General features: G+C 46.2%; 2 protein-coding genes across 2 annotated transcripts; both read left to right on the forward strand.

Moving 5' to 3' along the window:
- Positions 1-3876: 3876 nt before the first annotated feature.
- Positions 3877-20139, forward strand: ALLC (allantoicase; the record flags this gene model as incomplete). The annotated part of the gene is made up of 11 exons (XM_080711681.1): positions 3877-3966; positions 4335-4385; positions 5144-5231; positions 7149-7274; positions 7911-7990; positions 8800-8932; positions 13688-13843; positions 14206-14279; positions 15685-15793; positions 18962-19086; positions 19933-20139. The coding sequence occupies 11 exons, from the start codon at positions 3877-3879 to the stop codon at positions 20137-20139; spliced, it is 1239 nt and encodes a 412-aa protein (XP_080567807.1).
- Positions 20140-21319: 1180 nt separating this feature from the next.
- DCDC2C (doublecortin domain containing 2C) lies at positions 21320-100555 on the forward strand (the record flags this gene model as incomplete). Its single annotated transcript, XM_080711030.1, has 12 exons — positions 21320-21606; positions 24922-24973; positions 30984-31060; positions 36391-36519; positions 42812-42949; positions 45892-45934; positions 53198-53330; positions 56953-57053; positions 60689-60754; positions 66473-66514; positions 100368-100415; positions 100529-100555. 12 exons carry the CDS (start codon positions 21320-21322, stop codon positions 100553-100555), a joined length of 1143 nt encoding a protein of 380 aa, XP_080567156.1.
- Positions 100556-144179: the final 43624 nt, after the last annotated feature.

Genomic DNA, 144179 nt, shown 5'->3' on the forward strand with positions numbered 1-144179 from the left:
ATTGAACAAAGGGGCGTTCTGCCTCTGAGCTATACCCCTAGCCCCCGGCCCTATTTTTTATTCTTTATTTTGAAACAGTGTCTCTCACTTTCTCCCCCCCCCCCTCTCTTTCTTTCTGCTGTACTGGGATAGAACCCAGGGACATTCTACCTCCAAGCTATACCCCCAGCCCTATTTTTTATTCTTTATTTTGAAACAGGGTCTCATTGAGTTGCAAAGGGCCTCACTAAGCAGTGGAGGCTGTCCGCGAACCTGGATCCTCCAGTCTCAGCCTCCCGAATGCCGGGATTATAAGTGTGCACCACCATGCTCGGCTTCTCTTAAGATTGTAGTGAGGAAGGCAGGAAAAAGGATGTGGAAATACAGAACTAGTGCTTAAAGATGGCAACCCTTCCTTGTGTGCAGAGCCCACACCGTGCATGCATTTTCTGGACACTGGGAGAGACACCCCACCGTAGTGAGACCCAAGCCTGTGGCTGAGGGTCAGCTTTTCAGAGGTGCCTCCATCTGGGGGGGGGAGACTTTAGTTTACCATGACCAGAGGGGCTGCGGGCCCCACTATCAACCGGAAGCCTAGCTCTGGTTGTCAGGGAGAGCTTAGTGCCCAGGAGGGCATGCAAGGGCAGAGAGTATGTTCCTGGGAGACAGTGTCCTGTGGCTCCAGCACAGAGCAGCCGGGACATGGCTCCCAAAAGACGCTTGTCCAAGAGACAAGCTTCCTCCCTCTAAACACGCTTAACTGTGGTCATGATGACTGCTGTCCGCTGGGTTTGAATGGACAAATGTGGACGTGTGTTAGTTTCCCGTGGCCTCAGGTCCCTGCACTAAACAACACAGGTTGGTACCCTCCCGTCCTTGGTGGGAAGTCCAGGCTGCGTCCTTTGGCTTTCACGAGGCTGAAATCAAGGCTTGGGCTGGCTGGGCTCTTCCCGGGAGGCCAGGGTGTGGGCCTGAGGTCCTGTGTCTTCGCTGGCCATCAGCAGGGGCTGCCCTGACCTCCCCAGACCGCTCCGTGTCTCAGAGCCAGCCCCTGCCCGTAGGCTCCGTCCCTCTTTTGAAGTGAGATTCAAAGTCCGCTTTGATGGCTTCTCTTTCTGTGGCGCAATCTGCTTCTAGCCAGAAAAGTCCTCTGCTCACAAGGTCTCAGGCGGTCAGACCGCCCCTTGCTCTGGGCTGACTTAGAGCCACCTGCTGTCTCCGGTCTGTGACCTGGGTTCCCTTGGCCATGAGAGGTGACACACAGGTTGTCCACTCTGCCCATCCTGGAGGGAGGGGCCACAGCGTGGGCTCTGGGCCCCACCAGCCATTTCTTATCAGGATGCACAGTGCGCTGGAGGCTTAGCTCTCCTCTGGAATGCACATTCTTCAAAGTTAGGGAATGAGCGAGTGTGGGTCTGACTCACTTAACAGCACCCCCACTTGACTGTTTGCGCACAGGAATGTGCGACTGGACACAGGTGAAGGTGTGGCGTACGCTGCCGGCCCTGTCCCCGCCCAAGCTCCGTTGCAGGGGAGCTGCAGGCGGCTGCTTCTGCACGCTCGTTTTGCATACCCCAGAGCCCATGGCACCGAGGCCCTCAGCCCCTCCCCAGCCCCTCCACTCTTTGCTCCTGTAGCAAAACAGGGTCTTGCTAGGTTGCCGAGAGCCTCGCTCAGTTGCAGATGCTAGTCTCGATCCCGCCACTCTCCTGTCTCAGCCTCCCAGGTACTAGGATTGCGGGCGTGCACCACCTTGGCTGGTGGACCTGAGGTTCTAAGAGCCCAGGGCGGGGTTACTTTATTTTTACATCCTTCCGAGTGCTCAGCACGGGATCCAAGCTGACCCGGCCAGCAGTGGCTCTTGAAGCAGTGACCAGGCACTGATGACAGCCGCTGTCTGCAGGAGAGCCCGCGGCTCAGCCTGCCAGGACCAGGAGCGCCCAGGGAGGCCAATCGCGGTCCGCGGTCCTGCTGGCGGGGCTCCTGAGCGGGCGGTGCGATTTCTTCTCTCGTTTTGCGTCTATAAATGGATTATCCAAGAAGAAAACACCCGCCCAGCTGCTCAGAGGAGGCAGCGCTCGGTGGCGAACCAGGCTTTTCCTCTGGCTCTGGCGGGGCTGAGGTCCACTGAGAGCCCGAGCCTGTGCCGGCGGCGCCCCCTGCTGGGCCGGGAGGGGAAGGCGGCTGCGCGGAGAGGCTCCTCCGCCGCCCTTGGGCCCAGGGCTGCCGCGGTGGAGTCCAGCGGGCGTTCTAGGTCTCCGGGTGAGGCCTTCCCTGAGAACCCTGCGACTGCGGCCGCGGTGTGCTATGAGCACGACACTTTGGGGGCCTCTGTTTTTTCATTTACAAAATGGCAGAGCTGGGCAAACTACAGGTTCTCAGCTCCCGTCCCATAGATTCTGAGCATTTGTCTGGGGCAGGGCCCAGGACCCGAGGCCGTATTTTATTTACTTATTCTGGTACTGGGGATTGAACCCAGGAGTGTTCTACCTCTGAGCTACACCACCAGCCCTTTTTATTTTATTTTGTACTCGTGATTGAACCCAGGAACATTCTACCTCTGAGCTATGCCCCCAACCCTATTTTATTTTTTATTTTGAAACAGGGTCTTACTTGGTTGATGAGAGTCTCACTACTTGCTGAAGCGGTCCTTGAACCTGCGATCCTCCTGTCTCAGACTGCTAAGTACTGGGATTACAAGTGTGCGCCACCTTTTATTTTTTGAAACAGGGTCTTGCTAGGTTGCTGATGCTGGGCTTGAACCTGCCGCCCTCTTGTCTTGGCCTCCAAAGTGCCAGGATCACAGGCGTGCACCGCCTTGCCTGGCTGGACCTGAGGTTCCAAGAGCCTGGAGCATGCTTAGAGCATGGCTGGGGTTTGGTGACGGGCTTTCAGCCCCGCACCTGGAGGGCAAGGGCAGCAGATGGGAAGACAGACAGCAGAGCCCAGGGGAGAGGGTGTGCGGAGGGGGATGTCAAGGTGACTTGCTGTTGGGGCCAGGAGGAGACTTCCCGCAACAGGGACCAGCTGTCCTTCCCTCTGCCCGGGTGCGGTGGCCACCTGGCACCTCTGCCACCGAGCCATATCCACAGCCTGCATTGAACTTTACTTAAGTTTAAGTTTACTAACTATCCATGTGGGCCCGCAGCTTTGCTGGGCTCCTGCGCTCCCTGGAGCCCCTCCAGCCCATGCGCCTTGAGTCTGCAGCCCCTGGTCCTCCTCTTACCCCTGGCCCGGAGCCCCTTCTCCAGGATGATGCAGGACCCCTGACACCTGCCGGTGGCCTCCGGCATGCGGCCACCCTGCGTTTCCCTAGGTGGTCACCTGCACTGGCCTCCTGTCCCTCCCTCCTTTACCTCGAGCCCCTGTGGCCCCAGCATGGGGAGCTCTCTGATGCCGGGGCTCCGAGTGGACGCACAATCAAAGGCGGTTTGTTTAACAAGCACGCACCTAGAGCTCTCCACAGCCACACTCGCAGGGCTTCCGGGTACCAGTCGGGTCTGGGTTGGAAATACAGTTCACTCCCCCGCTGTGGGCTCGGACAAGGTTTGTTCTCTTCATCGGCAAAGGGTGGTTATCGATACCCAAAACTGCAGGGTTTTTTCTGAGGGCTAAAACGAGTTAAAATAGAACGGTTCATGGCGTTGCTCTAAACTTGTAGCAAGTGTTGGGGAATTTCTTCTTCTGCACCTCTCTGCTCTCGGGAAGGTTTTAGTCCACTTGGGGAAGGACTCTCTTACAATCCACATTTATCCGTTTATCCAACACATATATAGGAAGCCTCTGGCATGTGCCAGGCAGTGTTCTAAGCCAGGGAACAAAACCAAAGGCACAGTCCCTGCCGCCCGCCGTCGCTGCAGGGGCTGACCCGGCCTGCCTCTCCAGTCTCTAGGAAGCATGGCTGACGCTCCGAAGGAGGGAAAACTGACCAGGTTTCTGGACTTCACCCAGCTGATTGACATGGCATCTGAGTCCGTAGGAGGCAAGGTAAGCCGGCGCTCGGAGGAGCCAGTGCTTCGCAGAGCCACGCGGAGAGTCCGAGTCACACGGCAGATAAACGAATCAGAACTACCAAGAAACCCAAGGGTTTCCTTGTAGAAAAGAAGGAAGCTGGTTTATTTGATTCCCCAGTGAGCGGTCGGTGCCCTCTCATCCAGGTGGCAAAGGGGCCTAAGAAGAAGGTGTGGGCCGGGAAGGCTGAGGCCGACGTGACGTTTAACGGCACACGGCTCCACTGCATGCTAAGCCGGGGAAATTTTCTCCTTTCTCTTTACTGTATCTTGAAATGTTTCACTGGGGAATGACATAAAATGGGTTTTAATGTGCGGTTATTTCACTTTTTTCCCTTTGTCTAGGTTTTATTTGCAACAGATGATTTTTTTGCTCCTGCAGAAAACCTCATAAAGGTACTGTGCACTGGCATGCCTCGGCTGTGTGACAGCGGTCTGCTGCCACATTATCCACCCTGCCTGTGTTTGGGATTCACGGGCTGTGAATGAGCACACTAGGACCCTAGAAATGTGCAAAGCAGCACCAACTCACACGGGAACGTGCTGAGACAGGCAGGGACCTCCATCTGACGGAGGCAGCAGACCACGCGCTCCTGGGGGAAAGCACCGGGGTCCCCCAACGTCGCCCCCTCCACCAATGTGGGTTTCATAACCTGTGTCCAGAAGAAAATGGACACACATCTTGATGCTTTTGGGATTTCTTCAGATCTTTGGAAGGTTTGCAGATACTTTGCTGGTGCAGCGTCTCTAATCCCAGCATCCCCCAATCTGAAAGGTGAGGATTTGGGGGAATCTGGGATTTTTAGATTAGGGCATGTCCAATTTGTAATAGAATTCAAACAACCACCTATACTTCCCTATAATGACGCCTAACAAACACCAGGCACCTTCTCTGTGCCGCTGCTGCTGTGGGGCCTGGGAATTGATGTAACACAGTCGTACCACTGCCCAGCAGTGCTCAGTCCTGTGCACCGAGGCCCCCAAGGCCCAGGAGAGGCAAGACTTCTTCCTCGGAGGTGATATGCGCGTGGAGGACTGTCCCCGCTGCAGGGGCCGTGCGGGCCTGGCGTGGGAGCAGTGCCCTAGAGCTCCCGTCTGCTCGTCACTGTGGCCCAGACCCTCAGGTGAAGCGACCCACCTGTCCTTTATTCTAGAGTGACAGCCCGAGCTTTAAAGAACATGAATACACTGAGTTTGGGAAGTGGATGGATGGATGGGAGACCAGAAGGAAAAGGGTCCCAGGTAAGAAGGTGGAGGCTGTGCGTAGTCGGGGCTGTGGAGGGCAGGGCGGGTGGCCGGGGCGCCAGAGTGCATGGGGTCATTTTCACACGGGGCCGTGCAACGGTCTGGCACCTCGACGTCCCCACCTGAGCACCAGGCTCTGAGCAGTCAGAAAGGGATAGCCTGATCCCCGGTCACTGGGCACCACCAGGGAGAAAGGACAGAAGGAGGGAGGGAGGACTGCGCGGGGCCACGGGTGGGCAGGAAGAGCCATGCCCAGCCACGTGGTGAGAGTGCTCTGCAAGGGCCCTTACGCTGCATCCTCAGCACCCGCCCACTAAGGTGGGTGCTCTCACCCAGCCAGCCCGTCACTCAGCCCAGCCACACGGCCAGCAAGGCAGGCTGGGATCTGGAGCAAGCGCCAGCACCCTCACGGCTGCGCACAGGGCCCCCTCTGGTACCGCAGGGCAGGGCTTGCACTTATTGTGACTTGACTCGTTGGAACCAATCAAAACATGTCTTTTTTTTTTTTTTTTCGGTACTGGGGATGGAACCTGGGAGCATTGTACCTCCAAGCTGCACCCCAGCCCTATTTTTTTGTCTTTTTTAAATTTTTGAAACCATGTCTCACTGAGTTGCAGAGGGCCTCACTAAGTAGCTGAGGCTGTCCGCGAACCGTGATCCTCCTGTCTCAGCCTCCCAAATGCTGGGATTACAAGCGTGCACCACCAGGCCTGGCTAAAACCTGTCTTTTGAAGCTGAAAAATACTTTAGCCAGCATCCTAACCTCTGTGACCCAAATATGGACCACAGAAGTCAGAGGACGAACGGCTGATTTGCTCCCGGGTCGGGAGAGTTCAGCCCGTAGTAAGTCAGCTTCCAAGCAGGAGCTGGGCTGGGGTCCTCAGGCTGAGCAGCAGAGGAAGCCAGAGTCAGAGACAGGGCTGCAGCTGGGTGGGCCGGGGCCGCCCGCTCCCTGGCTGTACCCTGGGGTCCTGTGCTGCCTCTGAGCATAGCTGCCTGTCTAAGCCATGGCGTCGGGGATATATTAAATGCAAACCGTAATGGTGTCTGGAAGAGCAAACGAATTCAGGCATTAGTTTGATAAAGGGGCCGTTCTGCTGTTTCTCCAGTACCGTAGCAGCACTGGATGCCTCTAGTGTTCTGTTTTTCTATAGTGCTTGAGGCAGTACTAATAAACCCGCATATTTTAAATAGCCTGGCATGGTGGCACACCCCTGTAATCCCAGTTCCTTGGAGGCTGAGACAGGAGGACTGCGGGTTTGAGACCAGCCTCTGCAACTTAGTGAGACCCTGTTTCCGACTAAAAATGGGGCCAAGGGTTGAGGTCAGAGGTAGAACTCCCACTGGGTTCAATCCCCAGTACCCCTCCCTATGCCCCAGCCTGAATATTTTAAGAGTAAAACCTGAACATTTAATGGATTTATACCTGGCAGCAAATAGCCCAGAACTACGCAGCGTCATCCCGACTTCACGCCCTTGAAGGTGCTGGCCCACGCAGGCAGGGTGTGAGGGCGTCCAGACAGTAGTGTGCCTGGTGGGTCAGGAGGGCCAGGCTGGCTGGCTGGAGGGCTCTGTGTCACCACAGTCACACAGACGCTTCTGGGAGCGAATGTTATCCCAGACCTAGAGCAGAAGCACGGGCTTCTGGGGGTGGAGTAATGAGCAGGGCAGCCGGCAGGGCGGCCAGCGGGAATCTGAACGGGGCCTTGGAGCCCAGGCCTGTGTGTCGCCCGTGTGACCGGGCGTTAGGGCTCCCGTGGAGGGGCTGCGTGCAGCCTCGCCGTGCGAGGCCTTGTCAGGCTCGCTGGGAAGTGGGCAGCACGCGTGTCCAGAGGCCACTTCCATCTTCGTCCTGCTAACCTTACTCTCCCCCGCTGCTGGGCCTCACCCGGGCGCTCTGGTCTGTGCCCGCAGGTCACGACTGGTGTGTCATCAGGCTGGGGATTCATGGAGTCATCCGGGGCTTCGACGTGGACATCTCTTACTTCTCAGGAAACCACGCCCCTCGAATGTCGATCCAGGCAGCGAACCTGGAGGAAGGTGTGCTAGGAGGGGCTGCCCAGGACGAGGGCTGTGGTTGGACAAGCTGAGGTCTCACTATGTTGCTGAGGCTGGCCTCGAACCTGTCAGTCTCCTGTCTCAGCTTCCCAAGTACAGGGATTATAGGTACGCATCCTGGCACTTTGCCTGGTCTTGGAAATCGTATGTACTATTTTGCGAAGCAGATGTGGTGTCCAGTGTATCATCCTGCTTTTCAAAATTACTGTTAATGTGTTAAATATCGAGGAACTTCAACCGGTGAGCTCAAGACTCGGCGTATCTGATACCGTGATCTGAGCAGTGACGTCTTCAGTGCTAGCTGGCAAAATTACATCATCACGGGCGGCACGAGGCAGTATATTGTCTTTGATTTTGAACCCTAACTTTATTTATTTTTTATTTATTTATTCTTTTGGTGGTACTGGGGTTCCTGGAAGCCCTTCTACACCCGGGCTACACTCCCAGACCTATTTTATATTTTTTTATTTAGAAACAGGGTCTCTTAAGCCGGCGAGGCTGGCTCTGAACCAGCGTGATCCTCCTGTCTCCACCTCCCAAGCGCGGGGGATTACAAGCGTGTGCCACCACGCCCGGCTGAACCCTAACTTTAATCCTGCCCGGTTACTCTGAATTCAGATAAACTGCCAGAGATCCCACCAAGAGGAATCAGGACGGGTGCCGCAGCCACACCCGAAGAGTTCGGGGCTATTGCTCAGGTATGCAGGTCTGACGGCGCACCGCACCGAGCCGAGCCTGCAGGCCCGCTGTGCGAGGCAGGTCTTTGGGCCCCTGGGCCGTGGCACCCCTCTCCCCTCCCACTCTCCTGGCTGGCCTTGCTGGCTCCTCCGTGGTTCACTAGAGGGAACGGTGGCCCGTGCGCCTGGCCGGTGCTGCTCGAAGGGTCTAGGGCAGCGTCTGCACACTGCTGCGGGTCCCGACGAGGCACAGACAGAAACACACAGGGCGCTGGCCTGCACAGGAGCTTGTGTGTCTGGTGAACGTAATCAAACACTCAGGGTTTGTGTTTCAGTGCATGCTTGTTTTTTTAAACGACTTATTTGTCGTGTAGTTCACTTGTGTTGTGCTTTGCAGAAGTGTTGATCCATCACAGAAGGGCAGAGGAATGATAAAGGGGCCTCGGGTCTGAGCGGGACCCCTGCCCGCTGGCCCAGACCTGGCGGTCCATGGGAGTGGCCCTGTCAGTGGGGCTTTATTCGAAGGCCCACGCCACCCTGGTCTCCTCTACGGATCGAGAGGACATTTAGAGGGGTCTGAGATCTTCATTCGCAACCCCCACCACCCTCACTGACTGGCTATTTTGATCAGTGTGGGAAGAAAAAATTTCCCAAATAGTTTTTTATTTTATTTTAAGCCTGGGCTGGATTTTTATTAGCATCTTTATCCAATTGGGCACCATTGCTTTTTATCTCAAAGTATCTCTGCCCTTGGAGCCCCACGAGACGTGCAGACGAGGGAATTCCTTGCTCCTAAGAGCCATTGCTAACCTGCTTGTATTTACTGCTAGCTAAAGTCCGATGACTGGAGTCACCTGGTCCCCATGACGGAGCTTAAGCCCGGAAACCCAGATTCCAGCCACAACTATTTTCTTGTCAATTCGCAGCAGAGATGGACTCATATAAGACTCAACATCTTCCCGGGTGAGTGAGTCGTGCCCACACGCTCCTCTCGGCCTCTTTGTTTGATGTCGGCACATTTGCAATGATGATACGGGTCACTCTTTCTTCGTAACTGACCTCTCTTCGTGTTTTAGGACTATATAACGTGTCCTTTTAGTGTTCCAGAAAATGAATGAATTAATTTATTTATTGAGCCACTGGGGATGGAGCCCAGGGACAGTCTACCTCCGAGCTACACCCCTTGCCCTATTTTGTTTTTATTTGGAAACAGGGTCTCACTAGGTTGATGCAAGTCTCACAACTTGCTGAGGCTGTCCTTAGACCTTTGATCCTCCAGTCTCAGCCTCCCAAGTACAGGATTACAAGCATGCCCCACCATCCCTGGCAGGAAATTATTTTAATCTGCTCATTGACAGGTAGTTAATGAAAAATGGTCAGGTGAATTAGGACGTGGTGGCAGTAGAGTGTTCCGGATGAGACGCCTCCTGGTGATTTCCTTTTCACAGGTGTATCACATTAGCCGTTGAAGTGGTTTGTGCAGAAGACTCTTTTTCATGGCAGCTTTATTGTGATGTTATTACTTTAACGTGCAATTCATCCTTTGGAAGTGTATCTCTGAGGGAGGGTGTTCCGCTCAGCATTCTTGCAGCTACAATATAAAAGACAGACCACATAAGTTAGAGGAAAGAAGATTTGATTTCTCTTTTTTTTTGTGGTACTGAGGATAGAACACAGGGGCTTTTCTACCTCTGGGCTCTACTCCCAGACCTATTTTATATTTTAATTGGGAACAGAGCCTCACTAAGTAGCTGAGGCTGGCTCCAAACCTGTTCAGTCCTCCTGTTTTAGCCTCCCCAGTGCTGGATTACAAGCGTGCGCCACCATGCCTGGCAGAAAATTTAATTTTTTACTGTTTCCGGTTCAGTTCATATGGGGCTGGGGACTGTGGATCTCAGGGCATGGCGGTGGGAGGTGGAGGAGGAGGAGCTCCTCATGTCATGGAGGCTGGAAGGCAGAGAGAGAACGCGGGGAGAAGGGGCCATGTGTAATTCCAAGACCTCATCCCTAGGGATCCATCTTTGTCCAGCAACGCCCTACTGGCCTGAGTCACCACTGAGATAAGTCCATTGCGATGGATTTGTCCACTTCTGGGATTATAACCCTCAGGACTCATCACATCAGCTCCAAGCAGGAATAAATGAGCTCTTTAAGAAACATTTAAGATCTCACTGTACCAGAGGGGCATGGATACGCAGTCAGCACTTCAGTCAACTTCAGAGCACTGGGGCACTTCAGAAGGAAGCCCTGCGCCCGTCAGCTAGCACCTCCACCTCCCTGTCCCTAGGCAACCGCCAGTCCGCTTCCTGTCTCGACAGCTTTGACGAGCTTGAACATTTCCTGTAAACACAGTTATCTTCTGCTGGCCTTTTGTCTCTGGCTCTTTTTTTTCACTCAGCATAATGTCTTCGAGATTCATCTTTATTCTAACACATATCGTGCCCTGCTCCCTTTTCTTTTTGCAGATATTGTCTGTCATGTAAGTGTACATCTCGTCCACCCTTCCTCAGCTGACAGACATTTGTTTCTACCTGTTGGCTCTGTTGGACAGTGCGGCTGTACGCACAGGGCTTTGTGTGGATGTTTCCATTGTCTTGAGTATATACCCAATTTCGGTGTTTTTGGGTAATAGAGTAACTCTGTATTTAGTTGAGAAACTGCTTGACTTTTCCAGAATGGGGGTACTCCTAGCGTTCCCGGTAGCCGGGCATGAGGGTTCTGCGCTTGTAATCTGTAGAAGTACAGATTAACCTGTAGATTAACTTGGGGAACATTGTCACCTTATGATCCTGAGCCTCCCAATCCATGCACACGGGGCGTTTTCCCACTTAGTTAAGGACGCCTTCATTTCAACAATGAAACAGAGTACAAGTTCTGCACTTCTTTTCCTAATTTGACCCGATGAACCCCTTTGTGAGTATCAGTGGTTTTTAAGTAGAGTATTTAGGGTTTTCTGCATACAAGGTGTGACTAGAGATCACTTTGTTTTCCAACTCTGCCGATCAGGGAAGATTTTTTAACGCTCCCAGTCTCTCTCTGGGTCCCTCTCTCTCCCTGCCCCCACCCTCACTCACTGCCCTGGCTAGAATTTCTAGTGGTGTTGAACAGATGCAGTAAGAACTAAAGTCCACGCATTTTCTCTAACCTCCGGGCTAAGGCATTCCCTTTGCTTTTTGCAGTACAGGTGACTGAACCCGGGGCATTCTACCTCCGTGCTACACCCCCTGCCCTATTTTTATTCATTATTTTGAGACAGGGTCTCACTGAGTTGCAGAGGGCCTCACTAAGTAGTTGAGGCTGTCTGCGAACCACGATCCTCCCGTCTCCGCCTCCAGAATGCTGGGATTACAAGCGTGCGCCACCACACTTGGCTGTCTTTTGTCTTTTATACTGCGGGTGTGGTGCATCCCCACAACATGGCAGACTTTCTGTGTCGCTGCCTTGGCTGTACGCCCCAAGGTCCAGTTCGGAGACTTGAGGTGTTTTCCCCCCTCTAACCATCACCGCTCTCACTGGGGAGCCGGTCACCAGAGCTCCTCCCACTCTCATGCTTGAGCCTCCTTGCAGACACCGTGCACCTGCTTGTCATGCTCCTACGGGAGACACCAGCACGGAAGGATCTGAACAGGCATCCGCTGGAACTGACCTGCACAGTGTGCCCAGGTGGAGCCAGGGACCGAGCGTTTCCCGGTCAAGGGAGGCCGTGCGAGCCTGCCGTCCTGAGCCAGGGCCGTGCAGGTTGTCGGCGGTGTGCGCCCAGCACGCGGCTAGCCTCGGGGAGGAGAGCGGAAGCCCAGGAGCTGTGATCTGCTGCTGCTGCACTGACAAGAGCTCGTGCCTTTATGAAAATGGACAAGTCATGAAGATAGTGCAAAAATAGCGAGAATAGTGTAACAAAAGTATTCGGGCAGAGTCATAAGAAATTTCTGATGGAAAATTTTGATTTACCCAAATAGCCAGTTCCTATGCACTTTATGCAGGGTTTAGAGCTGAGGGGTCTCGGGAAGTGTCCCAGCAGAAGCCCGCTGTGCGGGGCTGGACCTGGAGGGTCCCCGAGCACACCGAGCCTTCCTCTGTCCTCTGTTGATGGTCATCGTGCTCGGCGGTGGCAGTCGGGCACGCGGCATGCGTTTTTCTCCTTCCCGCCTCTCGGCGGCATCCTCAACTGCTCCAGGAGGATTCCACCTGGTACCCAAGTGTGAAAGGGGCAGGAGGTGGAAGGCAGCCAGAAGATGTCACCAGACACATGTGTCAGGCGGCTGTTTAAACGAGATGCCCCGGAGGACGCAGAGCGTCTTTTGGGATTCCTTCATAGTTTTGATTAAATGCGGGACTAGATATTAACTCTGCCAAGAAGAATCTTGGTTTTTCGATATAAAGTTGGCTTTGGATTCCACATATAAATATCTTCCGTACCATTAAGCGAATTATAAAGTCCAATGAATCAAAAGCAGCAGCATCGCTCTTGGAGACCAGCTCCAGCTAAATCGCGCCCGTGGCGTGTTTCTAGGTTTTGTGCCAGTGGAGTCTGACTTGATGGTTGTTAGTAGCAAGACTCCCTCCGCTGTTCTACCAGAATTTTCCAGACCAGTCGGTTTCAGCAATTTTTAAATGTAAAGGCATACGGGCCTTTGTTTTAGAATACTTTAAGTAATTTTGAGCTTCTATTTATTAATTTTTTTGGTGGTCCTGGGGTTCCTGGAAGCCCTTCTACCTCTGGGCTACACTCCCAGACCTATTTTTATATTTTTATTTGGAGACAGGGTCTCTTAAGCCAGTGAGGCTGGCTCGGAACCTGCGCAATCCTCCTGTCTCTGCCTCCCAAACGTGGGGATTACAAGCGTGCGCCACCGTGCCTGGCGTCAGCTTCTATTTAAGAACATGTGGCCCCACCTTCTAGGAAGTAATACTCCAACTAATGAAAACGCCGTTTGTTAGAACCGGGCCCGCGGAGTCGTTCCCGGCAGCGATTTGCTGCTCTGTAGACCTCGCTTCAGGCCGCTGCAGTTCTCAGCAGCTACCTGAAAACGATCAGCTACGTGGAAACGATCTTTTGCCGTCTCCACTGCACGGGCGCTGAGTACAGCACTGTAAAACTGAACACAAAGATTCTCACAGAGTCTTCGTGGGAGGTCGCGATACTCGTTTCTGGCACCAAGCGTTTGGTCTCTGCTGAATTTTCCAGTTGAGCTTTGACCTTCCTGGAGGTGTTCTTTCAGTCAGAAGATGCAGGTACTTGGGAGATGCCAGGACCTGCTCCAGGTTGGGACGACACAGAAGCGAACCAGCCCGGCAACTGGTCTGGCCCTCAGGGATTCTATATTCTGAGTCTGGGAGACAGATATTAATGGGGTCTTAAACAAACAAACAACAAAACAAAGCAAAAAAAGCTAACTTCAGACTGATTAGCGCTATGAGGTAGATGAGTAGGCAAATACGATAAAACTTACCGGTGAAGTCAAGCCGGGGATGGCGGATAGGGGAGGAGAGACGGAAGGCCTTTCTGGTGCCCAGAACTTAAGTCAAGTCCAGGTGGCCTCCTGGAGAGCTGGGAAAGTTGTTCTGATTCAAGGTAATAGCAAGTGCAAGGGCCCTGGGGCAGTGGGCGGCTGCACTTAGGGCACAGACAGGGGCAGAGGATGAGACTGGAGGATCCCGCAGGTCACAGAGATGGGCAGCCACATCTTCAAATAATAATGAGGCGCCTTTCTTTTTCAGATGGTGGAATTGCACGTCTCAGGGTGTATGGTACTGGACAGAAAGACTGGACGGCGGTTGATTCCAAGGACCCTGTTGACCTGGCGGCCGTCGCTTTTGGGGGCGTCTGTGTGGGGTTTAGCAATGCACATTTTGGGCACCCCAACAATGTGATAGGTGAGAGGGTATTCCACGATCTGGCTTTCAGAAAGAAGAGTGGGCACCAGCATTAAGTTCCCGCTGTGGTAGAATGCTGTACAGGGAAGGGCGCCTGCAAAGCATGGGTCGAGAAGTTTGATCTTGCAGGTGTACCATGCGATGTTTTTGTCACGATATTAAGAACGGTCCTTCCTAGTTTGGGCCTCCATAGCTGCTCTGAGAGGAAAGGCAACGTTTATCAATTCTGTGGTTGTGAATGCCCTGAAACTTAACTTTAATGAAAAGAATCTGGGAGCCATAATTTAATGACATCAGGCATTCACTCTCACACTTGAAATTGAATCATGGGATGCATCATTAACCTGATTTATTTCCTGTAGGGGTTGGCAGGGCCAAGTCCATGGCAGATGGCTGGGAAACCGCAAGAAGGCCGGACAGGCCCCCAGTGCTAGAAGTAAGACACTAAAGCAACTGTGGCTTCAGGTTTTTCTAAAAAGCACGTAACTTTCCTTTTACTTTCTTTAAAAGGAAAGGAACTTTTTTCCTTTTACATGAAGGGAAATGTTTTTTTTTTGGGGGGGGTACTGGGGATTAAACCCAGGGGCATTCTACCTCTGAGCTACAGGTCTCACTAAGTTGCTGAGCCTCGTCATGTTGTCGAGGCTGGCCTTAAACCTGCGTTCTTCCTGTCTCAGCAACTATCGGGATTACAGGTGTGCGGCGCCGCGCCTGGGTTACAACACCTTGAGCTGTGTCGTGAATGCTTACCGCTATTCTTCACTCTAAGTGCCCCTCCTACTCTTGGTACAGCGCTACTCTCAGTGCGCGGGAGGCCAGGCATGCTGGCCAGGCCAACTCTCCAGTGCATTTAAAACACCCTGTTTCTTCAACAAAGAAACTAAGGGATATGCCGCTTCGTGATACAAAAGCTCTGAGCAAATTTGCTGGAGAAATGGAGGAAGAAAAGACACCTTAACCATGCTTAATATCTGTGTGTCTTGGAATGCAGACTGGTAAGGGACAGCAGAGCTGACCCGGCTGTTTGACCCAGTCAACATCTATCTTGAGATAAAGAGCCCAAATGGAAGCAAAGCAAAACCAATGTCGAGCTCGCAAATCCCCTGAAGACTCAGGAACCCCCTCCCTCCTCCCTGCCTCCTGTGGTGGCTCTTCTTGTAACCAGTGCTTCCAGCAGTAAATGGATGAACTGGCCTCCTGGGAAAGTAAGGTTCAGAGGCAGCTCATGTACCAGAATCCATGGTGCTGATCAGAAAAGTGTCTCCTTGAGAAGTCAAAACAGACCGATTGGTAGGCCTGTGAGGCAGGCTAGATTAAGATACTTTTTTTTTCCCTTTTGGTACTGAGGATCGAACCTAGAGGCATTTTACCACTGAGCTGTACCCTGAGCCCTATTTTATTTTTAAGACAGGGTCACCGGGCGTGGTGGGGCACGCTTGTAATCCCCGTGCTTGGGAGGCAGAGACAGGAGGATCGCACTGGCTCGGAGCCAGCCTCGCTGGTTTAAGAGAACCTATTCCCAAATTAAAAAAAAAAAAAAAAAAAAGATTTTCTGCTGGGATCTCTTATTGCCATTGACAGCCATATCAGAAGCTCACAGAAATGAGCTCTCTCTCGAATTGGTGGGAGGTATTTGAGCGGCGTTAGCAAAGCAGAAGTTTATGGGCGGCGTCGCGTGCATGCCGGGCAAGGGAAGCGCTCTGTTTTTAGTAAGAAATAAAGAGAAAAACACGTAAGCATAAAATGTCAACATTTTTCACCAGCTGGATTTCAGGATGGGCCTCTGGAATGACTCCAAATTAGCTTACTTTTCTTTCTTTCTCTCTAATCCTGACTTCTAGAATGATGAGAAAGGTGTCTTACTGGTTCCGGGCTGCGAATGGTCAGTCTTCCGTTTGGCACATCCTGGGGTAATAACTCAAATTGAAGTTGACACAAAATATTTTAAAGGTAAATGCCAAGCCGCCGGGAAGCGCTCTGTAACTGGCTGCTGTCTTTACAGGTCACGTGTCCCACAGAAGGGCTCCTGGTGTGGCTCTGTGCCTTTTGGAGCTATACAAGTTCGAGTGTCACTTTTACTCCAAGCTCTAGTGCCTCCTCTAGGTCAGAGCTGGACTGGAGGCCTCTGACGGCCACCTGGGGTTCCAGGGTGCAGCGAGGCTGTGGACGCGGGGATGAGGCCTCTTGCTACGGGGCTCAGTCCTGTCTGATCATGGCATGAGCGTTTCTCTTGAGCACCAGGGGCATTCTACCCCCCATCTATACCCCGTGCCCTATTTTTTATTCTTTATTTTGAAACAAGGTCTCACTGAGTTGCAAAGGCCCTCACTAAGTAGCAGAGGCTGTCCGAAAATTACGATCCTCCTGTCTCAGCCTCCCAAAAGCTGGGATTACAAGTGTGCGCCCACCACGCCCGGCTCGAGAATTGACTTTTAAAACCTCTTTGTGAGTCTAAGGATTGGACAAGCATTGCATGTGTTTGACCACTGAGCTCCCCTACTCCAGCCCCAGGCTTGACTTTTAAGGCACTGGTATTTATTTATTTATTTATTTATTTATTTATTTATTTTTAGGTACTGGGGTTCCTGGAAGCCCTTCTACCTCTGGGCTACACTCCCAGACCTATTTTTATATTTTTATTTGGAAACAGGGTCTCTTAAGCCAGCGTGGCTGGCTTCGAACCAGCGCGATCCTCCTGTCTCCGCCTCCCAAGCGCGGGGATTACAAGCGTGCACCACCACACCTGGCGGTCTCTCTCTTTTTAAATTCTACCCCTCCAATAGTAAGAAAAACTTGGATAAGCAAACTAGATGTTTTATATTTACTTTTATTTTGTATTTATTTATTTTTTTTGCAGTACTGGGGATTGATCCCAGGGGCATTTTTCCTTCAAGCTCCACCCCCAGCCCTATTTTTTATTCTTTAGTTTTGAAATAGGGTCTCGCTAAGTTGCAGAGGGCCTCACTAAATAGCTGCGAACCCGGATCCTCCCGTCTCAGCCTCTCAGGTACTGGGATCACAGGTATGAACCACTGTGCTTCGCTATCTTTACTTTCTTATGAAATAGACGCATTGGTCATTGTATTAAAAAGGTTCCACAGAGGTTACTGTACTTCTGGAACTGTGAGGTGACATTTTGTGAGTACTGGATTGGGCATTTTGTGATTTCTGAGCTCTCTCTCTAATGAATGGTGGCTGTTTGCATTCATATTTTGGAGGGCTGAGTTTTAAATGTCTTATGACTCATTATAATTTTACTCCATTGTTAGCTACTGGGCACAATAGACTTAGGAAACCAGTCTGTCTTCCACATTAGTGGGTGTGTGTGCTGATTAGCTTAAAACATCTGGCTAGCCAGGCCTGGTGGCACATGCCAATAATCCTAGTGCTTGGGAGGCTGAGACAGGAGCAGCACAGGTTCTAGACCAGCCTCAGCAACTTAGGGAGACTCTGTTTAAAAACTAAACAATATAACACCAGGCGTGGGGGCGCACACTTGTAATCCCCGCGCTTGGGAGGCGGAGACAGGAGGATCGCGCAGGTTCTAAGTCAGCCGCGCTGGCTTAAGAGATCCTGTTTCCAAATATAAAAAATAGGTGTCTGGGGGTGTAACCCGGAGGTAGCAGGGTTTCCAGGAACCCCAGTACCACAAAAAAGAACAAAAGAAACATAAAAAAGGCTGGGGTGTAGCTTGGAGGTAAAACGCCAGTAGGTTCAATCTCTAGCACCAAAAAAAAAAAAAAAGTTGTATAATTCCTGGGTACTTTGTCGTATTTTCGAAAGACTGGGCTTCAGACCCCGTTACCTGGTCTTTGTTTCATCTCCAGTGTGGCTGAGGAGATCATTCTAGCTCTGCCATATGCTTTGGTTTGCACTTTGAGCAGTATTTTTATTTTTATTTATTTATTTATTTTTTGCGGTACTGGGGATTGAACCCAGGGGTTACTTTCGAACTCAACCCTTGCCCTATTTTTTATTCTTTATTTCTGAAACAAGGTCTCACTAAGTTGTAGAGGACCTCACTAAGTAGCTGAGGCTGGCCTCAAACCTGCAATTCTTCTGTTTCAGCCTCTGAAATACTGGGATTACAAGTGTGCGCCACCATACCTGGCTCAGCAGTATCTTTAATTTACAGTTCTCAATATGAAGGGCTCAGCATCACTTGCTTACTTTATTTTTTAGCAGAATTTCTTTATTTTTTTTATAATTTATTTGGAAACAGGGTCTCACTAAGTTGCTGAGGCTGGCTTTGAACCTGTGCGATCCTCCTGTCTCAGCCTCCCAAGCACGGGGATTACAGGCGTGCGGCACCACCCTGGCCTTTCTTTGGCAGGATTTTTTATTTATGATTGTGTATCCTTCCCTCCCCTTGCATTATAATCTAAGCTGAATGATCTATTGCCAACGGGCATCAATTCTCCACATCAAAGCGTGAGAGGGAAAAACATCAGAGATCCTCTCTGATAGAAGACACACGGGGCAATCTGTCTGCTTCTGTTCCCCAGAAATAAAATAACTAGCAGGGTGTTTGGGAACAGGACTTGCTTACTTTTACGAAGGACACTCTAGTTAAAAACCAGGGAACTGCCAGCAAATCCAGTTCAACAGTCCCCCAAAACAGGTCTCAGACATGCCACTGCTGACCTCTCATGCCACCCCTGGGGCACTGTGACAGTCACAGAAACGAGGACGCGTGCCTGTGGATGTGCTACGGGAGTTCTTATTTTTGTTGGCATGTTACCAAATATGACAAGGAAAGTGCTTCCCAGCTCCATAATTTTAGATGTCCCGCAAACGGTATGCAGAAATTTCAGTCTGCATTGTAGGAGGTTTACTGGATGTAGTCAACAACTTTCTAAGCAAGAATGCTATGCATTTAGACTCAGAAGTGCCAGTCCGCCGACACGCGGCAGGCTGCCGTGACTCCTGGGGAGAGCACATACTGTATTGCAAGAGGCGATCCAACTCCATCACAAAGCTCATATCTACGCTTTTGCCTGGAAAAAAGAATGACTTGTTCTTTGCCTGGTTTTTGATCTCATACAAGCCTGACGTCCTCTAAGCCCACCTATGCCGAGGCTACGTGCAGGGCAGAAAGTCTCTGTCTCGCTCCAACAGGCAATTCTCCTGACAGCTGCAAAGTGGACGGCTGCATCCTGACGACTCAGGAGGAAGAAGAGATGGTCAGGCAAAAGTGGGTCCTTCCGGCCCAGAAGTGGAAACCATTGCTTCCCATCAGCAAGGTTTGTGGGGGTGGGCTGGGGGGGCAGCCGTCAATCAGCCCTGTCCCCCCCCCCCCCCGATTTGTCTTGGCAGGATTAGGATACAACTTCAAATGAGCTTTAGAAAAATTATATCTGCCTGCTGTGGCAGTGCATGCTTGCCATCCCAGTACTTGGGGGGCAGAGACAGGAGGATCTGGCTTCACGGCCAGCCTCAGGTACTTAGTAAGACCCTCTGCAACTTAGTGAGACCCTGTTTCAAAATAGAGAGAATAAAAAATACGTCTGGGGGTGTAGTTCAGAGGTAGAATGCCCCTGGGTTCCAGTTCCAGGTTCTATCTCCAGTACTGCAAAAAAAAAAAAAAAAAAAAAGTCAGGCTGGAGTGTAGCTCAGAGTTAGGAGACCCCTGAGTTTAAGCCCCAGTACCAAAACATATATATATATATATATATATATATATATGTATATGTATATATGTGTATGTGTGTGTGTGTATATATATATATATATATATATACTAATTTTTAACTATATATGCACTTATATAAGAAGATGACAGGTTTTGCATTTCTAACAACTAAATTTTGTTAAAACAAAAATTCATTATGTAATATGAATACAGAAATGGCAACCCATTTCTGAAGGGTTTCTGCATGGGCCTAGGAGGGGCAGCTGGCACACTTAAAGCCACGATGGCCTGGGTATCTTTCCCTCTTGGCCGATTCCTGTAGTTAGCCAAATTATCATCACTGTGTAACTTTTGTTTCAAAAGCCCAGACTTAAGTCCCAGCTGAAAGGCGGGGCTGGGCGGCAGTCCCTGGGCTGCACCCCCCCCCACACGGGACCCCGCTCTGCCTTTCTTTCAGCTATCTCCCAACCAGAACCACTCCTTCACCAGCCTAACCACGGAGCTCCAAGATGTCATCACCCACGCGCGGCTCACCATCATCCCCGACGGGGGCGTGAGCCGCCTCCGGCTCAAGGGCTTTCCCAGCAGCATCTGCCTGCTTCGGCCCCGGGAGAAGCCCGGGTTGAGGTTCTCAGTTAACTCGGGCTTCAGGGCGAACCTTTAATCACCCGCAAACACTCGTGTCTGCAGAGCTGTGGTTTAATAAAGTGGTCACTGCACAGACTGGCTTGTCTCCCGGCTCCTTAAAGTGTTTGGGAGGTTCATGGTATGGCCTCTTAAATTACTTTAAAAATTAGCCGGGCGTGGTGGCGCAGACTTGTAATCCCCGCGCTTGGGAGGCGGAGACAGGAGGATCGCGCTAGTTCTGAGCCAGCCACGCTGGCTTAAGAGACCCTGTTTCCAAATAAAAAAGTTAAAAAATAGGTCTGGGAATGTAGCCCGTGGGAGTGTATCCCGGGAGGTAGAAGGGCGTCCAGGAACCCCAGTACTACACACACACACACACAAAATTACTTTAAAAATTATTGTTATTATCAGCGTTCCGTATCTCCACATGTTGATCCAACGGGCAATATGAAACCTGTTGTTTAAACCCATCAAACCTACTGGGAACACGTATTTCTAGAATCATTCATTTTCTAGCTCACGAGGACTGGCCCATCTATACTTGGAATAGGAAACAACTTTGCCAACTCTGCTTCTCCCCCCCCCCTCAAAAAAAAAAAAAAAACCTCTCCAAATGAGTGCATTAGGAGCAGCAGGCGCTAGCAGCCACAGCAGCCCAGCTCCCCGCTCTGAGCAGGCCTAAAAGACTTTGGGGCTAAGTCAACTACTCCGTACAGACAGCTGGGCTTTGCAGCGCACCCTGGCAAGCCCAGCATTTGGGAGGCTAAGCCAGGGGTTCGCGGACAGCCCCATCTACTTAGGCCCTTTGCAACTCAGCAGAACCTGTTTCAAAGTAAAAAATAAAAATAGAGCCGAGGGTGCAGCTTGGAGACAGAATGCGCCTGGGTTCGGTCCCCAGTACTTCAAAAAACAAAACAGAAGAGAAAAACACACAAAACCCGAGCAGCTTCCAGCTGGGGCCCAAATTGGATGGCCATGGCGACCCACAGCGCAGCGGGAGCGGCGTGGCAGGCCGTGACTCCTCCTGGCGCTCCCATCCCGCAGGTAGGCAGGCACGGCTCCCTCTTCTTTCTCGGAGCCTGCCATCCTCCCCTGCCCAGGCCCCCGCGGCCAGGCCTGGCCTCTCCCCCGGCCGGCCTCGGTCACAATCACCGCCGCGTCAGCACCTGGGCCCGGCGCCGCCCGGCCTCCGGAGCGCAGAGCGAGCGAGCGGCGCCATGGGCACGCGCGGGCCCTACGCGCTGGTGGACACCACGCCGGCCAAGACCATCCTGGTGTACCGCAACGGGGACCAGTTCTATGTGGGCCGCAAGTTCGTGTTCTCGCGGCGCCACGTGGCCAACTTCGAGGTGCTGCTGGAGCAGCTGACCGCGCAGGTGGACGTGCCCTTCGGCGTGCGGCGCCTCTACACGCCCACGCGCGGCCGCCAGGTGCACGAGCTGGACGCGCTGCAGGCGGGCGGCAAGTACGTGGCCGCGGGCCGCGAGCGCTTCAAGAAGCTCGAGTAAGTGCGCTGGGCCCCGGCCTCCTGCGGGCCATGGAAGTGCACCTGCGGGCCATGGAGGTGCACCTGCGGGCCATGGAGGTGCACCTGCGGGCCATGGAGGTGCACCTGCGGGCCATGGAGGTGCACCTGCGGGCCATGGGGGTGCACCTGTGGGCCATGGGGGTGCACTTGTGGGCCATGGGGGTGCACTTGCGCACCTCTGGGCCAGGGCGGCGCTCCTGCGGCCATGGAGATGCACCCGTGCACCTGTTAGCCATGGTGCCTGCCCTCCTGCGCTCCATCCCGGAAGGAACAGGCCACCCACAGCACATAGGACCGGTGTCCATTTTAGTGAGGGCTAGAGGGGACTGGGAAAGGCCGGCGAGCCTTGCACCGTCCATGGGATGGGGACTCAGTAGGCCTCTCCACGCGCTCCTGGTCCTGGTCCTGGCGTGGTCACACCTGCAGTGCATCCCTCACCCAGCTCCTGAATTCTGCTTCTGCTTTCAGTTATGTCAGCCGGTTTTCCCTCATGGTCCTTTATTTTCTTGTGAGTGCACTTTTTTTTTTTCTTTTTCTCTGACTGAGGGTCCCTCTTTTCCTCTCATTTTAAAATGTGCAGAAATTCTAGGAGGGCTGACCAAAAGTGCGATTCTTCAGAAAGAATGTCTGCTTTCTTCCAGATGCCAGGAAAACTCCCAACCCTTGGATGCTCTGAGGCTTTAATTTCGAAAAAAAAAAAAAAAAAAGTAGTGCCGTTTAGTGTGAGCGAGGTGGTGGGTAGTTCTGAATTTGTAATGGTGCTTGCAATGATTCGAACTTAACATGCTGTTGATTCTGGAGAGAAGAATCATCACAGCTGATAAAAAGAGTTTGATTAATGTCATAACATTTTACTTAATTTATTTTTGTGGTACTAGGGATGGAACCCAGGGGCATTCTACCTTTGAGCGATACCCCTAGCCCTATTTTTTAGTCTTTATTTTGAAACAGGGCCCCACTGAGTTTCAAAGGGCCTCACTAAGTAGCTGAGGCTGTCTGCGAGCCGTGATCGTCCCGTCTCAGCCTCCTGAATGCTAAGGTTACAAGCGTGCGCCACCACGCCTCTCCTCTAATAGACTTATCAGTGCCTTGTAATGGTACGTCATAGTGAGAGTCAGTGGTACGTACATGCACACAGCAATTGGCGTATTTCTCCCTCCAATCCTCTTTCCTTCTTCCCCATATGTTACTGAGACTGGGAGTGAAACCTTGCATGGGAGTAAACTTAGTTGACCTGCTCCCCTCCCCATACCCCTCTCCTCTGAATGTGTGTTGATTTTCTTTTCTTTTCTTTTCTTTCTTTTTTTTTTGTGGTACTGGGGATGGAATCCAGAGCATTCTACCTCCAAGCTACACCCCCAGCCCTATTTTTTATTCTTTATTTTGAAACTGGGTCTCACTAAGTAGCTGAGGCTGTCCGAGAACCTGAGATCCTCCTGTCTCAGTCTTCCGAGTGCGGGGATTACAAGTGTGCACCGCCACGCCCCACTCCTGTGCGTTGATTTTCTGTGTGGAGGTCATGGTCCACCACCTGGGGTGGGGGGGTGGGGCTTTGTGTGGTCCAGGGATTTTTTTTTAAATCACATATGTGCTCTTATTGCTAAAGTCGACAAGTACTATTTGCATGTGAAGTTCCACAAAGAGAAGCATTTGGGTTTCATTTCCTTCACTACGTTTTAGGTCAATGGGGTATGAAATCGGAATCCAGACTTTGGTGACTAGAGCTTTGAAAAGTGTTTATGCCGATGGTGCCGGGATCAGTGAGCCAGCACTTGCTGGGTATTTATACAGCCCGTAACTGCTGAGCCACTGAGCAGTTCAAATTAATTTTCTCCAGAAAATAAGGTTCTAATTGTGCCACCAGCAAATGAACTTTGAAGTGACGCCTGATGATGTATTAGTCCTGGGGCTCTCCTCGTGATAACAGCGATGAGATGGTACGTGGGGAAGACAAACACCATTAAATCTATCCCATATCCAATCATTATTCAAGTACTTCCCGTGTTTTTGGAGTTAATGAATTCAAACACGAGTTTATTCCTTCTACAAAACAAAGTGTCACAGGCTTACAGTTAGTTAAAGAAATAAATTTCCTGTAAAGCCAAGAATTGATGAACTCTTTTGTGAAGAAAATCATATTCACAACAAACTCCAGACCAACATATGTGTGTATGTTTGGGGGACGGGCTCCACATAGCTTGGCTCATAACTGGAATATGGTTCTCTTCACTTTAAGAGTTCATTGCTGACATGCAGATGTGAAAATACTATTTAAATCAAGCCACCCCGGTTCTTCTAGACCCCAGACTTTTCTTGGACTCACCTGAACCGGACATCTGCATGGAGTTGAATCCAGGCTGGTCTCGGGTTCTGGGTTCTGGTCTGCTGTTGGCTTGTGGTGGGAACATCTCTGAACATGTTGTCCCGGTCTTTCCTGATCTGATAAAAAGCACATTGAGTGGGGCATGGCGGTGCTTGCCTGTAATCCCAGTACTTGGGCTACTGAGACAGGAGGATTGCAGGTTGCAGACCAACCAGATCAGCAACTTAGACCCTGTTTCAAAATAAGAAATAAAAATTTTAAAAAGGGGAGGCTGGGTTTGTAGCTTGGAGGTAGAATGACCCTAGGTTTAATTCCCAGTAACCCCCCCCCCATGCCATTGAATTAGACCATTTTTTTTTGGTGGCACTGGGGATTAAACCCAGGGACATTCTACAACTAAGCTACACCTCTAGACTGATTTTATTTCTTACTTGGAAACAGATTCTCACTAGGTTTCTGAGCGCCTCATTAAATTGCTGAGGCTGGCCGCGAACCTGTGATCCTCCTGTTTCAGCCTTCCAAGTACTGGGATGACAAATGTGCTCCACCGTGTCTGGCTTGAATTAGATTATTTCTTTTTTATTTTATTATTATTCTTTATTCGGAAACAGAGTCTTTTTATTATTATTATTCTTTACTTGGAAACGGAGGTCCTCACTAAGTAGCTGAGGCTGGCCGTGAACCTGCGATCCTCCTGTCTCAGCTTCCCAAGTACTGGGATTCCAAGCTTGTGCCACCAAGCCTGGCTTGAATTAGACCATTCCTAAGTCACTCTTTGCTGAAAATCACGTGAGGGAGAGTGGTGCCCCAAGGTGACAGCCTTCACGGGCAGCGCTGGGGAGCCCCGCTGGAGGGCCGCCCTGCCGTGTGTGTGGGGGGGTGTTTTAATGTGGAAGAGGCTGTGTCTCTAATGAGACCCAATTCTCTAAATACTCCTAACGATGCTTTGTCCTTTCTTCTTTTTGCAGTTATATTCATATTATTCCCAGAAAACCTCCGAAGCTGAGAAAGTTGAAGGAAGTAAGTGCTCCTTGCTAACTAATAAGCATGAGATAAAGTGGATGACTTGGTAAAAATCTAAACACCAGTGTTGAGTAACTGAAGTTTAGGGGCAGTGCTTGGCGGGAGTGCTTACCAAGGCACGTCAGAACCTACCTGCTGAGCGCGTCAGGCCTGGCAGCGCGCAGACGTCACCAAAGGATGGTTGGTAAAAATATCCTAAGGTCACACCTGGGGAGGTCGTCTTTTTTTTTTTTTTTTTTGGTGGTACTGGGGTTCCTGGAAACCCTTTTACCTCTGGGCTACACTCCCAGACCTATTTTTATACTTTTTAAAATTTGGAAACAGGGTCTCTTAAGCCAGCGCGGCTGGCTTCGAACCTGCGCGATCCTCCTGTCTCCGCCTCCCAAGTGCGGGGATTACAAGCGTGCACCACCACGCCCAGCTAAGAGGTGGTCATCTTTGAGGGTCTACCATGCAATTATTTGTCAAAACCTTTTGCTTTTGTTTTGGAGATTTGGGAAATCAGATGTCAGGAAAAGCAATCGCAAGTTATGCGATGTTGAAAGCCAATTATACTGCTGAATTTAAAGGCTTTCCAACAAATTCTCAGGGCTAAGCTGGACATTTGAGAGGGCCCCAGGGTGGGCTAATCACCACTCCCTTCATGTCTCTCGATTCTTGGCAAAAGCAACCAACCGTCTGTTCGAGGAGACTGCTCTTTTCCGCAGGCGATGAAAACCACCAGCTTTACGCAGCGTCACCTGTTGACGCCTGGAATTTGGCAGGGTGTTTCCTGTAGAGAGGACTCGTCGTTTTGTGGAGTGTCCCCCAGGCAAGGCGTTCTGAAGGTGTCCGTGTTACGAAGTCTGGCCTCTCTGAAGTTTGCTCTTCTCTGAAGTTTGGGCAGCAACAATCCCAGCCTTGCTGGGTGTGGCAGGACTCCACGATGCAGGGTGGAGAGGCCCAGCAGCAGCCCGGCGGTGTGCCCCCTGCCCGTTCTAAGTCAACAGTACAGTGCTGTGTCCCGGCGTGACCACCCCTAGCCAATGGCTTCCTTCCCTCTAGGGAAGTTGGAATGCCTCCTTAGACTTTGTCCTTCAGGGCAGCAAAATTAAGTCAAGCCCACCATGTTCCCTAAAATTGTCATCTCCAGGTGCCCTGGGCAGGCTTCCACCCCATTTTGTGTTGCAGGGGTGCGCTAACACACAGAGTCAGCGCTGTGCCCTTTGTCTGGGCAGAGAGGGCCCGCGACTCAGCACCTCTCCTCAGAGTGTGTGTTCTACTCTGAGACTCGCCCATTCTTTGCACCTGGCAGTGCTTTAACTAAGAGGGTGACATTCCAGGACAGGGAGGAAAGCTCCAGGTAGCCCTGTGAAGCCTTGTCTCCTAGCCGAGGAAGCCCTGGGCAGCTGAGACACAGGGCAATTTCTCCTGAGTGAGCCTATGTAGCTTGTGCCTTTTAACTTATCTGAGTCATTTCAGTATTTTTCCCTTTCTGTGGTCCCGGGGAGGGAACCCAAGCCCTTGAGTGGCCAGGTGAGTTTTTTGCTACTGATTACCTCACATGTGGGGCGAGTGGCAACCCCAGCCAGTTGGCAAAATGCCAGCTTTGAGACCTCTGATGAAACTTTACAAAGGACATCAAGTCAGTTCAACCATGACTTGTCTTTCTTTTGAATTTCTTTTCAAATTGCCTATTTTTCCAAAGATAGAAGATAAAAAACCACTGTCAGCATGACCAGCAGGCCTGAGGAACCTGTCGCCCGCCCAGGCAGGTTCTGGCCACACGGGCCTGTCCTCTGGGGAGCTCGGCTGCTGCATGCAGCCGGGGACAGGGAGAGCGCTGCAGAGTGGCAGGGTTCCCCTGTAGGCTTCCCCAGCGAACAGCAGGGCTTGCTGCTGGGTGGCTCCGATGCTCCTCCCCTCCGTTATGTCACTGCTACAGGAAGGGTGAACTAGTCAAGACTTTTCAACAGTCTCAGGAGAGGGGAAGCCAGTTCTTTCTTCGACTTACAGCATAGCAGACTGAGTAATATACAGTGACCCTGAGAGTGGCCCAGTATGACCTTTCTTTTTTATGAATGAAACAAGAAATGAGAAGACTGCCGCTCTTGGCACAGGGTCCCGGGATCTGTGGCCTTGGATGTCTCCAGCTGAGTTCGCTCTGGCTCTCCAGTCGGGCGGCCCCTGTCCAGTGGCGTGGCGGAGGTGGTCTGGTGCTGGGCTGCTCGTGGCATGTGCAGGTGAGCACTGGAGAACCATGTGCCCACCGTGAGGCTCTCCTAGGTGTGCTCACCTGGCCAGCCTGGGTGCTGGAAGCTCCTGAGCCTTTCCAGCTTGGTGTTTGCACGGGGAGGGCTGTAGGGACACCTCTGAGGACAGAGTGGCACGAGGCCAGGAGCTCGGAGCCTGATGGCAAACAGCAGTGGCGGCGATGGTGCTCCTCACTCCCGTAGACCCTCAACTGCTCCCCTGTTGCTGGTGTTGAGAGCGGAGACCTCAGAAGGTGTCTGCCTTGTTATTTGCGTTGCGTGAAGAACTGGCAAGTGACATCAGACAGCTCCAGGCCCCATAGCTCATGCTCTGGTCTGCATCCCGACAGTGGTAACCTAAAGCCCTGACCACGTAACTTAGGAGAAAGAAGATTTTGTTTGTTGTGGTTTGGGGTTCAGTTCCTGTGAAGCCAGGAACTGTGGGTCTTGGGACGTGGCGGTGGGGGCTTGCTCCTCACACCATGGAAACAACAGAGAGAGCAGGGGGAGGAGGAACCACATATGATCCCCAGGGCCGCACCCCACAGACCCACCTCTAGCCACACACTGCCGGCCTACAGGGATCACCCAGGTAACTCCATTATGATGGGTTGTCCACTGCTGGGATTGCAACCCTCAAGACTTGATCCTGACAACTCCAACACCCATTGATACGTGCTTCAAAAGGCCATTCAATACTTAACCCTAACAGCTAGTAAGTGGCGGGGCCAGAACCAGAATTATGGGCGAGTCCACGCCCAGGGCACTGAGCTCTGTGCTTCGTCGGCAAAGGCTCCAGAATTTGTGCTGCAAACCATTGCCAGAGCATGCTTTCTGGTGGCTTCTTATGGCTGGATGCTTAGTGCTGTGTGTTCTTAGGACTGTGATATGATCTGATTCTTTATTCCCTGGATATTTGGGCTGATCGTTTTAAAACTTAGGTATGAATGTGCGAAGACTCTCCTGCAAAGCCCGACAATAAACCACAGGTGCAACATGGTGAAACGCAGCCATGGCGACCTTGCTGTCGCCCCTCGTTGACTTAGATTTGGTTCCTGCACTTCGGCTAAGTAGATCTACAGCCCAGGAGGTCTCAGCCTCCCAGGGCAGATGAGCGGATACGTGAACCGGACTGTCACCACCGTCAGAGAGTGACAGCAAAACACATGCTTGCCCGATGCTGCTGCTTCCTAGGAGAGTATTACAGGAAGTACAGGGACAAAACCGACAAAAAACCCAGAACCGTGTATTTAATAGCTGAAGTTATTTAATTAGGCAGGTGATATCAGGGTTAATGAATCATTAACACATCAAAAGAGCAATTAGCTCACAGTTTCCACGACTTCCTGCAATCAGGCAGAAGAGCTGTTATAAGTCTATACCTGAGTCACGGAGTTTTGTGAAAGATAATTTCTGTTGTTTTGTTTCCAAACAGGGTCTGCAAATGCATGCTCATTGTTGGTATTCATGGCGATGTTGTCCGTGATTAGTGTGCAGGTGTGTGTAGTTTTGTACGTAGTATGCAGCAGGGTGCAGACGGGTAGAGGTGTGCATTTTCACAATCTGCGGTGGCCTCCCCTTTCTCTGCACTCCCCTGAAGCGTGTCAGTCTGTCTTCTGCTGTGGTAGCTTTCACTTACCCCTCCTTCCTTTGGATTCATAAAGTAGTTGTTAACCCTTGCACGGGCCACTCACCCTTTGCACACCGAGGCCCTCTGTTGAGTGTGAGTCTTTGCTTGCAGCAGAACCACGTTCCGCAACCACTGTGTAAGCCAGCGAACAAGGAACATTGTCAGGGAGAGCCGTGGCGTGTGCTTGGACAGGGCCTCTGGAGGGCTGCCGTCTAAGTGACTTCTCACGCGAGGGGGAGGACATGCTGGCTCAGGTGCTGGGCGGCACAGCATTTCCAGGCTGGAGGGCTGAGGACAGGGCCGGAGTGCGGGGAGCAGAGGCGGGGAGCTGGCGGAGGAGAGAAGCACACAGCCGGGATGGGCTGCACCAGGAGGCGTCACAGAGACGGCTGCTCTGTGGTATGGTCACCAAAGCCACTCTGCTTGACTTTGTCGGTGACTTTTGACACAACTTGGAGGGTTCTGGCAGGCCTCCCAACATCAGCGGGTCATGTGCCTGTCTGTGACGAAGCTGGGGAGGGTCAGACGTGGAGGGACCAGAGAACGAGACAGGCCCTGGAGGCCGCCTGCTGGGCCAGGCAGGGCAGGAGCCCAGGAGCACACTTGGGATATGTCGTCTCAGGGGTGGATCCCTACAGGCTGGAGGGTCCTGGCTTTAGCCAGCGGGGGTGGGGGGCTGTCACAGCCTGGGAGGGGACGGCATCAGCAAGGGGCTGGGAGTGTGTGGTGGGAGGGGCGCTGGGCATGGGTTCTGCTGATGTACCAAGGCTGGTTGCCTTGTGGCGCTTTAGAGATGGTGCTGGGCATGTGGGTGCAGGAAGGGAGGTTGGGGGATTCTGACCCAGGCTCCTCAGGGTGCAGCAGAGGCTCAGGGCCTGTGTGTGGGCAGGCCAGGGGCCAGGGCAGCTGTCTGCACTGTCGGGTAGAGGGCGTGGAGTGCACATAGCTGAGTAAGACCACCGCACATGGGGCAGGGGACACAGGCGGGTGGCTTCTGCTCTAGGCGGGTCTGGACTTTGTTCTCTGGATGTGGGGAGTCCTCCAAGGCTGCCATGCAGGTATACTTCAGGGGAGGTATTGCACAGGTGTCAAGGCCGGGTGATTGGGCCTGGAGGATGACTGGTAGGTGGGGAGGCCCCTCCACTGGTGCACAGTGAGCTCAGAGGCGTGCGTGGCAGGGCCAACCTTTCTGAGGACGGCGGGCCGCAGGGCACAGGCTGGTGGGGCCATACCCAGGAGCTTCAGCCTTTTCAAGCCAGAGCCATGACCATCAGCTCTGCAGAGCCCCCTCTGCTTCCTTCCATGCAGGTCCTTAACCGAGGTCTGGGGACTTTGCCCCCTGGTGTGACTCTCAGGAACTCTTCCTCCTTGGCAGTCTCAGCTGCTGAGGCAGCAGCTACTGCAGGGCCACCTGGTGGCTCCACCTTCCTGATGGCTTTCTCAGAAAAGAGCCAGGAGGGGTCAGAGGAGATGGGGTGGAGCCCCCTGCTGGCCAGGACAGCCGGCTAGGATCTTGGAGTCTGAAAAACAGAAGCTACCATGCCTAGCGTGATGGCGCACGCTTGTAATCCCCGCGCTTGGGAGGCGGAGACAGGAGGATCGTGCAGGTTCGAAGCCAGCCGTGCTGGCTTAAGAGACCCTATTTCCAAATAAAAATATAAAAATAGGTCTGGGAGTGTAGCCTGGAGGTAGAAGGGCTCCCAGGAACCCCAGTACCACACACACACACAAATAAAACAAAACAAAAAACAGAAGCTACCCTGTCCACTCTTGGGTGCCCGTGGTTCAGCCAGCAGGGATGGGGGCACTGGAGGTCATCCACGTGTATTGGATGAATCACTGGGGCATCTGGTGCAAGACGTGCCACCCTCCTCTGTCCCTCTGTCTGTCCCCCTCACCCTCCAGCACTCTGCGTCCCCACTACTCAGTACATGCATTCAGCTCCAAATGCCCACACACGTACCTGCTGGGATCCTGTGCACCCCAACACAGGCCCACAGGCCCCTCTCCCGAGTCCCTCCTGGGTCCTGCCCCGGGTGTCCTGTTCACAAGGGAACCCCCTCCACTCACATTTGGGGGAAGGTGCTTCGTATGCTGTGGTTGCTAGTTTGAGCTGGATGCCGAGGCTTCATTTTTCTCTTTTCAGATCAAACCTGTGGTACATTGTGACATAAATGTGCCTTCCAGGTGGCAAACGTATCACCGTGTGTCCAGATATATAAAGTGAGTACAACATCCTGCGCAAAAGTCTAAAAACCTACTGTAGCTTCTTACAAACATTACTTTCCAGCCCGACCGGTTGTCCTGGTCATCGTCGTCGTTGTCGTTCTCCTCTCCTCCTCCTCCTCCTCCTCCTCCTCCTCCTCCTCCTCCTCCTCCTCCCCTCCTCCTCCTCCTCCTCCTCTCCTCCTCCTCTCCTCCTCCTCCTCCTCCTCTCCTCCTCCTCCTCCTCTCCTCCTCCTCCTCTCCTCCTCCTCCTCCTCTCCTCCTCCTTGTCCTCTCCTCCTCCTCCTCCTCTCCTCCTCCTCCTCCTCCTCCTCCTCCTTCTCCTCCTCCTCCTCCTCTCCTCCTCCTTGTCCTCTCCTCCTCCTCCTCCTCTCCTCCTCCTCCTCCTCCTCCTCCTCCTCTCCTCCTCCTCTCCTCCTCCTCCTCCTCTCCTCCTCCTCTCCTCCTCCTCCTTCTCCTCCTCCTCCTCCTCTCCTCCTCCTCCTCCTCCTCCTCCTTCTCCTCCTCTCCTCCTCCTCCTCCTCTCCTCCTCCTCCTCCTCTCCTCCTCCTCCTCCTTCTCCTCCTCCTCCTCCTCCTCCTCCTCCTCCTCCTCCTCTCCTGCCCGCCCTCCCCATCCTGGCTCTGATTGGCTAGTCCTTCTGCCATGAGCATTTTCTATGGCTGTGCCTGTCGGGAGCTACGGGTTCTTTCTTCTTGAACGTTGCGTTTGGAAGAGCAGTCCAGTTGCCATGCCAGTGTTTACAGAATAGTTTTCCTCAGGATGGAAAAGTAAAAGTGTCTCACACACAGTCTAGTTTTGGACTGCCCCCACCAACAGTCTCAGCTATTGGGTGTTGACGGGAGATCTAAAAGCTGTTCTTCCTGCCATAAGCTCCCAGACGCCTTCTTGGGCCTTCAGGATGCGCTGGCAAGGACAGGTTTGGACTCCTCAGGCCCCTCTGTGGTCCAGCTGCTGCCTCTGGGATTGAGGGAGAACGTGCTGGACCACGCGTGGGTTCGTGTCCCGGCTCTTCATCGGGGTTTTGTGATGTTTATGCACTTTGTTTCTTTGAGTTTGTTTCCTTGGATGTGAAGCAGGATGGGGAACGTCTAGTAGAAGTCATGGAGGAAAAAACCCACAGCCCGCCTGGGCTTGGGGACAGCACTTCTTCCCAACCCTTAGGTCACCCGGATGCTTTGAGGTCTTTTCGCGACTGAAATCTCAGCTAGAGCTCAAGATAGTACTGTTCCTGTCAACACTCACGACTGCCGTCTAACATGACTGGCTGCACAACTTAGAGGAAGGAGGGTTTACTCGCTCACAGCTTTTGGAGGTTTTCAGTTCAGTCCACATGAGGCTGGGTCTGCGGATCTCAGGGTTGGGGTGAGAAGTGGAGAGAGGGAGAAAGCAAGGGCTCTGCTTTCGTGTCCTGGAAGTCGGGAGCCAAAGAGCAGCAAACGAGGACATTCAAAGGCAAAGGCACAGTCCCTAAGCCACACCCCCAGGACCACCTCCTCAGCTGCACCCCACCTACCCAGCAGAGCCAGACCTGGGAAACAGAGAAGGAAGCATCATGGATCAGCCAAACTTCACGCCTTTTGCACATCCTCGGAACCATGTCTTGAAGTACTTGACCTTCAGCTGTGTAGGGAGCTGCTTAAATCTGAATGCTATAGAGGCCTTTTATAAACATGAGATCTCTTTTGAAATAATAAAAGGCCTGGCATTTCTAAATGCTGTGAATGACATATTTTTGTGAAGAATGTGTAGCAAGCTCAGGGAACTAATGGGTTGGTAGATCCTTCATGATAAGGTACGCAACTGACCTAAAACTACATTTTATGGGCATGACCCAAGATATTGATGATTCTTACTTTCTTGCCGGACATTTTTTTTCCTTTCAGTTATAAACCTTTACTCTCATGACATTCTCTATATCTGTGTGCTGGAAATTCCACTAGATGGACCCAAACAGCCATCGAAAGAAACGCAGGGCCCCTCTACTGAGAAAAGACCTGACCATGTTTGCCTGGAGACCTTGCAACTATAAAAACAACAAACAGGGGTTAGACGGCCTTCCGCATCTTCCACGATCAACACCAAAGGGCTGTGGCCCTCTTGCAAACTGGGGGTCGAGGCTGGTGGAGCACGGGCTCACGGAGCTGGTGTCTTGGCACAGCCAGGCTGGGACCTGGGCTCCGCAGCAGTTAGCTGGTCGTGGCCACAGCGTGTGAAGCTGTGGTTTGGAGGTTGAGGCCAAGTCAGTCCTGGTTCCGGCTCTGACTGTGCAACCTAATGTCCCCCTTCCCAGGATTATCTTCCACCTCCCTTTTCACGTTTGGCCTCATATAAAAAGACCCTCTCCCTCGTTCAGTTTAGATTGAGATAGAAAATAGAGATGGACTCAGTTCTATTTTTAAAAGAGTTTTAAGTCTTACTTAGTTCTGTTTTTTATTTAGAAATGAGCTAGCGAGAGGTGACCAAGACTTATGAGTAGTTTAAATGGGCACTCCCTCCCTGTCACAAAGGGTGTGAGACGGGGGAGGAGGGAGGGAAGGCTGGCCTCGGGCCTCTGTGCGTACCTGCTCCTAGACACCAGCAGGGTTCCCCTCTGTCTCACCTGGAGCAGGGACTGAGACAGCAGTCCAGCTCTCACCGCAAAGATGGTGTCAGAGACAAACACAGCCAGACTTGAGTCAGAGTGGCACAGACAGTTGCTCGGTGCCTGAAGACAGCAGCAGGAAGAGCCCGGCTCATTCTGGTTGGAGCAGAGGTGACTCCAGTGTTTTAGAGGAGAAACGAGGGAGGTGGTGCGGTCAGTGGATGTGAAGAGAAAGCCGTGTCTGCCATCAGCCACTGTTGAGTAGGATTCTAGCCTCCCGCCGAGACTGGAGCGAAACAAGAATTGGTGCCATTCCCCCGATAAATACAAATTCAGCGGTAATAATTTTGGATGGCTGCATAACTTGTTATATGATTATGCCACAATTAAACAACTCCTTCATACTTATAGGTTTAGACTTTTATATCTTTGTTTTTATTTATAATTGGATGAGAAATATCATAACTCACATATAAATTTTTTCCACATTTCTGTGGAATGACTGGACCAATGGTTATCGATCCTTACATTGCCTCGATCTTTCCTGCCAAAGTGCCCTTCAAGAAGATGGTGCTAATTTTTAAGTACATCAGTGGTGTGTGAATATGTCTATTTCTCAACATGCAGGATAAGAATGTATATTAAATGTTTTATAAATGGAGGCATAATGTAAAATTATTTTAATGTTTATTTATTGTATTACTATTGGTAATCTACATTTAGAAAAACTTCCACCATAATGCAGTTAGAAAAACCAATTGTTGAAAACATTGCAGTAATTCTTCATTGTGGTAGCAACAGCACATTAGTGAACTGTGGGTTGATGCATTGCATAGAACATTTCTTTCTATGGTTCATTTTGGGCAGTATTAAATATGGAAGAAGTTAAACTCTGGGTTGACTAAAAGTCTTTTTTGCCATAAAGCTTTAGCAGGGAAAATGGATTTTCTTTATTGTGACATACACATTAAATTAAAACTTATATTCACTCAGAGGAAAAAACATCTTTATCAAATTCTGTAATTTGCATTTAAGGAAAATAAAACTAGTGTTTCCATCAGCATTGTTGCTGCTGTGTATCAGGCACCCGACTTGCACAACTTCAGAGGGAGGAAGGTTTATTTGCTCAGGGTTTTGGAGAAGTTCAGAGGTCAAAGTCCAGGTTTGGGAATACTTCTTCCACAACCGCATCTCCTCAGGAGATATTTGTGGGGAGCAGAGACAGCGAGGGATGGGGAGAGGGACACAGACAGTGCCCAAGGCCACACCTACAGTGACCTGCCTCCAGCCATGCTCTGCCTTCTGAGCACAAGGTCTGGGGGACTTTTTGTGTGTGTGTGTGTGGTACTAGGGTTGGAACCCAGGGGCATTCTACTTCCGAGCTACACCCCAAGGCCTGTTTTTTATTCTTTATTTTGAAACAAGGTCTCACTGAGTTGCAAAGGGCCTCACTAAGTATCTGAGGCTGTCTTCGAACCTGTGCAGTCCTCCTGTTTCAGCCTACCAAGTTCTGGGATTACAAGCGTGCTCCACCATGCCCGGCTATATTTTACCTTTTAAAATGCAAGCTATGAGAGTTTAAAAATATTACCAAGTGGTAGTGATTAATGTGTCTCAGTTTTGTTAACAGCAGAGAGCTAATAACTTTGTCTTGGATTTTATTTTTTATTTTATTATTATTTTTTTTGTGGTACTGGGAGTGGAACCCAGAAGCTTTCTACCTCCGGGCTATACTCCCAGACCTTTTTTAATCTTTTATTTGGAAACAGGGTCTCACTAAGTTGCTGAGAGCCTCACTAAGTAGCTGAGGCTGGCTTCGAACCTGTGCGATTCTCCTGTCTCAGCCTCCCAAGCGCGGGGATTACAGGCGTGCGCCACCATGCCCAGCTTGTCTTGGATTTTAAACATCTCCTAAGTTTCCCCTTTGCTCCAACACATAGGAATAATAAAATTAACCAAAGAGATGACATGAAAGCTGCCTTGAGCCTGCAAGAGCAAAGCAGTCATTTTTTTTCTCTTTTCAGAAGACTGCAGGTCATTTCCTTTTGAGGGTCTGTCTTGTCTTATGGGAAGGGGGAAGAAATAACCACATTTTTTAAGGCATAATTTCAGCTTTCTTTCCAAAGGGATACAATTTTCTTCCATTTTACCCACCAGAGCAGTTGAAGGAATATAATATTTTAAATATGTATACATATTTATTTATTTATTTTTATTTTTTATTTTTTGGTGGTACTGGGGTTCCTGGAAGCTCTTCTACCTCTGGGCTAGACTCCCAGACCTATTTTATTCCTATTTTATATTTTATATTTATTCCTATTTTATATTTTTATTTGGAAACAGGTTCTCTTAAGCCAGCGTGGCTGGCTTCGAACCTGTGCGATCCTCCTGTCTCCGCCTCCCAAGCGCGGGGATTACAAGCGTGCGCCACCACGCCCGGATAATATGTATATATTTAAAAAGTAGAGTTTGTCCCACTTATCTGGACACTTTATAGATTATATAGAAAGATATTTTCCTAAACCATCCTGTCTGTAGGCTTGAAGAGAGTGTGTGCAGCTGCACCCGGTCCTCAGTGGAGCTTGGTTGTTTTCTTAGCGTCTGCTTAGCTTGACACATTGTTTTTGCAGTTCTGTAAATATAAATATATTAGTATTTAAATATGTATGTATCTTGTGTGTGTGCTTTTAAAGTTTTTCAAATTTAAGGTATTAATGAATGTTTTTTCTTTTTATTCCTACAGCGTTTTCACAAATGGAAAATTATTTATTCCACCCGTAAAAATTATTATACCCAAATTCAGCTTATCGGATTGGAATAGCGTGCTGGCCATAATTGGAGAAAAAGTCTTTCCGCTGGGCGGTGTTCGAAAGTAAGGGGGCTCTTCTGTATGAGAGCCGGGGCAACGACGGATTGTTCACCTAATTTTCTAAGAGCATTTCCTACCTGGTCTAGAGCGGTCTAAAATGATTCCTCATAAGCTTTCACTGTAATATTTTGGAGCAGACAATAACTTCTCAATCTTTAAACCATTTTTACTTTAAACCAGTCTTATTAACTTATCCACTCAGAGTATTGTGCATTGACCGTGAGCTGGGTGCAGTGAACACTGCATCACAAAAGCGTTGTTCCTGAAAGCCCTGCTGCTGGCCAACAGTTACTGTTGAACAAGATGCTGCATTTGGTAGAATGAAGGCCTCTCTCTTGGTCTGATGAAACCACACTAAGGAGCCAACTTCGGAGGCTTGGCAGATTCCTTTGGAGTTGATTTCGCGGGGCAAGTGGGCATGCACACAGGAGGTAGCCCTCAGTGGCTTCTGCCTCGGGCTTTGGAATCAGACCTGAAGCCACGCCGCCTTCTGCCACCTGTATCTTCACTATCTCATGTTTGTCCTTACACTCTTGATGTCTTTTTCTGCATCTGCAGAATTGGAAATGATAGCAATCCCTATTCCTCAGAGTCACAGCCTGTGTCTAGTGCTTACCGAGTGCTCAGTCAGTATGTAGTAAGGGGTAATTTGTGGCAGTGATTATGACCATGGCCATTGGTAAAGCGTGAACAAGCATGGTGCATTGGGGGGCACTACACCATGCCGCTATATAAAACTCTACACCATTGTAAGGGAAATGGAGACCTACGGCTGGAACTCAGGCCCAATGAAGACCTACAGACCATGCCTGATGCGTGCCATCCTGTAATCACTGAATCCCGTTTGTGGAGATGAAAGTTCTCCATGGACATTGTGATGAGGAACTGTAAGATCAGGACTAGCGATAGCTACAAGTCATGTAGCTGGGACAACTACCTGGTCAGACCGTTAGTTTTAAAGATGCTAATAGAGAAGGAATGGGAAAGGTGTTCTATGCACATAGAAACCAAACGAGAGTGAGGATAGCTACATTTATGCTGCATAAAATAGCAAAGACTGTAAGAGGAAAAAAAAGACCACTATATAATGTTAAGGGGATTAACCATTTGAGAAGATATAACAGTTATAGATATTAATGCACACAAAATTTGAGCATGCAACGATATGAAGCAAGTATTAACTGCAGTAATGTTAAGCCCTTCTCAATTCAGTGAGACCCTGTTTTAAAATTAAAAAGACTAAAATATAGGGCTGAGGGTGTATATTGGAGGTGTAATGCCTCTGGGTTCCTTCCCCAGTACTGCAAAAACAAAACAACAACAACAGCAAAAACTACCAAAAAAACAAAACAAAAAAATCAAGTCCTAACAAATTTAAGATCAAAATTATATCAGATGTGTTGGTCAGCTTTCCATTACTGTGATGAGTACCTGAGAAACTCAATTTATAAAGACAAAAGGATTGTTTCAGCTCAGTTTTAGAGGGCTCAGTCCATGACCAGTTGACTCTACTGCCTCGGGCTAGTGGTAACACATCATGGTAGGAGTATGGCAGAGGAGAAGTGCTCATTATCGTTGGAAAGTGAACAAAAAGTGGGTAAGGGATCAGAACCCTTAAGTCCCCTTCAAGTGCATGCTCCAGTGACCTGAAGACCTCCCATTAGTGCAGCTCTTAAAGTTTCCCTTGATTCTCAGTATTACCAAGCTGGGGCCAAGTCATCAACACATGGGCCTTTGGGGGACTCTCAAGAGTAAGATAATAGCTCAAAGTAACTTTTATGACTCGAATGGTCTGAAACGATAAGCCAATTATAGGAAGAAACTGGAAAATTCACAAATGTGTGGGAATTAACACACTTTGTCGCCACCAATGTATCAAATCACAAGATAAATTAAAAAATTCTTGAGACAAACGAAAGTGGAGATCCAGCATACTAAAATTTCTGGAGAAGAAGCAGTTTTAAGAGGCTTGTTTATAATCATAAATGCCTGCATTGAGAAAAAGGAAAAAATTTAAATACACAATCCAACTTTAAACCTCAAGGATCTAGGGAAGAAGAGCAAAAGAGGCCCAAAGTTAGAATAAGGACAGGGATGGTAAAGATGAGGGCAGAAATAAACGAACAGAGGCTATTAAAATAATAGAAAAGATCAGCGGGAATAGGAGTTGGGTTTTTAAAAAGGTTAAACAAAATTGACAAACTTTAGTTAGACAACCAAGAAAATATGAAACACTACTCAAATGTATGAAATTGCAAATGAAAGCAAAAACATAAGATCTAGAAGTTCTAGACAGAGCAGTTCACTAACAAAAATAAATTCAAAGTGTCAAGAAAAAGTAAAATTGTCTTTGCACATGACTTGATCTTATATAGAAAATCCTAAAGAATTCACCAAAATATGTTGGAAATAAGAAACAAAGTGGTAAATTGCAGCATTCAAACCCAATATATAAAAATCAGTTGCAGAGCTGGGCGTGGTGGCACATGCTTGTAATGTCAGTACTTGGGAGGCTGAGACAGGAGGATTACAGGTTCATGGCCAGCCTCAGCTACTCACTGAGGCCCTCTGCAATTTAGTGAGACCCTATTTCAAAATAAGGAATAAAAACAGGGCTGAGAGTGTAGCTTGAGGTAGAATGACCCTGGGTTCAATCCCCAGTAACACCTCCACCAAAAAAAAAAAAAATTCATTTTTATATCAAATAGCAAACTCTTCCATTTACTGCAACAGCAAATGGCACCAAAAATAATGAAATAGGAGTTAGTAAAAAGAGGTAAAAATATTTATACTAACACTTGTAAAACACTGAAGAAGAGCTGGGCATGGTGGCGCATGCTTGTAATCCCAGCGCTTGGGAGGCTGAGACATGAGGATCTTGTAGGTTTGAAGCCAGCCTCAGCTACTTAGTGAGATCCTGTTTACAAATAAAGTATAAGATAGATCTGGGAGTGTAGCCCGGAGGTAGAAAGCCCCTGGGTCCCACCCTCAGTAACACACACACACACACACACACACACACACACACACACACACAAAGGAAAAAAAAAAAGACTGAAGAAGACACAAATAAATGGAGGGATATCCCATGTTCATGAATTGAAAGAAGCAATGTAAAGCAATTTATGCAATGCAATTTCCATCAAAATTCCAATGGAGATTTATTTTGCATAAATGGAAAAAAACAAAAACTTATTAGAACCACACAATATTCTGAATAACCAAAGCAATCTTGAGAAAGAAGAACCTAGCTGAAGGCATTATAATTCTTGATTTTAAAGTGTATTGCAAAGCTATAATCATCAAAATAGTATTGTAGTAGCATAGAAACACATAGACAAGTACAGTAGAGATCACAGAAATAAATCCATGCAGATAGAGTCAACTAATATTTTACAAGGGGGACAAGAATACACAATGGGTAAAGATAGTTTATTATTTTTTTACAATAAATGGTGCTAGGAAAACTGGATATCCACATGCGGATGAAGTTGTACTCTTAGATTCTGAAAATAATCACTTCATTTTCTTCATCTTAATTTTAAAGTAGGTGTAGACAAGTGTGCTGTCAGTCTGATTCCCGTTGTGTGTATCTGTTTTTTTTCTGTGGGGCATTTTGGGATACTCCTCCTGTGTTCTCAGAGGACACTCTGGTGAGCCTGAAGTGAGTTTTACCATGATTTATCCCATGATCTCTGGACTCTTTCAGTCCAAGGCTTCCCTCCTTTATTAATTCTGTGAAACTGATCATTATCTTAACATATTTCTTCCTCTTTTCTGTTATTCTAACTTATTTTTTGGATTCTAGTGATCTGCATGGTGGCATTTCTATTCATCCTCATGTCTTGGCTTTTCTTTATATATCTCATTTCTTAATTCTGTCAGCTTTTTTCTAGAAGAGTTGCTTGGTTTTTTATCTTCCAAAGATAAAAGTAGTTTGTTCCTGACCTGTGTCCATTGCATAGTTCACCTTATTATTGGTCTTTTTCTGCTATTTTGGTCTCAAATTATGATTTTTCCTGGTTTCTTTTTCCTGGTTTCCTGTTCTTGTTTCATATTGGTAATCTCTCCCCTTGTTTCTTTTATAGCAGTTTTCATATTGATGGTAATTACGGGTTTATCTGCCCCACCACATCTACTGCTGGTGCTCGTTTCCCCTTAAGGCCATGCTCTCTGACCCCGAGGACTGCGGCTTTCGGCCTTTCCTCTCCTTATTCCTGCAGGACCCTGCCCTTCGTTCCTGTGGCCCCTCAGCTGATGAGCCTTCTTGCTTTCCTAATTTACTGCTGGACACTTTCTCCAGCTGTCTGAGACTACCAGTGGAGGATGAGAACTGATTGTCCCAAGGCCATGGCGGGGAGAAGAGGCACAGAATTCCAAGTCTTGCTTCACACTGAAGCTTGGGCTCCATGTCCGAGTCTCCTGCTTTCCTAACTGCACGGGCTCTCTGGGGCACCTCACTCTGTCTGCTGTCATGATGTTCTTCTCCTAGGCTTCCTTCAGGGCTAGTCTAAAGCAGCAGCTCTCAGCAGCCCCAGGAGCAGCAGTACCAACACCAGCTGAATCTTTATAAACAAAATTCTCAGGCCTCATCCTAGACTTACTGAGTCGGAAGATCGCAGGGGCCACTGCTCTGCTTCAACAAGCCTTCTGTTGGTCTGGTGCACACCTGGGGGGCAGGCTGAGCTCTGCGCATCCTGACTTTCATGTGTCCTGCAGTCATTCTCCTCTTCCCCTCCTGCACTCGCTGTCCTGATTCTGTTTCATGCACAGCCGCATGGTGGCTCTGTCTCCTCTCATGGGGAGTTTCTTTCTCCTTGGTCACTTCCTGTCCACTATGACTAGTGTACTATGGCTAGAACTTAGCTCTTATCCACTCTTCCATGGAAATCTTCTGCCACTCAGTTGACATTAATGATAAAGTCCTTTCCCTGGAGCTCGAGGATCTTTATGAACTGCCCTTGACCAGGCATCCGGGTGCTCTATCTGTAAACACCCCTCAGTGGCAGGCAAGCTCTATGTCCTGGCTCTTTGGCACCATCACCTCAGGCTGCCCCAGACAGCTCTAGTCCATCTTCACAGGATGAGATATCACCTCCTTCCTATTTGACTGTGACTCTTTGACTTTGTCCAGATTACAGTTGAATTTACTATTTCTCTTCTTGAACCCTCTGTTGGTCATCTTCCTGTTACTGTGACAGAATACCTGAATAAGCAACTTAATAAGGGACAAAGTTCATTTTGGCTCACAGTGTTGGAGATTTCAGGTCACAGCTGGTTAGGGCCATTGCCTCTGGACCTGTGGCGAGGCAGTGTATCATGGCGAGAGCATGTGGTAGAGGAATATATTCCCCTCATGGTGGTCAGGAAACAGAGAGAAAGAGGGAGAGGAAGGGTCCCAGTTTCCCCTTCAGAAGCATGCCCCCAATTACCTAACTTCCTTCCACTAGGCCCCGCCTCTTAAAGGTTCCATCACCTCTGAGTAGTGCCACAAGCAGGGAACTAACTTTTAGCACATGAGCCTTTGGTGATGTTCAAGATCTAATTTATAGCAGAAACCTGGCATTTTGTCCCTTTCTTGTCATATTTGTTTTTATAATTTTTTATACTTCTTGATTTTAGGGGGAAGCAATGACTTTCATATATATGTGTATATGTATTATAGGTGTATGCCTTATAATGACAATTCATATATGCACATACCGTTATTTTGTCTGTTTCCTTCTCTACACCTCCCCTCTCCCTCACCTCCTCCTCCTGAGTTATAGTGTTATACAATGACCACCTCATTATCTTGTGTAAAAAAGATGCTCGGTGTTGGTTGAATTGACTCCTCCTTTCAATAAATGCACTAGTGAATGAATACCCCAGAGAGTACTGAATAAAAAGTAGACTAATATATTAGTCTTTTAGTGCTTATAAAAAGGCACATTATTTGCTAATACATTCTGGTTTGTTTTCCAAGTATTGTTATAAGAATACAAGCAATTTGTATTAATTTTAGCAGTGATTAGTTAAAATTAATTGAATAAGCAAGAGCTTAACACGTTCTCGAGAGTCTCTGAGCACTTGTGCATAATTAAAATATGCTTTAATTAAAAAATACAAAAGTGGAAGGCACGTCTGTCCTGGAGGAGCAGCTCTCAGAGGGTTTAATTAGCAGGTGGGTCAGGCTTGCTTGTGAGTTTTTCTGTCTGCGGGAGTTCACATCCCAGCCCTAGTACCTGCCGAAGACATGGCAGCCCTGCATTACTGGTCTTGACGGCTTCTTCCCACTTCCTCTTTCTCTCTGCAGATTATTTACAATGAATGGACATCTTTTAAACAACTCGGAGGATTTGCAGGACAATCAGTTTTATGTTGCGGCAGGCCTGGAGACTTTCAAGTATTATCCCTACTGGAGGGCCCCCAATGTTCCCAGCGAGGTCCAACAGTGAGTAGGTTTTCTGACTTTGCTTCCCGAGTTTTGGTTTCAGAAAGATTTGTCCTTCTCCCCCCGGTACTTCTTCAGAAGATATCTGGGTCATATGGGTTACTTTTCTTTTCTTTTCTTTCTTTTTTTTTTTTTGTGGTACGGGGGTTCCTGGAAGCCCTTCTATCTCCGGGCTACACTCCCAGACCTATTATATATATATTTTTTATTTGGAAACAGGGTCTCTTAAGCCAGCGAGGCTGGCTCCGAACCTGCGCGATCCTCCTGTCTCCGCCTCCCAAGTGCGGGGATTACAAGCGTGCGACACCACGCCCGGCTATGGGTTACTTTTCTATAGTACAACTTGATATCCTCATTATATAGAGGATACAGCTCTGCAGTTCTCAAGTTAGGCATGGAGAAATACTCTTCCTTGGCATATACACAAAGAGGGACTGTGCTGATTCTGTGTCTTTCCCCTGGGATTTAGAGCATTCTGGAGATCAGGAGTTGAAATGTGCAGAATAGACGCAGGTCACTCCCAGGACCCTGGAATGCCGCCGGTCGCACCCAGCACAGGGTCTGTTTTCTTAACCCAAATCACATTTCCTTACCTGAAATACAGTGTGGGCTGGTGTCAGTGTCTTGATGCAAAAAGCCACAGGGTTCATGGTACAGCTGGATGTGGCTAAGAGGACATACCGCAGTGGTGTGTGTGTGTGTGTGTGTGTGTGTGTGTGTGTGTGTGTGTATACAAGAAGAGGCAAATAGAGGAAGATGGAAGATGGAAACCCTTGTCTGTCCCCATAAAGAATGAGACAACTGTCCCTTCTCCGGAGTTTTCTCCCTCCGGTTTCCATCTTGAACAGCCATTTAAGCTCTAGTACCCAACCCTAGCAGGCTGCTTGTCTTGTAGGCATGCCTGAGCAATGCCCTGAACTGTGTCCTGTGACAGAAGACCAGTGTTTGGGCTCTGAGCCGCTTCTCTGATGCCAGCTGAGACCTGAGTGGATGGTCACCGCTGTCGCCAGACAGCAGCTCTCCCATTGGTTGTCTTTGGCAAGTCAGGGAAGGAGGTGGTCAGGTTTATATTCTAGGAAGAAATCACATTCATTGCTTCCTTAAAGAACTCTTGATGTCCCGCCCACTCACTACTCATAGGTGCTATTTGTGGAGTCTCACTCCAGGTATCGTGGTTATCTATGGACTACACATAGCCCCAAACAACTTTCTAACTTTTCTTTGTTGTATTAGATGCAGAAAACTCTTTATTCATTGGGTCTTGTCAGGCACAGCTCCTTGTCAGGAGTCAGCTCAGGTGTCTGGTCTTGAAGATCAGAGTAGACCCAGCTCAGCAGGGGTGGGGAAGGAGCTGAGGGTAGGAGGGTTTGGCTTTGGAAGGGCTGGATTGATCCCCGCTCCACATTTTCTTCCTGGGTACTCAGAACCTAGTGTTTTCCTTGGGTGGGAATCAAGATGACAGTGTGCGTAAGCTTGAGATAATAATGAGAACAATTTTTTTTCAAGTGCTTCTGAAATGTGCGCTGTTGACTATGGCTGTCATTGGTGTAAACTCAAGCAGGCTGACCTGCAAGACTGTGCACAGTTCATAGTATATACTGATTTAAACCCTCCATTTTTCCTTCCTAAATGAAGGCCCCACCATTAGGGCTGAGGCTGAGTTCCTCATCTCAAGCCAGCTCAGGGGATGGCTGTGGGGCCTTGGTGACAGCCTGGCCGTCCTACAGACATTTCCTCCCTGACAGAGGGCAAGACCTTTGCCACAGGGGTCTGTGTTCTCTTGAGCCATTGCCCCGCTCTCCTACCCCAGAGCAGGGTCCGACCCTCCAGGCATTTCTGAGCCCGGGGCTGTCGGCCTCCTCCATCCTTATCTCCAGTCTGCCTCCTCCCCGTTGTGCAGTTATGGTCTGATTGTCCCAGTCCTCTGCCAGTGGGCATCCAGCTCCAGGCCCCGCACCAACACGTGCTCCTGACTCCAGTGTATGTGTTAAGTCCTGGAGTGTCCATCCAGGGTGTGTCCATCAGGGTGCTGGCAATGAATTCAGTAAGAATGAATTCACAGCTCAGCTCTGATGGGTGTTAGATACACTCCGGGTAGGACACGATTCGAGGGCTTCCTAGGGATCTTACTGGTAGCTCTCTCTTTGCTGAGTCTTTTAATGGTCATCATCTTGCGCTAAGAAAAAGTGTGTCTCCTCACCTCCCTGTGGAAGAGGACAGACGGCTTCAAGCAGCGCAGCCTTGGCCTCCACCCTGCCTCTTGGGCTCTGTTGCCTGAGTCCCCTCTGTATTCAGCGAGTTTGGACCGTGCCAGCCTCTGCCTCTTCCACTCCTGTAAAGTAGCTTTTCTTCTTAAGGCAGAGCAAGAATCCTTTGGCCCTGCCTGGCGGCCCTGACAGGATAGTGGCTTAATGCCCAGCAGGTGGTCAGGTAAGGAATGCCTGTGGATAATTCTCAGTCTTCCTGACTGACTTCATTGCTGGCACCCTGATGGCGCAGCAGGTAGAGATGCTGGAAGGCTGAGCTGGGTGTCTCTTGACTTACTTCCCGGATCCCCGTGGCCTACTGTGTTTTGTTTCACCCTTTTTAAGAAGCTTGCTTCATTTGGTTAGTGTGAGAGCTACACGAAGAAACCGCCTTTGTGAAAGTGTCAGAAATTTAAAAAATATTAGATGCCACACGATCACATAAAAATGCAGGCTGGAAGCTGCCCGTAAGCACACTCCCCTGGGGTCAGATGCCACCCTGATAAGCAAGAGCCCATCTGGCCTCCGAGAGCTCAAGGGGAGCAGGCCGACCCCTGATCCCTCCTGCCCCAGCTGGGAATCATCACCGCACGAGCCCGTCTCCGTGAGTTCCCTTGCTAACGCGAGGCTGCAGTTACAGTTATGAAGATGGGTCTGGGGTGAGCTAAGCCTCACAAGCTGTCTTTTGTTTTTCAGAAAGTACGCTGACATTGAAAAACACCCGCCAAGAAAGAAAAAAGTAAGTGATTTTTAAAAGGAGAGGTGGTCACTGTGACTGATTATCGTGCGCCCTTGCACCAACGCGGGCACGTTGCCCTGAGCCATGAGCTCAGAGTTCTAAGCGGCATCAGACCCTGGGAACCAGGGAAGAGGAGCTGAGGTTTATATTTGGAGCTCAGAGTCTAGGTCTAGGAGGCACACTGAGTCATTTGTAATCCAACAAGGGAGGTGCAAAGATAAAAACATACGCGAGGTCTTCGGGAAGAGTCAGGAAGACGTTGAGGCTCACTTGGCCAGGGCAGGTGGGGCTCTGGCAGGGAGGGAGAGAGACGTTGCAGGCAGACGTGACAGTGGAGCAAGGCACCGGGGTGAGAAGCAGAGGTGTCCATAAGCATGCCGGAGGGACTGTGACAGTCCTCACCTAGCCCCTCCGTCTCAGTGAATTGAATCTCATTTGCTGAGAAAGCACTCCTGATTCCACCAGCACCAGCCCCTCTACTTCTACAGTTCCAGCGCAGCAGTGATACTAGTGTGTTTTGTTTCACCCTTTTTAAGAAGCTTGCTTCGTTTGGTTAGTGTGAGAGCTACACGAAGAAACCGCCTTTGTGAAAGTGTCAGAAATTTAAAAAATATTAGATGCCACACGATCACATAAAAATGCAGGCTGGAAGCTGCCCGTAAGCACACTCCCCTGGGGTCAGATGCCACCCTGATGTAAACCCAGATGTAAAAGGACAATGTCTACTCGATAATTGCTACCACTGAGGGGATAAAATGTATGAAAACAAAGCCAGACAGACAGGGAGCCCAGGCCAGAGCAGGAGCCGCCTCCCAGCAAGGTGCTGGGTGGAGCGGATTTGAGAGATGCTGTGCACTATTGATTCAGGTGTGTGTGTGTGTGTGTGTGTGTGTGTGTGTGTGTGTGAGAGAGAGAGAGAGAGAGAGAGAGAGAGAGAGAGAGAGAGAGAGAGGGAAACGCGAGCACGCGCTGTGTCACTGGGGATTGAGCCCCAGGGCGTTCTACTTTTTAGCTATACCCCCAGCCTTATTTTATTTTGAAACAGAATTTTATTAGGTGGATGAGAGTCTCACTACTTGCTGAGGCTGTCACAGAACCTGTAATCTTCCTGTCTCAGTCTCCCAAGTATTGGAATTACAGACATGCACCCACCATACCTGGCCCATTTTTGATTCTGTGATGAGCATTTTCCATGGCTCTGAAATGAGGGTGCCTCTTATTTTGATGTCGTCTGACAGGCGTGACAGCCAGCAGCAGCCTCGCTGAACTTGTCATGGGGCAGCCTGGCTGCAGCTGCTCATCCGACTGCCTCTTCAGTTGAAGCGTGTGCAAGGTTGGCTCTACACACGTGAAGTGTAACTGCAGTGTAAATAGCCTCATGATTTTGCTGAAATTCTGAATTGCAATGAAAAATTATACACAGAAAAGCATAAAAGCAAGTAGTTGGAGGTGGGTGTTTTATCTTGGTGTATTCTTCAGTTCCGTATATTCTCACAGGGGTCAACCAGCTCTTCTGTGGGACCTAAGGAAGGGCGGTAGGTGCATAGAAACGGTCATCTGGAGTAACCTATAACATGTGTAATGAGCCATCCCCAGTCCTAGGGGCTTAAACAATACGAGTTTTTTTTTTTTTTTTTTTTTGTCTCTCCAAACTCAGTGGCTGGTTGGCTGGCTGGGTCCTGGGCTGGTTTCACCCAAGGTTTTTGGAGGGTTGTGTCTATCTGGAGGGGTCACTGGCTTGGGATGTCTAAGCCAGTCTTGATGACATTTCTGGCGGTTGATGCTGGCGTTTGGGCACTTCAGTGTCTCTTCTAGGTGGCTTTGCATTTTCCAAAAGGATGTCACAAGACCAGCCAGGGTTCCAGGACATGGAGAAATAGCGTTCCTTTGGGAGGAGCCTAGCCACGCTGTACTCACCGTGGATGCACGTGTGCATCCCAAGAGGAGCCAGGGCACCACCACACGTGTGTGCATTTGTTCCCAAAAAGGATGCAGAAGAATTTCCTGGCATACTCGGGGCAAGAAGGCACAACAATGAAATGTATAGGTTGGTTATCAGCAGCTTGGAAGACAATTTCAGAACAGATGGCAGAGCTTTTACCTGTGTTGGTCAGGGTTCACTAGAGTAACAGAACTCACAGAATGGCAAAAGGAGATTTATCAAATCAGCTTACAGTCCAAAGCGTCGCCCCCAGTTTCTGACTGCCATGGAGAGTGGGAGGAACCAGCAGCTGGCCGAGTGGTCCTAGAGCTGGAGTTGCAGAATCAGAACAACCACTCATTCAGTCCTAGCCCAAGATGGAAAGGCCAGACAATCCCGGAGAAATGATGGTGAAGGTCCGGTCCGAGGAGCTGAAGGCTGGCATCCCAGGCGAGAGCAGATGTGCTTCCTTCAGGAAGAACCACACATCTATTCACGCAGTTTTTTCTTCTTTTATGCAAGTCCTGTGCTTCCCACATTCAGGGCAGGACTTCTCCTTCAGTCTGCCTTTAAACCCCATCATCTTAGTGTTACGTGATCTTGTCACGTTGACCATGCAGACTAACCATCACACTGCTACACAGAAAGGCTCAGGCATCTTCCAGTAAAGAATAATGGATCGGAAGCCAGGCTTTGGTTTTGAATCTTGGGAGATTCAGCGATTTATTTCGGTTGTATCTTCTCCTTTATGTACAAATACGATAAGTGATAAAATGTACATTTAGATGGTTTTCAAGGGCTTTTTCAATCAGTAGAAATAGAGCTTTTGCATAATAAGAGGGCACTGTGACATGGTTTTTAAAATTTCTATTGGTGCATTGTAGTCATACGTCTTAATGGGGTCTTGTCTCGATATCTTATTATCTTACATGTTAATGCTGTGAGCTACATGGCTCGTGGCATCTTGGCCTAGTGAAGTGAGGAGTCATGGGGAGTAACATGAACAGACCCTGGTGGCTGCAGCTTGTGGGGAATGGGAGGCGTCGAGGGGCCCTCGAGGATTCCAGGGGCCAGCTGGGGGGGGTGGCATCAGGAGCCAAGACCAGGGCGACCCTGAGAAGGCGGGGCTTCCGTGTGTGCGGGTGAGCAGGTGCCTCCTGTGGATTAGCGGTCATCAAGTGAGAGGGAAGAGGAGACAGACGATGGTGATGCATAGAAGCGCTTTTCACACGCAACTGAATTCCTTGTGACAGCCAGCAGAGGCCCGTCTGTGTCTGCATCTTCTGGGAACTCACGCAGACACCCCAGGGCACTGCAGGGCGTGCCTCCTCCATCTAAGTGATGTCGGGCCGAGTGCTGCCTACCTGTGCTAACATTTTTTCTTCTGTAACTGGATTGCTGCTCGTCCAGGGGGGCATCGTGCTTGCAGAGCTAACCTTTGGCACCTTGGCTCCTTTAGATGGAGTCTGGCTGTCCTGAAAGGCTGCGTGACTTGAGAGTGCTTGCCTGCCTGGTCTCAGTTAATGAAAGTGGATGCACGGCTCTCTCACCTCCTGTTTTTCTTTCCTTTAATTTGGTAGTCAAAAGTTTTAATTCAACCTATCACAGGAGCCCTGTCCAGAGTACTGACAAAATATAAGAGCCAAGTTGTTTACCTCTTTTTTCTATTTTTTTCTTTTTTTTGTGGTACTGGGGATAGAGCCCAGGGACATTCTACCTCCAAGCTACACCCCGGCCCTATTTTTTATTCTTTATTTTGAAACAGGGTCTCACTGAGTTGCAAAGGGCTTCACTAAGTAGCTGAGGCTGTCCTCGAACCGCGATCCTCCTGTCTCAGCCTCCCAAAGGCTGGGATGACAAGCCTGTACCACCACCCCTGGCTTAGATGTCTATTTTGGAAAGAATAATTTTATTTAAACTTAGCAGAAGAGCCTGAAATTGCAGTTAATAATGGCCATTTCCTAGCAATACCTGTTTAGCCAAAAAAAAAAGGGCAAAAATATCACAAGTGCATTCTTACTCATTACATATTTGAAATGTACTTTGAAAACAAGCCGGGCATGGTGGCACATGTCTGTAATCCCAGTACTTGGGAGGCTGGGACAGGAAGGTCACAGATTTGAGTCCAGCCTCAGAAACTTAGTGAAACTCTCAGCGACCTAGTGAGACCCTGTTTCAAAACCAAAGAACTAACCAACTATCAACCAACCAAAGAAACAAAACAAAGAGCTGGGGTGTAGTTTGGAGGTAGAATGGCCCTGGGTTCAATCCCCAGTACTGCCAAAAACCAAACAAAGAAAACACAAAACAAAACAAAAACCAGTCACCATTATTTGATTATTTCAGTTTAATGGTTGCTTTATTCAAGTATTCAAGCATTGGGAAATAGATCTTTATGAATTGGCCAATGTCTTACGTGGCACAGTTACCCTGAGTGTGCAGTCCAATGGAAGTAATTGAATGAAGCATCTTTTTTTGCTATATAAAATTCAATTTTAGAGCAACTGTATTTATTGGGATTTTGATATCTGTTACCTTCCAAAGAGGTAAGGCTAATTTAATAAATGTTTAAAATTGCGTCTTTATATTCAAATGAATATTTTATGACGCAAGCCTCTGTAGAAAATCAGTAAATAGTTAATAAGCATCGTATTTATATTACATCTACAATCAGGACATTATTAATATTAAATAGTTCTCTTTGGGGCATGGAGCAGAAATGTTGGTAAGGAAATGGAGATATGCCTTAAAAAATTATGTGATTGTGTGAACATGGTCAGAGACAGGCACAATGTGTGGCTGAGACCCACCTGTTAATCACCTGGTCTAACCTGTGGGGTTCAGTGTATAGCGAGTGCTGTTTGCTGGCTAACAATGTGCAGATCCTGGACACTTCTCAACAATCCAGGAAGCATCTGTGGTCACCCTTCAGCAGCCTGAAGATGCAGCAGCCAAGGTTCAAATGCCAGCCGATTTCCTACTGTTATAAAAGTTCAGCGCAGGCACTGGCTGGTTGATGGAAGACCTTGACCCAGTCTGGATGGATCCAGAAGGTTCATAATGAAACCTTCCAGCAGCCTTGGTCATCCCCTACCATGGTGGGTTGACTCTAGTAGGCTGTTATTGTTCTGCAATTAGACAAACTGACCCATCCCAAGTTATCAGGGAGGCTGCTTTCGTGTGCCAAGGCAAGCCCATCCATTACAATAGCGTTAAAGTATAGCGAGGTTGATTGAAATAGGCTCTGGAGAAAAATAATCACCCTTAAAGCACTACAGAGAAATAAAACCAACACGCCTCAGGTTTATTTTCTGAACATGTTCTCAATAGGAAGGAAGATGGATGAAGTCAAGGTGCCTGTCCCCTCTGTGGACAGGGCTCAGAGGGATTCCGGAGGGCTTAAGGGGGGCTGCAGGCAGAAGCTGGGGATCCGCAGCGCCTCCTGTGGACACGCCGGGTGCTACGCTCTTGCTTCACCCATCCTCTAAAGAGAGCGTATGTAAATTCAAGTTGTAAGGCCTCGAGTACCGTTCAGAGGGTGGATGGCATTTTCCCTTCTAAGTGGCATAAAGGTGTTGCTTTCCTCCCATGACTTTTCCAAGTCCTCTTGAAAGTCACGCTGTTTAAGAAGGTGAGATCTTCCACTGAAATGAGAGTCCTGGACAGGCTTTGACGTGAAGGTCGGTGAGGACGCGTGCGGCCCACGTTTAGGCTGGGGAGCTGGCAGGAGGAGTGTTCCCGCGCATCCTACGGGGGTGTTAGTGTGGAGGGAAGGTGGCTGCTCTGTTTTAATGCAGTGGGGGCCTTCGCTCGAATTCAAGCGCTGGATCCCACTGTGCTGCCTGGGTGAAAAGGTCCTCCTCCTTTCTCTCTCCCGCCACCGTGTCCTGAGATCTGCGGTCCCGGCCTCACATGGACTGAAGCCCAAGCCTTAAGAACATAAATCTTCTTTCCTCTAAGTTATGTTGCCAATATTTTACATTGTAATTGCTAGAGTGCTGGCCGTAACACTGGGTAGGGCGAGAGACAAGACTGCAAGTGGCTTCGTGGCGCTGCGCCCGTGTGGTACCGCGAGTCCTGTGACCCCTGTTTCGGCGGCTCTCTGGGTTGCTGGGCTCCCATTTCTTTGCACTGAGCAGCCTGGCGATAAAGCGTGGGCTGCAGTGCTTGTCTTCTCTGTGCCGCTTGCTCTGTGTCATGGCTGCTTTTGTGCCTGTGCAGCAGATGGGCCATGCAACTAAGTTGCTGTCCTTCCAATATCACTTCAGAGGTAGCAGGGCACATTTGCTATCTTTATCTGAGAGGTTAAAGATGGGGAAGTATATTGTAACTGCTAGAATTGAGTGACACTAAGAAGAATCATCTGGATTGTAGAATCCTAGCCCGCCCCCTCAGGATGGGTGCCGTGCTCCATCTCTCTCTTCCTAACCCAGTTCTGCCAAGACCTGGCTTCCTGTACTCACGAACGTGATTCTAGCACCACCATTTCAGGCTTTGCAATAGGTAGAGACATTTGGCTTGGTCCCCCGTATGAGGGTAAAGATTATTTCCACACTTCTGTCTCCACAAAGGAAACAAAAAGCTAGTAGTCTGGGATCATACGATACTCGAATGAGGCAAGGTAGGTGCTTTTAGTTTGACATTTCTTAAGTGACGTGACGTGCATGAGAGAAGTAGCTATTTATATGCTTCTGCCTGGATTCATTTCCAAACACTTGAGTAAAAGACCAGAAAAGGAAAAACTAAAAAAGGACAATGGGTGCTGTAAAGACAGCTCGTGGGGCAGAGCTGGAGCTGCTGCTCAGAGCCATTTCCTCTAGGCCTGTGCCGCCGTGTCCAGCCAAGACTCATTTCACCTCGACGTGCTCATCTACCTGGCTCAGTCGCCATTGTATATAGATTTTAAAACATCTACATTCCTCTGTGCTGGATCCAGAAAGAGCTCTGTGCTGCCGGTGTCGCCAGAGGCTCCTTGTGCCAGGAGTCCAGCAGGAACACATTAGTGGCGCTTGTCGGATGTGGTTTTGTCAGGCTTTGAAGCAGTCACAGAGGAGCCTCCTGTGATGGGCCATCACCCCCAGAGCCCGATCTCCAAGGCTCCCTGTGGCTGTAAAGCCGACTGGATCTCCCCAAGAGGCACTGGGAGAGAGGGAGAAGGAGAATTCCTCCTGCCTCTCTGCAGAGGGGCACAGAAGCTGCAGAGGGGAAGAGTCTGTGTCTAAAGTTGGCTTCTCCAGCATTGCCTGTGCTAAGCGGCCGGGCCTCTCCGACCCCACTTGGGGCGACGGGGCTCAGGCACCTCTGTTCCTAAGACATCTTTTGTTCTTAATTTGCAACCCTAGGTGAATGTCAAAGGAAAAGAACCTCAACCTTATGCAGGCGACAAAGCACCCCCTAAAACACAGGAGTCTGTTTATTACGCCAAAGAAGGACCAAAGAAAACGATGGCAGAACCGTTAGGCCAAAGTGGAGCAGGTAACGTGTAGTTTAATTTTGCTTTAGGCAATGCAGATGCTACCAGGCTAGTGTGTGCGTGTGTGTGCATGTGTGTGTATGTATATGTGTGTATGTGTGTGTGTATGTGTGTGCATGTGTGTATGTGTGTGTCTATGTGTGTGTGCATGTGTGTGTATGTATATGTGTGTATGTGTATGCATGTGTGTATGTGTGCATGTGTGTGTATGTGTGTGCATGTGTGTCTATGTGTGTGTGTACATGTGCATGTGTGTGTATATATGTGTGTGCATGTGTGTGTGCATGTATGTGTGTGTGTGTGTGTGTGTGTGTGTGTGTGTTTCAGACCAGTTTTCTCAACTTGTACCCATCTGAATAAAATGTTCAGCTTGCTGGTAAACAAAGCAGAAAACCCACATCTCCAAACTGAAGGCAACAACCTTCTCTAGTAGGAAGACACATGTCACATTGAATATTGACTCTGTGTTTGTGTACAACAGGGCTCTGTATACTCTCCCTGTAAGGACCAGTGACACAGAGAATAATAAACACGCCCCTCTCTTGAGAGAAAAATGGCCATAAAAGCCAACTGCGTTGTTCATGTGTAACTCTTGAGGATGGAAGGTTTCCAGGAGTGCACCTTGAGACTTGAGTTTGAAGTCGGCTCTTTCTGCTCCTACTTTTGTTCTTACTAATACGTGGTTAAACTTTATCGAATGCCTGCCATGTGCTGGGCTCTGAAGCAGGCCCTCCTGGTGGCCCGTCTCCCTTGTAGGCATGTCAGATGCACAGTGAGTAGGCCTCCTGGCCTGGTTTGGATAGGAAAGCAGCTGCAGGAGAGGCTCCTGCGCTGCCCTCAGTCATTCTACAGAGTGTGGGCTTCCCCGTTGCCTTCTGTTACCATTAAGGGGGCTCAAGTTCCCTCTTGTTGTCCTCCAGTGCATCCTTAGCTTCTGCTATGGCTTGCTCTTTTCTTCCTGGCTGCAAACATTTCCCTGAAGCTATTCCTTTCCTTCTCCCCCTCCAACCTGGTTTCCCTGATCCACAGTGAATGCACCAGTGTCTGGGACTGCTTGGGTTCTGGGGGCCCATAGGACATGTCCGTCCCCTCGGGAGGGTGTCACATGGCAGGGCAGACATGGAGTGCGCAGGTGTCCTGGCTCCAACATGACCTGGGGTGACTCATTTGGCTCTCAGACTGAGGGTGTGGGTCCTACACCCCCTGACATCTCAAAGCACATGGACAGCAGTAGAGAACTTAATCTTACTCTTCTTAAAAATGTATACTTTTAAGCCGGGCATGGTGGTGCATGCTTGAAATCCCGGCATTTGGGAGGCTGAGGCAGGAGGATTGCGCAGGTTCAAAGCCAGCTTCAGATAGTTACTGAGGCCCTTTACAACTCAGTGAGACCCTGTTTCAAAATAAGGAATTAAAAAAAAAACAGGGCTGGGTGTGTCGCTGGGAGTTAGAATGCCCCAGGTTCCACCCCCAGCACCAAAAAAATGTATACTTTCATTGGTGCATTATAGTCTCACATCACGAGGTAGTTGAGAGAGGCAGGGACACGCACACGGCACTTGGTGAGCTCTCCCCTCCCTCCGCACTCTCTCCCCTTCCCCATACAGGATATGAGGTTGGCATCAGTCTTCTCACACGTGTATGTGATATCAATGGAAGCGCTTACGTCATTAATCCTCCCTCCCGCCACCCACCCCTAGGCCCCTCCATCACTCCACTGGGGGGTCTCCTCTGTTATCTAAAGTTCATCCTGTATCCTGATTGCTCCCCAGCGTCCGCATACTTGAGAAATATGACCCTTCACTTTTCTGTGACTGGCTAATCTCACTTCACATAATGTTCTCCAGGTCCATCCATTTTCCTATAAATGGCATAAATTTGTCCTTCTTTAGTGTGAGTAGAATTCCAGTGTATGTATACCTCATAATTTTGTAATCCATCCATCTGTTGATGGACATGTAGGTTGGTTCCATAATTTGGCTATTGTGAATTGCGTTGCTATAAATATGGATATGCATGTATTACTGTAATATTTTGATTTCAGTCCCTTTGGAAAAATAACCAGGAGTGGTATAGCTGGATCATGTGGTAGATTCATTTCCAATTTTCTGATGAATCTCTACGTTGTTTTCCACAGCAGCTGTACTAATCTGCAATCTCAGCAGTGTGGAGGAATTCCCATTTCCCCACATCTTCACCAGCATTTATTGCTTGGCTTCTTGATGATAGGGTTAGATGGAATCCCAGTATAGTTTTGATTTGTCTTTCCCTAGTTGCTTATGATGTTGAACATTTCTTCATATATTTATTAGCCATTTGTATGGCTTCTTTTGTGAGGCATCTATGTAGTTCAATTGCCATTTCTTGATTGAGTTATTTGTTGTTTTCTTGGAGAACTTACTATCTATGTTTAAAATCTCTCTTTTACAATGTGGATCCCACAAAGGTGGCTTGGACTGGTGAGCACAGGAGCACCTTTTTTCCCAGAGGCAGCCCTGTGTGCCCTGGAGTTTGAATTCTAGGCAGGGCTCTCACTACATTATAACAGGAGAAGCCCTCATCTCTAGATGGGCATACATCTGTTGCAGGGTTGCCCCAAGTATTAAAATGTGGTGTGTGGAAGAGTGCCTGGCTACGTGGCGTTGAACGCTACTTCTTTCACCTCTGACTCCCAATCCATGAGAGGTGGGACTGGGTTTGTATCTTCTGGAGCCGAGGGCTAGGAGGAGGACAAGAGTGGACCCGGCGAGGGCTGAGGCAGGGCCAGAACTCCTGATTGTGAAACAAAATGTTCCTGCCGTTGGCGGTTCCTAGCTTAGATGATTTGCTCATCAAAGGCTACATTCATCTTTTTGGATGCTGAAAGAAGAGGCTGTCCTCCTCCTCCTCCTCCTCCTCCTCCTCCTCCTCCTCCTCCTCCTCCTCCTTCTCTTCTTCCTCCCTCCTCCATCTCCTCCTAGTCCTCCTGCTCATTGTCTTTCTCCTTTTTTCCTGCTCTCACCTGTTGCCTCTGATCAGCACAAGGATACATTTTTCAACAACCTCAGAGTTTTACAAGCATTCATGACATTAAATTGTAGCGCTAATTAAAATAATTTCTAGCCCTTGGTTAAGGTGGGTACTTCTTAATGCACAGCTATAGCACCTGGTTGTTTTGAGTCCAATTGAGTCACATGTATTTTGAATGAATCAAACTATGTTTCCTTTAAGTCTGTTCCATGATTTTCCTGTCTAGCAGGGTTGCTTTGTAATTATTGATTTCTAATGGAATCAGTCAGACACAGATATGCTTATACTTGGACTGGGAGCGAGGGTATCTCCTGTGCTGGGTGGGCGCAAGGATGCTCACACTTCCAGAGTCTAGGACCTTAATGGAAACAGAGATGTGGGTAGACACTGCAGAAATGGAGGCCCACCAAGTTAAGACCTCAAGAGGAGTAAAAAGAAATGGCAAGAGGGAGACCGAGGAAGGATGGTCAGGGGCCTGGGACCCCAGCCAGGCTGCCTGTTAGCTCATGTCACAGGAAGCTATGGGGTTTTTGTAACTTTGGTCTGAGTCAGAAAACGTATGATGGAGTTCAGTTTCTCCATTGGTTTGAAAGTCCTGTCTGTGTTTCCCCTCAGAAGGTGATGTGTATAAGGCGCAGACTCCTACCAAGGACACCCAAGGCGCACTGGAGGTCAAGGAGGACCAGGATGTACAGGTGGAGGTACCAGTGGACCAGGTGGGTAGCAGGTGCAGGATGAGTGAGCTCACCACTTCTGGATGCTGCCGTCAGCCTCTGTCGACCCCATCCCCATTCCCGTGCCCATCCCTGTTCCCATCCTGGCCTCTAGAATGTTCCAGGCTCTCCAGGTACCACTGTGCATCCTCGGGTCCCATTTCCGCATTCTCCTGGTCCTGCCCTTCTGATGCTCCAGCGGTGGGCCCTGAGCACTGGCAGACAGGTGACTACACATTTACCTTTGTCCTTGTTGGAGCATTGTGTCTGGCCCCCACTGAGCTACGAGCCACAAGGAAGAGCGCTGGGCTGCTTTGCTCACGATCATAGCCCCAGGCCTAGCAGAGCTCCCCGCCCTTCATAGGGATGCGTGCAGTAACTGAGTGACTGACTCAGTGGCGGTCAGGCAGCGTGACCGCGAGCCTTGGCATCCTTCTCCGTAGGTGGGAAGGCAAGGAAGGAGGGTGTGTGTAAGTTCTGGAGCATGGCAGGCTCTTGGCCGCTGCCGCCTCCTCTGGCTTCATGGAGGAGCCGGGAGTAGAGTCCTGTGAAGGTTCCAGGGGGATGGGAGGGAGCAGATGAAGGGAGGGGAGACTGGAAGGAGGGAAACTCGTTATGGGATCCGGGAGCACTGAGCCCACAAGAGCCCAGGACCAGAGAGAAGCGAGAACAAAGGGTGGTGGGGAAGGGGCTGGGTGTGAGGGGAAGGGGCCGGGCCCTAGCGAGCTCTGGCCGAGACTGGAGGCTCAGCCCACATGCACCTGGACGGGCCCCCACAGCCCCATTCCTGGGCTTGCAAAGGAGAGAGAGAGCCAGGCAAACCCTGAAATCACCTGACTTTGTCTTCACTGTCCACCCAAAGGCACTAAAAGCACATTTCCAATTGTTGTAATTTTTGTTGTAATTTTCAAAAAATTATTTGAACTCCGTAAAAGGTACATGTTAGCAGTAAAGTCCCATTTTTATTTCTCTTAAACCAGAATAGGTCCTGACCTTGCCTTTGTATACAGCACTGACCCCAGGTAACCACTGGGTAAACCCTCTTCAGGAACTCTTAACTTTGCCTCTTTTATTTTGTGTGTGTGATACTGGGGATGGAAGTCAGGGGCATTCTACCTCTGAGCTACACCCCCAGCCCTATTTTTTATTCCTTATTTTGAAACAGGGTCTGTTGAGTTGCAAATGTTCGCAGACAGCCTCACTAAGTAGCCGAGGCTGTCTGCAAACCGTGATCCTCCTGTCTCAGCCTCCCAAATGCTGGGATTACAAGCTTGCACCACCACGCCCGGCTTAACTTTGTCTCTTATTTTTAAGCTCTGCGACTTGTCTTTCCTGTGATCTAGTTTTCAAATGCTACAGCCTGTGTATAACACACCAGTTTCCCAGCCCCTTTGGCCTCTGGACTATTTTCCTAGGTGTTCTGTTAGATTTTCAAAATTACCAGTAATTATCACTTGCTCTTTTTCCTTGACACAAGCAGAAGTGACCCAAAGATTTGCCTCTTCTCTTAAAACCTAAACTAACAATTCTAACTATTTTTCACACTTAAAAACTTTATAGTAACAAAGAAATTAAGACATTTTAGCCGTTTAATTTTATGCCATGTTTGTCCTAGCTACTGGTGTATTTCTGTGCATTTTCTAGACTATAAATGGAGCATGTCCAACACAAGTTTTGTACAGCAGTGAGGCAGCAGTCCATCAGAGACTGTCGTCACTGCTATTTGTGTCCACTGTATGTGTTTGTGAGCTTCAGCCATGGTGTGCTTGGTGTCCATTGTGTTTAGGCTTGTGGGGAGGATTCTCTTACCCCAGAGCAGGTAGTAGCCTGTGACACCCCTGCAGGGCTGTGGGAGGAAGGAGAGACAGGTGGGGAGGTGGCCGGCCCAGCAGAGCGCCAGGCCCTGAGGCTTCCTCAGCAGGCAGAGCAGAGGGCTTCCAGAAAGAGCTGTTCTGTCCAGCGACTCTTCTCCAAGCCAGGTGATGGCTGGGTGAGCTGAGGTTTTCTAGTTGTCAGGAGATAGTGTTGACGCAGGGTCTGTGGCTGTGTGTGACCTGGAGACACCCCCCTCCCCCACTGTAACTGTGTCTGGAGGGAGCTGGTCAGCAGCTCTGGGCACCCTACTCCCTATGGCCCTTGGTCTAGTTTGAGGAGAGGAGAGGAGCTGAGCAGCTGCGGGAAGGGCCAGGTTGGGCGCCTACCCGCAGGGCACGCGTGGGCATGTCTTGGCTCTCTGTGGCCCTCCTTTGCTGTGATCTGCTGCATACTGGTTTCCGCAAATGTCTGTAAGACCTGACTGAAGTGGACACCAGAAACCCCATGTGATGTGCTCAGTAGACACCAGGCACAGTCAAGAGATGCTCGGCACACCTGGATGCACCGCTGCCACATCTTTGGAAAAGCCACTGGGTGATACTGCGCCTGGAAGCCCTGTGCTCCCAGTCTTTCTCTTGGGGAATCGCAGTGTGCCTTGGCCCTTGGAATGTTTTCAGAGAGGGTCCTGAGTTAGAAATAATATTTAAGCTTTGATTAGCCCTAATCATTTACGCAGGGGAGCTAAGTTACCCATGAAACACAGGTTACTTTCTGCCAGTGAGCTGTTCTCTCTTACCTGGACAACTGTCCCCGATTGCCAAGGATGGACTCCTGAGGGTGTGGTCCTGGCCTGGATGGGTGGTCCCCACAGCAGGTGGGAAATGCACAGCCACTCTCTGGCTTTGGGTTTGCATGTTAGGCAGGCCGTTGGGGCTGATGGACGCTAGTAGCTTCCTGTGGAAGGAGGGAGGTGCCTATGTCCAGGACCTTGGGACTTCCCAGTTCATTACTGAAGGATGGCTTGGCCCTAGTACTATATTATTTGATTTCACTGCCGACTTTCAGAATAACCTGAAATGCTTCTCGCCTGTTTCTGAGAAGCTGATTTTAACTTCATGAGTAACCCTGAGCACCTCATGCGTTACTATTGCCGGCTGTCTTAGGCTCTCTCTCGTTTACTGTTGCTGCACAGATAAAACTTTATGAAGTATAATCCTCTAACTAGTAACCGTATGAGTGCGGAGTTAAACCTTCTAGATCCAGGAAGGTGCCCTGAGGATGAGGGATCCTCCACCTGTCAGGGGACAGCTGCATGGCTGACGATAAAGCCCGCCAATTAGCAGGACATCAGTGAAGAAGACTTCCACCAGGAGGACACTTAGACTTTCCCGTGGTAACCTCAGCATGCAGGTTGACTCCCAGTGTACAAGTCTGGACGAATAGGAACATGGGTGCCCTTTGCCCCTGCTTGGGATCTTATATGATCTCAACTTTGACACTGTGTCTTCTTTAACTGTCACCTGTCTCTGTCCCCATTTCTAGCTGCTCCTCGGTGCCTGAGAGTCAGTCCAGGAACCTCTTGTGGCCGCGTGGTGGACAGAAAGGATGACTCCAGTGACTCAGGCGGGGGTTTGGGGGAAATATGGCCAGACAGTCGGGGACCACTCTCACTCGGTTGTGCCTTTTGACCAAAACTCTCCCAAGTACTGGCATTATAGGCATGCACCACCACGCCCGGCTTTGCTCTCTGATTTTTTAAAGAGGAGTTTTGGCCCAGGTTAAGTACAGCTACATTTGAAACATGGTGTCTATCTTCTCCCCAGGTACCCGCTGAAATAATTAAAGAAGCTGATGAGCTACACAGCCAGTGTGACTCTGAGAACAGCAAGGTGAGCTGTTTGTTTCATCTTAATGGCTCAGGCCCGAGGCACCATGGCTTCGTATACTGAGTGGTGCTCACATTTGATGGTCCTGGATCCGAGGCCGCAATTTGCTCAGAAAACAAGTGGACACCAGAGTGGAAGCTTAGCAGTGTGTTTCATGGTGGCCGTGCCTGGGATCAGGTCTCCTGTGAGCCAGAAAGTCCTGTGGGGAACTTGAACAGCTTCCATATCTGGCCTTGTCCTTTACTGTCCTTCCAGTCACAAACTTGGAAACCTCAATAAGCTCCAAGGTGTATTTTTAGAGAGCAAGTCAGGGAAGGTGAGGGGTGGCAGCCGCTGTGTGGGTGGCTCCCCTTTGGGGAATGGGTGCTGTGTAAACAGCCTTGTGTGGGGACCCGCTGCGCCACTGTCTGCAGGTGGCAGCACGGGCTTAGGCTCCGCCAGCCCGAGCGTCTGCGCTCTTCTTCCTGCCCAAGAAACATCACACAGGCCACTTCTAGGTCCTCTGTGACCGCCTGGCGGATATACATAACCTTTGTGTGTTGGAAGAACAAAATTAATTTTTTAAAGATACAGTTGTATAGCCCAGAAATGGACATTTGGGGTTTGTGTTCTGCATCTGTCTCTAGATGTTTATTCTCCTTCTCCCCTTTCTTCTCCTCCTTCTCCTCCTCCTTCTCCTCCTCCTTCTCCTCCTCCTCCTCCCCCTCCTCCCCCTTCCCTCCTCCTCCTTCTCTTCTTCCTGTCTTCTCCTCCTCCTCCTTTTAAATACTTTTATGGGTGCACTGTAACTATAGACCACACCGAGGTATAGAGTAATAAGAATGTCCATGCACACGCTGGGAACATCGCCCTCTGGATCCCTCCCTCCCTCCCCTTCCCTTCGCATGTCTTTGAGGCTGGCACTGGTAACTTCTTATATCTCTACAGGATTATTTAGGCTGCTACCTTTTCTCTGTCTCTGCTCCTCCCCCCCCCCTCGAAGCCTCTCTGTCACTCCACGCGTCTCTGCTCCTCTATCTGAGGGCTCTTTTTTTTTTTTTTTTTCCCAGTTCCTCTCTAGCTTCTGCATATGAGTGAAACTTAACTATCTGCTTTCTGAGACTGGCTGTTCTCACTAAAGTGTAGTATTCTCAATTCCCACCCATTTTCTTTCAAGTAGCATACTTTGTTTTTTTTATGGCTGAGTAAAATCCCACTGTGTGTGTATCTACCACAGTTTCATGATCAGTTCATCTGCTGATGGGCACCTAGGCTGGCTCCATAATTTGGCTGTTGTGAATCTTCTTCTGATTATACTCCTATAGGTGCCGTGTAATGACACCTCATAGTGAGATTCAGAGTGGTGCAGACAGCACACACCACTCAGATTCTTAGTGATGCCAACACACGCGCTCAGTACTCGGTAGTTTCTCAGTGATACAATCACACACGCACATAGCACTAGGTAGTTTCTTGGTGATGCAAACACAGGCATGGTGGCTCACATTTGTAATTTCAGCGCTTGGGAGGCTGAGGCATGAGGATCTTGGAAGTTCCAAGCCAGCCTCAGCTACCTAGTGAGGCTCTCAGCAACTTAGTGAGACCCTGTTTCCAAATAGGTCTGGGAGTATTGCCCAGAGGTAGAAAAACCCCTGGATTCCACCCCCAGTACCACCACCAAAAAACAAACAAACAAACAAACAAACAAACCTAAACCAAACAAAAAACACAGGCGCGCAGTACTTAGTATTCTCTTTTGGACGTCTGAGTCTGGCAGACATCTGGGTCTGTTCTGATACTGACCCCTGCAGAGCCGTAGTTGAGCTCGGTGGTGGTTCCTGCTTCTTTCCTGCCCTTAAATGATGGCCAGTAGCTTCCCGGCAGCTCCCTTGTCTAGGATCTCACTTAGTATAATCTCTAACTCCATCCATTTTCTTGCAAATGATTAATTTTGTTCTTTATGGCTGAGTAAAATTCTACTGTATGCATTTAACACGTTTTCTTTATCCATTCATCTGCCAATGGGCACCTAGGTTGGTTCGATTGTTTGTTTATTGAGAATTGCGCCACTATGAACATGGGTATGCATGTATTACTATAGCATTATGACTTTAATTCCTTAGGAACGATCCCAAGGCTTGGTGGGGCCGGGTCATCTAGTGGTTCGACTCCTCGTCTTTTGAGGAGCCTCCATCCTGATCTCCACAGTGGTTGTAGTGATTGACAGTCTCACCAACAATATAGAAGGCTTCTTATTTCCTCAAATCCTTGTCAGCTTTGTTAGTGACTGTATTCCTGGTGATCGCCATTCTAACTGGAGTGAGGTGGGTGCCTTCAACTGTGTGTGAATCTGGGTGGACTGGAGTTTCTGGTTCTGCCTGTGTGACTGGTTTGAATCCATCAGTTGTAAAGTGTGTATGTGCGGGCAGCGGTGTTGCTTTGATTCACGTTTCCCTGATTTTTGTCATTTAAGGATTTGGAGTTGTCCCTGGCTGGAGGAGCTAGTGCCGCGTAGGTGTTAGGATTTGGTCTTCCTCACACTCACCCTGGGAGTTGTGGAAAAAACTGCACTTATTTTTGTCATTGTGTATATATGGCAACTGCAAAGAAATGGTTAAAATCAAAACAGAAAAGTAGCATTATGCTTTTGTATGATGCTGAGGCGTCCCCAGAATACTTGAATATGTTAATTATGCAGCCCTGACAACGCCGACGCTATTCGGCACTTTAATACTAATTTTCATCTTCAAAATGGGAATGCTATTAACATTAATTAGCTAATTGAAAAGCTCTTCTGTAAGATAGTGAAGGTGAGATGTGCACTTTGTCCTTTTCCCTGTTTCAGATGGTGTTTACCGCAGCCACTTCTGATTACACTGGGTGCCTTTCGGTGCTGTGTGAATCGGGGCGGACTGGGGTTTCTGGTTCTGCCCGAGTGATAGGTTTGGCTCCATCAGTTGCAAAGTGTTGGACGGGAAGCAGCAGTTTTCCTTATCTATGCTTCCGGCTAAGTTTGTAAAATGTGTAAAGATTTTGGGAAGACATGATACCTTTCCAAAGGACCACAGAAGCTACCAATGGCCATGCTTACAAGTGTACCCACAGCCAGTGTGATTATCCAGGGCTCTCCAAGGTGGAGATCATCCCCAGCGTGGCCTGTCTCTGCAGGGGAGCTGTGGAGGAGCCTGAAGCCAGGGGATGGCCGGTCCTACACGATCCTGAGGGGTTCCTTGACTCTGAGTTATCACCCTTTCAATTGTTTTTAGTTTTTTAAAATACCTTTAGATCATATAAAAATCTTGTGGTTAATCTTGTGTAGTCTCTGAAGAAAAGGAGGGAGAGAGAATTTGACGTTAACTTGAGGGCGTCATTTTTTCTCCCTTCAGGGGCACGCTGGCACTTTCCTGCCTGGGTGTGCGCTCCTGGTGCACCCTCCAGGCACGGCCTCAGCCTTTCACCCACCTCTGGGGCCCCCCCCCCCCAGCCTTCCTCTTAGGCTCTCTGGATCCTCTCCAGAGCTAGTATCTCTTCACCTAATGATGTTCCTTTTTTACCATTTCCCCTTTTTATCACAATACAATTTATTTCTCTTTATGTTCCCATAGTAATTTATCAGGGTGCTGTTTCAACACATCTTTCTGAACAGTACATTGTCAGACTTTTTTTTTTTTTTTTTTAGTGGCACTGGGGATAGAACCCAGGGGCCTTCTACCTCCAGGCTACACTCCTAGACCTATTTTATATTTTTATTTGGAAACAGGGTCTCTTAAGCCAGCTGAGGCTGGCTTCAAACCTGTGAGATCCTCCTGTCTCAGCCTCCCAAGCACGAGGATTGCAAGCGTGCATTACCATGCCCAGCATCAGACTTTATTTCTTAATCCTTTCTCTGGCAGTGCTTTGTTTAATATTCCTGTTAGAGTTGTCTGTGTACCTGTGTCCTGGCCGCTGGAGATGTAAGGGTTTGGAAGCAAGAGTTTGTACTTAATTGCTTTCACTGCCATCCTCAGCAGCCTCCACATCTCCTGGTACACAGGACACATGATCCTGAACTTGGTGGAGAACCTGGAAGACATTAGGTCACCCTGTCCAGCTACAGAGGCAGCCTCGGGGATTTGGAGGTCTCTGGTCCAGAAGACGGGGGTTGGCAAAGCCAGGGGGAGAGTGATCCCCAAGACAAAGGACTGAGAAGGAAGTGGATAGTCATTTGAGTCTCCAGGGGAGGCATCGTACACAAGAAGCATTATTGCCAAAGTCATGTTTCTCTAGATGATAATCAAACTTTTCTCTTTGGAAAATACCACATATACATTGGTTAAGTCTCTTGGTTAAAAGTTAATCAAGGGGGCTTGCCTAGAATGTGTGGAGACCTGGGCTCCATCCTTAACACCATCGCCGATGATGATAATGGTAATAATGGTAATAATAATCAGCATCATCCAAAATAAGAGAAAAATGTGAAATGCAAGTTTTCTTAACTTACAAAGAGTTCATGAATCATTAATTCAAAGAAAGCCCAATTTAAAAAAGAGGGAGCCAATGACTCAGACAGGAAATTCATTGAAAAGAATACAAATGGCCAAATTCCAATATATCTCAATCAGTCATAATATCTTAATTAAGGAAAGATAGATAATAGACAATGAGGTTTCCTCCCTTAAAATCAGTTTGACACGTGCCCATTATTTCTCAGTAGTCTTAATTCAGATTAAGGATGTGCTCTGCACTGTCTTGGTTGCAGATGGTTGATACGTATGACGTGTAAGCACAGGTGGAAGCCAGTGGTTTGTCCCTCTTACTGTTGACATGACTTCGTGTGGCTTCTAGAACGGGATTTTTGCTCTTTCTGTTAAAGTTAATTGTGTACCAAGCTGGGTGTGGTGGCACACACTTGTAATTTCAGTACTTGGGAGGCTGAGACAGGAGGGTTGTAGGTTCAAAGCCAGCCTTGGCGACATAGCAAGGCTCTCAGAAACCTAGTGAGACTCTGTTTCCAAATAAAGAAATAAAATTGAGCTGGGCGCATATCTTGGAGGTAGAATCTTTCTAGGTTCAATCCCTAGTAGCAAAAAAATTAAATGCGTACAAATATTTTGTCAATTATTTCAGTAGCCAGGAAATATCACAGATATATTAATAACAAAGGATTGAAACAAATGCAAATCCATCTCTAAGGGTTGGTGATTAATTTGCACTTGCTCCATAGAGGAGTAAACAGGAGGGTCGCGGAAACGAGACCCGACCATGCTGAAGGACAGGATAGAGCAGATATTTATTAAGTGAACACTAGTCCATGTGCGACAGAGAATATGAGATGCTGTTTTTTTGTACAGAAATCATTAACAAGCTGTCCCAGTAAATGGGGGGCAGAGGATTGTAGGTTCAAAGCCAGCCTTCGCAGCTTAGAGAAGCCCTCAGCAGCTTAGCGAGACCATGTTTCAAAATAAATAAAACAACATAGGGATGGGGATGTAGAGAGAGAGAAAGGATGCCCTTGGGTTCAATCACCAATAACACACACACACACACACACACACACACACACACACACACACTCGTTCACCAATGGAAAAGGCGTAGTGCTTAGAAAAAGGGGCTCTCAGGCTTGAAGGGCGCTCCCACTGGTGTTTATGAGAACAAAGGTGGCTTGATGGAGGACGTGAGAGTGTGGAGACCGGGAGGCAAGGGTTTATTTACAATGTCTTCTTGCAGATACTTGATCATCGTATCTTTTTTTAATAATAGGAAAAAGAAGACGAAAGGCTTTATGAAGATATTGAAAGAAAGGTTTGTACTCACAAACGGTAGCTCTGTCCTTCCCAGTCGGAAGACAGGATAATTCATGGACGCACAAATCCTCAGGTGCTCTTTAGGAATACAGCCTGTCACATGCCACAGCCCTGTTCCCAGGGTTAGAAACAAACACAGAGGAAGAGAGGCCTCACTGAGGTATCTCGGGCGGGCAGACAATGCGCCGGGGCAGAGCCACACGGGAGCACAAGTGGCTGGACAGTGTCCAGGGGCCCTTCCGGGCCCTCTGCGGCCACAGCAGCTGCACCTGCAGTTCCCCGCACCAGGAGAGGACGCGCCCTGCCCAGTGGTGGGAGGTTCCACTCCCTGGCCCCAGGCTCCAGCTGGGCACTGTCCCCAGCTGGCCGGGCAGGTGTTCCGCCGTCAAACCTGTCCTAAGTAGGATCGAGTCCTCCTTATTGGTTAAGTGAATAAATGCTGCTGCTGATTTTTGTCTGGGGAAGTAAACTTTTACTGACAAGTTCATTTACTTAGTCCATTTCATGTCCCTAGTCCCCAGTCCACGTGGGCTCCGCATTGCTCCTTAAAGAACCCGGGCCATGCATGAAACAGGTGGGAAGGTTGCCAAATGGAAACCAGAGTGGGGGTTCTGAGGTCCTCTTCTCTGAAGACCGAGCATGCCACCATCAGTGACAGTCACGTGGCTTTGCTTTGGGAACGTACTTGACAGTCTCAGAGCCTCCATCGCCTCCTGTTTAAAGTTTATCACTAAATTCACCTTCAGGGTTAGGAAGGAAATGTGAAGATGTGCTCGGCACTGCTGCTTGTATTTTTGTGAGTTGACCTGTACAGGGATCTGGGCAGTGTTTCAGGGAGGTGTACCGTGGATCTTCCCGGGGCTCTAATCCGCAGAGCCACGGAGGAGCGCCGGATTTTAGTTTTAGTACTACCATTGACTTGGGAGATGTTCTTGTTAGGTAATTTAACCTCTCCACACTTGATTACTTCAACCATTAGTTATTTTACATGTTTACAGCTTCCTCACCTCCCCAAAGCCAGCGAGACAATGGATTTGAAAGTCTGTGGAAGTATAACATATCTGTATATAAAACAGTATTTGTATGATTTATACTTAAGCCATCCTCTTTTTATTTTTACGGCACTGGAGATGGAACCCAGGGGCATTCTACCTCTGAGTTACACCCTCAGCCCCATTTCTTAATTCTTTATTTTGAAACAGGGTCTCACTGAGTTGCAAGGGGCCTCACTAAGTATCTGAGGCTGTCCGCGAACTGAGATCCTCCGGTTTCAGCCTCCCTAATGCTGGGATTACAAGTGTGCACCACCACGCTGGGCTCTTAAGCTATCTTAAAATAGCGAAATTGCACATTCCCATCTTGAAATTGGGCATTTGGCTGTTAATTCCCTTGTCAAAACCAATGCAATCAGTTTCCTGATCCGTCCTCTGGAACCAACTGTCTGCACTTGGCTGGAAAAACAACTTGTGCTCAAGGGAGTGAGGTTAAAGACTACCTGGTCTTAACATCACATAATTCTTTGGAAGAATAGACACTTGTTTGGCACATGTATTACCTGTTCTTTTAATCAGAAAATGTTGCCAGACTCTGTGTAATCAAATGCTCTCACCTCTCTGAGACTTTTTTTTTTTATCTGATTAACAGATGATTTCCAACTTGTGGAGTTAGTATAAAAATTAGGCATATTCCTGCAATGCCTTACCTGGCAGGCCAGGGGTAAATTATTGTTATTCTTGAGTCTAATCCTGATTCCAACAGAGATTTACAGTTCTTAAGAGTGAGAATTAGATTTCACTTGTATTCACATTTTTCTCTGTATCAGGCACACACACAGCAATATGGAATTTTCTTCCGTGTCTCACATCATTATTTATTTATTTTGCAGCACCAGGGATTGAACACAGGGGCATTCTACCTCTTAGCTACACTCTCAGCCCTATTTTTTTTTTTTTTTTTTTGTGGTACTGGGGATAGAACCCAGGGGCATTCTACCTCTGAACTACATCCCCAGCCCTATTTTTTATTCTTTTATTTTTTAATTTTAATTTTTCTTTATTTTTTATCTTTATTTTTTATTCTTTTATTCTGAAACCATCTCACTGACTTGCAAAGGGCCTCACTAAGTAGCTGAGGCTGTCCGTCCGTGAACCTCAACCCTCCGGTCTCAGCCTCCCAAATGCTGGGATTACAAACTGCGCCACCACACCCGACCCACATCATTACTTTAAAATTGAAAATGCTTTGTCAAATTATGAATAATTTATGTTTATTATAAAATTATTTGCATAAACAGGGAGGAAAAATGAGAAAGAGCACTGGATTTCTCTAAGGATTTATTTTCAATTTTGTGTATGCATTTATATCCCATTATTTTTACAGTATTGGAGATTGAACACAGAGGCATTTTACCTCTGAGCTATACCCCCAAACAGGGTCTCACTAAGTTGAGGAGGGCCTCACTATGTTGCTGAGGCTGGTCGTGAACCTGGATCCTCCTGTCTCAGCCTCCCAAGTGCTAGGATTACAAGCGTGCGCCACCAAGCCTGGCTTAATATTACATTTTTATTTATTTTATATTTGGTGTATTGAGAGGATGCTAAAATATACTTTAATAAATGCTACAAATCCATATTAAGAATATTTTCAACACTTGAAATTGTAGCCAGAGTAATTAGGCAAAAGAAGGAAATTAAAAGAATATATATATATATATATATATAATCACGTATATACATACACATATGTATATAGATATCTGTTTGCAGACGACATGAGTCTATACTTAAGGTGATCCAAAAGAAATCTACAAGAAGACTTTTAGAGTTAAGAAAAAAATTTAGCAAAGTAGCAGGATACAAAATCAACGTTAAGAAACCAATAGCTTTCCAGCTGAGTGTGGTGGTACACACCCGTAATTCCAGTACTTGGGGAACTGAAACAGAAAGATCACAGGTTTGAAGCCAGACTCAGCAACTTAGTGAGACCCTGTTTTCAAAAAAAAAAAATTAGGGCCAGGGGTCTAGCTCAGAGACAGAATGTTCCTGGGTTACATCCCCAGCAAAATGCACACACACACACACACACACACACACACACACCCCAAACACAAAACCAGTAGCTTTTCTGTACACCAATAACAAACCCACTGATAAAGAAGTCTAGAGAACAATTCTCAGTGCACTTTTGAATGCGGAGTCCACTTGCTTGGAACTGATGCAGGCACTTTTCTCAGTAGCGCTATCATTCACGTTGAAAACAGCAGCAAAATGACAAAACAGCAGATGCACGCCATGGTTGCGTGGGGCTCCCCAGGATGGAGGTTTTACAAGGGTTGCTTTTGTGGGTGTGGTCTGCTCCGTCTGATCTCAAAGCAGGATTAAGAAAGAACCGTTTCATTTGTTCATACTGAAGAAATATTAACTTTCTTTTAGAACCACGAAAGTTCATTTTAAGTCAAGGAAAGATGGAAGACAAAACAGCTCCCCCCACATGGAGGGGAAAGGGGTCCCCAAAAGAGGGCAACCTGAACTATTAAATTTGATTCTCATGGGGTATATTTTGAGATTATAGTGGCAAGAGGTTTAGGGAGAGGAATACTAAGTGCGTGAATAATAGTAGACGGAACAATTGACCCAGTAACAGATTTGAAAATACAAATTAAAATCTTAAATCATGAATTTAGGTGGCAAATAACTCTACTTCCATTCCATATATAATAACTCTTTAGAACCCAACATTAGCGAGAACACCGATGACAGTGGGATGGTGGTGTTTTGTTCTTACGTGGTAGGATGTGAAATGAGTTTATGGATCATTTTTGATGTACAAGCATTGAGTCAGGTTGTCATAGTGACAAGTTTCAGGCCTAAAGAGATGCAAAGTAACTGTGAAATTTTAAAGTCTTCAAAATCATGTAAAATTTTGATTAATAATAAGTGTGCTATGAAATGAAAGCACCTGAGACTTTTTTTTTTTAGCACTTACATTCATTGGTTTACAGAGTGATCATCACCTTTTTGAGGTGTGTTTTGAAAGTTTTATGGCTGTGCTGTGAATGGTTAGATCAAGGCACAGTCCCTTCAATCTATACTGGAAGCAACAGCAACACTTGCTCAGAAGCACATGTTAAATGTTTCAGTGTGGTGGGAAGATAGCAGGTTGTTTCTGCCTTTGATGTATTTGTATTTTAGTGCATTGAAAAAACAAGTAAAAAATTACTGAGAGACACACGCACAGAACTCATATCTGGTACTAGATTTATTCCTCGGGTTACTGGTAAACTTTAAAAAATGTATACCGCCGGGTGTCCCTTGTGATGATGGAATCTCGATGTCCATAAATGAAATGTTTAGAATATAAGCACATATTGGAAATCCACTCTCTGGTCTGATTTGGCAATGAAATGTCCAGAATCACTTTGCAGTCATTTACCCTAAGCTACGATGAAGGGAAGACATCCTCTTGCTGGTAAGGGTCAGAGCTTCTCCACAAGGAAGTGTCACAATGTTTGGGCAAGTTTATAAACATAATCTTCTTGTCCAAGAAAGCTGTGTTAATAGTGCTGGGCTAGCCGGGCGTGGTGGCGTGTGCTTGTAATCCCCGCGCTTGGGAGGCTGAGACAGGAGGAGCACACAGGTTCAAAGCCATCCTCAGCAACTTAGTGAGACCCTGTTTCCAAATAAAGTATAAAAAAAGGTCTGGGAGTATAGCCCAGAGGTAGAAAGCCTCTGGGTTCCACCCCTAGTACCACCAAAAAAAAAATATATATCTATATCTATATACATACATACATACATACATACATACATACATACATACAGTGCTGGGCCGCTGAATTGAGTTCAACACGGTGCCCAGGTGAGAAGAGGTGTTGGAATGTCATCAAGGGATGCCTGTTTCTCCCAGAATGGTAGCCTGTTCCTGCCCAGAGGTCCTGACTTCTTGGCGCTAGGGAGAGGGAGCCCCAATCTCTCCTGAAGAAGCAGCTTACAGTATACTGCCCGTTCTCATTTACTTGTCCTCTAGGAGACGTTTCTGGCTGGATCTCTTGCTCTTTGTCCAGTGCTGTGTGTCTTTTGTGAGTCACCTCTCCCAGGGCTCCACACTGAAGTCCTTCCTTAAGGCTCCCTTTCCAGCACTTGTACTAGCCGTTTTAATCAGCCCATCTTCAAATGCTCTGCCCTTTCCATAGTGTCCCAAGTCATGTTGCATGTTGCTCTTGTCTTTTCAAATCTCTGTTTAATAGTTTTTCCTCTTGGGGTCAGAGCATTATATATCCAAAGGAGTTTTTCTCAGGTCTCTCTCTGCCAAGGAACACAACTTGCTGTAATATGTCCTAAGTAAACCTGAGTGTGTAGGATTAGGGCTTGGGATAAGAAAGAGAGATAGCTGGGCGTGGTGGCACACGCTTGTAATCCCAGCATTTGGGAGGCTGGGACGGGAGGATCGTGGTTCACGGACAGCCTCAGCTACTTAGTGAGGCCCTTTGCAATTCAGTGAGACCCTGTTTCAAAACAAAGAATAAAAAAATAGGGCTGGGGTGGAGCTCGGAGGTAGAATGCCCCCGGGTTCCAACTCCAGTACTGAAAAAAAAAAAAAAAAAGAAAGAAAGATAGATTTGGTCCTTTTGAAGCTTTTATTTGTCAATCTACCAAAAGTGATCTACAGAGTCAGTGCAGTCCCTATAAAAATACCAATGTCATTCCTCACAGACCTAGAAAAATTAGTCCTAAATTTCATAGGGAGAAAAAATAGACCCAAAACCCAAAACAATTCTCAGCAATAAGATCCATGCACGAGGCATCACAATTCCTTACTTCAAATTATACGATTGAGCTGTAGTCATAAAAACAGGTAATGGCACAAAAACAGACACATAGATCAATGGAGTACAACAGAAGATAGAGAAACAAACCCACATACTTTATAGTCAACTTATTCCAAAAAGGTGCCAAACACACACGGAGAAAAGGCTACCTTTTCAACAAATGGTGCTGAGAAAACTGGTTATTTGTAGAAACTAGACTTTGAAATCACTAGAGGGGAGCATAGGTCCAACACTCCAACATATAGGCATAGGTAGAAACTTTCTCAGTAAGACCTCCCCAAAGCTCAGGAAACTAAAACAAAAATTAATAAATGGGACAGAATTAAACTAAAAGGTTTCTGCTCATCAAAGGAAACCATCAAGAGTCTAGAGGGAGCCTACAGAATGGGAGAAGATCTTTGCCAGTTATTCCTCTTCTAAAGGACTAATATCTTAGAATATACAAAGTATTTAAAAGACCTAACACTAAAAAAAGTAACCAATCAAGAAATGGGACTAAACAGACATTTCACGAAAAAAGAAATACAAATGGCTAATAAATACGTGAAATATGTTCAGTGTCATTAGCCATCAGGGAGATGCAAATCAAAACTACACTGAGAGTCTGTCTAACTTCTATCAGAATGGCAATCATCAAGAAGTCAAAACATAATAAACAAATGCTGGCAAGGAGGTGGGGATATCGGAATTTTTCTACACTGTTGGTGGGGATTGCAAATTAGTTCAGCTGCTATGGAGGTCAGTGTGCAGATTCCTCAGAAAACTGGGAGTGGACCTCCCATATGACCCAGCTTCATCCTCCTGGATATCTTTCCAAAGGGGTTGCATTACATCATATTTAATTAGTCACAATAGCACTTAGCATTATCGATGACTAATGCTTAGCGTTTGGGACTCCAGTGTTGATCAATATTGACCCTGTCTCTTGGGGAAGCAATAAAACACTTAGCTGTGGCGACAGAGTAGGATCAAGATAATAGAGAGGAAAAAATTGCAAAGAGTGGACAGGCAATGAATTTTAAGAATCAACTAGAGAATCAATGTCATTTTCATTCTGTCACAGAAATCCTGAGTCAGAGACAATGCTAGATCAAAAAACCCACCTTGCTTTATTGGCATTTCTGGCAATGTTAATTAAATGGAAACTCTCTGCTGATTGATAAAAGCGTAAACCAAGTGGCCTTTACTGTTATGGATTTGTGTATGCGTTTTGTTTCAGTAAAATGCTTAAGTGGTGTTTCATTAGTAGCTGTGGGCAGAGAAAATGTCTCATGTTCTGGGCTTAGCATTTATTAAGGATGTTAAACCATTTAAATATTATTTTTGCCTATTGATATAAACCACTACTTTGATCATTTAAACACAGCTGCATTTTTTTCTCACTTGGTTTATAGCTCGTAGCCTATAACTACTCACTTTCTCGTCTTGGCTCTCTGGGCCTCTGGGCATGTGCACAGGGAGAGGAAGTGGTCCTCTCTTTCAGACCTCCCTCAGCCTCCTAAGCTTTCAGTTCCCAGTGAGTCTAAGCAGAATATGATTTCAGGTGGCGTTATGATAACAAATTAAAAAGCAGAACAGAATATGACTCTTATTTTGAGAAAATAAGCACATTTGCTACATTAACCAGTGACAGAAAGACTACTACCCCATAACAAAACTGCTTACCTGTTGTTTCATTTTTAATATAGTCATTAAGACTCCACCCAAAGTCCATTGGCTACAATGTCCCCTTCCCTCCAGTAGACCATCTTCCTCTCAAGCTGTGGCCTCTGGTTTGCGTGCAGGGAGGGCAGCGTGCCTAGGGAATCCTGCCCCTGGGCTCTGTCTCTTACATGTGTTTCTCAATTTTATGTTGACCTTGATATCGTGAAATAGACGGTGAGATGAAGCCTGATATTCTACCAGGCGCCCTGTTCACCAAGGGCCTTTATTTGGACATCCATTTTTCATTCACTCGTCGACTACAAAATTACCTATTACAGAAAATTGATTTTTAGCAGACCCAAAGATTCTTACTTCAAGGCATTTGCTGGGATACAGAACAGCCATGGGATTTTACCCTGAGAAAGCTCTTAAGTAAAAGCATCAGCGTAGGTACCTCCTGGGGAGGGATACGTAGATTAAGGAAGTTTATGGAGCTCTCCCCACCTTGGACATACATAAGGAGCAGGCATAGGACACAGAGAAAATCAGAAGTCATCCTCAGTTGGGCTGAGCATCCTTCTGGGATAAGTCTGCCCTTGACACATAGGGTATCATTGCTGGGTTCCGTGGACAAGAGCTGATCTCGCCCATTTCTGGTGGCCTTAGGGTGACAGGCTTCTTAAATATATGACCACACAATGCACAAGCCACTGCAGTCATAAAGGAAAAGGCTATTATTTATAATGACTTGGCTTCCCATATGGGTTACAGAATGCCATGGATAGCCTTTAACATGTAGGAATTAGTTTTTTTGTTTTTTGTTTGTGGTACTGGGGATTGAATCCAGGGGCATTCTATCTCTGAGCTGCACTCCCAGCCCTATTTTATTTTTTAATTGGAAACAGTCTCACTAAGTTGCTGAGGGCCTCATTAAGTTGCTGAGGTTGGCTTCGAGCCTGTAATCCTCTTGTCTCGGCTCCCATGTGCTGGGATCACAGCTGTGTGCCACCATGCCTGGCTGTGAATTAGGTTTGATCATGAGAATATACGTGACCAGTTTACAGTATTTCTGCGAGGCACCTAAAAACCTGGTGTTTAGGTTTGTGTAAGTTGGACATGGTCGTAAATAGCATTTTTGGGCAGGAAAAGTAACATTTCATACTTTCATTTCTGGGAAGGCTTAATGAGAAATCTTTATTGGCTGCCTATAACACACTCTGGGAAGGTGCTTTTTGGTGAATTTATGACTTAGCTGCCCTAAATTGACAGCTATATTTTGGAGGACAAAAGTATCTTCTCCCAAGAGTAGTTTGTGGAGGCTGGAAAATCAGAAGCTAGAGAGGAAGGGGCCCGAAGGTCCTGGGCAGTTTGACCTGACAGACAGGCCTGCTCCGGAGCCTTTTAGCTTCTCCACATCTTCCCTGAGCCTGGCAGCTTCCCCGCCAGGGAGTGTGGACAGGAGGTCAGCGAGCTTGCTGTTCCACGGCCGGAGCCTCTGACCACAGGTAAGGACCAGGCTCTTGGTTCTCATCTCTTCCCTGCCAGGGTTGTCTGCTTTGGTGTTTGATGGACAGGGATCCGTGGTAGCACAAGAAAGAGTTATATATATATTTCACATTCTCAGCTTTTAAATAGACTGATTAGAAAAAGAGGCTTTTAAAGGAGTTGTAATATAGATGAAAATGATCCCTCGATTTATACTCGCAAATTCATTTCACGATTGGTAAATATTGTCGGCACAGATTGCGTCTGAACTTCCCCCACCGTGGCTGTGTTTTGGGAAGCGTTGCTTCCAAATGCCCTATACTTTCGGTGTCACTGAAGCCTGGGCACTCTTTTCTCAGTGTGAAGGTGTCTGTGGGCCACACACCCAGACGCCACACACTCTGTGTCACTCACTGTGGGCCACGTGCCTGCCCCACACTTATGCACCTGGAGCTGATGGACCAGCTGTGCTCTGCTGGTCTGCCTTCTATTTTTGAGATTCTTTTTTTTCCTGTTTTTTTTTTTGGCTAACTTCTACATATAAGAGAAAACATGTGACCCTTAACCTTCTGAGACTGGTATATTTCACTTAACAATATATTCTCTAGTTCCAACCATTTTCCTACAAGTGATGTAATTTTGTTCTTTATGGCTGAGTGAAACTCCATTGTGTGTGTGTGTGTGTGTGTGTGTGTGTGTGTGTATTTTATTGGTTCATTGCAGTCATACATCCTAATGGATAAAATACTTGTGGAGACAGACATGCACACATCACCCAACTAGCCCTTCCCCGATCCTCACCCCATTCCCTCCCCATCCCTCCTTTCCATGCTTGGCTTAGTGATTGACTTTGATGTGTTTAAGTACATCCTGTGCTTAGAGAGTTTCCCTCCCCTCCCATCCCCTCAGTTAGGTGGCCTTATTTGCTCCTACATAGGATCTCTTTCTACACGACCTTTATCATTCATCTGTTGATGGCTGCCTAGTCTGGTTCAATAACCTGACTATTGCGAATTGCATTACTATAAACTTGGGTATGCATCTATCACCATACTGTGTTGGCTTTAATTCTTTTGAATAAATACCGAGGGCCGGTGTGGGTGGATCAGATGGCGTTTTTATTCCTAGTCTTTGAGGAACTTTCATACTGATCTCCATAGTGGTTATACTAATTTATAATCCTATAGATGGTGTATAAATGTCCTCCCCCCACATCCTGGCCAACATCTATTCCTATTTGTATTCTTGATGGAAGGAGATAAAACTGTAGTGTGGTTTCTTCTTTTTTCTGTTTTTGTGGTACTGGGGATGGAACCCAGGGGCATGATCCCTCTGAGCTACATTCCCAGCCCTATTTTTTATTTTATTTTGAAACAGGATCTCACTAGGTCAATGAGAGTCTCACTATATGCCAAGGCTGTCCTTGAATCCTCCTGTCTCAGCCTCCCAAGTACTGGTTTACAGGCATTTGCCAGCAACCTGGCCTTAGTGCATTTTTGATTGCATTTATTTTATTGCTTAGCATGTTAAACATTTTGTCATGCATTTATTTTTCATCTGTATTTCATCTTTACAGCAATATCTTGACTATTGTGAATTGTAGTACTAGAAACTTGGGTATGCATGTACCCAAGTTTAATTAATTTACCCATTCATTGGTTGGGTTATTTATTGCTCAGTGGAAAGTTTTTTTGAGTTCTTTATGTATTCTTTTCTCTTGAAAGGGTAGCTGGCAAAGATTTTCTCCCATTCTGTGTACTCTCTTCTCATGCTCTTAATTATTTCCTTTGCTATGTGGAATTTTTAACCGAATGCCATTCCATTTAATTAATTCTTGGTTCTATTTTCTGTAGGGGTCTTCTTGAGGAAGTTGTTTGTTGTTATAAGCTGGAGTGTTGAGCTTTTTTTTTTTTTTTTTTTTTTTTGGTACTGACTGGGGTTCCTGGAAGCCCTTCTACCTCCGGGCTACACTCCCAGACCTATTTTTACATTTTTTAAATTGGAAACAGGGTCTCCTAAGCCAGCGTGCACGGCTAGCTTCGAACCTGCGCGATCCTCCTGTCTCTGCCTCCCAAGCGCGGGGATTACAAGCGTGCGCCACCACGCCCAGCCCAGCTTTTGTTTTCTTCTAGCAGTTGTAATGTTTCTGGGTCAATTTCTTGGTATTGGTCAACTTTGAGTTGATTTATTAAAAGTGTGTCTTTTCTTCACCATGTGTTTCTGGAGCCTTTGTCAAGGGCTGTATCTGTGTGGGTTTTGTCTCTGTCTTCTCTTCAGTTGGTCCACATGTTTGTTTTGCCATTGCCATGCTGTTTTTGTGACTATGTCACAAAAACATGAGCTCTGTGGTATAATTTGAAACCTGGTATTGTGATGCGGCCAGCATTGTTGTTATTGCTCAGAATTTTATCAACTATTCTAATTCTTTTATTCTTCCATATGAAGTTTAAGACTGTTTTTTTTCTATTTTCATGAAGAATTTCATTGGTATTTTGATGGGCATTGCATTGAATCTCTATATTACTTTTGGTAATATGTCCATTGTAACAATATTAAATTTTCTATCCATGAACCTGGGGGTATTCCTATTTTTTAGTGTATTACCCAATTTCTTTCTTCAGTGTTCTATAATTTTTATTGTAGAGGTTTTAACCTCCTCAATTAGATTTATTCCTAGGTATTTAATCTTTTGAGGCTATTCTTGTGAGTATAATTGTTATCCTGCTTTCTTTTTAAGTGGAATCATTATAGGAAATCTATTGATTTTTGCGTGTTGGTTTTGTTTCTTGCTACTTTGCTGAATTTATTGGCTTTAGAAGTTTTCTAGTGAAGTGGTGAACTTTTTTATTTTTTGAGGAGTCTTTTCAGCTTAGGATCATATAATCTACAAACAGTGATAATTTGTCTTCTTCCTTTCCTATTTGCATTATTTTTACTTTCCTCTTTTGTCTTAATCGCTCTGGCTAAAATTTCAAATGTAATATTGAATAGGAGTGTTGAGGTGAACATCCATGCCTCGTTTCTAATTTAGAAAAAATGCTTCCAGTTTTCCCCAATTCAGTATAATACGGGCTTTGGGGCACCAGTGTTGGGATCATAAATATTTATTATTGCTACATTTTTCTTATTGGATCATTTCACTTTTTCAGTAGAAAGTGACCTTCTTTTACATCTTATGATTAGTTTTGGCTTGAAACCCTTTTCGTTGGTGTGGAGCAGCTCTTCCTGCTTGTTTTGGGACTCCATTGTAATTCAATACCATTTCACAACATTTTATGCCTGACCTGTGGCTATGTTTGTCTGTGACATGAGTCTCTTGTAGACAACATATAATTGGGTCTTGTTTATTAACCTAACTTGCCTATGTCTTTTTTATTGATATTTGAGACTATTTATATTTAATATTTTTACAAAATGATGCTTATTCTTTTTATATTTTTGTTCATGTCTAATTTTTTTTTTTGGTGGTACTGGGGGTGGAACCCAGGGGCTTTCTACCTCCGGGCTATACTCCCAGACCTATTTTATATTTTATTTGGAAACGGTCTCATTAAGTTGCTGAGAGCCTCACTAAGTAGCTGAGGCTGGCTTCGAACCTGTGCGATCCTCCTGTCTCAGCCTCCCAAGTGCGGGGATTACAAGCGTGCCCACCACGCCCCTCTTGTTCATGTCTAATTTTTGATTCACGTATAATAGTCATTTGCTTAACTACTTGTCCAGTGAGGTTTATCCTTTCTTGAGTTCTAGAGTTTATTTTGAAAAGAGCTAGCAAGAACATTTATATACATATCGGGTAAATCCTTAAGAGTGGGACTGCTGGGTCTTGTGGCATGCATATATTCCACTTTGTAATAAGTGGCAAACTTTTCCTAAGCATCTCTGCCCTTTTGCAATCCCCCCAGAAGTGAATGAGGCTTCCAGTTGCTTTGCCAGGAGTTTGTATGGTCAGTTAAATGCTTTAGTAGTTTTGCAGTGGCATCTCATTTTGATTTTACCTTGTGTCTTTAATGACTAATACTGTGGAGAATTTTGAACCGCTCATTTGCCACCCACACATCATCTTTAGTACATGTGGAAATCTGCTTCCATTTATTTATTTATTTATTTTATTTATTTATTTATTTTGTGGTACTGGGGTTCCTGGAAGCCCTTCTACCTCCAGGCTACACTCCCAGACCTATTTTATATTTTTGACACAGGGTCTCTTACGCCAGCGCAGCTGGCTTTGAACCTGCGCGATCCTCCTGTCTCCGCCTCCCAAGCGCGGGGATTACAAGCGTGCGCCACCACGCCCGGCTTGCTTCCATATATAATACTGCACTATCGACTTAATCTTTACTATGTTTTGAGGCTTCTGTATGAATTCTAGAGACATATTCTATATCAAATGCATGTTTCAAAATTATTTTCGGCCAGTGTGTGGCTTATCTTTTCATTCCTTTCATACTGTATTTTGAAGAGCAGGAGTTTTAAATTTGGAAATCTAATCCATCAATTTTTTCTTTTATAAGCCATGCTTTTCATATCATATTCAGGAGATTTGTGCCTAATGCAAAGTCTCAAAAATTTCTTCTATGTTTTATTCTAGAAACTCTGGAAGTTTTATATTTTACATTTATGTCTAGGACTAATTTTCATAGGTGGTACAGTGTAGGAGTGAGCTTTTTCATATAGACGTTTAACTGTTCCTGTACCATTTGTTGAAAAGACTACCCTTTCTGCCTAAGAACGGGTTGCGTGATTTTTCTAAACAATTAATCCTATTTCCATTGGCTTGTTTCTGGACTCTCTGTTCTGTTCTACTCATCTTCGGGTCTTTTCTCTCATCAACAAGCTTTCTTGATTAAAGTGGTTTTGAAATTAGATTATGTGAGACCTCCTAATTCCTTTTCATTGTTATTTTAGGCTATTCTACATCTTTTGCCTCCCAAATAAATATCAGACTCACCTTCCCAACTTCTAGAGACATCCTCCTGGGATGACTAGAATTTGATTGATATATTGATAAATTTTGGGGAGAATATATATATGTTAATAATGTTGCATATGATAAACCATGAGTATGGTCTACTGAAATCCATTATTTTTTAAAAAAAATCAGTGTTTTGTAGTGTGTATCATGCTGATTATATACATTTTTTGTTCAGATTTATGCATCAATATTTTATTTTAGAAGATATTGAACATGGCATTTAATATTTAAAATTTCCTATTGCTGATATGGAAAAAACAATAGATTTTTAATTGAGATTTTCATAGTTTTTTTGATGAGGTTCTCAAGGTTCATCCATGTTGTAGCATGTATAAGTACTTCCTTTTTAATGGCTGGATAGTATTCCATTATCAGTTAATTTTCACATGCATATTGGAATTCACCAGTAAAGACATTTTTGTGGTAGGATTTTTAAAATTACTAATTCAATATCTTGCTTCAGTTTTTATGTTTTCTATTTCTTCTTGAGTTAGTTTCAGTAATTTGTATCTTTCTAGGATTTTCTTTATATAGCTTATCAAATTTTTTGGTAAAGAAATGTTACATATTTATAATTCACTTTATTTCTGTAAGATCTGTAGTGATATAACATGAACATTTTAATTTTATTAATTTAAGAATGCTTTTTTATTGGCTGGTCTAGCTAACAGTTTGTGATTTTGCTGCTATTTTTATTTAGGTCTTATTGATTTTTCTATTCCGTATTTCATCTTTCCCATTTTATTAATTTTTCTTCTTGTTTTGTGTAAAGTTTTTTCTTTTATCTTTATAGTTTCTTAAGATTGAGGTTTAGGCCGGGCGTGGTGGCGCATGCTTGTAATCCCAGCATTTGGGAGGCTGAGACCGGAGGATCGCAGTTCGCGGACAGCCTCAGCTACTTAGGGAGGCCCTCTGCAACTCAGTGAGACCCTGTTTCAAAATAAAGAATAAAAGAAATAGGGCAGGGGGTGTAGCTCAGAGGTCAAATGCCCCTGGGTTCCACCCTCAGACCCGCAAAAAAAAAAAAAAAAGATTGAGGTTTAGTTCCTAGTATAAGATCTTTTTTCTTTTAATATGGAATTTACAGCTATAAATTTTCCTCCAACCACTGCTCTAAGTGTATCTCATAAATTTTGTTGTGTGTTAGATTTTTTTTTTTTTGGTGGTACTGGGGTTCCTGGAAGCCCTTCTACCTCTGGGCTACACTCCCAGACCTATTTTATACTTTTATATTTTTGGAGACAGGGTCTCTTAAGGCAGCGGGGCTGGCTTCAAACCAGCGCGATCCTCCTGTCTCCGCCCCCCAGGCGCGGGGATTACAAGCGTGCACCACCACGCCTGGCGTTGTGTGTTAGATTTCATTCATCTCCAATCATGTTCTAATTTCTCTGTGGTTTCTTCCCTGACCTATATTTTATTCAGAAGTATTTTCAAATATCTGAATTTTCCAGGTTTCTTTCTGTTACTGTTTTCTAGTTCATTCCATTATGTTCAGAGAAATTTTTTTCTATGATTTCATTCCTTTTAAATTTATTGAGACTTGTTTTGTAACCTAATATTTGGTCTATTCTGTATAATGCTCTATGTGCATTTGAGAAGAATATATGTTCTGCATTTTTTTTAGGTGAAGGTTCTATTGATAACTTTTACATCTATGTGGTTCATCTAGTCTTCTATTTCTCTGTTGAGCTAGCAAGTTGTTATATCCATTACTTAAATGGGGGATATTGAAATCTCCAACTGTTACTGTTAAATTTTCTATTTCTTGTCTCAGTTCTGTCAGTTTTTGTTTCATGTATTTAGGGACTCTGTTGCTAGGTTTCTTTATTTATGAAAGTTATTTTAATTCTATCCTCCTTGATAGATTTGATTTACATTTTTAAGACGTCATTCCACTGACTTCTGGTTTTCATCATTTCAAGTGAGGTCTCTGCTGTAATTATCTTTGTTTCTCTGCACATCACATGCCCTTTCACTCTCTGGCTTCCTACAACTTTGCTGTTTGATTTTCAGAAGTTCAAATATTTGGGTATCTAGGCATTTCAAACTTTTCTCTTTTTCTTCCTCATTCTCATTTTCTTTTTGTTTCTGTTTATCTTTCTTGGTGTTCTTGTAGTTTTTTGGATTTGTGGTTCCATATATTTTATCATTTCTCAACATTTTTAGCCACCGTCTGTTCACATGTTTTCTGTCTCCCATTCTTCCTGTTTTCCATCTGAAACTTAAACTGCACATATGTCAGACCCCTTGAGATCGTTCCACCACTTCTGGATGCCCTAACCCCCATTTTCTCTTTGCCTTTCCAGTTGGGTGAATTCCACTGATCTACCTTCAGGTTCGCTATTTTCTTTTCCCCGTAGCTCTGGTTATTTTATTGATAAGCTTATCTAATTCTTCTTCACCACTTAAAACATTTCTAGCATTTCCATTTAAAATTTTCTAATTATTTATTATCTCTGATGACATTCCTCATTTGTTAATGTGTAATGTTCACCTCTTCCATGGAGTAGGATTTGGCAAACCTTTCCATAAAGATATGGGCAGTGAATGTTATTCTATGGGCCGTATGGGCTGTTTCTACTTGACAATCTGCTATTGTAGGGAGCAAGTGGCCATCAACAATGAGTAAACAGATGGGTGTGGCACGTGCCCATAAGTCTAACAGAGTTGCTCAGAGTTCCCTATTGGAGGGTTTCAGTATGTAGGGTATGCCTGTATCTGGCCCCATTGGTTGCTTATAATTTGGTGGTGGGTTGTGTTTCTTGCTTTTTCCATGTGTTTGAGAAACTTTGGTTAAAGGTTTACCATATATATGATAGCTGGAGACATTTTTCTGTAAAGGTCTAGAAGATAAAAATTTTAGACTTTGGAGGACCACATTGATTTTCTTGCAGTTCCTCAATCCTGTTGTGCTACATAAGCCAACACAGACAATAAATGAGTTACGTTCAAAATTGGGCTGGATTTGACGCCCTGTGCTGTAGAGACTGGGGGGACTAGGAGTGCGTCCTCCTCTGCGAGGCCTTTAATGGGGGCTTGGGCATCCTGGGAAGGAGATTCATGCAGTACATTTTGGCTGTGGTTACCCTCCATTTATTACCTCGTGCCAAGTGGGGGCTGGTTTCCTGGGAGAGATGTTCTTCACATTCCTGTCCCAGCTTCAGCCCGAGGCACTATCTTGCCTGCCCCACTCCTATTTCTTGCCTGTGCCCCCAAGGAAGAGAATTCTATTCTATTCCTTTCTGGTCCACAGTGGCTCTTCACCAGTGCCCTGGGAGGCGTGGTGGTAGGCTTTGTTGTTCCTGTCTTAGCAGCTTAGAGCTTTGTCCGCAGAGAGATGTCTAGAAGGAGCCAGAGGGGTCCCCTCTGTATGGCATCATGGACACACTTACTCTGACCTTCCCTGGCCCCAGCCTCTCCTGTGAGCACTCCATGGGGGTATGGGTGCAGTCTCCCCTTAGTCTGCACCCCCCAGGCTATATGCTTTCTTGCTCGCCTGTGCTTACTAAAGCACTTAGCAGAACTCTTCTCGGTCCTCCTTGTCTTCCTCCCTCTGGACATGACCCTGGGAAGCTGGGCTTCAGTCCTCCATCTTTGGAGGGGCCTGTCTTTGGGCTACTTGGATACTCTGTGACCTCAAGTCTTTGATAGGTCCAAGATTATATTTTGTAGATTATCTGGATTTTCAGTTGTTAGGGTGAGAATAATTTTCTTTCCAGCGTTTTCCCCCTCTGTATTAAAGCAGGATGATTTTGCCATAGGGCGTTTTTGGAGGGCAGGTTATTGGCTGAAAATGTGGAGCCATTCTTTGCAGTCAGTGTGAGCTGGGCGCCTAGGTCCTGGTCTCCATCTGGGTGTTGAACTGCCTGGGTGTAAGTCCAGCTGACTAGGGCTGGCCACTGAGTCCAGACTGCTGGAGTTTCCTGGACAGCAGCACCCATGGGCTTCACATGTCTTGGCTGGGATGCTGAGGCCAGGCTGGAATGGGGCTGGCCCTTGCTGTAGCCAGACCTCCCAGGCCCGGCTCCACGTTTGCCAAGGTATCTCCAAGTGCCTCACTATCTTCAGTGCACTAACACTCATTACAAACCTTCCATCTCAGGAGCCAGTGTAGCTGAGGATTCCGATCTGGTGGCCTCTTGTTTATGGTCCAGAGAAAGAAGTATTAGCTGCTAACACTGCTGGTTTCTATTTCAGGGAGACAGTTCACGAGTGTCTTTTAAGAAAAAGTTTCCCTTAAGACACAACACAAAGAAAAAAGGTATGTTATGTAGATGTTGAAGCAATAGAAATGTATATGTTCTGTAGTAACTCAGACAAGAAGGGGAATACTTGTAAATCTTACTATTAACAGCTAGTATATGACAGGTAAAATTTATCTCTTGAAACATAGTTAAAATATGCAGAGATGCTCTGTAGAGAAAATATCTTACTCCCCACCTTAAGTCTCCTCCATGTCCCCATAAAACCCCAAATAGCATCACAGTGTAAATTCTTTTCCTAAATGTCTCTATAACTGGTTACTGATAATCACACTTTCTTGCATTTGCAGTTTAAAAAGAGTTTACAAAGAGTTTTCATGTATATGACTTTCTGGTATCACAGTAGCCACGGACTAGGAAGAAGATACGTTAACAGTATTAAATGACATCGTATTTGGGGAAATGCTTTGCAGAGTGTAAAAGTCCTTTGAAGGCATTCATGGTTTTTCAGGATGTAAGTTGGATATTTTGCAGCTGAGGAAGCTGAGGCATAGACAGGGTAGGTGTCCTGTTCAGGGCCATGCGGCCGTTGCCTGTAACTGGGAACTGCCATGCGGCCAGAGCTTGGTTCCAGGTCGTCTTCTGATGTTTGAAGGTCGTGCGTGTGGGTAGGGACTGGAGACCCAGCAGCTCATGCCGTACCTGCGTGCCATGGTCTAAGACCTTCATCAACAACTTATGTGCTCGTGTAATTTAGTCCCCTCAAATAAAGCACCTGAAGCCCCCTCCATTTTTTAAGTGTGGTGATTAAGGTCCTCTGAGATAGCAGCGTCCTATGAGATTACCTTGAGGTCAGAACTGCCGTTGGAGTGTCACCTCTCTGGTCAGCTTCCCCTTCCCTAAGCCCTTCCCCTTCTTTCCTAGTAGTTTTTTTAGGTGGACCCTTGAGGTGAGGACCTGGACATCATTTCTCTTGAGGAGACATAGGAGGCCTGTTCAGCGAAGGGAGGGTGAAGGGGCTTTGAAGCTCTGGGGAGTATGGCGGGGCATTTCCCAGTCCTGCGGGCCACCATCACCCAGCACAGTCTGCTGGGTGACTTATCTTAGAATTTGCACCTGATCAGAACTAGAGTGAGTGAGCCCAGAGGGGGTCTTGAAGGAGAAGAGGGGCCCCAGGGAGCTTCGGGAGGCCCCCTGTGGATGTGGGAGCACCTGGGTCTCCTGGGTGGGGCACTCAGAGGCAAGGAGGCCACAGGAGTGAGAGGCAGGAGGGGCAGGGGCTCCATGTGTGGGCCAGAAGCAGCACTGGGGCCAGAGGGACCGGGACCCAGTGGCTTTCGGTGTGAGACTCTTGGGGGAGGGTAGTTATCTTTCGTGGTGTTGCTCTCCTGTGGCCTGGGAGAAAACAGGTTAAGGGCGCAGACTTAGAAGGGGCATTACGCTATGCAGAATGCCATTTTCAGTTTGAATTTCAAAATTTCCTTGTAATTGTTGATATCCTACCCATGAGTCTTTCAACACCGCTTCTCCTGAATGGTGGGGAAATCTAGTTCCCGCTGAAGGCTGGGAAGTTTTCCTTTGGGTTTCTTCTCTTCCTGCTAGAATAAGAAAACAATTATCATTCCATGTGATAAATGCCAACAAGATCCTCAGAGAAGCTTTTTCTGTTTTCAAGAAGAGAGCTTTATACAGTGGATCCTTCAGATATTAAAATACCAAGGTGGTTCTTGCATCCCATTGGAGAAGTGCATTTGGGCCCCAGATCGCCACCTAGTGACCAGAAAAGAGCCCATGGGGCATCACAAGTAAGTCTGATGGAAGCATCCTTCAGTTCCAGAGCTTGCCAACCAGCTTCCTCTCCTTTCTTTCTGTTACTTGATGATTTTAATCGAGGATGCTCTGCAGGTACCCGCCTCAGAGAGAAGCACACACAGGCAGAATCGAACCCACCTGCCCCGTTCTGCCCTTCCCAGGCATCCTCTTGGGTATTCTCAAAATCCCATGGGACTCCCCATACTTTTATTGAGCCTTATGTTTATGTAAAATTTTATATATTGAACCATCTTCTGTGACCAGAATTTAAAAATAGGTTTAGATGGTAAAGCACCTCTGTTGGACATTTCCTTTTGATTTTGATTTTTACTATAATGACCTTACCAGATGATTATCCTCCTTTTACAGAGGAGAAAAGAGGGGCCACCTGCTTTGTCCTTGCTGATAGAGGTGACAGCTGAAACATCTGGAGTTCAGGCACATCAGCCTCTCCTCTGCCTGGCTCTCTACTGTCAGTGCAGCCTGCGCGGGGCGCTGGCAGAGCGGCCAGCTGGTCACCCTCTTGCTGGGCTGGCCTGAGCTTTCTTGGTGCTGTTGGCGTTGACTGAGCAGCATGATGAGGTGCTGAGCTGTACTTTCTGAGTCCGTATGCTCGTTTCCAAGTGCTCTGTTCCCCTGGGGTTCTACCAATACCTCTCAGTTCAATTACAGCCTTCAAGGTCTCTGAGCACTTTTTCACGGGAGCCCGTTAGACAGGACTGTTGAAGTTAATCAGCCAATCCAAGGTCCCCAGAAATTGTGGCCTGGCCCAAGGATTTATTTAAGGGGAGGGAATGAGCCCATTTCCCACGTCACTTAAAAAATCTTCTTCTTCTTCTTCTTGATGCTGATGGCTGTGAGTGGCCATCAATCCTGGCGCATTCGATGGAGCCCAGTGCTCAGAAATCCTGAGGCTCTTAGCGGGTCCAGTAGTCACTTCCCGAACACTGCCGTTCCTTCTTGTATTTTGTGAGAGTTTGCAAGTTTCATTTTTTTTTGTCTGGGTGAATGAGGCAATTCTAAGTCCCTGAAGTTTAGCTTTAGGCAGTCATATGTTTTCTTTAGCTCACCGGGTATAATTTTTGGTTTTATTTTATTACAGTTGCTTTTGTTTGTTTTGGGGAATTAGGGAGTGGAAGGGTACTCAAAAGTAGGGGCAAAAGACACAGAAAGCAAAGATGGACTTTTCCATTAGGATTCTTAACCTGCTTTTGTTCTCAGCTCCAGTGCGGGCCACAGGGGCGGATCCCGAGGCTGGGCTGTGCATGTTTGTCTTCTGGTGCAGTAGAGCTGCTGTGGGTTCCTTTGTCATGAAAGCATCAAACCACACAGCGGAGCTTAATCAGGGCCCATTCTCATTCTGAAATGCTTCACTGGATGTCATTTTTATTTTTTTTTTGACTACAAATTGAGTCAGTCTGGTAACAGATGAATTGTTTAAAAGTGAATTCTAATTTTTTGCAATCATGCAATAGTTTGGCCTTGCACTGACCTATTATGATTGTTATTTAAAGAGCTACAAGCATCTGGAACACATGGTCCTGCCAGTAGGAGGGGTCTGGAGCCCAGAGGCAGTGAACCCTGTGACTGGCTCATCCTTTTCACCGGTACCTTTCAGTTAGAAGCACACTGCAACTTTGCGGTGCTCTCTCCCTGTGCTGTCTGTTTTGATACCTCATTTGACTTGGCAGTGGCATCCTGCTCCAAGAGAAATCACACATGATGGCTTACTTTCAAATTCTCTTCTTATGTCTTCTGTTGGAGCTGTGAAGATTGGCTTCCCTGAACTAGGTTCTGCTCATTTTCCCCATTTTAATCACTTTCACTCTTAACAGCATAGAGCAGAATGGTGAATGGCTGAGTCTCCAGCCTTCAGTCTCTGTGGTATCCTTTCTCCATCCCTACCCCCTTCAGTGTCTTCTCCACTCTCTTCTCTTCCTGCCAGGTGGCCAGGGGATAAACGCTCTGATCCCTGGAGATGCTATCAGTCTGTCGTACCTTAGTGTGAAGTGCCGTCAGTGTCCCAACTGCTTCTGAGCATTGTTGCTGCAAGTCAGCGGTGGGTGGAGACTGCGCAGAAGCCACCTTTTGTGTAGAGAAGCTGATTGTTGGGGCAGTGTGACTTGTGTGCTGTGAGAACAGTGCCATTCAGCTTGTGAGGGAGGCTCGGCCAAGGGAAAGGATGCGAAGTGTGCAGAAAATAATTTCACTAAGAATACTTATGTGCCAAGCATAGGGAAACCCGAAGGAACCGATGTTGTGCTTGGTCGGTGCTTCTGGTCCTGGTTTTTGGGCCGAGGGGGCTGCAGGTCTTCCAGCAGGTCCAATGCTTCTGAAAAATTTCACAGTCTTTCCAATGGTTTATCTGGTTGGTCTTTTTTTTTTTTTTGATTCTGTAAATTATGGGTGCTTTTTATTTGAGGGCTTTATTGTTTACTCTTATTATCACTTTTGGCGAATCCATTTAGTGATGTTCTGTGATCTTCTACTTAGGTCTAAAACGATGCTTAGGACTACAACATGGTGCAAAGGAGAGCGAGCCCTGAGCCTGCATCCCAAAGACCTGGTCGTTGACCTGGACCTGCTGCTGTGGGGCTGCGTCAGCTCAGGCCAGCCACAGGGGCCCCGTGTCCTCCTTGGTAAGATGAGGCTGAGGAGTGAGATGCCCCCTTTGGTGTGGCCTCCAGTGGCACTTGTGCAGCGCATGCGTGGTTAGTTCCTCCGTCACCATCCTGGCCCCACCCTCTGTGCCGTCGCCTAGGGTGTAAGTGACCTTTGAGTTTTGTAAAAATGATTTCCTAGCACTGATCACACAGGTTGGGTTTACGGGGCAACTTTCCTCATGAGTGATGAAAGGTGGCAGGTGTGTGGAGTGGCCATCCCCTCTGCCTTCCTGGTTGCCATGGTACAGGGTCTCAGCTTCCTCTTGTTTGCAGACAGTCCTGCTCTAGGTGGACCCGGAGAAGTCCTCAGTGGACATACAATACCACTAGGAGGATAATAATGCAATTACTTAACAGTTCTTCTAAAATACCTGAGAATCAAAAGAGGAGAAGGAAACGTTACTCAGGGGAGCTCGGCCTTTCATAGACGTTGCCAGCTCAGTTCAAGCACATGGATGGTAGGAAGCGCAGAGGCCGCAGTCCTGGCCGCAGTCCCAGCCCTCCCTCACCCACGTGTCTCCAGCAGCCCACGGGGCTATTTCCCACATTTACATGAAGAACATCATGTGGTGCTGCCGGAGGGCAGATGAGAAGTGTGATGTAGGGGTGCAACCGTGTTCAGATGCAGGATCGCTCTGCACGATCCTCTTTCTCGGGTCTTGTACATTGGCTGTAGTGTGTGGTGGGCAGAAGTCTGTGTGCCTCTGGGCTTGGATGAGGGACCCACTCTACTTAGGGTGCACTTTCATCTGTGCCCTCTTTAATATGCAATCATCTCTGCACTCCTACTTTTTTTTTTTGTGTGTGTATGGTACTGGGGTTCCTGGAAGCCCTTCTACCTCCAGGATACCTTCCAGACCTATTTTTATGTTTTTTATTTGGAAACAGGGTCTCTTAAGCCACCGTGGCTGGCTTTGAACCTGTGCCATCCTTCTGTCTTCGCCTCCCAAGCGTGGGGATTACAAGTGTGCACCACCAAACCCGGCTTTGCACTCCTACTTTTGACTTTTTTTTTTTTAATTTGACATTTCATGGTTACTGTGAGCCATACAAATATGGAAGTTGAAACGCTCTCTGATATCGAATGGCTTGAGAATACATTCTCTACTGCTTTGTTCTTTTTGGGATTTATTTTGAACTTTATTTTTTATACTTTATTGGTGCTCATAATCTCATATATAATGTAGTTCATAGTGATCTTGGCATACAGGCACACAGCCATTGGTGACCTTTCCTTCAGATCCCTCTCTGCTCCCCGCTTCTCCATACAGGATATTGACACTGGAATTCTCCTGTATGTACCTCATGCCAATGAAGGTAAAAGCTTCATTCATCCCCTCCTCCATTTCCCCTAGACCATCTCCTTGATGCCACTGGAATTTCTCCTCTAATATCTTAAGTTCTGCTATCCCAACTATTCCCTAACTTTCTCATGTGAGAGTAAGCATATGAGCCTTCTCTTTCTGTTACTGGCTAATTTCACTTAACATTCTTCAGGTCGATCCACTATTCTACAAATGACACCATTTTGTTGTTCTTTATTTTTATTTTTATCTTTTGGTGGCCCTGGGGTTCCTGGAAACCCTTCCACCTCCGGGCTACACTTCCAGATCTATTTTATATTTTTATTTGGAAACAGGGAATCTTAAGCCAGTGCGGCTGGCTTCAAACCTGCGCGATCCTCCTGTCTCCACCTCCCAAGCGAGGGAATTACAAGCGTGCACCACCACGCCCAGCTTTGCACTCCTACTTTTTTTTTTTTTTTTGGTGGTACTGGGGTTCCTGAAAGCCCTTCTACCTCCAGGCTACACTCCCAGACCTATTTTACACTTTTTTAAAATTTGGAAACAGGGTCTCTTATGCCAGCACGACTGGCTTTGAACCTGCGTGATCCTCCTGTCTCCCCCTCCCAAGCGCGGGGATTACAAGCGTGCGCCACCACGCCTGGCTTGTTGTTCTTTATTGCTGAGTATAATTCCATTGTGTGTATATCCCATAATTTTGCAATCCATTCATTTGTTAAAGGACATCTAGGTTTGTTCTATAATTAGACTACTGTGAATTGTGCTTCTATAAGCATGGGTATGCATATATTTAATATGTATATGTAATAGTTTGATTTTAGTTTCTTTGGAAAGATATCTAGAAGGGGTATGCTATATCATATAGTTGGTCCATTCTCAGTTTTCTGAGGAATCTCCATACTGATCTCCTTATTGGCTATACTAATTTGTAATCCTACCAGTAATGTAGAAGAGTTCTTATTTTCCTACATCCATGTGAGCATTTATTATTTGACTTCTTGGAGATTGCCATTCTGATTGAGGTCAGATGGAATCTCTGTAGTTTTGGTTTGTCTTTCCCTGATTGTGATGTTGTTGAACATTTTTTCATGTATTTATTGACCATTCGTATCTCTTCTTTTGTAAAGTATCTACTTAGTTAATTCTAGGAATTTTTTGATTTTCCCTCATTTCTTTTATGATATAGTTCTAATTTTAGAGTATATCAGTCTTGACATCTTTATGTAATTTATTTTTAGTCTTCCTGTTGTTGATTTCTACTTTCATTCCATTATTCTCTGAAAAGATGCAAGGAATTTTATTACATTTTTAAAAATTTACTGGTGTTTGCTTTGTGGTCCAGAATGTGGTCTTTTGTGTGTGTGGTACTGGGGTTCCTGGAAACCCTTCTACCTCCGGGTTACACTTCCAGACATATACATATATATATATATATATATATATATATATATATATATATTTTTTTTTTTTTTTTGTGGTACTGGAGTTCCTGGAAGCCCTTCTACTTCCGGGCTACACTCCCAGACCTATTTTTACATTTTTATTTGGAAACAGGGTCTCCTAAGCCAGCGCACGTGGCTGGCTTCGAACCTGCGCGATCCTCCTGTCTCTGCCTCCCAAGTGCGGGGATTACAAGCGTGCGCCACCACGCCCGGCCTTATATATTTTTTAAATTTGGAAACAGGGTCTCTTAATCCAGCGTGGCTGGCTTTGTACCTGCGCGATCTTCCTATCTCTGCCTCCCAAGCATGGGGATTACAAACGTGCGCCACCACAACCAGCGAATGTGGTCTGTTTTGAAGAAGGTTCCATGAACACTTGAAAATAATGTGTATTCAGCTGTTGGTGGTTGGAATATCTTATATATGTCTATTAGATCAATTTGGTTTATACTTTTCTTTAGATCTGAAGAGTATTTACTCATCTTTTGCCTGGAAAATTAATCTAGTGGTATGAGTGGTGCTTTTTTATTTTTATTTTTTAAATTTTTATTGGTGCATTATATTCATACATCATATTGGGGTAAAAAACTTGTGTGTACATACATGTACACATCCCTGATTTAATGCCTACCCAATTCCCACCCCATTCCCTCCCCGTCCCTCCTTCCCTTGCTCGGCTTAGTGGTTGACTTCAATATGTTTAAGTACATTGTGTATTTTAGAGATTTCCCTCTTCCCCCTCCTTTCTCCTCCTTTAGGTTGTCTTGTTTGCTCCTCTATAGGATTTCCTTCTTCATCTAGAGTTCCTCCTATGACCCACTTCTCCCTGGTGCTTTAAACTCCCCCAATATTCTTCTATTTGGGTCTGTTCAAGACCTAATGCGCCAACAAAGTTTGTTTTATGAAAGTGGTTGTATCCACATTTGGGACATAAAAATGTTTACTATAATTTTATCTTCTTGGTAGATTTTACCTTTTATTAATAATAAGTGACCATTTTTGTCTCTTCTGATAAGGTTTAGCTTAAAAACGGCTTAATCAGATATGAGTATTACTACCCCTGATGCTTTTGGTCTCTATTTGCATGTTATATATTTTTCCATTCTTTCACTTTTAGCCTATGAATATCTTTGCCTATAACATAAGTTTTTTTTTTTTTTTTTGGTACTGGGGATGGAACCCAGGGGCATTCTACCTCTGAGCTACACCCCCAGCCCTATTTTTTATTCTTTATTTTGAAACAGGGTCTCACTAAGTTCCAAAGGGCCTCACTAAGTAACTGGGGCTGTCTGTGAACCACACTCCTCCTGTCTTAGCCTCCCAAATGCTGGGATTGTGAGTGTGTGCCACCACACCCGGCTTGTAAGGTGAGATTTTTGTAAGCAACGTATAGTTGGATTATGTGGATTTTGTTTCACATCTGCCAATCTATGCCTTTTAATTGGGGAGTTTAGGCTTTTGATTATTATTGAAAGATGATTTTTGTTTTCTGTCATTTTGAGTCGTATATTGTTTCACATAGTGCTGTTTCTCCTTTGCTTAGTGTCCATCTGGTAGAATTTGCCCTTTCTCTGGGTTCTGGTATTTATTTACTTTTTCTTTGTGTTTTATTTCTTTGAGTATTATCTCTAGTGCTGGCTTAATAGTCATGGATTCTTTTAATTCTGCTTATCTTAAAGGCTTTTTTATTTCTCTGTCAATTTTGAATGATATCTTTGCTGGATATAGCAGTGTTGGTTAGAAGTTATTTTCTTTCATGGTTTGGATTATATCCAACTAGTTCTTCCTGGTTTTCATGAATTGAGCTGAGCAGTTCAAATGGATTCTTATTGCTTTGCTCCTGCATGTCACCCATTCTTTTGTTCTCAATGCATTTAAAATTCTTTCCTTGGCCTCCATGTTATTCATTTTGATTACTATGTGGTTAGGAAAAGTTTTTCTTTGATCTTGTTTTGCTGGTGTTCTGAATATCTCTTGTACATGGATGTCCAACTCTTTTTCTATGTTTGGAAAATTCTTTGATACTATTTCTCTGATGGGGTTTCTAATGCCATTTGTTTATGACTCTAGACCTTCTTTAATGTCTATGATCTGTAAGTTGGGTTGTTTTATATTAGCCCATATTTCTTTGATGTTCTGGTTGTATGTCATATTGTCTTCTATATATTGCCTGTGAATGAGCTGTCTTCCAAGAGTGAGACTCTATTTTCCATGTGGTCTAGTATGCCAGAGGTGGTTTCTATTTAGGCCTTTAATTCATTTATTGTGTCCTTCATTTTGTTCAGAGCCTCTTTTTGGTTCTTATTTAGGGTATCAATTTCTATATTCTTTCATATTTTGCATACTTTCTTTGATTTCATTTTTGATGGCTTTGATTATATTAAAAATAAAAATTCTTTTTTAAAATAAATTTTTATTGGTACACTGTAGTCATATATCTCAATGGGATAAAAAAAAAACTTGTGGAGATATACATGCACACATCACTCAATCAGCCCCTACCGAATCTCTAACTCCTTCCCTCCCCCTCCCTTCTACCCATGCTTGGCTTCCTGACTGACTTTGATATGTTTAAGTACATCATGTGCTTTAAAGAGTTTCCCTTCTCCTCCCTCTTATCCCCTCAGATACGTCACCTTCACTGCTCCTCTGTAGGGTCCCTTCTTCATCTAGAGTTCCTCCTGTTACCCATTTCTCCCTAATATTTTGCATATTAGGAAAAGCATCTGATTTCTTACTTTTTGTGACATTTCACTGTAAATGTCATAAATTTGGTTTCCCTTATGGCTGGGCAAAATTCCATTGTGTACATACCCCATAGTTTTGAAATCCACTCATTCATTAAAGGACATCTTAGCTGGTTCCACAGCTTGGCAATGGTGAACTGTGCAGCTCTGAAGATGTTTGTTCATGCATTAGTTTGGTATTTTGGTTTTCATTCTTTTTGGTAGATACCCAGAGGTGGTATTGCTGGATCATATGGTAAATTCATTTTCCTTCTTCTGAGGATCTTCCATACTGTTCTCCAAAGTGGTTGCACCAACTTGCAGTCCCATCAACAATGTATTAGAGCTTCTATTTCTCCACACTTATTCCCACTTACTGAAATCTTGAAAGCCAGAAGGTGAGTAACTTTGACAGGATGCCTACTCACAACCAATTTTTTAAAATAGAGGTCACTTGGATCTGAAAATCTGCTGAGAGATTAGGTGAGGCAGAGGCAGCTTCTAGTGCTTCCTGGCCACAGAGCTGAAGAAACCCGCTGGCCCTTTGCTGTGGAGCAGGCCCCAGTTCCAGGCCTGCTGTGCAACAGGCTCCGGGCCTGGCCTTGCTGGCTCCAGACCCAGCCACCATCTCCACCATCTAGGTCTGTCTCTTCTCTCTTGTATTTTTGGTAGGAAGTCATGGCTATAAATGTCTCTCTATGTTGTCCAATCAGATATTAAGCCAAAATCTGATGTCCGGGGTTTCTCAGAGGAATACATGTCCTATTTGGCCACTGCCACTGCCATCTTCTGCCTTTCTAAATATAAAAATTCTGAATTCTCTTTTTGGTACTCTCTGCAGCTCAGTTTTGGTAAACACCCTTGTTAAGTTTTGAGAGTTTTGGTTCTTCATTGGTATTCATTCTCATGTTTTCAGAATTCTCAGGTTTGTGTTTTTATTGTCTTGACATCTTCGTCCTCTTTGGTGAGAGTCCTACATCTATTTTATTGTAAGGCCTATGTTGAGGGTATTTATTTGCCTCTATTTGTCTGTCTTATATAATCAGAGTTTTGAGTTTATTGCCCAGAGCCTCAACAAGTCTAATATTATCAGACTTTTGATTTAATACCTCAGAACTTCTTTGAAAAGATATAGTTCTGCTGGGCATGGTGGCGCACGCTTGTAATCCCCGCGCTTGGGAGGCGGAGACAGGAGGATCGCGCAGGTTCGAAGCCAGGTGCACTGGCTTAAGAGACACTGTTTCCAAATAAAAATATAAAATAGGTCTAGCAGTGTAGCCCAGAGGTAGAAGGGCTTCCAGGGACCCCAGTACCACACACACAAAAAAGATATAGTTCTTAGTTAGTGCAGGCAAACAGGAGTCTCTGATTGACTGTGCTTTCCAGTCAATCCCAAACTCTGTAATTACAGAGACTATGATGTTCCATTCAGGACTTGGGGCCTGCTCGTTAGGATTTAATGCCCCTGGACAGCACCACTTCTCTGCTGGTTGTGTATCTATGAGACCTTGAAGACTGCTGACTCTGTGATCTGTGTGGACACTGGGAAGTTCTTTTCATCAACCTTCATGCAATGAAGGTGGACAAACTGAGGTTGGCATAACTGTGAGGTCATTGGGATTTTTTTTTTACCAATATCTACAACTAAATCTAAGCTTGTAGGATTCCTATTCCAGTGCTCTATCAAATGTCCAAGGGCTATTAGACATTTGATTGGTCGGTACAGAAGGAAGAGGTTGGATATCCCCAAAGTGGTGAACAACATGGGCAGAATGAAGAGTCTGGCCCCGTGAATCATAAGATACACATCAAGAGGAAGAAAGGTGAGGAAGAGGTAGGGGAGGGCGCTAGCGCTGGTCAAGCACTTGCTAAGTGGCGAGCGGTTGACCAAGTGTTTCATTTATGCTCTTTCTTTTTATCCTCACATGAGGATTCCTCGCTTGATGGCAGGTATCAGTTCTCTCAATCTGAGTTGAAAGAGAGTCAGAGAAGAAGGTTACTGTCTGGTGGCCACATGATCAGAAAGTGAGTTCTGACCTCCTCTGGTCCCTTGAGGCTGGCTGGCTGCAGCAAACTGTATGATGCCCACAGGTATGTGGGTTCCCTCCCCAAGACAGTGGAAGATTTCTCCACATGTGCTCCTGCACTCGTGAAGTCAATCCTGAGTCCATGTAGGCATCATCTGGAAAAATACAGGGCTGGGGGTTTATCTCAGAGGTAGAATGTCCCTGGGTTCTATCCCTAGTACTGAAAAAAAAAGGGCAACTATGAGCCAAATATCTAGAGATAGGGATTCTGGCCCCACGAAATCTCACATACAGGGTGACTGTGTAGACTGCAGATTCAAGGCCTTATCTGGGTTATCTGGGGCCAACTTTTTCTTGTTAAAAGGTAAGGACAAGATCACTGGTTTTCAGTCTTTGAAAGAAAAATACCAGAAAGCTGTTTAATGTAGGCACCTGACCCGTGCCACCTCCCCAGGTGGTCAAGGTTACATCACCAAGGATAACGATGTAGTGCACCTGTTGGCATTTCGCCTCTGTGCATTGGCATTGCTCTCCAATAACCACAGCTCCAGTCTGTCCTGAGGAAATTACACAGAAGTTGAGGAACTTTCTACAAAACACCCGACCAGTATCCTATGAGAGTGTTAATGCCACAAAAACAAGGAAAGCCCAGGAAACTCTTAGTTTGGAGGGGACTAGGAGCTGTGATGGCCCAAGGCAAGGTGCTGCCTGGAGTTGGATTGTAGAGTGACCACAGACCTGGTGAGGCCAGTGGGAGCTTGTGGGTATAGCCTTTACTAATGATAGTCAGTGTTGGAAATGTGCCCTGATTTGTGAGACATCAATCAGCTCAGGCTAAGTTGGCAGAGTGCACTGGGATTCTCTCTCCTGGCTTGACAGTTTTCCCATAAATATAACATCTTTTTTTTTTTTTTGCTGTATTGAGGATAGAACCCAGGGGCATTCTACCTCTGAGCTATACCCCCGGTCCTATTTTTTAGTCTTTTTACTTTTTTTTATTTTTTATTTTTGTGGTACTGGGGGTGGAACCCAGGGGCTTTTCTACCTCTGGGCTATACTCCCTGACCTTTTAAAAATACTTTATTTAACAACAGGGTTTCAGTAAGTTGCTGAGAGCCTCACTAAGTAGCTGAGGCTGGCTTCGAACCTGTGCGATCCTCCTGTCTCAGCCTCCCAAGCACAGGGATTACAAGCGTGCGCCACTACACCCGGCTAGTCTTTTTACTTTTTAAAACAGGGTCTCACTGAGTTCCAAAGGGTCTTGCTAAGCAGCTGAGGCTGTCTATGAATCACAATCCTCCTCTCTCAGCCTCCTGAATGCTGGAAGTACAAGCGTGCACCACCATGCCTGGCTATAACATCATTTAAAAATAAAAATCGGGAAGCACTGAAAATCCCTTTCCCAGGAGTAGAGTATTGTGCGACTGTTTAGGACAGAGCCAGAGAGGATGGTTTGGCTGATGAAGATAGGACAGGTGAGACCCACAGAGCTAGACTTTCCCTTTTGGCATCCTCCTTTCAACCCCCATGGACACCCCAGGGTTCATGAAGGAGGTAGAGGAGAGGAGGGAGGGGGCCAAGTGCTAAATGGGCAGGGAGCTTGGGCTGTGGCCTAGAGGCTTGCAGATCCCACTCAGAAGAGGGGAAGTAGGTGGAAGAATCTGGTGACAGGGATTTTGAGAGGCTAAGGGGCTCCCAGGGTGGAAGAGATAGACTCGAAATGTGTGAGAAACAGTCCTGAGAAGAGAAAGAAGCTGTCACTGAGAGGATTCCTGGGGAGGCCGTGTCCTCAGGAGGGGAGGATGTGGTGAATTTTCTGTAGAACACATTGAAATAACATGTTACAAGTCTGAAAATAATGTATGGCTTTTGAACCAGAAAACTACATGTAGAAGTTGACCCTAAGCCTATAAAATCAGGGATGTTTCTCTTCCGCACGGCTGGACTTCATTTAGGTTCTAAGTTACTATAGAAAGTGGCAGGTTTATGATTTATATTTATTTCCTGCCGTTGGCTTTGGTTTGTTTTCCAATTTTTCTATGATGAGCATTTTTTTTTTGTGGTACTGGGGTTCCTGGAAGCCCTTCTACCTCCGGGCTACACTCCCAGACCTATTTTTACATTTTTATTTGGAAACAGGGTCTCCTAAGCCAGCGTGCGCGGCTGGCTTCGAACCTGCGCGATCCTCCTGTCTCTGCCTCCCAAGCGCGGGGATTACAAGCGTGCGCCACCGTGCCCGGCTATGATGAGCATTTCTGAATACAGAAAATGAACACATTCTAAGAATAAAATAGTCTACCATGGCTGCAGGATTGTTCATTAGGGGAATCTGCTATTCCAGCCCTGGTTGATCAGGAAGCCTTTGGGCTTCTAGTTTTTTTTTTTTTTTTTTTTTTTTTAACAAAGGAATTATGCTTTGAACCCGTTTTATTTTCACAAACTTGAGCCTGACATCTTTGCTTGTAACTTGCAGCTATTGGATGTTCTGGCAATGCAGAAGTAAGTAAAAATAAAAATTAGGTTTTAAACCAAGTGTGGAATGCAGTGCTTGCATAGCATTAAAATCACATTAGCTTTAAGGCTTTAAGTACCACAGATGGAACGCTGTGGACGGAGGCTGTGCTTTCCCGACCTTCCGGCTGTCGGAGTTGTTCTGATTGTTGGTGGCCTCTGACCTCCCATGGTTGTAATCAAAACCAGCCTTCTCTCTCGGAACTCTTAGCTCTCTTTCTGTTTTTTTTTTTTTCCTCTGCTCCAATTTCCGAATCTCCCAGCTGCTGCGGCTGGCAGTTTGATCCACACAACTTTCCTAACAGCCTTTCAAAATACTGCCGTTAGCGACTGTCAGGTCTCAAGCCACTCAGGCACGGCTCTGTCATCTCACGTGCCAAAATGTCAGGTCCTCAGAACAGCCCTCATCTAGTTATGTGACTCCGGAATTCAATTTAATCGAAGCGCATATTAGCCAAAATAGTTCTCTGTTAATTGTGCTGATGGCAGCTTTGACACACGGATGCACCTGGGAGTGGATATCTAGCATAAAGCAAAGATCTTCACACTGGCAATGGTGACCGGGCAGGGGCTCCTGTAAACTCCACACACTGACATCCAAGAGGGGCTGGGATGTGAAGGGGTGGCTGTGCAGGAAGGTTTTCTTGCATTTATTTGAAACACACCTGTGCGTACTGGTGGGTGCATTCCGGCGAGTGTTGGCCTAGCTCACACGTCTCTAGTTTTAGTATTTTTCACTTCAGAATGAGCATTCTATTTTTATTGCTGTTTAAAATGGATATTTCTAAAAGCAGCTGCTACATAAATCTGACAGGTTTATATTTTCTGGTTGTTCAAACAGTTTGCCCAGCAGTGCAACTGGAGAGACCCTGTTTCCTGCTGTATTTAGTGTAACAGAAAAAAACACTGGCCCATGACATTTGTGTTCCAATGTGAAGCAGTAAGAGGAAGGAGTGAAAAGAAATAGCTCTAGTAAAATATGCTTTTCACTTAAGGAAGACAAGCAGGAAGATCAAAATTCTGCCAGTCGCCCTGAAATCTCAGAAAGTGCAGTAATGTTGGCGTGGGTGTTAATTTAATAAAAGCATGACTGTATTTTTGCTGGCCCTAAATTCTCTTTAAATTAATTAACATGCTTATATTCCAGTAACTCCTTATTTCTTACACTGAAATCCACATGTGAGTTTTTGATCAAACTTATTAATATCTTGGTTCTCTTCTTTTTTTCTTTTTAAGCGTCTCTCAAGAACCTCAACAAGAATAAAAAAGTGGCTCCGTTTCCTGGTAAGTAGCTGGGCTGTGGTGATCGTGTGCGGGGTCTCTGCATGGGTGATACGTCCAGGGGACTACTCTGGCCCCACTTTGCCCTTGGGCATTCATGCCCTTCCTATGCACAGGTGGCCTTCCGCGGGGCTTGGTTTTGATTGAACTATACACTCACAGCTATGCATTAATCACTCCACAGTAGCTTTTAGATAGCAATGGGTAGGTCAGCTGGCAAATATTTTGACTTAGCGTATGGTGGCACTCTCTGTCCACAGTTCAGTTTAGGTAGACTTTTCGTTGTTCGCGTTTGTAGCTTTTAAAAAAATGTTTCACAGCACTTAACCTTACAGGATTTTGTGAAAAGGAAATAGAAGAAAACAAAGTTTCTGAAACTTGTGATAAGAAGGACAGGTTTCAGACAAATGAGGGTATCCTTCGGTGCACAACAGGAGACATATTTTTAGCTGCATTTGGAAACCTGTTGGGCTGTGGGTTGAGTTTTGAAAAGAATGCAATATTAAATACACATGTAATGCTAGAAATAGCTCCATGGTGACTGCACTCAAAAGGCAAAGTCGGCTCAGGGGTTTTTGAAAATGCATTTTAATATATGTTGATACAGCACAAATATGTTGAATTACTATTTAACATAATTTTGTATGACATTATATTAATATTCAAACACATTTTGCTATCTGAATTCTATTTTTAATTTTGCACATTCTAATTTTATGTGTTTTGGGGAGTGTGGGGCTAGGGACTTCTGGTTCGGTCATTATTTTTTATGCTTTCATTTCTCCCACGTTCTCTGAGTTTCTTCTGTGCGCGCATGGGCTCTTGAGGAGCAGAGCTGAGCGAGATGCATCTCCTGCTCTCTGTGGCTCACAGCCTGCGTTGGGAGACAGACTTCACGCAGAGCCACTCTCACGCATGCACGAGGTGCTAAGTTGGGGTCAGGCCACCATGCGGATCTGCCTGAAGGATTTGCAGAGGGTAATTTCAGCCCCTCAGGCCTCTGACCTCCATGTATTATATAATTCTAATACATGTGGCAGTCCTTATTTTTCTTCCATAGACACCCCTCCTTTATTTTTTTACTACTTAAGATTTTAGGTCTAATGAGTCATATCATATGTGCACCAGTTTTTACTATTCAGCGTTCTTTCATCCACTATTACCATAATTCTGCAGTTCCACAAGGTCCATATTATTATCCCTATTTTTTAATGTTATTTAAAAATTTTTTATTGGTGCATTATATTCATACATCATATTGGGGTAAAAAACTTGTGTGTAGAGACATGCACACATCACTGATTTAACCCCTACACAGTTCCCACCCTCCTCCCTCCCCGTCCCTCCTTCCCTTGCTTGGCTTAGTGGTTGACTTCTATATGTTTAAGTACATTGTGTGTTTTAGAGATTTTCCTCTTCCCCACTCCTTTCTCCTCCTTTAGGTTGTCTTGTTTGCTCCTCTATAGGATTTCCTTTTTCATCTAGAGTTCCTCCTATGACCCATTTCTCCTTAGATTTCACATATTAGGGAAAGCATCTGATTTCTTATTTTTTGTGACTGACTAATCTCACTTAGCATAATGTCCTCCAGTTCCATCCATTTCCCTGAAAATGATGTAATTGAGTTTTTTTTTAAATTACCCCTATTTTTAAAGAATGAACTGAAGCCCATGAAGGGAAGGCGCCTTGTCCACAATTAATCTGAAAGTAGGACTCAGTTGTCATTAGTTTGCATAAAACAAACAAGCAAGCGAACAAACTCACTCACGACGGGGCTGCTGTGACGCAGGCGCTGTACTGAATGTGGAGGGAAAGTGAATGAAGCGGGCTCGGTCTTGGCTTTCTCAACACGCCTGGATCCTGGGGATGCGTCGCTCGGGTCCAGACGAGACTGGCTTGAGTGTTAGCAGAGGCATGTATCGCTATTCTAGAAGCACAGCGCACTGCACTTCCAGTGACTGTCTTGGCCTCGGAGGGCAGCTGCAGGGCTTTATAGAATTGTTGAGAAGGAGAGATGTGAAGGGTGGGCAGGAATTTGTCAGCATAGAGCGGCATGGAGATCAGCAAGTCCAAAGGCACTGAAGGGCCTGGTGCTGCTGGAGAGGCGCAGCTCATCTGGTGCAAGTGAGCCCAAGTGTGAGTGTGTGTGAGGAAGGAAGGAGGTGTGAGGAGGAGGAACGTGTTGAGGCTCCGCTCCTAAGGGCCCCGTGTCACTGAGGGGCGGTGAGGCTACGTGGCAGGAGCGTATCACCCTTACATCGCAGTGGTTCCACACGATAGGTTTCTTTCATATCACAGAAAACCTCCTGTGAGTGGGGGCCTTTTCTGGGCGGCTCTCCCCATACAGTGACTCAGGGACCCTGGATGCTGTAGTATGGCTGTCTTCAACACCTGCCTCTGAGTTTGCTGCAGGAGAGAAACAGAGAGGCAGAGGAAGTCCCATCAGGTGTTCAGCCATGTTGGCCCAGAAGGGACATGGCACGTCCCATCCCTTTGATCATAACTGTCCTTTGTTCTGCTTAGATGCACCAAGATGTATTGGACACACAGTCCTTGGTGGTCAGCTGGCCATTGCTGTCATGCCACAGGTTGTCATTCTAAGGATTTGGTGCCTATCCTGTAGGTAATGTTAAATGAGGGAGGTGGTATGATAAAATTTATGTTTTGAAAAATATTGTTCCATAGGAAGACAGAAGAGATCCGGGAATATTAGGTACACACACGATATTACCTAACAGAGGGTGAGTGGCTGGAGCCAGGGTGAGTCAAGACTGTGGGGCAAGGATGAGACTGGAGTTGAGGTTTCTAGTTTGGGTCTGGGCAGTACTTTTGAAAACCTGAAAACAAGAGGACTGAGTTTTGGCTGGGCGGTCACGTGTTAGCATGCTCAACTCTGCACGTTGGTTGAGTTATTGTTCTCTCAGGTCTGTAAGGCTGCTGGCTGAAGATGCTCTTCTGTGTTATTTCAGAGGGTGGTTTTTCAGTTTTCAGGAGAATCTTTTGATTTCCTCTGCCCAGTGACACTCATCCCTGTAGAGTTGCCATTGGTACACCAAGCTTGGCCATGACAGGTAATGTGTGACGTTTCTCCTGAGTTTGAGGGTTGTTTTTCATGTGTTGGTGTTACTTCTGGATTCTCCTATGATCTGACTTATTTCCTTTTCATTCTATCAAAAGTATTTCTCTGTCCCAATGACTCATAAAAAGAGCAAGTCCTGCTGCTTTTCAATTTTAAGTGATTAATAGATTATATCTGTTCAGTTAATATTTGTTAATGTGCCTAGTATTCTTCTCTCATACTACGCCATCCTATTTTCTGTTTGTTTGAGACCATACTTATATATGAGAGTAAAAATGGTAATATTTTCAAAAGAACATTTTAAATATAATACTTTGAGAATTATTTTTATTAATATCACAATCACTACTAGATCTCTGGTATAGTAGAAACCACATGTCTTTTCATGATTTATTTCAGTTGGCTTAGGTGGCTATTATTTTTGTTGGTGATTTTGCTTTATTTTGTTTTCTGAAAACAAGAAAAAGAACAACATGACCTTCTAGAGGAAAAAAATACACCTTTACCGCTAGAAACTCCAGTAGAAGTAGAAGTCCAAAGAGAACAGCCGCAAATAGAACAACCATCTCTAGCAGAATCATTACCAACACAAGAACAAACACTCGAGGAGCAAGAATCCCCTGGACAGTCATCCTTGGGACAACTACCCCCAAAACAAGGACCTGACCAACAAAAATCCCCTCAACTGTCATCCTTGGGACCACCACCCGAAGAAGGACCTGACCAACAAGAATCCCCTCGACAGTCATCCTTGGGACCACCACCCAAAGAAGGACCTGACCAACAAGAATCCCCTCTACAGTCATCCTTGGAACAACCATCCCAAGAACAGGGACTTGAGCAACAAGAATCTCCTAAGCAGTCACTCTTGGGACAGCCATCCCAAGAACAAGGACATGACCAAGAAGAATCCGCTGGTCAATCACCTGTGGAACAACCACTGCAAGAACAAGGACCTGAGCAACAAGAATCTTCTAGAGAGCTACCATTGAGACAATAATCTCAAAAACAGGTGACTTGGGGGTAACACATCAAGCAAATCCCAGGAAGACAAAATATCAGCCATGTTGTGAAGAGCGACTGTCAGAAGATGAAAGGATCACAAGACAAATGAAAATTAAATTAGACATTCCTTTCACGTTATGCCAAAGAGGTATGCCAGTAGAATATTAAAGTTGTGAATTTTGTATTTTGATGGCCAGACTTGGTTCAGGTTCATCTGGAATTCCTTCTATTTCCTGACTTCAAAGCTGGTAGGGGAGGGGTGTGGTTGGAGACTTAGTGTATGGTTGCCGCCTTGCTCAGACCTTCCTTTCTCTGTATATCTGCCCATACCTGGTGTTCCAGCTTGACATAGCCACCTGCACAGAGCCCATGTCCACACAGCTACATATAATCTATTTGAGTGAATTAAAGCATCTCATAATAAGTATAAATATAGATCCATATATACACAAAAACTGCCTTATAGATGTATATATTTCCTTATGTATGTCTTATATGACAGGAATGGACAACAGATCCAGGTATAGTATATTTTCAGTGGTTAGAGGAATGGACTTTCCAGTTAGACTATACTAGCTTCTTCTACAGTAGAAGAAGCTACACTAGTTTCTTCTCTCAATAAGAATACGAATGAGTCCTGGGGTCATCTATAAATTGGAGCTAATAATAACTAGCTCATATGCTGTTGGAGAAATTAGTCACCATAGAGGATGGCCGTGGATACACAGAAGGCACCTAAAATGTTAGCTATTCACTGGATCTCATGTTGGCAGTTGCCTATATATGTTATTACATGAGAAAAGTCAGGTAGAGTAATTTGATCTGGAGGATCTGTGAAGTCATTATTGTGTTTGACTCTTTTGGCTAACTGAGCTTCTTGACTGCAGAACAAAAATGGAAACCCAGATTTTGGGATTGTCAGCATCTTCTTAAAGATCATTTCAGTTATTCATGTGTGAATTATTTATATATTGTTGTTTGTGGAAGGACAAAGCCAGCCATTCCTTTATTCTATTTATAGCTTCTTTTTTTCTTTTGCAGTACTGGGGATTGAATCCAGGGGCATTCTTCTTGATCATACCCCCAGCACTTTAAAAAATTTATTTCCTTTGAAATAGGGTCTCATTAAGTTGCACAGGCCTCACTAAGTAGCTGAGGCTGGTTGCAAACTGTGATCCTCCTGTCTCAGCCTTCCAAGTACTGGGATTACAAGAGTGTGCCACCACGCCCGGCTTTATAGCTTCTTGATGTATTACTAGACTTCACAGTAGCACTCGTTTCACTTTAGGGAGAAAATCTGTAGTCAAATGGAACCACCTCCATCTTATCATTGTCTTTTTTTAACTGAATAAGTTCCTGGAAGACTATCCATTTACTTTGAGTTCAGTCTAATTCAAGAATCTTTTTTTTTTTTTTTTTTTTTTGGTGGTACTGGGGGTGGAACCCAGGGGCTTTTCTACCTCTGGGCTATACTCCCAGACCTATTTTATACTTTATTTGGAAACAGGTTCTCACTAAGTTGCTGAGAGCCTCACTCAGTAGCTGATGCTGGCTTCAAACCTGTGTGATCCTCCTGTCTCAGCCTCCCAAGCACTGGGATTACAAGCGTGCGCCACCACACCCGGCTTCAGGAATCTATTTTGATGTTTGTGAATAACTTCAGAATAGCATTTCCTATAGCTTTTGTCTGTGACTTCTCTCTGACTTTCCCTGCGCCTGTGGTGGTGCCTAGCATGCTATTGTGGAAAGAGAATGGTTTAGGAGCAAGAGAACTGGGCTTTGGCCAGGCTGCCACCATTTGTTGGCATAGGGACTAGAACACTTCCTGCCTCAGTCAGCAATACCACCACTGTGACCCCAAATACCTGACAGCCACAAGTTAGAGGAGGAAGATTTATTTGCTCACAATTCTGGAGAATTCAAAGGTTCCAGTTCACATTAGGGTGGATGAAGTCTGCAAAACTCAGGGTATAAACAGAGAGAGCACATGTTCTTACACCATGGAGGTCAGTAGGAGAGAGAGAGGGAGAGAGAGGGAGGAGAAGGAAGGAGGGAGGGAGGGAGGGAGGGAGGGAGAGAGAGAGAGAGAGAGAGAGAGAGAGAGAGAGAGAGAGAGAGAGGAGGGGAGGAGGGGAGGAGGGGAGGAGGGGAGGAGGGAAGAGGGAGAGAAAGAGAGAATGAGTCATAAACATATGTATAGATCCCAAGTTCACACCCCCCAGCGACGCACTTCTAGTCACCCTATCTGCCTACCTTACCACCCTGGTCATTACTTTCCATTCTATTGCAAGACAGCTGTCTGCAATGGTGCTGTCCACAGCTTGCCCATCATAGAAGCCCACACTCATCTATCTCCTCCCTGCTACCTTCATCATTCATGTATCTGAAAAGTGAGTTTTTTTTTCCCTGACTCTCCAGGAGATTAGTTAACTGACGTTATCTGTATTGGCTCCTAAAGGATAGGCATTCTGTTCATTTCTGTGTTTCTAGAACCCAGAACAGTGTTGAGCATAGAGGCAGCACTCAATAGACATTTGCCAAATGAGTCCCTGATGACCACACCTTGATTCTTGTGACACAATCTAGTGGTTTTACAGTCTGTATTTCCTGAGCACATATCAGTTCAGGGTAAATAAGAGATACAAGAATCTTTCTGTATGGCTGCCAGAGATTGTGATAGGCAGGAGATTTGGAATCTGTCTCTGCAGCTGTGAGTTCCCCAAATTAGGGTGACTCATATGTGGAATGATCCAGTGTGCATAATCTGTAACCAACACCAGGGGTGATTTTGAAGTCTTTGAAATGACACCCATTATTCATTTGTGACAATAAAAGTGGGCTCACTCAGAGTTAGACCAGTGCATCCCAGTCTACAAGACCAGGCAAGTGAGCTAGCGGTCTAGTTATGACAGTTACCAGGCAGACAGACTCTTCTCCAGTGAAGTCTAGCTGTGAGGAGAGCCGGCTTTGTGACCATGCTCCCCTTCCAAGAAGAACTACATTATCTAAGTTTCTAGGTCAGGAGGTTAGCTTTTGAAAACAGAATAGGGGTTTCTCACCAATTATATTTCATTCCAACTAGTTCTCAACAAGACCATTTACCTCTGTTTTCCCCTTAATGGTGGGCTAATGATGGAAAGGATCTGCTCCATCTGGTCACAGTTAACTACAATAAAGATTGGGCTTCATCCCAGACAAACATTGAAAAAATGAGCTCTTCTCTTGGCATTGCTGTTGTAATCATGCTTATTTTTTATTTCAAGTTATATTAGAGGCACCCTATACTGACAGTGTTTGAACATCAGGACCACCTGTGGGGATGGTGTAGCTCTTGAGAGTTCCCTGTAAGCAGGCCATCAACATGGCAAGAGTAATTGTGCTGCTGCACATGGCTCGCTTTCTTGCCTCAAGGATAAGGAAAAACCATCAGTTCAGTTTGTTCAGTTCAGTCATTTCCATTTGTTTGGATGCTGAAAAAAATCACAGCTAGTGATAAGAATTCCATCATTAAAATCTGTGATATCAGAGGTGGGCATCTATAGCTGGCCTCAGAGGTCCTGTGACATAGATGTCAGGAGAGATACCATTTGGGGCAGACTCTTGCTCATTTGAACAAAACTCTATGTGGCTCATGAAGTAAGGCGGTTACCTATCCATTAGTAACTGGCTCTGTTTATTGGTGCCAAAGCTGCTGGTTCTAGGGTTCCTGGGTAATGCACCTAGAGACGCTTGGCCAACCATGCTTCTGGGTCTATGGGCTGCCATGATTGAGAACTTTAGTAGTGTTGGTTTCATAGCCATTGAAAATCTAATGAATTAAAAAAATCTAGTGTTATTACTAACAATTACTAACAAATACTTTTACTTGGAGGAATATAGTTTTTTTCTGAATTCTCTTAAAATTGTTCTTAAAAATTCTCATACTATTATAGTGTTGACCCATACATTTTTTTTTTTTTGGTGGTAAATGGAACCCTTATACCTCCAGGATACACTCCCAGACCTATTTTATATATTTTTAAATTTGGAAACAGGGTCTCTTAAGCCAGCAAGGCTGGCTTTGAACCAACACGATCCTCTTCTCTCTGCCTCCCAGGTGCGGGGACCACAAGCGTGTGCCACCACACCCAGTGACACATACATTTTAATTTACTGTTGTGCTTGTGTGACAATAAGATAGGTAAAACTTCACGAATCCTGGAAGTTATCACTTATAACTGCAACAAATTATGGAGTGGATAATTGTTCTGCTAGTTACCAAGTAAAAGCGATATCCCACTTTTACTCGATCTTTGATTGTTAAGCAGACACAGGAAGAAATTATATGATACAGAAGGAAAAAAACCATAGATAAACATATAATTAATGGTTAGATCACTAAGCTTGCTAAAATGCACTCTTTTACATCCAGATGTTTTTCATTTTTCCAAGAATATCTTTGGGGCATTTCTAGCTCTGTGTCCATTGGAATTCTTGGATAATGATGGTGTTCAAGGAGATTTTATTAATGTTTATTTAGATACTGGATGCTGCGTAGAAGCCCTGTGAGACCCCTTCTCTCTTCCACAGCCTCCTTTTTCATTTAGCTAAAAGACGGTAGAGTTCTTCTGTGAAAACTGGAAAAACAAAGCTTACCATGCCACCGGATCACTCTTGTGTGTGTGGTCAATTTTTAGCTTGCAGGACCCCCAAATTTTGGGACTTCAAAGTAATGGTAACAATGCCATAGTCTTAGTGCAAAGAGGAAATTGATATGAGCGTCTCACATTGCAGCATCTCTCGGGTGGATAAAATTTTATCAAGACCTGATGCCAGGTAAAATAGTTTTTGTACAATTTGTTTAGTCTGCTGACATGCCAAGGACATTTATGATTCATGTCCTTGACTTTTTGCAATTCTTTTCTTTGCAATATTTTTGCAAATATTTTCACTTTTTAATTAATTATTTATTTATTTATTTATTTATTTATTTATTTATTTATTGGTGGTACTGGGGTTCCTGTAAGCCCTTCTACCTCCGGGCTACACTCCCAGACCTGTTTTATATTTTTTTTTATTTGGAAACAAGGTCTCTTAAGCCAGCACGGCTGTCTTCAAACATGCGTGATCCTCCTGTCTCCGCCTCCCAAGTGTGGGGATTAAAAGCCTGCGCCACCAGCCCGGCAATTTTCAATTTCTTTCTGTAGCATAAAAATCTTTTCTTAAGCTGGGCGTGGTGGCGCACGCTTGTAATCCTCAGCTTGGGAGGCTGAGACAGGAGGATCGCGCAGGATCGAAGCCAGCCTCAGCTACTTAGTGAGGCTCTCAGCCATGTAGTGAGACCCTGTTCCCAAAAAATATATAAAATAGGTCTGGGAGTATAGCCCGGAGGTAGAAAGTCCCTGGGTTCCACCCCCAGTACCACCAAAAAACAAATTCTTTTCTTAAAATAATTAAAAACTCTGCTGTGAGTACGTCAACACGGGTTTAATGGCATTAGCTTCTCTTCACAGATGCCCTCTCATCCAGCTGTATACACCAGAGTTACTGAGCGGGTCAGGTACTCTGCTCCTGTCCATGCATTTTTTTTTTTTTTTTGCTGGGGAATACCTCCTGGACAAGCGTTTTCCTCTCCATGGTGCCCTGGTCTCATCTGTTGCCACAGGGATAGGGGTTTATGAGTGGGGCTACAGAAGCAGCAACATCATTAATTTGCTTAGTTTGCTGTGTTCTTTGTCTGAGCAACATCCCAAGGAGTAGCATTCCTGGCATGAGTGCAGGAAAGCAGCTTTCAACAGATGACATTACTTCCCCGGTTCCTAGAGTACTTGAGCGAGGGTCAGAGTCCTTCAAGATCATATGTATCCGGACATTCTGGTGCAGGCTCATTCTCCTTTTTCCTTGATTTTGCTAGGTTTTGGGGAATGAAAAAGCATTTAGGGACATGGCATTTTGCTGTTCCCTTTTCTTTAAGGATAACAATGTTAAGTCTTTCTCGTTGGCTTAATTGAGATCCACTTGAAATATCCAATTTGAAGAGTTCTGTAAAATGCTTACACTATTGTTAAGATACAGAACATTCCCTCAGCCACGGATGCTCTTCTCACTTTTTGTCTTATCTTCCCAGCTCCATCCTTGGCCTCAGGCAACCACTGGTCTGCTTTCTGCCACTAAATCATATATTTGTGAAAACATCCCGTATCTTTTTAAAAATTTAGATGTAAAGTCTTGCACTTACTAAAAAATATGTATTTTCTCAGAGACATTATTCTTTGGGTATAAGCCTGTAAAACAGATTCTTTTCACTCAGTGTATGAGAAAGAACATTTGACTATGTGAAGCGCCATCCCTCCAACCCTGCTCCTGGCTCTGCTGTTTTAATTTCTTAGGCTGCTGAAGCAAAATGCCATGAAGTGGGGGGAGTAAAACAATAGAAATTTATTCTCTTATGGTTTTGAAGGTTAGAAGTTTGAAATAAGTGTGTTGGAGAGGTCATGTTCCCTCTGAGTCTCTGAATAGAATCCTTTTTGTGCCTTCTGCCTCTTAGTGCTAGCTGTCAATCTTTGGCACTCTTGGCTGTAGCATATTAACCCTTGCTTCCGTGCTTTCTTGGCAACTTCCATGGGTACCCCTGTCTTCACATGGTATTTATTTTTTCTATAAAAGTACTAGTTATTGGGTTCAGGGTACCCCTAATCTAGCATGACCTAACCTTTACTAATTATGGCTGCAAAAATCCTATTTCCAAATAAAATTTTATGCACAGATTACTGGAGGTACAGACTTAAACATATCTTTTAGGGAATGCAATTCAACTCCAAACACCTGGTTTTGACATTGGCTATAAGATTATAAATATTTTTTGAGGTTAAAAAAATGAAACCAATTTTTGGGAAAGCCCAAAAATATTCAGCAAAAGATTTTAAGGACAAAAGGCAAGAAAGGTATTGTAGGATGAGGTTTTACGTTGGGCTAAGGTTCCAGTAACAGTATGATGGAGGCCAAGGGTTGGATGATCAAGAACAGTATCTCACCTCTTCCTAGCTATCACAGCTCCTTATGTAGGCATTCGTGAAAGAGATGTGATCCAGTACTACAGCGATGTTGGGTGTCTGTTAGTCAGCTATTTGCCACTGTCACAAAATAGCAGAGACAATCAACATACGAGGCGGTGTCACTTCACACCCAGGACCTAATATCCTTTCGAGGACACTCTGTTAATAATCCAATAGCCCTTACCTCCTAAAGGTTTCACCACCTCTCACTAGCACCATAGGCTGAGGACCAAGTCTTCAACACATAATCCTTTGAGGGATACTTCCAAACTATAGCAAGAAAGAAAATGTGGGAAAAATCTGAAAATGTATAATAGCTGCATTAAAAGAAATAGAGTTAAATGGACACAACCAGTTTCATAATATACTTTATTTAACACCATATTTCAAAATATTATTTCCATGTGTAACCAGTATAAAAATATGGGTGATATATTTGCCATTTATTATTATTTTTGGTGTGTGTGTGTGTGTGTGTGTGTGTGTGTGTGAAACTTTTGAATATCTGCTGTGTATTTTACATTTACAGCAATTTTAATTTGGAATAAGAGCCTTGTGTCAAGTACTTGGTGGCTGTGAGTGTCCAGTGTCTGCCATATTGGGCAACACCTTGTTCCATCAGATCCTCTTGAGATGAGTGATCTGTGCCACTTTGGGCAGCCATCGCAGAATCCATGGCAAGGTGGAGTCAAACAGCTGAGGCTAACTCTGTGGGGTGGTGAGCATGTTTTTGGCACATTGTCTGTCTCAGTCAACATCCTCCCGGCTATAATCCAAGATAACCGACCACATAGCTTAGAGTAAGGAAGATTTATTTGCTCACAGTTTTTTGAGATTTTGTGTTCAGCCCATATTAGGGTGGGTTATATCTGTGGAACTGGGTCCCTCAGGGCATGGCACCAGAAAGAGAGGGAGAGGGAGGGAGAGAGAAAGGAAGGAGACTGCTCTCATATCATGGAGGTCAGAATTGAGAGAGCAAACAAGGAAGGGAATTCAAAGATAAAAGCATAGTCCCTAGCATCACCCTAGGGTCCCACCTTCTCTAGCTACACTCCACTGGCCTAAGTTACCACCTAGTAAACCCATTACAATGGGCTAACCTATTGATGAGACTGCAACTCTCACAGCTCAGTTGCATCAACTCTGAACATGAATACACAAGCTCTCCAGGGGATATTTATTGCATATCTAACCTTGTCTGCACTCACACTGCACCCTCAGAAAGGTGACCCACAATGAAGAGGAGGCCGAGGGTGACAGTAAAAATGATGGTTTTGCAAATGAGAAAACAGACTCGAGCATGTGTATTACTCACCCAAAGTCCTTCATTTAGGAGGCGGTGGGGTCAGAACCAAGGCTTATGTTCTCTGCACACTGCCCCTCCCCTGATGTCATGCTGTCATCTAGCCATCTGGGAAATGAGGGTAGGAACAGATGACCTCTGACATCCCTGCCAGTGCTAACGGCATGCGATGTTATATGCTTGCACCATCTTTGGCCCAAATGGCGTACGTGCAGACATGCTGTCTGGCAGTGAGTCTTCTGCACTCACCACAGCTGTGAGTTTGGGCTCTGTGCATTTCCATAGCTCAGTGTTTGGCTGGGGGAATGATTAACGATAAAAGCGGAAAACAAATGCTCTGAAATCCAGAGACCTCAGCCAAGTCTCATATGGCTAAGCCTCCGTAGTTATAAATAATAAAATAAAGACATTGCTCTCCTCTGTGATCCAATATGGTGTGAGAGGAAAATAAATTGCCTGTCATTCACGAGTTCTAGCTATATTTTATATTGTTTTACTTCTCTTCAGTATGTTTTTCTCAGTTGCTTCAACACGATGAGCTGTATTCCTGTCAGTTTTAGCCCAGCGTTCAGCATATAAAGCATTTTTCAGCACCCTGATAGATATATTAATTTTATTTTCCAGTTGCTGCAAACATGTCAAACACAATCAGGACTGAATTTCCCTGACCCCAAATTCTGCTGCCATCTAAATGTGGGTGTCCTCGAACACACAGGTGCTGAGCCTCTGAGTCCTAGAAATGGAAATCTTTAGAAACAAACATGGAAATGGCATATTGCTTGTCTATGCATCTTATTTTATGTGGTTTTTACGTTGTCCTTGTCTCCCCTACGTGGGGACGGTCTTTGGGGAAGGGACAGCATCCTGCCCATCTGTTTTCGGGATCCAGTGTAGCCCATGGTGTGGAAAACAAATCCACCAGAGTCCAATGAGAACACATTTACTGGAAACCTCACATGCTCCAGGTCCTGTGCTAGGGACAGGGATTTGACACAGAAGAAGACAGCCTTGGAGCCTGTTCTCAAAGAACTCACAGTTTGGTTCCATCATAAAAAGATGCAGCTGCAACCTGATAAAATCACGGAGCTCACCTGCAGTTAGGGTCCGGCATGTGCAGCACCGGGCCGACCCAGAGACAAGGGTGTTCCAGGAACAGAAGCAGGATTTGCAAAGGGATTAGAGGAAGTATCTGTGATGTTTGGGAACAAAAGCAGTGTAAGGTGGCCTCCCAGGGTGATGAGAAATGAGACTTCAGGGTGGAATTACTGAGCGCTCCCTAGGTATAGAGTCTGAGCATCTTAAAGTCAGTAGGAGGCTTCTGCTGCACTCTAGGCAGGGAAACGAGGCTCAGCTTTGTGTTCTGAGAGAGCCATTTGGACTGCAAAGAGGAATGCCGATGCCAGGGGTAGGCTGAATTCAGAGGCAGTGTGGCTGTTTGGAGGCTGTGGAATAGTGCAGGTGATACATGCTTGGACCAAGACAGAGGCTGTGGCGCAGAGAACTGGGTGGAATTGAGGTGCACAGGAGGTAAGATCGGGAGGTTGTGACAGCCAATGGACATAGAAACCCAGTAGGCAGAGCTTTGCTGGGACAATATGTGGATGGCAGTGCCTTCCACTACTCCTGGCTGACAGGGAGGAGGGTCTTCTTGGAGGTGGGTGTGGCTTAGGTGTTACTGTATTAGTTTTTTAGGGCTGCTACAAAAAGTGCCACAACCCAGGTGGCTTTGGTAACAGACATTTGTCGTCTTGGAAATCTGTGAGTTGGAAGTTGGAGATCTAGATGTCAGCAGGGCTGGTGTCTCTGGAGGCTGTGAGAGAGTCAGTGCCGTCCCTCTCATCAGCTTCTAATGGTTCCTGGCCTCTCTGGTGCACCTCGGCTCATGGACGTGTACCTGTACCTGTTTTCTTGTGTGTGTGTGTGTGTGTGTGTGTATGTGTGTGTGTGCGTGTGCGCGGGCACGCGCGCACTTCTCTTTGTGTTTATCTACCCGTTTCACAAGGACACCAGTCTATGGGATCGGGGCCCGCTCTACTGCAGTGTGACATCACCTTAGCTAGTTACATCTGTAGTGATGGAAGGAGGGCACTTTCTTGGGGACTGAGGACTAGCACACGGTTCAGCATACAATGAGCTCCGCTACTTGGGAAAGAGATGCCAGCAGGAGTTGTAGATGCGGGATTTGTTGGTATCCTAAGAATAAATAAGATTTCCCAGAAAGTAGAAGAACCAGAAGAAATACTAACATTACAATACTGGGCCGAGGAACAAGAAACCCAGCAGGGAGGACACTCTCCCGAGGGGGAGAGTGTCAGGCAAATGTGCAGCGCGCAGAGGTGAGATTCTGAGCAACCTAATGAGGTCCTGTTTCAAAACAAAAAATAAAATGGGCTGGGGTTATACCTTACAGGTAGAATGCCTAGTTAGTAACATACACACACACGCACACGCACACGCACACGCACACGCACACACGCACCCATGTAATGCAGGTTGATATATATCATGCTGAGGGTGTCCATGTTCATACCGAAAGAAACCAGCTGAAGGTTCTCTGCTGTATGAGTAATCAAGACTGTAGGGAGTTTGCCTTCTAATTTACATTCAGTAAGTCTTTATAAATGTTATTGATATGCTAGACGGAATCCAACCAGGCTCCCTTCGCCCGTGCTTCTTTGTCCTATGAATATGTGGGGATTTTGGTTCTGTATTCTTATAAGTATGAACTTTTTCACTGGCGATGAGTCCTAGAAAAATCCTTGTTTAGAATTTGTTAAAGGTCAATCAAGTATAAAAACTATTGAAATCACTGCAAATCACAGACGCTACTGAGAAAAACTACAGAAAGGAAGGAAAATGCAAAAGGGGTTATTCTTTTAAAAAAGAAGATCTTTCTTTAAAAAATAAGAATTATGAAGGCTTACTGTGCGAATGCTTTATTTACAAAAGAGTAACGTTTAAAATATAAAATACTCCGAGCTTCACCACCCAGAAGTCAGGCACTATGGTTTTGATTCAAACCTTCTAGGTTAAGACTCTTGAATCTGTTTGAGGGCTCCACTTGTGAAGATGATCATGAAAGAGGAGCTCGCCAAGGCTAGCCGTCCATGTGGCCTTGAAATCCAATATTCCATGGAGATTGTGTGCGCAGGGGTGTCGTCCTGTTTAATCATCCTGGAACTCAACACGACCTGATGGGAGAAAAAAAAGTGAGATTTGCATTCCTCCAGTGGGGTTTCTCATCCAGAGGCTTTGGTGGGATTGGCAAAGTTGCCAGGGCTAGAAGGTAAAGGCCTGGGCCAGCACTGAGCCCCAGCTTTGCCAGCCCCTAGCTTTCAGAGGAATGGGTGAGGAGGTCCCACGTTCAGAAGTTGCCCTGGCCAAGTGAGCTGAAGCCAGACTCACACTGAGATGGAAGCCTGGCACATCTCAAGGGTTCCACCCAAACTGGCAGTAGTTGTTTGCACAACGGCGGTTCAGCTATCGTGCTCACATCTTGTCTTGACCATCACACACCATCTCTGTCTTCAGCGTGACTGGGCACACCGTCTTGATGTGCTTCATAGCTTCAGATTGCTGGGTACCTAGGGGACTATAACGAACTCCTTGGGCTGGTGGATAATGGCTACTTTCCAAGGCACTGAGACGATGCTTCATGGTTAAAAAGAGGAGGAGACTTTCTGGGCTGTAAAAGAGCGGTAGGTTGTTTGTCTTCAATCCCTCCTCCATTCATATTAAAATTAAACCAAGTGTCAGCCATCTCTCAGACCTCCATTAGGATCACATAAAGCAATCTAAATAAAGCCCATGACTTTTTCAAGTGCTCAGTCTTTCCTATTATTTTTTTTAATTTTTATTTTTTGCGGGTCTGTGGGTGGAACCCAGGGGCATTCGACCTCCAAGCTACACACCTGCCCATTTTTTTGTTCTTTTTTTAATTTTGAAACCAGGTCTCACTGAGTTGCAGAGGGCCTCACTAAGTAGCTGAGGCTGTCCACAAACCGCGATCCTCAGGTGTCAGAACTCCCGAATGCTGAGATTACAAGCGTGAGCCACCATGCCCGGCTTCCTATTATTTTTATCAGGCCTGGTGCCTACCTGAGCTTGTCCTGTGTTTGAGAATCAGATTTTCTTTGAAGGCCTAGGGAGAGCCCTGAGAAATCCCCACATTTCAGACAATGGCCTCAGCCATTTGGTACTGGGATATCCAGTTGAATAAGAGGAGCAGAGAATTAGAGAAGCAAAATATTTTGTTTTGTGGAGAGTATTACAATTTCTAATTTATGAATTGCTTTGAAGTAAAATGCCTGGCTAGTGTTTATAATTCCACTCTTACCCACCTTCCTAGTAAATGAGTTTTATCAGATAGCTTTAGGCTAGGGTATTTGAATTCAAGACTGTTTATGTTTATAACTTTCCTGTAGGATTTTAGATCTACTGCAACAGAAGCCTGTCATTTTTTTGCATCTCCTCATTCTGCTGATATACTGAGATGTTTCTGAGTGGCTATGTTATCCCACACTTTCTAAGCAGCTCTTGGTACATTATTATAAACAATTCTTTATTGTTTTTTTCAAAGGATTTATGTGTATACATATACACAAGAAAAGCATAAATAATGTGAAAATTATTGATATACATTATTTAAATTCTTGAGATTTTGGCTACATATGCTCTGATATAAATTGTATAGTGGTTTAGATCAATGGCCTCATGTCTCCTTTTGCTTCTTTAGAATGATACATCTCTAGATAATTTAGGTAACTTAATCTATTGGACTTTTTATTTATTAGATAATGTTTTTCATCCACATTCCTCATATCTGGTCTTTAACTCACAAATACTTATTCAGTCCATATTTTGACTTGACTTTTCTTACTTGACTTTTCTCATAAAATTTATCAAAGATGACAAATCTTTGATTTGACTGGATTGTAGAAATTGTAGTTAATAAAGAATCATTTCAGCGTTCTTGATTACAGATCCCAGACTGCACCCATAATTCCTCTTTTTATCTTTAGAGTGATTGTGTTGAGTCGATGATGACTATAAATTAATTTAGAGGCTGAGAGACGCTGCAGGCTAATGGTGCTGAAAGTGATTATTAAACAGTGGGGGAGAGCAGAGCAATATTGGACTAATCACCACGCCAGCTAGAGTGAGAGCGGCTCTCCCTTACCCGGACGGCTTTGCCATCACCACTAATGAGATGAGAAGAGGGAAGCTTGACACCAAGCCTCTCTGCATCAACGGGATGAAGATGGAGTGACCCAGGCTTTGGGCACCACGTGGCTCACTGCTCCGGCGCCTGGGACTCGTCACTGCCTCCTTGCTGTCCTGACTCTGCCATATGCTGTCATGTTCGTCTATGCGCAGGCTGCTCTGTTAGAAGCCCCTTCTCCCTTTCCTCTGGCTGACTAAAGCCCACTAACCTCCTGAGCCCAGCTCAGACCTCTGCTCCTAGTATTGCTCTATGTTTTGGAGGATGTCATTTTTTCCATATGGAGACCTTCCTAGGGTATCTCTCTCCTGCTCCCAGTCTCTTTGTTGGTTTCTCTTTCTACTGAGCCTCCAGAGACACAGGGCCGAGCTGCAGGGATAGCACCATCCCTTGTAGGCGGGACTCCCTCTGCCTGTGTGACCAGACAGGGTCCTGGCAGAAAGGGTGTACTTGTTGATGCCCTGACGCATATGCGCAGGATCCCTTTCAAGAGTCTCATTTTCTGGCAAAACAGTGAGGGTGGGAGAGTCATCTGTTCATTCACTAAAACCTGGGAGTGGACCCCTGGGAGTTGATCCTGTTTTTGGAGGCCCTATAAATATCTATTTCTAGACAAGCCGGGCGTGGTGGCGCACGCTTGTAATCCCTGTGCTTGGCAGGCGGAGACAGGAGGATCACACAGGTTCAAAGCCAGCCTCAGCTACTTAGTGAGGCTCTCAGCAACTTAGTGAGACCCTGTTTTAAAATAAAATATAAAAAAATACATCTGGGAGTATAGCCTGGAGGTAGAAAGCCTCTGGGTTCCACCCTAGTACCCCTATAAAGATCTGTTTCTAGACTAGATAAAGAATGATGTTGGCTTAGGTAAAGAAATGGTAGAAAAATCAAGGGAATTCCCTTTTTCACGGTCAAGCAAACCAGTCTCAGATCAACTGTTGGCCTCAAGTGTGGTGTAAACCTCACGACACTGGGCCAGTCCGCGTGCCGAGGCTCCCTAGGCTGGATTCTGTGTTTAGAGACAGGCTGCCGCTCCTTTCTGTCTCAGGGAAGGTCGCAGTCATACATGTGCAGCAAGCCTTCACCCAGGCATCTTATTACTGCGAAGCATGTATAGTGTTAAGTTTTTAAACCAGTTGTGCATAACATCCTGTAAGAAAAGAGCATTTCCTTATTAAAAAGTGACACATGACCAAAGGTCACATGGAGGGAAGGCTATTCCTGAAAAAAAATTCTAAAGTTATTTTGGAAGAATTATGAAAATTAAAGATATAGAAATATAAGAGGTAAAAATAACAAAATGAAAAATAACAAGATAACATCAATAAAAATATAAACACATTGGATTTTATATCATTTTAAAGACTCAAATCCTTTTCATGCTAGGTAACATGTAATAGCAATTTTTTAACTAGAGTATGCGTATTTAGCATATTTGGACAAGTGAAGAGCTAGAAAGGATGATCTATGGTTTTCTAATAATGCTCCATGGACTCGTGAAGTTGAAGTCTTATGCTTATGTGAATAACTTGCAGTGAGCACCTCTCCCTTTTCTTCTGCACTATGTATTGAGGACATAAGTGGCTTTGAGTCCGTTTTTCAGCCCAGGAAACATTTAGCATGTAGAAAGATAGGAAATGCAGAAATGAACACATGTCGCTGGGGGCAGGGCGTCATGCCCATTCACACAGATCTGATAAAAATTGAGAGTGGAATCAGCGAGTAAATGATACCATCTTACTCACAGCACATTTACATGAGCAGTTGGACCACATAGGGACAATGCTAAATTCAGGGAAGAGAAGACACGCTTCTGGAAGGCAGCTGTGCACTGCCACAGAAACACTCTGAGGCCCCTGACTAATTCTCTGGCTGCAGAACTCAAGGCCCAGATCCACGAGGTATCACGTGTGCATCTCTGCTCCGCTGCTGAACACTGAGTTCTAAGTGACTCCACTCCAAAGCCCGTCTTGGCAAGAGAGGAGCCACGGCCATCTTCATTCCTCTGCATCAGGAGAGTCCTTGAAGGCAAATGCCACCCTTCTCCCTGAGGACACACCCTGCAGATCAGATGGCCTGAGCGCCCCGGGGCCCAGAGTATCCAAGGGCCAAGACGTCCTTGTTAAGGTGGTGGGATCGGGGTTAGCAATGTCCTAAGGTTCCCAGAAGAGACTGTGGTTGAGAGAGGAGGGAGCAAACGCCACCCAGCAGTGCTTTGCTTTATGTCCTTATTGACTGAAGTGCTCATGGGAGAGTCAAGGTGAGAGCCATCCAGGTAGGTCTTCTGGGGCATGAATCTATTCTTACTTGATTTCTGTCAAGCTTGGGGTAGGTTGGAGCTGGTGCTGGGTTCAGGGCCAGTGCTTTTTCTTTGAAGATCTTGCTGTGAAGACCAGCCTCTAGTCCAGACATGTGATGGGATGATTATGCACTCTCGTGGCAGTTCACTTATGTTATTACACTCAAAAGTCCTGCAGGGATAGAGGCCAGAACTGGCCCTGCAGCAGTGACCCATCCATCCCTCCACATGCAGCTGGGAGTCAGCCCAGGGCTGCGTGTTGCAGCAGCGTCAGCTGCAGCAAAAGTTACCTCAAGAGTTACAAGGGGAAGCGAGTCCTGCAGATCCAGTTTCTGCTGGGCCTCTCGTTTTGATTCACGGAGGGAACCTGCTCACCGTTTCCGCACTTGGCAGAGGGATGCAGAATCTCTCAGGGACCTGTTTCATCAGGGCACTAATCCTACCCATGGCGCTCTACTCCCATGCCCCAGTCACCTCCCAGTGACGTCATCTTTTTGTAATACCACACTGGGCATCAGAATTTTAAAGTATACGTTTTCTGGGGGACACAACACTCATGTGATGATATTCATGAACAGTATCGATGGGAAAAACATCCTGAGTTCATTTGGGAAATAGCTGACTTCCTGGGGAAAACTTCTCAGCTCATTGTTCATTGGTGCATGTTTCAGCTCTGGAGAAAACCATTCTTAAATAGATTAGTCTGTGGCCACGCTGACTGATACTTCTGAGTAAACCGAGGAGCTCACGTGAGGGTCTGGAGAGCAGCTGCTGCCTTCCTCCCTTTAGTCCACCTGTGCGCTCACGCTGTCCATCTGCCTCCTGCACTGCTGTGTCTGGGCTCGTCTTCAGCTGGGATCTGTGTGTCAGGCCAATGGATTGAAGACGTGATTTTGGTTCACTCTCTTCACTGACAGTAATACCCTTTCTGGATGTGCTTCTTGGAGTTGCCTCCTGCCCCTGGGCTCCGATACCGAATGACTCCACTTCTGAGTTCTAACACTTTGCCTGTTTTTCCCACTACCTTTGCCCATAGGACATTCAGGAATCAGAGGGGCCAGAGAGCCAAGAAAGCTCATTAGATGACTAAAGATGGTGGAATAAAGGAAAAAAAAAACATGATTTGGTTTCTCTGAGACCCAGAACTCAACCAGTGGAAACACTGCTTCTTGGCAAGAGAAAAAAACAGTCAGATCTCGGCAGAGAAATCGAGTTGCCTTGGGTGTGGCATAGAGAGAGAGCAGAGGGCTGAAGACAGCTCAACACACCTCATCTGGGGGCAGAGAGTGGAGGTGGGTGCCATCTTGGTGAGCCCACACAGGAGTTGGCCGCAGCTGAGATGTGGAAGCCCTCAGAGACCAGCTCCAGCAAAGAAAATGCTAAATCGTGTTGCCCCAGAGGTTGCAGAGCATCAGGGGATTCTCTTCACTGCACTTGAGTACCCAAGATGGCGACTTCCCAGGCTGCCAGCCAAGCTGCGCAGGGAACCCTTGCGGCTGCAGCTGAACATGACTGGGCCAGACACAATTGACCCTTCCTCAGAGACCGAAGTGACCACAACATACCTTGTCGAGACCCCTGTGAATCTCCACACCAACTGGTCAAGCAGCACAGTGAGCTCTTGTGGGTGCAGCTGAGGACTAAGAAATCACAGACCCTTCCTGCAAGGACTTGAGCTGCCATGACAAAACTTGTCAAGACTGAGTTTACAAGCTGTCCCAGCTGTAGCTTGCATGGCTGTAGGGACTGCACGACCGTGAACAAACCATAGTGTCTGTGAGTGTGCAAACCAGCCCCACTGAGGTGAGGTGGGCAACAGTCGCACAAAGCAGAAATGTGAATTAGCAGACAGTACCTATGGATACTCAGCCAGGGCTTAGGGATGGCAGTTCACCCTGCCCTGTGGGGGTCTCCAGAAACCACCACAGGGCCGACAGCAGTATTCTCTGTGAGGTGTAAGAACTTGGCCAGCTGTACTGCAGGCTCAAAAGGCTATACACTCTTGCCCAGTGGGGCTTAGATGCCACAGACACCAAGACCAGTGGCCATAAAGTCTCATGTGATTTCAGCTTCCCCGTAGCAGTGTCCCTGGGGCTAAATAACTTAGTCACTCAAGCCCCCAGATTCAGAATGGTACAGTCTCCCCCAATCAGAGTTTAGGCCCTGAAAGCAGGGAGGTCAGGGGCCAGCAGGGTTTTATAAGGTTCATCCAAGGTACCATGCACACTACCTGTGACGAATCCCCACTGCAGTGTGCCCAACGCCAGACACTAAACATGCTTTACAAGTGTCTTGGTTGCCACAGGAACACATCTTTTCTTAATTCATTCTTGTTTATCCTGAACATTATACACTCACAGCAATATTATACAAACGGAACATGGTTGTGGGAGGAACCATCAGTCTGCAAAGTCATATCCTAGAGGAGTTTATTACTGTCTTTGGCTTGATTGTTTTAGGGCTAAGTTAGGCTGAAGTTGGTTTTTCAGCAACTGAAGTTTGCTTATTAAATGAAGCCTATCTACTCTATAGCTATCATTTCCGAGTTTGCTTACGTGTTTGTTTAAACTGCTACCAAACATCTTCTGAGAGCAAAGGTGCTGTCCTGAGGGAGCACAAGCACAGGCACACACACAGATATCCCTGGTAATAAGCAGTGTGAATTCCCAACCTCCCAGTAAACATTTCAATATCACCTTTGGCCCCAAATCTATTTTTTAAATGGTTGCCTGTGGGGAGCCATTGAGGCTTTCCCCTAGATTAATGTTTCTGACTCAGCTGACTGTCCTTCGCCCAGAGTCAACAAGGTTTGGGGTTATGGAAAGTTCAAAAAGGTCTGAAAAAAGATCAGGTGGTGATGGCATGAGGGTATTGATTAACCTACCTGTAATGTATGTGCTTTGGATTGGTCTGTATTGTATTCCGGTGGTGATAGCACGAGAATGTTGATTGACCTGTAAGTGTGTATAAATACCTCTGGAAAAACAAACCCAGCGTCGGCGCAATAGAGATGAGATTGACCCAGAAGTAGGCGTCGGCCAGGAGCATCCACGCAATGGAGAATACTGACCCAGGCATAGTCGTCGACCAGTAGGAAATATTGACCCAAGAACAGGGGTCGGCCAGTAGAGATAGTAGGCTGGTGGCTCCCCCACTTTAGAATGAACAATTCTTCATCCTCACGCCTCTCTTCAGAACCCGTACTTTTGCCGGCTGGCTCCAGCATTTGCCTCGTAGAATGCCATAAGGGAAGTCACCTAAGAAACAACTTCCTAGAATATAAGTGATGAGAAATAAACAGGATAAGAAGCCCAGCCCAGGGTCTCTGTGCTGTGGACCTGCCCTCCCTCCCGAGTCGCTGTCCTCTGGCTGCTCACCAGGGTCCCATCTCTGCCCCTCTTTACAGACTGACCTGCCCCCTGTTGCTGTCCAGTGGTTCTCCCAGCACCACTTGGATCAAAGTGGGGACAACCTTCACCCAAGCTGCAAGAAACCTAAGTATCAGAGTGGGAACTCCAGTGTAGAAAGACAGTGCATTATTAAGCTATATAGATCCTCTTCTGGGAAATGTTTAAAAATTACTCTCAAAGGGCTGTCATAGAAAACCATGTAGGCTCTATTATGCCAACTTAAGGAGGCAAAATATAAATAAAATGGGCCGTGTCTATATCAACATAGTACACTGCATAAGGTTGTTTCTGATCTTCACAGACTTTGATATTTGATTTCTCCAGGTTGATTTTCCCGCTGAGAGAAGCTGACCGTAGTTAATGGGTTATGACAAAGTTCAAGACCCCTGTCTGACCCAGTGCCCATTACCCAGTGCGAGAAGTCTGTCGTGCAAATGGCATGACCTTACTCTTGACCTAGGAGAGAAGAAAACTTAAAATCGTAGCTTATTATATAGACGAGCAGGAAATACCAGAAAGTATTTGAATTCTTCCAGATATTGTGTTTCTTAAATACAAGACTATCCTTAAATGTAACTCCATTTGCAGAGTAACCGAAATGAGGGTTCCAGTCCCTCTCTTCCTACTTTTTGGTTAGACCATTTAACTTAAAAAGGAAACAGCAAGTTTCTTCCATGGATTGAGGAAAGATCGCGAGGAGAGCTGGCCACAGAGGGCCTGGCTGATCAGAGGAGCAGCTCAGTGCCATGTTTCCTGGCTGTTGTCTACGGTCCCTGTTGAGTATGCAGAGCCCCGGCTGCGTGTGTGCTTGCGTGCGTGCGTGCGTGCATGTATTAAGGCCTTTCAGAGTCCTCTGGCTGGGTGCACAGAGACCAGCTCTGCCCATCAAAACTCCCCCCTGGGCTGCCTTCACAGAGCTCAGAGTCACAAAGGAGAAGGAAGCCTGGGAAATCGCGCTGGAGCTTACGTTCTTTAATCATGTTTGTCACTGTTGGAAGTTAAGATGCGGATGAGTTTTTAGCTCAAAAGTTACCAACCATTGGCATTAGACAAAATAAAGCTGTATGGGACTCACTCACTCTTTTTAGGAAAAGAAATATAGATTGCCAGGGACCGGAAGACACGTTGTTGGCACTGTCCCACCACGGAGCCTGCCTGGGGCCAAGGGCACGAGCAGGAAGTGCTTCACCTGCAGAACGGCCTGGGGAGCCCAGGTGATGAGCAGAAGCAGCCCTCTTTGGCCAGTGGCAGACTGTGGGCTTGCAACTAAATTAGTGAAGAGGAAGACCAAGGGAGTGAGCTCCAAGTGGTCCAGAGTTGCCATGGGAAAGCGGAGAAGAGAAAGATCCCACGTGCACTAATCTTCACTTTGGCTTTTCACCTCAGCGCGTCACAGCTTGATCCTGAGCAGAGTCCCAGGAGCGAACCTGAGCACAGGCCTCGCTCAGCGAGATGTCCACGATGCCACCTCCACACAGCCGGCGCAGGGGCACGGCCCCGTCGGCGTGTCATTAAGAAGAGGCACGTCATCTCGCTGTCCTAATAAAATCTACACTCTTTCATATTTAATTTTAAGCCAATGTTATAGATCCAGGTATAAAAAAAGAACCTGGACCTGGTGAGTCAATGGCTTGGATTCCATTTAATAGGTCATAATTTTGCGGAAGACACATGCAAGACCTAGTAGGAAAACAGAAAGCAAAACTGGAGAGCATCATGCTGAGTGAGATTAGTCACGAAAAGTAAAAAATCAGATGCTTTCCATAATATGTGGAAGCTTTAGTGGGAGAAAGGGTCATAGGAGAAACTCCAGACAAAGAAGGAGAAACCACAGATGAGCAAAGAGGGCAGCCTAACTGAGGGGATGGGAGGGGAGGAAGGAAACTCCCGAAGGCACATGATGTACATTCACAACCACCAATCACTAAGCCAAACATGAGAGGAGGGAGGGGGAGGGGACGGCTGAATGAGTGATGTGTGCATGTGTGCCTCCGCCATCTTGTACTCCATGACGATGGTGACTACAGTGCACCAACAGAAACTATCTTATTAAGTGTTTATATTGATTTTGTGTTTGAGGAATAATATTTCTATCTATATTGAGTTAAATATAGAATACAGTTAAATTAGTTTCACCTTCTTTAACTTTTTTTGTGGTACTGGGGATGGAACGCAGGGGTATTCTACCTCCAAGCTACACCCCAACCCTATTTTTTATTCTTTATTATGGAACAGGGTCTCACTGAGTTGCCAAGGGCCTCACTAAGTAGCTGAGGCTGGCCAAGAACCCATGGTCCTCCTGTCTCAGCCTACCGAGTGCTGGGGTGACAAGCGTGCGCCCCCACAACCGGCTCCCTCCTTTAACTTTCTAAGATGCAGCTACTGGAATACTGATGGCGACGTCATGCGGCTTATATTTCTTTTACACAGTGATGCTTTGAAGGCACTTGCTTATTTGGGTCTAAGTCAGAGGTTTGTGGCTGAGGCTGAAAGGGAACCAGCTTGCCCGCCCGCCCGCCCGCCCGCCTGCCTGCCTGCCTGCCTGCCTGCCTGCCTGCCTGCCTTCCTTCCTTCCTTCCTTCCTTCCCTCCCTTTCACTTTTCCTCCCTCTCCTCCTCCTTTCCTTGCTTCCTTAGACCCTGACTTTCCTCCTTCCCTTCTGGCCTCCCCTCTTCCTGACTGCAGCACCCTGGGACCCTGTGGCTCTCCCCACCCTAATCACCTAGCAGTTACAGACAGCAGGCGGAGAGTGTCTGGTGAAGGGGCATGATGAATCCAGCTGGTGGTTTACTACAGTTGGCAGCGTAGCAGAGAGTCAGCTCTGGGAATGTGGAGGGCAAATGCCTTCCAGTTGGATTACATGTAGAATACCCTACTCTCCCTTCTCTTTTGGTCCAAATGTAAGTGTTCCTGTGTGATCTCACTCATTCATGAAGCTAGAAAGACATCTTCCCTCTCACTGAACAGAATAATCACAGGTGTGACTACTCATCCATCAGGTGCTAACTACCAAGCGCGGGCTCATAAAGATGAGGAAGGTAGCCCAACCTGGGAAGAACTCAGTTGGGAAAGTTCTGCTGGCCTGCTCCCACCCACCCACTCGGGCCACAGGAGGAGGAGGAGTCTGCCAGGAGGCTGAGCAGGCTTCCTGGAGATGATGCCTGAGAAGCGTTCACTGGGTTTTCTGGACATTGTTGAGGACCAGTCAATGTCAACTGCAGCATAAACTTCCTAGCAGCATCTTGGCTCCCGGTGTCCTTCCTGGGTGAGCCTGGGCTTCTGGTGGTGCCCTCAGTGCATCCTTGCCGAACAGGGACACGGGAAAAGACAGGCCCCTGCCACAGCTGCACTCTCTGGCACAGATGTGGAAGCCCACACTGACTTTGAAGCTGCTCCTCGTTGGGGCTGGTGCTGGTGCTTTTGGAGAAGTGTCTGTACTCTGAGAGGCACTCGGGCCAGGACCCTGGTCCCTGAGGACAGAGAAGAGTCTGCTGCACCCCTCTGCAGGCTCTTCCCACCCCACAGCTGAAAGTGGCTGTCGGTTCCTGACGCCCATCTTTCCAGACCCTCACAAGCGGAGCAAGGAACCATTGCAGGGCAGCGGCTACTCTCAGTGGAATCTCCCTTCCACCATGAAAACAGAGATGGAGGAGGAAAGCGCTCTTTTGGAGAGATAATATCAGTGCTGACTTTAGCCCTGCTCCCTGATTCCTATGCCCAGGTGAAATTGAGCTTTACCAGGACAAGCTCACAAACAGGATCCTGGGATACAGCTGGGGCCATTATCCACTAAGGAAGAGAAAGTAGCAGGCAATCTTGGCCTTTATCTCTTTTCAAGTTCAAATTGAGAGCAGGGAGTCTGAGCTTGGTGGAGGAAGCCTCGTCTTCTGTGTGTACTATCAGAAAAAGTCGCTGTCCTCTGCTGGGCATCGTCGGAACGGTGTGACGGTGAGGTGAGTTTTTCAGTTTTTGGTGCAAATCAGGAGGTGGAAGTCCTTGTTCCCGCGCGGTCTTCTTGGTGACATGTATGGCGTGGGACACTCACAGCGGAGGGGCCTTGCCGTTGCCTGCTGAGGCACTATTCGGGCAGATTATTTATCTTTAGAAACTTGTGCCCGTGTGGCTTTATCTGAAATTCTAGGCATAATATCCACATCCCAAGCTTTCTCTGAAGATTAAGAGCCTAGTTTAGCTGAAGCACCCCAGTGATCAGCACGGTGCCCGGCGTTCAGCCAGTGCCCTCCACCCTCACCCCTGCGAGGCATCCTCCCACTTTTCCCAGCCTGTCCTCCAGCTGGCCCTCCCCACCTCCTGCCTCCCACGACACCCTCTACTGTCTTGCCTGGGGGCCCTGTGCCACCCTGCAGAGGCGGCGGGAGCAGTGACTCATCAGCTCCTTTTCCACCCGTGATGGGGCCGTGCTGACAAGCTCTGAACCAGGGTAGCCTGGAGCATAAAATTATCCCACTGTCTCCCCTTAGTCGCATCATCTCCAAACCACCACATGCTTTATAAATATGGGCTTTTAAATGAAAAGCATCACCGAGAACGTGAACTCCATTATTCAGTAACAATTGGGCTGACCTCACGCTGTTCCCACACGCACAGCAGTGCTCCCCCAACAAACCGCACAGCGTGCTCACGCCTTGGGAGCTAACTGCCCAAAGTCATGTGTGCGTGGAAACATTCCTGTGCCCAGTCCTGGGATGTCTGCCTTGTTGTGACTGTGTCAAAATGGAGCTGGCTGAGCCCAAGTGCGGCCACGAGGTCTCCATGTGTCAACCTCTTGGAGGAGTTTTTGGTGTTCAGGAGCACTGCCAGGCCTGGCTGGCAGGTGATGTAGGGACCAGGGTTGGGGAGGGGCGGGCTGGGGGCTGAAGTGGGGTCCACAGGTTGTACTGGGTGGATGCCCTGGGGATGTGGGCAGAGTTGTGCCCCTGGAGCATGCAACCCAGAATAAGGTTTCACAGAGGTGGCAGAGGAAGCGGAGAGTAGTATGGGCCCGGTGTGGGGAGGTGTCCTGGGTTTATCCCAGTAGCATCAATGTGTCTGTGCTGCAGATGAAATCGGCCATGGCAGGGGCCCCGAGGCCCAGTGTTTACAACCCCCCCCCCCCCGTGCGAGTGGACTGAGATCAGAGGTGCTTTCTTTCCTAAGTATGCCTCTCTGCCCACTCTTAAACTTGTGCTCAATGTGTTTACTGGTATCAAGGTGGGTTTCAAAGCAAGAGATGCAAATGAGGATGAGGAAGGGCACAGCCGAGGGTCCTGGGGGGAGGAGGAGCCTGGGGTGGGAGGGTCTGGGAAGAAGGGGCCGCTGGCAGGGTAGAGCTGAGAGTCTAGGGCTGTGGGGAGAGGCTGTCCTGAGGACCATGCGCAGGAATCTGGTCTTCTCAGCTGATCTAAAGAGGTAGGAATTAGACCAGGCATACTCATCCATGTACACAGGAGCTATATGTGTCAGAATGAAGCTCCAACGTGCCAGGTCATAGCAGATGGGCAGACAGGCACGACTGGGTCTAGAGGGTAAGGGACAGATGGGTTGGGGGTGCCGATGACTCAGAGTGGGTGCACGGGGCAGGGGAAGTTGACAACCAGAATGCATGAGGCTGGGTGGAGAGAGTGGGCTAAGCAGAGGAAACTGAATCTAAGTCATTATTTATAAATCCCAACACTTCCCAACATGGGTTTATTTTGGGTGTGGGAGGGGCTTGCAGTTCTGAGACTTAGCCTGGTCCTATGGAAGATTTTAGAAGGCATGGATAGCGGTGGGGATATGAGAAGTGGGCCAGTGTGTTGACCTGGAGCCTTCCTCACTCCTCGTCTCTGGGCTTCCATGTCTGCTCTTGGTCTGAGCTCCTAGGGGTTATACAACCCTCATCACCTCTACCGGCCTCTTGCTCACTAGAGGATTTAGGAACATCAAGGCAGAAATAAAGATCCTAGTGAAGTGTTGGAGTTTCCTGGACTAGCTGCTAACAGTTTGGTTTGGAACTGAAGGTCAATGAAAGTAAAATATGGGCAGAAAGACTTTCTTCTATGTATGGGCGGGACTTACTGTCAATTAGTTTCTTAAGTTGGCAAATCTTTCAATAGGAGTTTTGATATTCTGGACTCCCAGCCCTGTGTTAGGGTAGAACTTTTTCTCCAGGACTTACAACAAGTACAAAAAATGATGAACTCCTCATAGGCTGAGATAATATGTTTTTCATATTCATATTTTGGATCTTAGCAAAGTACCTGGCATATAGTAATTGCTAATCAAATGTTAGCCGAGATGAACTAGTGTTTAAAATTTGAATATCTTCCCAATAAAACACACACGGAGGCCTCTCTTGGTCTTAGTTTTTCAGGCAAGAGACAGGAAGGTATGGTGTGGTTACAGGATCCCACTGCTGTAGCCATGGAGGTCAGACCAGCAGGTTCTGGCATGCCACTTGCCTTAGTGACTGTCTTGCTGGTTTTGTCTGCACCAACGCTTCTCGCACAGAGCTGACCGAGTTCCTGCCTCGTCCTATCGTGGACCACAGGCATGACATCTGGAGACTGATCAAGGGAAATGAGCCATGAGATGAAATGGAAAGGCAGACCTCGGAACCAGGGCTTGCTCTTTAATGTGAAAACCTGACTTGAGGAGTTGAAGTTGAGCCTGGGGCGGAGACTCAGCCCTCTAGCACCTGCTGGGAGCTGTGGGGAGGAAGCAGTGGGGGGCTTCCATCCTAGTTTATGGTGCTCTGAGAGCGTGACCTTCATCAGCCTCGCTCTATCCTTCCCCAGGGCTCCATGGAGGACTTTCAGCCCTGGTGCAGGTGCGGCCCCCTGGGCTTGAGGGAACCACCCCTTCCTGCTGTCCTGGAACCCTTCCTCCATGGGCCTAGTTATATTTCCTGAGGCATAAACGAATTCCCATTCTTTCCACTCAATACCATGGGCGTTGACAAATGGAGCTAAAGCTTCAGAAGATGGCGACCTCCCTGCAGAGCCCCTGACCTTTACCTTCCCCTCCCATCCCAGCAGCAGAACATGGTGTGATGGGGAAGCCCAGGAGGCACAGGGAGTTCGTAATCCTTAAAGAAGTCTGGCTCCTTCTCTTCTTCTCACTGTGTCTCCGTTTCCTTCGAGGCAGGATCTTTTCTTGTGAGGTGTGTTGCACTTCCTAATATTTTCCTGTCGTGAGCGGATTTCTCCCCAGTTCTTTAGATTGATGTCCCACATGCCAAAGACATTTCTTAAAAGCTTTAGGGTACATCTGGTGGTGTTAATTTTTTAAAATGCTTTGCCTTTGAGGATGCCCCTTCCTCCTTGATCAATAGGTCAAACTTGGCTAGCAGGCTTGGAATATTTATTTCTTTGGGGTCTTTGTAGGTAACACATCACAGCACACAGCGCTTTGAACTTGAGCGTCATCATTAAATTTCATGGTATAGGGACCATCCCGAGCTCCAGGACTCCTCCAGACAGTGGGTGCCAGCTTGAGATTTTATTCACATTTCTGAATTATAACTGAAAAAATTTAATCTTAAAAAGTATTTTAACTTTCTTTTTACCAACTATATTGGAATGGTGAAGGGTCCTGGGTGTTAACTGTATGGTAAGGCTTGAACTACCCTTTTCTTTGGTTTCTCTGATTCCCTGATACATACCACGCTGCTAATTCCTAATTTGGGAAGGAGAGGGAAATGTTTTTATTTTTCACCCTTTCTTAAAGTGTTTTTCAACCTGGTCATGTGAATTAATGAGGGTTTGACCTCCGTTGCTACTGAATTTATGTGTGTTCAACCGTGAAGACCTTTGGACATCACTGCAAATCCTCATGCAAGGCATGCCAAAAAAAAAAAAAAATCAAGGGGCTCAATTTGTTCTTTCTAAGAAAGATAAATTTGGACTTTGGGAGTTAATTGTGTGCAAATGTGGCACAATGTAAAATGCACACGATTTTCTGTGAGTGGGCAGCGCTGGAAGCACATAGAGCCAGGCACCTTGCGTGCACTGATTTGGTTTAGGTCTCTGCACCCATCCAATTCCTGAAGCACCTTTAACGCTGACTTTCTAGCCTCTTTTGGGATCAAATCATGCCTTATCAGTGGGGTCTTAGCTGGAAGCCAAAGGGTAGGAGCTTTCTATAAAGCGGATGCAAGTTCAGGGGGAGATGATTTAGCACGTGGAATCATTCTGTGATTCAATCATTCTGGCTGTTGGATTGGAAAGTGAAGGAAAAAAGAGGTGCCCATGAAACGAGCCACATTTTTTTTTAAGCATTCAAGCACTTACAACTTAAAAAAAAATGCCAATGTGACAAGTCAGTTAGAAAACTTGTTATATACTTTAATTTCCTGTATTTGTAATGGTGTGAAAAATAAGTAGGTGTGTAGGCAGAGAGTGGGAGAGGACATAGAGAAGTGGAGATGCAGTCCCTGTGATCCAGCCTGTCCCTTTGGTCTCTCAAAGGTCCTGGTGTTTTGTTTATGTCACTAAGAAAGTTGGTCCACATTGATGCCTTATAGGGTTATAGCTACCAAGACAATTAGCAAACTTATAAAACATGGAACCCTATCTCTCAGTTCTAGTCTATGAATTGCACGGGCATATATGTAAGTACGAGGTGTATACGTAGCTTTAAATTTATGTATTTATGAGCGGATTTCCTTTTTGCCTTTGTATCTAAATGACACATTGCAAGATGAAAACATGGAACATCCCTCCTCTCTTCCATAATTCTCATCTTTGTAGGTGCTTGGGGACCCTTCTTTTAAATAGAGTGACCTCGAATCTCTGCTGCTAATATCTGTGATTACAAACTTGGTGGAATAAAAATCTCATTGTATCACTGATTCTGATAACAGCTGTCTCTATCTTCTGGAAGTTTCCTTGTCTTTTCTCTGGGGTTTTGAGCAAAACTAAAATTGTCTCGTGGGGTTTTATAATAGCGTGGATAAGGAACAACTCTGGTGCCTTCCCAGATTTCACGGCAGGATGTATCTGAGATCAGCTGCTGTTTCTTCACTTTCTGTACCGGGGGCTACTCTGTTCCAAGTTTGAGGACAAGAAGACGGCAGGGCATGGCTGTGCTCTCAGGAGATGGTGGTCCTGATTAGGGACTCTTCCTTTCCTCCCTTCTGGTGACCAGTAAAAAAATCCTAGCTTCATCTGATCAGGTAAGATAGAAGTCTCTAAATTCCTGGAGCACCTTATTCTTTGCAACTCAGATTTTGTGTCTGCACGATTCTATATTTGCATAATTTCAAACTTTCCAAAGCAATTTGAAATTAATCAGAACCTAATGGCGATCCCTTGGGGATTCGCAGTTTAACTGAGCACGAAGCAATAGCTAGCTAGCCCTTCTTGGGATCAGGGTTCTAAGTCGTATAAGGCTTGGGTGCTCTGCATGTGGGCATTTTTCCCTTTACCACTCTCATTTCGTAATGACCTTCTTGGTCCACTGCAGACCAAGGGTAACTGCAGTTACCGCCTAGCATATCTATAACACCAGGATAAATGGGATTTCTGTGCTTTTCTTGTCTGAGCAGGCGGTGTGTCTGGGCTGTTGGTATTCCCTCTGTTTTAGCAGCCGTCCCTCAGCATGTTCATGTCTGGTCCTGTGGTGTACTTCACACATCTTATTTTGCTCAGCCCTCAGGATTACCATGAGAGGAAGAGTCCCTCTAGCTCCACTGTACACAGGAAAAGCCAAAGAGGTTGAATAAATTCCTCAAGTCACACAGGAAGGAAATGGCAAGAATCTGGAATTTAATCCCTCTGCACTCAGGTCATTGGTCTTCCTTCATCGATACCCCTTAAAATAGACTCCCAGTCTGAGGTGCTCAATTATCCAGTGGCTTAGGGAAAGAAACACCCCACATCTTATGATGCAGTTTCCAACTGGGCTTATAATCAACAGCTTGTTGGGCTGAACTGGATGCTAATAAGGAATGAACTCTGAAGCCATAACACGTAAATAAATCATGAATACCAGGGAGTTCAAACTTAGTTGTGGGGTGAACACCTGTTGTGGTTTGGACTTAGAAGGTCTCCCCAAAGCTCACATGTTGAAGTCATGGTCCCCAGTGCAGGAAGGTACAGAGTTGGGTCACTGTGTGGCTTTGGGGACCGTGTATGTTCCTAGTTCCGTCCTCTCTCTTCTTCTGCCGTCATGATCAGAGAGTGACTTTCCTCTGCCCCCTGTCCTGCTGCCGTGGTTTCTGCCTTGGAGCTGAGGACCACGGAGCAAACCTCTGAAACCTCCAAAACCTATAGAGATGTGACCCCAGATAAGCTTTTCACCCTCTAAATTCTTCACGTCAGGTATTTTTGTCACAGTAGCAAGAAAAGCTGACTAAGACAGCATTCCAGGCAAGAATAAGACAAAAGAACATGTGTTAGCTTGGCAGAATGTGTTGGTATTCTCTTTTTATAAATATCTTTCAATTTTTCATTGGTGCATTGTAGTCATACATCGTCATGGAGTACGAGATGGTGGAGACGAACTCACACACCTCACTCCTTTAGCCCTTCCCCAGTGACCTCCCCACTACCCCCCCACCCCTGCTCGGGATTGGCTTAGTGACTGACTTTGATGTTTGCAAATGTGCATCATGTACGTTGGGGAGTTTCCCTCTTCCCCTCCGGTCCCCCTCAGTTCAGTCACCTTATTTGCTCAATTATGGTTTCTCCTTCTTCATCTAAAGTTCCTCCTATGACCATTTTTCTCCCTACTTTCTTCATATTAGGGAGAATATCAGATTTAAAATTTTTTTTTTGGCAATACTGGGAATGGAACCCAGGGGCATTCTACCTCCGAGCCACACCCCTAGCTCTATTTTATTCTTTACATTTTTAAATAGAGTCTCACTGAGTTGCAAAGGACATCACTAAGTAGTAGCTGAGGCTGTCAACGAATTGCAATCCCGTTTCAGCCTCCCAAATGCTGGGATTACAAGTGTGTGCCACCATGCCTGGCGACTGATTTTTTACTTTTCGTGACTGACTAATCTCACTCAGTATGTTCTTCTCTTAAAAAAAAAAAACACAGAAAATGAAGAACGATTTTTTCACAATTTGTGTCTGTGTAGCTGTGGTTTGACTCCTTATTTGTGGCTAGCATTTCAATCAATCAGTACTTTTAAGTCCTGGTTATATTCCAAGCATGTGCTGAGCATAGGACTGACTTTGAGAGGTCCAATCAAGAAACAGAGCAGGATCCAGGTTGGCTGGGGCCTCGGGAATCTCACCTTCAGCCCTGTTAGGGCCAGAGATTTAACCTCCCAGTGTCTGTTTCCATCTGCAAAGTGAAAGTAATGACAGGGTTGTCAAGATTCAATGTAGATTGTAGTTGAGGTTAAATTAAAGCAGTGCCTGGCCTTCGTCGGTGTTATATGCAGTCAGAGCTTGCTAGAGCAGAATAGCTACTCTTCTGTGATGTATGTTTTCTGTCTATACTGAGAGCCAAGAATGGGCCATGCTAATTTTTATTTCTCCAACATCTTGGCCTGGAAGCAGCACGCAGTGGGAACTGAGACGTGCTTGTTGAAGGGAGATGTGGCTCCTGCTGTTGCAGAGATTGGTGTCCAGAAGAGACTTCCAAGCACAGTCCTGACAATGACCTTGACAATGACTTACCATTTCATCTTCTAGGGGAAAACGATAGGCCTGCTATGGTTGGAATGGCGGCTGCATAGGAAAGGGATTTGATCTACTTTACATTTTTACTTTATCTTAATAATTTTATTTTTATGTACCCCAAGTACTTAACAAAGACCCTAATGTGTAACAGGTGCTCAGTGGAGAAGAGGAAGGGCCAATCACTGACATGACTGGACTCCTCCAGGATCTCTTGATTTTTACTCAACTCCTCCCTCCTCTCAAGTTCCTGACCAAACAGTCACAACTCATAGAGGCAAAGAAGGTGAAGTCTAAGCACCACACTGTGACCCTGTGGGATGGTCACTTTTAAATTTCCCTGACCAACTCAACTCTCTCCCAAGAAGACTCAGCTGTCCTGTCCTATTTCTCAGTTTCCCCATTATGCCCACATCCAGCTTCCTCCAACCACAAGCCCAAGAGGAGTACCACCGTCACACATAAGCCTTCTTCCTCTCTTCCCCAGAAATATTTATTTGATATTATTATCACTCTTAGGTAATAATGATGCCAAGTAAATAAAGACAACACTTGGTCTTTATGAACCTATGCTCAGGATAATCATTGAATTACTAACCAGATAGACAGAAATGCAAAGGTCATGGTGAGAGTCTCTCGCGGCTGTGAGAATGTCTCATAGGGACTTGCCTGGGAAGTTCAGAGGAGACTTCCTGAGAAACTCAGGACCAGTGGGTACTAGTCAATGGAGGTCACTCTGGACTGAAGGCGTGGACGAAGAGCCCGGGGTGCCATGGGTATGGGAGGACCTAGAGGCACGGCAGTGTGGCAGGTGTGGAGATGAGGCTGAGTCACACATAGGCCTCATCATTGGATGTCCATAGGTTGTCATCGGGCTTGGTCATTGCCCCAGGGCAGTGGAGGAGCACTTGGGGATGGGTCCACATTGGTGTTTTAAAACTATCCTTGAGAAGAGCCCCGCTAACAACCAATCTCCATTACTACAAAATCAGCGCCTTTCATAGCCAGAAAACACCATCACCAGAGAAACAAAAAAAAATCACCAGGCTCCAGAGAGAAAACGGACTGAGAACAGAGCTCAGAGCCACAGAGGAGATACACCGGCCTCACGTCCGAGGATACGGCAGCAGTGCCATATTGCCGGCGGCAGCAGCGAATTCACCGGATGGCTACAGCAAGCCGAGGTGAGCCGCTGCGGGACAGCCAGGCGGGATTTTTCAGCGCAGGGAACATCTAAAGCTCCCAGTGGCTGAGCTCAGCACACACTGCAAGGACTCAGAGTGGAATTCAAAACCAAGAAGAAATAAGCCAGCCTCACGGCTGAGGGCGTAGCAGTGGCGCCATATTGCCACCGGCAGCAGCAGCAGCGAATTCAACGAGTCCAGTACAGCTACATCTGCGAACTCAAAAACAGTGAGTCAAATTGCGGGCCACAGAGGAGAAATCCCAGTACTATAGACTCGAGATCCAGAGCACCTTAAGTGAAGTCATAGTGACCCAAGGGAAGAACCCAGAGAAGGCACAAACTTCCGAAATCATGGGAAAGAGGAATAACACTGGAGCAATGAATGCCCACAACCCCAAAACATCAGAACCTGATAAAACAGAAAATCAGAGATTTCTAGAAGATCAAATCAGGAAAATAACTGTAGAAATAATAGAGGTGCTTCGAAAAGAACTCAGAGAGAGCCAAAAAGAGATAAAGGATGCAATTAATCAAGTAAAGGCCTCAATTCAAAGCACAAACAACTGATTAGACCACATGGAGAACAGAATCTCGCTCTTAGAAGATGATCATTCCAAAAATGAACACATAGTTTCTAATCTAGAAAAAAATATCCAACAGCAGGAATCTGACATTGAAGAAATATGGGTCCATTTTAAGAGAGCTAAACTAAGAATAATTGGAATAGAGGAGGGAAAAGAAAGTGATACCAAAGGGATCAACAATCTCTTCAAGGAAGTAATAGCAGAAAATTTTCCAAACATAGAGCAAGAGGTCGATACACAGATCCAGGAAACTTATAGAACTCCCTTTAGACAGGATCGGAGAAGAGGATCCCCACGCCACATAATTGTCAAAATGACCAATGCGGAAGCCAAGCAGAGAATCTTAAAGGCAACAAAAACAAAGGGCCAAGTGACATTCAGAGGCAAACCAATTAGAATCACTTCAGACTTCCCAAACCAAGTCATGAGAGCCAGAAGGGCTTGGAGTAACATATTCCAAACTCTGAAAGAAAACAACTTCCAGCCAAAAATTTCCTACCCAGCAAAACTTTCTATCAAATTAGATGGGGAAATAAGATGCTTCCATGACAAACAGAAACTGAAGGAATTTATGTCTTCAAAACCAGCGCTAGAGAAAATACTCAGAGATTAACTACAAAGAAGAAATAGGTAACACACACCAGAACCAGAGAAACAAGATTTTCCATCCAACAGACAACTAAGATTGGTTATCTGTGGAGATTCATTATTTATGTTAGTCTTTTACCTATCTCTAAAGGGTATTGTTTGCCTTTATTGTTGTTAATTTTTAGGATTTCTAGTTGGAATATTAATATACCTTCAGATATAGCATTTGGAAATATTTTATCCAATTCTATTAGTAACTTTTAACTCTGTTTACATTGTCTTTGGATATACAATTTTTTTTTATTTTTTAGGGAGTTTGTATACTCTTCTGTTGCCTGTGCCATTGAAATCATATCCAAGAAATCACTGCCAATTTCAATGTTGTGAGGTTTTATGACCCAGATTTTCTCCTAAAAGTTTATAGTCTTAAGATTTATATTTAGGTCTTTTATCTATTTTGAGTTAATACTTGTATATGGGACTAGGTAAGGGTCCAATTTTATTCTTTTCCATGTAATTATTATTTTTCAACAATACTTAGTTAAAAGATTATTATTTCCACCACCAAATGTTCGTGGAAACCTTGTCAAAAATAACTTGATAATATAGGGAAGAATTTAGCTCTAGGCTTGTATTTAACTCCAATGGTTTATATTTCTGCCTTTAGAACAGTACTACACTGTTTCAATTATTGTAGCTTTATATGGTTTGAAATCAGAAAATATATATCTTCTAGCTTTGTTCTTTTTCAAGATCATTTGGGTATCTAGAATCCATATTCCATATTAGGATAGATTTTTTTTTCTGTAAAATAAATATATAAATATGATAGTTTCACCGAAAAAAAAATAGAAAAAAATATTCTCTGGTAAGAAAGAAAGCAAAAAGAAATATTGAAATGTTATCTTTAAGTCATCAAAAGCTTGGTATCAGACAAATGAAACTGTTATGTGAGATTATCATTTTTAATTTTGGATAAATTGCTATAATACTAGATGTCAACCACTAAGCCAAGCATGGGAAGGAGGGATGGGGAGGGAATGGGGTGGGGATTGGGTGGGGGCTGACTGGGCGATGTGTGCATGTATGTCTACAAAAGTTTGTATCCCACTATGATGTATGAATACAGTGCACCAAAAAAAAACAAAACTATCCTTGGCTGAAGAGTGAGGGCAGTTGAGGGAAGAGTGGCTATGAGGGAAGTGTTGGAATAGCTCAGGGTAGGGTTGGTCCTGGAGATGAGGAAACAGATACGTTCAGGAGGGATTTGACAAGTGGAATCCACAGAGCTCAGTCCAAGAGAGGATACAGGGGTGAAGGGAGAAGGAAACTCTAGAACGCTGGTCATCAGTAGCTGGTGGCCCACCCAATCTGTGTGACTCCATTCTAGAGAAGGGAGTCATCTCCAGGAGCACTGGCCTCCCAGGATCTGGTCACACGCCTTGGTTATTCTTGGCTGTTGGATGGGGGTCAAGGCTGAGAAGAAGCAGGGCGTCCTTCTCCAGTTTGCTCTGCTCAGCCTTTGTCTAGGATCATGACATAGTGGGCAGCAGATCCACAGGGTGAGAGATTGGATGTTCATCTCATGAACCACAAAGTGAGCGAGAGGGGGTGAGGAGGCTCAGAGAGCTGGGCATGCTAGGATGCGTGCACAGGTGAGCCTGGAGCCCACCCAAAAATGGCTCCACAAAGGACCAGAGGACCAGTCACCACTGGCCATTGGGAATGTGCCAAAGAGAGGGCCCTGGCTTTCCTAAAGATCAGTTCAGTGGTGGCTCTTTGGTAGGCCAGCGTTAACAATAGTCAAGATGGTCATGCAGCTGGGATGTCAAATGATGGGTGGGTAGGGCCTCCTGGAAGTGACATAGCTCAGGTGTGAGGCCCTAGGCAGAGCCAAGGCCCAGTGCTCAGGACCCCACAGAGCCAGAGGAGCAACACACATCTCTACTGCTGTGGCCTGTCCTCTCTGGGCTGCTCCTGAATGTCCACGCTATTCACTGAGGCTCTCCCCTCTGACCCATGCAGCTCACCTTCTGACCCCTTTAGGTGTTGGGCTAATGGCTCCTGGTGCTTGCTTCTTCCCTGGATTCCTGAATTTCTCCCTATGTGTGTATCATCTTTAGTGGATGCCTCAAGGGGCGAATCTTTCTGCAGTTTTCTGGAGCAGCATCCTGCCCAGCTCTTCTCTCAGGACTTGCTGCTGCAGATGCTGGGCTCCCTCTGGAGGTGGTGTTACTCTGGGTCCCCTCCCCTTTCTCCCTCAGGGCTCACAGTCCCATGTTTGTCCAACGTCAGAAGCAGTTGTTGTACATATCTTTTCCCCAGTGTCCTAGTTGTCTGTAACCAAGTGTGGGTTTGGCTCCTGTTAGCTTCTTAAATTTGGAAGGAGACGCTCTAATTCATGGTGAAAATCTTGGTCCAGATAAGGCTGCTGTATACACTATAAGACGCCCAATCAACTTGGACTTTCAGATAAACAGTGAGTCATTTTGTAGTATGAGTATGTTTATGTTGGGCCCTATACTTGTATTTTCTGTATCTGGCAGCTCAGATCCACATGAGGATGTTTTTAGAGGAAAACACAACCCCAGGATCGATTACTTTTTACACATAGGGATTGCAAAGACTCAAAGGGGTTGTGAGAGAACAGATGAAGGCTAGAATCGGAGGGGACATTAGTGACCGCCGCCCACAGCACACTTGTTTTGCAGACAAGCTGAAGACCAGGAAGGAGCTTTCAGAATTCAGCTCTCTGATAGTATCCATTTTTGATGTCAGCATCTGGCACTGTGTGAAATGACAGAATAAATAGGAAAGGTCCTTAAATATGTGAAATCTAAGAGTTGGTTGGACATACTGAAAATTTTAGCTTTGGATTGGTACTGTGATTTAGTTCTGTGATGAGGAAAGCTGCAATAGCTTATACTTAATGTGAGCATTGTAATTCCTTACAAACTGGATGAATTGAATATAGTTTTTAATTAGAAAAATAATTACTAAATGGGAATATAAAGCTTAACGATAGGCTCTTGTTAAATGAAAATATTAATGGTCACACAGAATGCATGAGACAGGGAGATCGCAGTTTGCAGCCAGCCTTAGCTATGTAGTAAGGCCCTTTGTAGCTCAGAGGTAGAATGCCCCTGGGTTCCATCCCCAATACTACAAAAAAGGGAGAGATAACTAATTTTGGCAAATATCAAGGGCCCAGTAGAACACTGAAGAGGAACTAAAGGAGCATGTTTTTGGGAAGATCCAGTGAAAGAGACAACTGTGGCCTTGTACTCAGGTGCAGAGGGTAAACTATTATTGTGATGTAGTTAAAATGGGAACATGTTATTGGTCAATGTATTTGTTTCCTTGCCTTAAGGCAAAAATCAGCAGTTTTATTGAAAAAAATTGTATGATGTTGGGATGAAAGTGCCTTACAAGAGGTTGAATTTTGACAGTTAAACCTTAAGACCAAAATGGGAGGCATCACTGCCCAAAGAGTGGCCTACTTCAGTGTCCCATTCTGTGCTGCGTGTTGACGCAGGAGGACACTGACTCTTGGCTGTCCATGCCCTTGCCCGGCAGCCTGGCTCTCACTGTTCCTTCTTCAACACTCAATCCAACCTCCTGGTAGACTTGTCTCTGGTTCCATACTTACTTGCCCCTTGAACTCAATGCCTGTGTGGTCTCAGATTCTTGTACTGGCTGAAGCTAGATGTAGAACATTCTGGTGACCTACAATAGCCCCAGGCCTGATCATGTAGGCAGTGGTCATGTTGAAATAAGTCAGTGCTTCCTGGAAAGCCATGGGACTCTTCTGCTCTACTTTCATGGAAGTTTTCTTCATCTCTCTCAAATATTTCGTTAAATTTTTACATTTCCACTTCCTTATAATTAATTTCCAAGAGTTTTTTTTTAATTTGTTCTCAAAGTGTTTTTGTTTCCCAGATTTGTATTATCTGCCTGTTATTTTGTTTTTTTTAAAAGAAAGTAGACTCTCATATGTGCCTTATGGATCTCCTTTTTCCCTTTTTGTTCTCTGATCGTGTTGATAAAATCATGGAGGATGTTTTCAGGGTTGGCAAAACACAGTGTTTGGCATTCTGGGTTGTGTCTTTCTTGTGACGGTGTTTCTAATGCGACCACTGATATTAAAGAGAGCCAATAGCTAAGGGCGTGGAGAGCTGTGTGCTCATGGATAGTCTTAGCTGAGAGTGGTCCTAATGGCTGGCTTAGAGGGAGCCTCCTGTGTGGAGTTGTGGGTCTCCTCTCTCACTGGTCAGATTCTCCAGAGGAGCTTTCTTCTGCTCAGAATCCATGAGCCTGGTGCCAAGTTCGTCAGGCCTACACAGGGATGACAGTGTGATTGAGCAAGCATTAAATTTCACTCGATCCACTTTCTGTATGGTTCCGGTGTCAACCCTGCCTGGGGCTTCTAGCCCCAAGATACTCTGTTTCCAGAGAATTAAACGTATTTCTGCTAGGGAGGTGGGTACCAGGCTTGGAGAGGGCCTAGGGCTTGCTTGTTCACTCTTCCCAATTCCTTCTTCCTTCCCTTCCTTCTTCCTTCTGTCACTTCTCCTTCCTTCCCTGGATGAAGGGTGTAGATTCTCAAGTACACAGTAGGTACATGTACAGATTCCATAATGGTATTGTGTTTTTTAAAATTTCTTTTCCCCCATCCCATTTTGTCAACAGCTTTTCCTGTTGAAGAGACTTTTGGGGAGAAACAATACTCTCAAATTTTCATTTCTTCATGTGGTTAAAAATATTACCCATTGCCAGGCGTGGTGGCGCACACTTGTAATCCCTGCACTTGGGAGGCTGAGACAGGAGGATCGCGCAGGTTCGAAGCCAGCCTCAGCTACTTAGTGAGGCTCTCAGCAACTTAGTGAGACCCTGTTTCCAAATAAAATATAAAATGGGTCTGGGAGTATAGCCCGGAGGTAGAAAGCCTCTGGTTTCCACCCCCAGTACCACCAAAAAAACCCAAAACAACAACAACAAAATATTACCCATATATTTTTCATCTGAATTCTTTAGCTGCCTGAATATATACACATCTATACACATACATATCTATGTCTACATCTGTGTCATCATCCGTGTGTGCATGTGTGTGTCGGTATGAGAAAATAATTTGTCCTCTGTGGTGACTTTAATTTACATTATTTTTGGTAAAGAAAGTAGTATTTTTTTCTTATTTTCCTTTCAAGGCTACTTAGCTTAGTAGTTTATACAGAACTGATACTCAGAATGAGTTATTTGGGGTAAAACCTAGCTATTAAGTTTAAGAATAGTTTATTTATTTTTGTGGTACCAAAATTATTATTTATTTTTATGGAACCCAGAGGCTTTCCACCTCTGGGCTACACTCCTAACCTATTTTATATTTTATTTGGAAACAGGGTCTCACTAAGTTGCTGAGAGCCTCACCAAGTAGCTGAGGCTGGCTTCGAACCCGTGAGATCCTCCTGTCTCAGCCTCCCAAGCGCTGGGATTATAAGCATGTGTCACCACGCCTGGCAAGAATAGTTTATTTTGACGGTGTGTGTTAGATGTGTGTAGATGGCAGACAGGTGAGTATTAATGAGCAGAGAGAAAGTGACTGCGAGAAGACACTCAGGACCCTGAAAGGAGAGGATGAGCCCCTGGGGGAGACAGGAAGAGGGGGCAGAGGTGTGTGGTGGTCACAGGAGGCAAAGGAAGGAAGGGCCTTTTCACAGAGCTATGAACCTGCCTTGAATTCAGTGCCCTGTCCCTGGAGCGGTGGCACTCTGATTTAAGTGGGCAGAGTGGCAGGTGCCAGGGAAATGGTGATCTTTAGCTTCAGAGCCAGCCCTAGATGGCTGGGTATCTACCTTCAGTTTCCCCTTTCCTCATATCACTAGGATGGATCACGAGGTGCTGTCTTCAGTCCTCATGTCAGTGGGAGACACTTGAGCGTCTGAATTAGATGGAGGGGATTAGATGGAGGCACACAGCTGAATGCAGAGGGATAATTGGTAAAGCCTCATTCTCTATGCTATGAATATTGCTGTTTGGTAAAATCATATAAGTGACTAAATTACAGTGCTCATGTGTGGATCTTGCTAACATAGTGCCTTATTTGTGAGATTAAAACATTATGTCTTTGTCTCCTGCGTATCCAGGTGCCTGTCAGTACTCAGTGCATACGTGGCTCACAGCAGGGCTTAATGAGCCCCTGATAAAGCGGCACAACCGCTGCCTTTAAAGCAGTGTTGGTGTCGGGCCGTTGTTTGATGACAAAATGCTGCTCCGTTTCAGAGAGTGCCTTTATTTTTTTATTTTAATTTATTTTAATTTTTTTAAATTTTTTATTTTTTTTATTTTTTTTCTTTCTTTTTCTTTTTCATTGGTGCACTGTATTCATACATCATAGTAGGATACATACTTTTGTAGACATACATGCACACTTTTCCCAGTCAGCCCCC

This window comes from Muscardinus avellanarius (genome assembly GCF_963383645.1).
Source record: "Muscardinus avellanarius genome assembly, chromosome: 15".
NCBI classification, from domain to species: Eukaryota; Metazoa; Chordata; class Mammalia; order Rodentia; family Gliridae; genus Muscardinus; species Muscardinus avellanarius.